The 144179-nt window shown below is 37.9% G+C and overlaps 10 protein-coding genes across 10 annotated transcripts; 4 read left to right on the forward strand and 6 right to left on the reverse strand.

Moving 5' to 3' along the window:
• The first annotated feature begins 8608 nt into the window (after positions 1-8608).
• LOC108695642 (olfactory receptor 226) lies at positions 8609-9457 on the forward strand. Its single transcript, XM_018224376.1, has one exon. It carries the CDS (start codon positions 8609-8611, stop codon positions 9455-9457), a length of 849 nt encoding a protein of 282 aa, XP_018079865.1.
• A 7501-nt stretch (positions 9458-16958) lies between these two features.
• On the forward strand, positions 16959-17873 carry LOC108695643 (olfactory receptor 1030). Its single transcript, XM_018224384.1, has one exon. The coding sequence runs from the start codon at positions 16959-16961 to the stop codon at positions 17871-17873; it is 915 nt and encodes a 304-aa protein (XP_018079873.1).
• Positions 17874-26923: 9050 nt separating this feature from the next.
• LOC108695644 (olfactory receptor 6B1) lies at positions 26924-27931 on the forward strand. The gene has a single exon (XM_018224389.2). The coding sequence runs from the start codon at positions 26978-26980 to the stop codon at positions 27929-27931; it is 954 nt and encodes a 317-aa protein (XP_018079878.1). The 5' UTR covers positions 26924-26977.
• A 6666-nt stretch (positions 27932-34597) lies between these two features.
• Positions 34598-40666, reverse strand: LOC108695645 (olfactory receptor 5V1). The gene is made up of 2 exons (XM_041584941.1): positions 40566-40666; positions 34598-35549 (listed from the first exon to the last, which is right to left on the reverse strand). Exons 1-2 carry the CDS (start codon positions 40664-40666, stop codon positions 34598-34600), a joined length of 1053 nt encoding a protein of 350 aa, XP_041440875.1.
• Positions 40667-60179: 19513 nt separating this feature from the next.
• Positions 60180-61118, reverse strand: LOC108695646 (olfactory receptor 5V1). Its single transcript, XM_018224409.2, has one exon. The coding sequence runs from the start codon at positions 61116-61118 to the stop codon at positions 60180-60182; it is 939 nt and encodes a 312-aa protein (XP_018079898.2).
• A 3259-nt stretch (positions 61119-64377) lies between these two features.
• LOC121400929 (protein ALP1-like) lies at positions 64378-66364 on the forward strand. Its single transcript, XM_041584952.1, has 2 exons — positions 64378-64878; positions 65163-66364. Exons 1-2 carry the CDS (start codon positions 64562-64564, stop codon positions 66040-66042), a joined length of 1197 nt encoding a protein of 398 aa, XP_041440886.1. The 5' UTR covers positions 64378-64561; the 3' UTR covers positions 66043-66364.
• An 18269-nt stretch (positions 66365-84633) lies between these two features.
• Positions 84634-85644, reverse strand: LOC108695647 (olfactory receptor 1G1). Its single transcript, XM_018224413.2, has one exon. The coding sequence runs from the start codon at positions 85609-85611 to the stop codon at positions 84634-84636; it is 978 nt and encodes a 325-aa protein (XP_018079902.2). The 5' UTR covers positions 85612-85644.
• Positions 85645-88649: 3005 nt separating this feature from the next.
• On the reverse strand, positions 88650-91284 carry LOC108697057 (olfactory receptor 5V1). The gene has a single exon (XM_018226731.2). The coding sequence runs from the start codon at positions 90171-90173 to the stop codon at positions 89211-89213; it is 963 nt and encodes a 320-aa protein (XP_018082220.1). The 5' UTR covers positions 90174-91284; the 3' UTR covers positions 88650-89210.
• Positions 91285-106082: 14798 nt separating this feature from the next.
• On the reverse strand, positions 106083-107069 carry LOC121400930 (olfactory receptor 5I1-like). The gene has a single exon (XM_041584955.1). It carries the CDS (start codon positions 107067-107069, stop codon positions 106083-106085), a length of 987 nt encoding a protein of 328 aa, XP_041440889.1.
• A 14974-nt stretch (positions 107070-122043) lies between these two features.
• LOC121401415 (olfactory receptor 5I1-like) lies at positions 122044-123173 on the reverse strand (the record flags this gene model as incomplete). Its single annotated transcript, XM_041586038.1, has 1 exon — positions 122044-123173. A coding segment is annotated over exon 1 (906 nt), but the record flags the coding sequence as incomplete, so codon positions are not given.
• Positions 123174-144179: the final 21006 nt, after the last annotated feature.

Raw genomic sequence — 144179 nt, forward strand, 5'->3', positions numbered from 1 at the left:
TTAGCTTCAATATCCCTTTTTGCCCTGTTTATCTCAAGCAATAAAAAATATACATTTTATATATACATATCTCAGTACTCTTCACATTTTGGCACTGAACACATAAAACACCATTGATAAAGACAAGCCATTATTTAAAAAAATTATTTCCAATCCCACAGAAACATAAAATGCTTATACTAACCTACCAGTGTGGATGTGCTTTGGTTCTCTGTGAAGTGCAGTTTCTGACTGAGGTTTTAAAGTAGACTGAACATCCCTGAGGATCATGCACAGAACATTTCAACTTGATTTTCCAAAGCCCAAGAGGACAACCTGTAGTTCTACATTAATTAATTAATTAAATAAATGTATTTCTTAATAAAAGGAACTTAATAAAATAATATTAAAGGGTTTTGTATACATTAAATATAATGTACTGGTACCCTGCACTGGTAAAATTGTGTGTGTGCAGTTTACTACTATATTGGACTTTAGGTCCCACATTTACATACGCTTTGAAGAATATAACATGGCACATGTAGGTCTGCAAAATTGCAATTTTGAGTGCAATCACCATGTTTTTTCACACAATGCAGCATTTTCCCCTCAGAAGTCCAGCATCATTGCAGTTGCAAAGGGCCAACGTACTTGTGCTGCGCCTGCAGAAATGATGTCCTATTCTACAAAGTCAACACAACTGTGCGTGCATTTTGTAGCAGATCAGGTGCACAGTTTAAGATGGACCAGCACTCAGATTCTGTCAAACAATAGTGTTTTATTCAAACATCACTGTGCATCCAACGTTTTAGCCTGCATTGGGGCCTTTATCAAGGATGTACGTATGTATATATAGATATACAAGGGGATGTGACGGCGGGGATACTGGACATTTTCTTCAAAAACTTCAATCACTTGAAAATGTGGGGGATGATGTAATTCTGGCCACATTAGATGTGGCTAGTCTGTATATGTCCATCCCACATGGTGATGGGTTGAAAGCTAGTGAGTGGATACTTAAGGAAGGAGCACCTTATTCTGTACAACACATTGATTTTTTCTCACAGGCTGTAGAGATCATATTGTGTTGCAATTATTTCAATTTTCGGGAACAGTATTACCTCTAACTACGTGATACCGTGATGGGATCCAACGTCGCCCTGTCATATGCTAATGCCTTTATGGCTAGACGAACAACAACACATTTATCTCGATATAGACTTCTCCAGGCATTGTCTTGCCTGGTAGAGATACATTGATGATGTTTTTGTGGTGTGGCAGGGAGACGTTGACTCCCTTCAGCCTTTCCACAGTAGGATTAATGGTACATCCCTCAATCTCTTTTACACTCGTATATGATCTCCAAAAAATTCACTTTCTAGATGTTCTTGTATATAAGGATTTGGAGGGCCAAATATGTACTTCACTTTTTACAAAGCCAACTGATAGGAATCAAATTCTTCATTATACTAGTCAGCATCCCCCACATACGAAGAAATCAATCCCTATCAGCCAACTCTCAAGGGTAAAGAGGTTAGTGAGTGAAAGGAAGGAAAAAGAGAAACAGGAGCAGATTATGTGTCATAAGTTTAGAGAGAGGAGGTACCCTGAAAAAGTGATTCAACAAGCTCAACATAAAGCTAGACATCCTAAAGAGAGGACTAGACAGTTTAAACGTATACCATTTGTTACCCAGTTTCACACTAATAGTGAGGCTATTGGTAAATTATTGCGAAAACATTGTACATTTTACGTAATGCCTATCCGACGATACCAAAATTTAGAGCACCACCTGTCATCTCCTATAGAATAGGTAAAACTATTGGGGCACATGTCACTTCCACTCTAGTGAAAACTACACCAAGGAAGTACACACATTTTGGGGAGGCAGATCTAAAGGTATGTTTTGTGCACAGTGTCTTTTTGTACTTAAAGGTAGGGAGTTTGTTCAACATATACAGCTACGGGGTCACTATACATGTATCTCTAAATTTGCAATATACGTGCTGACATGTCCGTGTAGTCTCATCTATGTAGGTGAGTCCACCCAGATGGTCAAATCACGTATATCGCAACATCGTTCTAGTATTAACTTAGGCAATACTACATTACCTGTATTGAAACATTTTGTGATTGTGGGTCACACTGCTGATCAGCTTAAATTTATGGTGTTAGAAGTAGTGCCTCCCATCAGAAGAGGGGGAGACAGGGAATTAAAATTAAAGAGAAGAGAGGTGTGGTGGATTAATATGCTCAAATCTTTACATCCGTGGGGTTTAAATCGTGATTACGACCTGTTTTTGTTCTTATAAATATGTATATGTGATGATGCTCTATACTGACATGGATGCAAATTCTTAGGTCATTTCCTGTTTGTTGCCTACATAATGCGATACCTGTGATATGTTGAGAGATTTTTTCTGACTTGACAAAGGATACACAGGTTGTCCGAAACGTTGCTAAATGATGCACTGACTTTCTAATATCTTTTTGCAATATATGAGTGCTGCTGCTTCTTTTCATATTTATATATAATGGTTTTTAAAAATTAGTGGGGAGCACAATTTCCCCTTGTTTGTTATAGTTATACAGGAGCAGTGACCAGCTCCATATTGTAGCTTCCACCCTTCCCAACTATAGTCAGGTGATCTCACTGGTGTCTAATAAAAGGGCAGCCAAGTTTGGGAGTTTTACTTTCAAAGCAGCTAGTAAGTTGCAGGTAAAACTTAGTCCCTTTGTAAAATGTATAATGAAGCAATAGAATTCTTAATGAATCAGATGAAAATTGAGCATAGGACTGGCCAGATATGGGATTACTTTGACGCAGTTGGCCAGCTTAAATATATTGCAATATATGGACAAACAATCCCTGTTTTTTTTAAAGGGTAAGGCATTTAGCATTAAAGGTCTTTTCCTCTGTAGATGCCCCAGAAGCTCCTCACCTTCTTCTTTATCTTCTTCTTCTTCATCTGATTCAATGCACATGCTCTGTGCTGCTGTCAGTTGGTGAGCTCAGGGACCAACTCACAATATACAGTACACATAGAATACAAATTTCACAATATAAGGCTGCTTATAATTAAGATATAATTAAGACAGATAATTACCAAAATCAGTGCAACTAGCACCAGAATTGAATAATCAGCCCTGTAGCATCTCTAAACTTAGCTTCTCAACAGTTGCTCAAAGCCCACTGAGCATGTGCGTGTCACAGACACTTTCCAAGATGGTGACCCCCTGTGACAAGTTTGAAGTCCTGGATCATTGCTGCTGTTGAGAAGCTGAAACTTTTGACTGGTGCAATTAGTTCAGTATATAGAACATGGCATTTTTAGCCATATTCATTTTTAGGGTTTAGTTCTCCTTTAATCAAGTTTATTGGACAGGTAATATACGATGGACAGCTAAAACTTTTAAACAAGTTTATAACAGATATTTTCATAAAAGAAAGAATCTGGGTTTCAGGTTTAATTAGAAAATAACTTTTATTATACAGCTTTTTATGTCTGAGTGACAGGTCCCCTTTAATCAGAGGATCAAGTTTATTATGATATCAAGTGCAGAAGAATTCAGCAGCCAGGAGAGATTTTACCCTGCTGATTGTTAAAATATCATTGAAGTTCTTATTTTATTGGTTACAAATCATCAGATCTAATTATTAGTCATCATTATTTCATAAGAAGCAAATGTTATCATATTAAGTTAGTACACCTTTAGTCTATGTGCGTGGAAGGCTTAGTTTACCTCAGTTTAGGTATTTCAATAAATCTACTTGATATTTACAGACTGCCTAGAGGACTCCTCATCAAGTGCCAGCTCATATACATACAGTTATAAACTTAGAATATGACAAATTATTTAAGAAAAACACAAAGGATTTAATGCATATAATTAGCAGCCCAAATTCTAATCCATTACATTCAGTACTTAAATTCACATCACCTTAATGTCATCATGGCTCTTTAATAAATGTTTCAACTTTTTTGAATCACCCCACAGAAATACCAGACCCCTCATTTTAATCAGCTGAAAAGTTTTACCATATTACCCTTTATTATTTTGCTCTCCTGCAGGTCAAGTAGAGTTAATGTATTCTTAATATTAGAAAATGCAAACACATGGCGTAGAATGAACCACCTATTTAAATATGATTTTTTTTTGTTAAGGATTTCAGGACAGCATTACCACATTTGTTGTGAGGGGAGGGGGGGGGGGTTGTAGGGACCCACCAAAGGATCTTTTGCCCAAAACCAACCATTTCCTTAAAGTAGCAAAGTATATCATCAGCCTCCAGAGAATGTTGCACATTTACAGGTATATGCACTTATATTTGAACCCTAAAGGCCAATTTATTAATGCCCAACCCTCCAGGCTAAGGGTTTACTGTAACGTTTTTCCTTGCTTGCTGTCGATTGGTTTTTACTTTTCCTGAGTGGGTTTTTCAAACAGATAAAAAGCTCACCACCTAAAAATTGCGGAGCTATTTATTGTTTTTAAAAACTTGGTCAGGGAAAAAAAAAAGACCAGCATGATTGTTTTGGTCAAAGTCATAGTGACAATGTTTTAGATGCAGATACCATGTTACTTTTTCTGCTGATTCTCATCATTACATCTGCAATGCTACAAAAAAATCTTTAGCATGTGCTTACCACACTTCTATCCAGCATTAACCCTGGGCATGTACAAAAATAAAGATAACCTAGGGAATGTAAGGCAGTGTAGAGTTTTACTTGGTTTTAGCACTGTGCTGACCTATATTTCATGTCACATCATTCAGCTATAAGTCAGGAAGTGCACAATTTCGGCATCCATGTTTTTTGCATGGCATTTCATAAATATCTCCTTGTAGGAGTTTTTCCCCCTTTTCTAAATGTATCTAGACATAAATTCTTACATTATTGAATAATTGCCTGGTGGGAATTTTTTATGTACGTCTTACAGATTACTAGTGTAATCATGGTATACAGACATATTTTGCCTGGTGGGAATTTTTTTATGTATGTCTCACAGATTACTATTATAATCATGGTACACACACAAGTTATATTATGAAAATTATAACATTTTGTCTCCAAACAAATATGGAGCTAGGACAGCCCAGAATGTGTTTTAAGAGAGGAAAGTATATATTAGCATATGGACACTTCATTTTTTGTTATGCAACATGTTTAAATCTTTTTTTTTCTACTGGTAGTTGCTAGATTATCTAAAAGAACAGTTCAGTGGATGATGCCTCATCTTTTTTTTCATCTTATGGCTAGAAAGACCGAAGCATCCTTAAAGGAGAGTTATTTGACAATATCAGCAACATGTAGACCTGCCATTGCGCTTACCTCTATATCCAAAACCATACAATCTTGTATAATAAATACTGAAAAACATGGAGAGAACATAATGAAATCACTTGTCGAGATCAAGCCATTTAATTTGTAACTAGATGGAGTTTTCAATCAGTTACCTGGATTGGTCCAGGCAGTCTTTCAGGATAAAACTTCCTTTAGAGAACAAAGATCTACAAACCAGGGAAGGAATAGTCACGATCAAGGTTTCAAAAAGGTGGTAAAAGCACCCTGTGGTTGTCAAACTTTTGTGGGGATCTGGTAGATTCAATCACAGGGTTGTTGGGGCTACATACACTAGATTAAGGCTTTCATTTAGAATTCCAGTTCCAGGCTAAATTTATTGCTGAAGTCTCAAGTTCCAAAGGACAGATGTAGGAAACAGATTTTGTCCGATTATATAGATGTTGGTTTATGGTCTTGTCTGTTCAGTCTTCAAAAGAAGAATTCTGACCAGTTCTGGGTCTAAGTGAGATAAAGCTTTTCCTAACAAAGAAGCCATTCAAGATAGAATCCCTGAACACTATAATTAAAGAGATTGTTCCAGGAGATTGGTTGCTCTTCGAAGATTTGAAGGGAGTGCATTTCCTCATCCCAATAGCAAAAATCTTTGCTATAAACATATAATCAACATTTTATTAACATAAAATAAATTAATTTATTTTACCAACAAATTTCGCAGCGCTGTGAATATTCAAGAGTCTTTCCCTACAACTCACTAATTTTTTTAAAATAATTTTTCAAATAACGGGAGAAATTTACCTCCTAAGTCCAAAGGTCAGCTTTTTAGTGTTGTTATCCCGTAGGTCCATTCTCCCCACTCTCACAATTTGGCAGAAAAAGCTTATTCCAACTCTTTTTACGTCTTTACTTCCAAGATCAGTGAAAACATTACCAGTTATCCGGCTACCCTTTGACCTAGCATTATTTCTAGGTCTAGTTTTTATCAACTCTTGTTGCAGAATTTAGGAAAAAGACAATCCACACTACTTCAATCTTTTGTTAAAGGTTGCCTCAAAGACTTTTATGCCACATAAATTGAGTAAACTTGCTTTAGAAGATTATTAATGGGTCATAACTTTCAACATAAATTCAAAGTAAATTACAATCAACTCAAGATCTGACGTATCTAGGAACCAGGTTTCAAAAGGGTTTAGCATTCAAATTTTACAGATTTAGAGTTCAAATTTTACAAAATAAAAATAAAAATGGTTATAGGAAAATATAATCTCCTGATGTTGGAAGCTGAGTTCATTGGAGAAGCGTGGAGAGCTCCAGGAGTTGCTATATGAGCTAAAAGTATTTAGAAGTTAATTGAAAGAAGTTAAGATGAGAAAATGTTGTCTCCATTAACACACCTGGGTAAATTGTCCACAATACAGTGGAATTTTAAATGAAAGCCCCAAGTCAAGTGTGAATGACAGAAAGATGTGAAATGGTCAGCCATTAGGAGCATTTGGGCCACAGCGAGGTTCCAATTGTTTATTATTAATATAATAACTTCCTTATAATACTTTAAATAAATAATTATATAGAAAGTATACAAACAACTAAATATATGAAGTCCAATTACATTAATTAGATATACCCTGACATATTTATCCCCTAGGGTGCAATTAAGACAAGCACAGTAATGAAATTCCAGAGGGAAGTACCATTCATAAAAGCATTGCTATGTTACACACACAATAAATGCCTTTATGAAGGGAGCCTTGTCAGTGGACCATAAACTGCAAAATGTGTATTTCTAGCGCTTTTTTTCATGACATAATTTACCAGCACATTATAAGTGATTGGATAACACTGCATTAAATACAGCAGAACCACATGTTCTCTCAATATATATTGAAAATATATTGAAAGCATCTTCATAGCAGCTTTATATAGATAGGTGCTATTTTATACAGTATTCTACAGTTCATGCTGAACATTCATATTTTTATTCTTATAGTTTAAGACTAGAACATTATATTTTATGCATGAACATATTGTAGCTTTTAGTTTAAAAAAACAAGAGTTGAAAAGGGTGTCTTGACCACATGCATGAAGAAGAAATTTTGCAGCCTGGAAATCAATCTGCAGTGAGTACACAAATATTATTTTTGCTAAACTTTCCCAAGAACCTTATTATTTTTAATGGTACATCCTTAGAATTTAAGGATGTTACGAAAGACAGTTCATTGTAAACCTTTAATCAAATAAAATCCATAAAGTAGAAATACAGAGAAGAGAAACCACTGGCAAGTTATTTAATGTTCTGGGAATTTAAGAATTCAGTTGTCTGATTGCATGTAATTATGGACCAATTGTATAAATGTATGACTATGATGGGCGAATAAATTCACCTGGCACGAATTTGCAACGAATTTCCATGTTTCGCCGCTGGTGTCAATTTCCGTTTTTTTTGTGAAAACGTTCGAATTGCTCGATTTTTCCGTGAAAACTTTTGAATTGCTCGATTTTTCCATGAAAACGGTTGAATTGCTCGAGTTTTTAGTGAAAACGTCTGAATTGCTCTTTTTTCCGTGAAAACTTTCAAATTGCTTGCTTTTCTCATGAACTTTTCGATTACACGATTTTTCACCGGGAGAAATTTGCCCATCACTATGTATGACTACATAGAATTCCACAAGATGGTGCAGACCTAAATACTACATATAGCAATGTGTCCAGAGATGCACCAATAGGGCCTCAAAAAACTGGGTTCTTAGGCCCTAGTTGTATACATGACCAAGTGGTGATCTTGAGTGATGTTTAAATAGCCCAAGCAAGCAGGATTATGTGAGGTTTATTGATATCCAACAATAAAATGATATAAACTTAATTAATTATGACAGCACATTTGTAAATATCACAGTTACATTTAAAATGAGGAGATAATCTGTCACGCTTAGAACAGCTATTCTAACTTCAGATTACTATCCCAAATTAGAAAGGCCTTTGATTCTCACATATCTGGACATTAGATTGGACATTTCATTTTTCCTTTTTCTTGGTGTTTGTGTATGGATTCTTAGTCATCTCTGCAGCTGGTTATTGACATTTGATTATCCCAAGGCCTATAATACTATATAAGGGAAATTATTTTCAGATATGATGAACCCAAACACATACTAAGCTCTTTATCACGGTTTGTACATATAACAAAAAACTGAATATAAATGCTCTTCTACTTTCTCTCAAAGGGAAAACACAATTGAATGAAAATGCAAAAGATAAATAATTCCCAGGTTACATTCTTCACCCTTCTTCAGCTTTGGGGATCTCCTGCTGGACAAATTTCTTTCACCATGTCCTTCACTATTATTTATGTGTTAACGCTGAGTGGAAACCTAATAATTATCATTGTCTGCAGGGTTGAAAAGTCTCTTTACACCCCAATGTACTTCTTTCTCAGTCACCTTGCTGCACTGGAAATCTGTTATATCTCTGTGACTGTTCCTAAAATGATCCACTATTCTGTTTCAGGAGACGGCAGTATTTCATTTGCAGCTTGCCTTACCCAGTTGTATTTTTTTGGATCCCTTGGCTCGACTGAATGCTTCCTTCTACCTCTAATGGCTTATGATAGATATCTTGCTGTTTGCAAGCCTTTACATTATTACTCACTAATGACTTCTCAATTCTGTAGCAGATCCGCTGGATGTTGCTGGTCATTTGGTTTCATATTCACTATGTCCTCTGTACTTCTTATTTCTACACTGAAATTCTGTGGCTCTAACCATATACAGCATTTCTTCTGCGACATCTCCCCACTTCTTAAGTTATCATGTACTGATGTTCGGCATACGGAGACCCTCATTTTCCTACTGGCATCATTTACATTGCTGGGATCCTGCCTAACCACATTACTATCATATTTAATGATACTCTCCACTGTGCTAAGTATATCTACACAGTCAGGCAGGGGAAGGGCAAGTGCAACCTTTGCTTCTCATTTGACTGTTGTAACAATATATTATAGTACAATGATCTTTGTTTATGTTCGTCCCACCACTACTAGCACCTCCAGTCTCAACAAGATCCTATCAGTGCTGTATACAGTTTTAACCCCACTACTTAATCCTTTCATCTATGCTTTGAAGAACAAAGAGGTAATGAGGGCTCTTTGGAAAGTAAAAAGCAGATTTAAGGTGTAGCTACACCAACCTATTTTGAGAATTTATAATCAGAATCAATAATACAAGATCAATGCATTTAGCCATTTTATCTGCTAACAAAGGTAATCATAACAAGCTTTCAGAACATTTTAGTTCCTTTTTCAAGCTGAATACATCCAGCTTGAAAAAAGGAGGAAAAAACTGTTTGTTATTTTTCTTGCCCTGTGACCGGCTAACACAGTACAACAACTTTACCTTTTATATTCTACATTTTCTGTATATCTTGTGAGTTGGCCCCTATGCTTAGTAACTGATATCAGCACAGAGTATGTGCAGTGAATCAGCAGAAAAGAAGAGCTACTGGGACATCTTTGGACACACACAATATACAACATTTCTGCCATACTTCTTAACTAAGCTTTAGTTTTCCTTTAAGAATATAATACTGTGCAACATAAGAATTTTATTGGTGTGGTAATGTATTGTTTTTTAACCTGGTGTCCATATGGACTTAATGGGGGAGGTTACAAGATCATTGAATGGACTTTCAAAAGAAATGTGGTTTTTTTGTATGAAGCACTGGTTCCAAATATTCCTTATTCGCACCCAGAGCTCTGCCTTTGTCCATAAAAGGCTAAAACCTCAAACCAGAAGTAGTAGAGCCAGAAACTAGCAAATTAACTGTAAAACATTTACTGACACTAAGGGGGTTATTTATCAAGGTCCTCAATATCGGCTGCTACAAACTCCGATCTAACCCGCTGGGGTTTTTAACGTTTATTTATTATTACATTTTCTGGAAAATTTGCTTTACGGGAAAAGCTCATATTTTCATGATTTTTTCGTGAATTTTCTCCGAAAAGGTCAGAAAACATTGTGAAATTGCCAGAAACCCCCGACACAACCAAAAATCGATGTGACTGTTCCCTTTGACTTTTATGCAACCTCGACAGGTTTGAGATGCCGTGTTTTTATATTCTTTTAGCCCTCGGGGTTTAATAAATTCCGAAAAATTAGTGATTTTTTTAATAGTCCCATTTCATTAAAAAAAAAAGCACAAATTTTTGGGATTTCGGAGAATTTCGGGTATTCGGAGCTTAGTAAATAACCCCCTACATGTTTCGGGCAAAGCCCTTTTTCAAGTGTAACCAAGGCAACGTAGGCAATATAAGGAAGCTAGCAGGGAAAGGAAAGCCACCTCTGAAGAAGCTGTTCTCAGAGAAACACGGCAGGTGTGACATCACTTCCGGTCGCAACAGTAAGTTGATGCACAGGTGGAACACACAGGAGAGGAAAAAGCCAGCAGAAACCATCTCTTTGCATCAGACAGGATCCCCTCCACAATCTGTACCGTAACACTGGAGGAATTGATTGTTTGATATGCACTCAGAAATTTGACTTATGTAAGTGCAATACATTTTAAAACCTTTTTAAAAATAAAGGTGACTTATACTATGGGTGCTGTCCCTGCTTTTTAATGTCTTTACAGAAAAAGGAATACCCTGGAGTTGATATTGATATGCTGTTTTGAAATCAGGAATTTTGCCGGTTGCTAATCCTACCAGAGAGTGGAGAAGTTCACAGGGCACATATTTCAAATACAAAAATATAACCCAAAAAACTCAACATTTAAGTTAAAAGGTTAATCTTTATTTAACATAGAATTAAAAGAATAGGCATACAGACCAATTGGTGTGCCGCCTTACGCGTTTCATTCCCATTGGTAGTTTTATTATTACAGAGAAAAAGGAAATCATTTTTAATAATTAGGATTATTTGATTATAATGGAGTCTATGGGAGACGGCCTTTCTGTAATTCGGAACTTTCCTGATAACAGGTTTCCGGATAACGGATCCCATACCTGTAGTTTATAGGAAATCACTGTTCTCTAAAAATTGTGTTGGAATGAATTGTTAACTTTGTACTTTATAATACTTTTCTGTTCATGATTTTGTTTTTTATGCAATTTTCAACTGTATTTTAATTTTCTAAATTTTTTATCCCAAATATGAAAACATGCAAAAGTTTTTTAAAATATGAATTAGCTATTAAGCAAATTTTTTTTTAGTTGCCAAAAAGGTGCCTATTTATGAAGCCTTGATTTTTTCTGGTAGATTTTTTCTTGGGAAAACTCACATTTTTAGAGGGGAAAAAAACTCAAATTTTTTTAGATTTATTATACCCCAGAGCTGCTAAAAATTCGAACCTGAAAATGCTCCAGCTAAAACCTGTCAAGGTCATGTAGAAGTCAATGGCAGATATAACTTTTACAATTTGAAGATGTTTCTTGACATGTGCTGGGTTTGTATGATAATCCGGGAACTTCGGACGACAACTCGAAAAAGTCAAATTAGAAAAAGTCGTACAATTCAAATTGTTATACGCCTTTTCCTGCACCAACTTTTTTGAGCTGATTTCTTGATAAATTATTTAAATTTACAGATGGGAGTTAGGTCGACTTTGTTTTAATAAAAAAATGGGATAAATTTGAGTTTTAGTAAATACCCCCCCATAATGTTGTTAGTTGTTTAATACTGCATTGATTTTTATAAATGCTACCTAGCTATTTGTGTGCCTCACTTTTACATCCCCTGATTTTAAGTTTTCCCTCATTTTACATTGTTGTGTCATGGTCCCACCTATATATTATGCAAAATGATTTTACATTTTCCTGGATTTTACACCATTTTTTTCTGGTCTCCTGAAAAACGTAAATTGGGGGTTCTACTGTAGTTCTACAGAGGCTTGCGAACGTTAGCGACCATGTTTGCACCATTTTTGACTGATTAAGACCTCAATGACTTCCTCGCAAAGTTAGTGACCAAACTGAATTTGAGAACGTTCGCAGTGCATGTAATAACATTTCTCACTCGCAAACCGTTTTTCGCGACAAAATATTTAATAAAGCTCAGGTCTTACAGTTTTGCAATGCAATAAAGCCTAATGAAGGATTTTACATTGCAACAGGCAAATTTTTATTTGCAGTTTTGCTCTTTGTGAATTTTATTATTTCCCCCTAAGTTTGCCCAGGATTAGTAACCCATAGCATCCAGTAATCAGGTAGCATTAACTGGTTGCCTGTTTAATGAAACATCTTGCTATGAGTTAATGCATTTTGGCTAACTTTACTGCATTTTGCTAGTAAGAACTGGGGTGTTGTTTTGCCCTAAACAGGTAAAAATGAGTTGTTTGCTTCATATACAGGACTAAAGATGATGTCTGTAAACTGCTGTTTAGTTATGGGTGCAAACTACTTCATTGATTGGATTATTTTAGGTGTGAGGCTTTTGGTGCATTCATAGGGGCAAAAAATGTGAAGTAATTTATGTAACAATGTCTGTAAAATTATAAATAGATTTTATTAATATTAAAATGAACATTTTTTAAACTAAAAAGCATAAAGGGGTAGTTCACTTTTAAATAATCATGATTCAGATATTATTTTGAGACAATTTGCAATTGGTCATCATTTTTTACTTTTTTTTTTGCTTTATGTTCAGCACCTCTTCAGTATGCTATGTCGGCAACTGGTTGCCAGGGTCCATTTTGCCCTAGAAACCATACATTGAAGTAAACAAGAGACTAGAATATATTAATAGGAAATTGCCTAAATAGAAATATAATGATAAGCACAAGAAAGATGTAGCCACACAGACACAACTGTCCTCAGGAGGTAAAGAGAGAGAAAGGCATGATCGGGGGTGGGGGCAGCTGGATTGTATGTTATTTAAACTGAGTAAGTTATGTATGATGTTGCATTTCTAATTATGCAAATGTCAATTTAGCAAAAACGGCTGTGACTTGCTTAGAAACTTACACAACTTCAAGCAATGCCAACAGGGGCAGACAGGTTCAAACTCCACTGACCATCAATGAATTAAACAACTTGAGGGAAATTCCACTGATTTATTTGCACATTAATAAATCAATATAACTAGATTTTTTAGATAACTTATTGTACAGTAGCATCTGTTTAATATTGGGATCTATTTGCTAAATCGTATGAATATCTACATTTTCTGCAGTAGAATTGATTAGTTATTGCTTTCACTAAAGAAATGTTTAAAAAAATTGGAATTAAAAGAAGAATGCAGAAGCTGAAGAAGAGGTTATTGGATACCATGCTTTTTCTAAACACACGCACTAGTACATTGTACTGAAATCCATTTTTCAATGAAAAACAGTTCGGTATCTTGCCTCTCATTACATTAGGGGTGTACACAGGGAGATTTTTTCCCAAATCTACCAAAAAATACCTGTGTCAGGGGGAATCTCTGGTGCTAAAACCTGTAAGTTGTGAAAATGCTTTAAGATATTGCCTTTTCTAGCATTTTCAGACACTTCATTTGATTACACACCCACAATTCACACTAAAAATTTATTTTTGTGCATAATAAATCTTCCAGTGTGTCATAACTGTACTTACTTTGTCCAGCAGTTAATACCGGTAATAGGAAATTGAATGGGTAATTTAGGCAAAAACTGCCCCATCTGCTATAACCCTGACTTGCATGTACAGTAAAGGAAATATATACACACCTATAATATATAGTAGCTGTGAATATATTATACACCCACAATATGCAGAATGTAAGGTGACTGAAAATGTTGTTGTTCAAAAATGTAGTGTATGATGATGTCACTGTGAGAGAATGATTGTTCTGTGTATGTGTAATGTTAGTGTAGTAAAATTGAAGTGTTAAAAGGGTGTAATTACAGGGATTGTCCACTAGGTGCTTCCCCATTAGTTGGAAAGGGTTATGTAAGGGTGTTATGTAAAGTGTAGTTTCTGCCCCAGCCACTAGAGGGAAGTAGTGAGATAGGGAAAAAAGATGATAAAAGGGATGGTTCCACCCAGGGTGTGGTCAGTCGAAGAAGGAAAGATAGACAGGTAAATTGTAAATGGGGCACTAGGTGTCATAGCCAGTAAAGGCAAGCTAGAAAGGGTAGCTGGCACCCCACCAAGGAGTAAGAGGCCTAGTGGCCGTGGCTCGGCCACAGATAGGGAAAAGAGAGATAGACAAGACAGTGTGGACAAACCAGGCCAAAGGTGGAAATTCCTACCCGGAAAGGCTAGGAGGAACTGCTGTGGTTGCCCGCTGGCTGAAGGAGGGAGGTGGCACACTGAAATTCCTACCGGGGCGAGGTGGAGGGCTCGTAGGACGTACGGCGGACTGCCTGACTGGTAGGTGGTGCAAGAAAAGGCCAAGAGGCTGGGTTCACAAGTCTGATGTCTGTGGGGAAATTCTGAATACCTGTACATCTGTAAAGAAACATTTTGAACGGTGGTTGGTAAGCTGATTTTGAGAAATATCTTCAATAAAAACTTTCAAGTTTTTTTATACTTTGGTGTAGTGTGGCCTTTAATGCTCGGAGGGCCCCCTACAAGTTGTATAAGATACAGTGACAATGACAGGCATTAAATATACAGCGAAAGCCAGTGGGAACTTATTTAGGTTTCATAGATAATGCCCCTAAAATATTCTGCAGAATTGTTTGCATATAAATGACCTAAAGGGATTCTGTCATGATTTTTATGGATTTACTTTTTATTTCTAAATTACACTGTTAAAGTTGCAAATAACTATTTAAATTTCAAGTTATTCTTGAACCAACAAATGTTTTTTATTCAGCTGTAATATTGGTGTGGAGGCAGCCATCTCAGTGCATTGTGCCTGATCTTGAGCTTTTAGAAGGAGCCAGCACTTCAGGATTGAACTGCTTGAGAAAGATATTGTTTCTCTCCTTCCCATTGTATTATTCCACGACACGGGTCGTGTTTGAAGTGCTAAAGGTGCCCCCTAGCCCCACCTAGTGGTATTATGCCTGATAGCCTTTGCAACCAGCAGAAAGGGAGGAGAAATATCCATTTATCTGTTTATAATAAAGAAAAAACATTAACATACAACACATAGCACCACACAAGGAAAGTGATTAGAGCTAGTTCTATAAATATTTGTGGTTTTGTTTCTAGAGCTATAAAAGGAAATATAAAGCAACAGTCTTTGCAAAGTAGATGATTACTTCAATTTATATAATTCCCATAACATAATAGCAGTAAACCAATCTACTTTAAAAACACAAATCAATGATTGCATTCAGTTTTATGATTAGCAATACTGTAGCAAAAATATATTGCTGACCATATACCCTCACCACATATTTAACTTCAAAGTACTGTTTAATTAAACAATAATTTCCTATTCTGACGAGGCAAGAATAGAGAAAATACTTATGCAGTGCGAACTATCTATTCAGCCATCAAATTTCACTCTTCACATCTGCCATCAATAGACTGTTCACAATTTTCCCCCCTCTTCAAGCAGTCGCCCCATCTCCGGATTCACAAAACGGTCATCTCCGCTCAATTGGATTGTGAGTAATAGTTGATCAAAGAGGGAGGTTTAAGGACTGCAGGCAGGACTTGAAAAAGAAACATGCACAATACAAATAGTTTGTGACAAATTACATTAATCGTGCAATAGGCAAATTATGCAATGGAAATGGCAGATACAGTTGCAAAGCACCGTATTACATAAATTGGAGAATGCGCTAAAGCAGGGGTCCCCAAACTTTTGTTACCCGTGAGCCACATTCAAATGTAAAAAAAGTAGGAAAGCAACATAATCATGCTAAAAGGTCCCAGGAGAACCAAATATGGCCTGTGATTGGCTATTGGTAGTCTCTATGTGAACTGGCAGCCTACAGGAGGCAGTACACATTTTTTATGCAACTAAAGCTTGCCTCCAAGCACCTACATTGAGGCCACTGGGAGCAAAATCAAAGGGGTTGGTGAGCAACATGTTGCTCACGAGCCACTGGTTGGGGATCACTGCGCTAAAGTGTGCAATTCGCTTTGATTTGAGATACTGTACAATATTACATTAAACACTTCAAATCAATTCTGTTCTTTCTTGATCTAAATATTGCATGCATGGTCATACCATGCCAGAGTCTCGGTGACGCCATTTCCAACAATACCCACTTTGTCAGCTTTATAGATACATATAAGCCTACTTGTAGACTAGGCTCCAGTCCAGACCTCTTTTTAAGCCTTATTTATTTGACCCTTATTGGCCACGAGGTTCTATATGCACCCTCCTCATCTGAATAGCCAATTGGCTTGAGTACATCATCTATGTACAATTTAAAGGCTTGATATGGCTTATCAAAAAATCCAAAGTTTTTATTTATGCAGCTATATTGAGTTTTAATTAAATGCAGAATTTCCATAATGTTTTACCAGATAAAGGCTCAAATAAATAAAATAATTGGAAGACAAATCTCTGGGGGAAAACCACTCATGGGGAAAATCACTCTTGGTATTTATTTCAAACGAGGTACCAAAATATATAAGCTCCACATTATGGACAAATACAGAATTTTATTAGGCTGCCAAAGCATCCAAAGCAGACATAGTTCAACATGATTAAAAATACTTTAATGACCTGCAATGCATAATTATGATTGTATGTTTTTTAACACCTTAACATCAATTATTTTGTCAGCATTTTTAGTCTATAACAGATTAAACCAACCATGGGCAATTACACAAAAGAAGCTGGTTTCATCTTGAATGCTTTTTCTGACAATGGGAGATTTCATGTTCTGTTTTTTTTAGTATTCCTTATCATTTACCTTGTAACAGTTGTTGGAAACATATTAATCCTCCTCCTCAGTAAAGTGGATTGCAATCTGCACACACCCATGTATTTTTTCCTCAGCAACCTTTCTTTTATGGATATGTGTTATACAAATACTACTATACCCAAAATGCTGCTCATAATCCTGCTTAAACATTCAGCCATATCCCTTCCAGCATGTGCTACCCAGTTGTATTGTTTCCTGTCATTGGCAGCCTCAGAGTCTTCCTTACTTGCATTGATGGCCTATGACCGGTATGTGGCTATTTGTAACCCACTGAGATATACATCTATAATGAACAAAGAGGTTTGCCTTCAGATGGCAGCTGGGACATGGATCATTGGATGTATCTATGGAGCCATTCACACTTCTAATACTTTTAGGCTACATTTCTGTGGCTCCAAAATTCTTAACCACTATTTCTGTGATATCCCTCCCTTGTTAAATATTTCATGCAATGATACATTTTTTGTTGAGATGACTGTTTTTGTGGTGGGTGGTTTTTTAATGCTTGGTTGCTTTGTATTGATTCTTGGATCTTATGTGCACATTCTTATTTCAGTCTTAAAGATTCCAAAAACAAGTGGAAGAGGCAAAACTTTTTCTATATGTGCATCACACTTAGTTGTTGTCTTGCTATATTATGGCAGTGGCAGCACTATGTACTTACGCCCCAAATCTAAACTGGTTGCAGATAAACAATGGCTTTTGTCTATTTTTTATGCAAATATAACACCTCTCTTAAACCCAATTATTTATAGCCTTAGAAACAAGGACATCAAAAGGGCATTTTTAAAATGGATCAAATAACTATAAAAATACAATTAATACTGTTATGCTAAAAATTGGGATTTACAAAAAGTTTGCCACATTATAAAAAAGGCACTTAGGCTTACAACTGTAGTTAAAGCTAAGTTTATTACATATTGTGGGTACACTACCAAAGCCATTTCTCAAGCCAGCAAGGTAGAAAAGTGCCAGATCTTGTCTCAAATTATTAATTGATTTTAATTCCCCCCCCTTACATCTCAAGATCACAACACAACTGGACGTATATTCACAGACATCAAAGAAGGCCTTTAAAAAAACGGACAAACTTGGTACGATATTACTAAAGTAGGGAGTGATGTATTTTAGAAATGTGGGGGTTTTTACTGCTAATGTGATACCAAAATCTAAGCACACTGTTGTTAAGATGGATTTACACAATTACATCAGTGCACAAATGTCATAAACTGCCCTTTGACATAATGGAAGCAGCAGTGTAGATGTAAAGGTGACCTTACACCATACAATCTTTTCTGCGGCCATTGGAATTGTTTTGCAGATGTTCTGGCACCTTGAAAGCTGCCCAATAAAAAAATTCCATCCTGCCCTATAGGCAAGATGACCAATATTTAGGGCTTTTGCCGAAGTCGGCCATCCCACGATACACAAACTGAATATCTTACATTAAGCATTTGTAGGGGGAAATGGGTTATGGCATACCAGTGATGCTGCAGGTTGTGTTCCAAATTCTAAAGATTGTTATTTAAATTTTACCCCACTGATTATCACATTCCTTAAGGTTCTCTTATCACTCATTACACCCTGTCCATAATTGAATTGCCTGTTTATCCTGCTAGAGGTAATTCTATCACATATTTATTAAAATTAGAGTTAAGTAGAATACATTTTATGTTTTGAAAAGTCATTACTTTTGGTGGTTCATGACCTATGACAAAAATTCTTGAATTTACCAGAATTTTATAAATAAAATGAAATGAAAGATGGAAAAGTGAAAAGTAGAGAAAGTTGCAAGGGCTTGCATTGCTTTCATTTGAGCTAAAAAATATTAGTAAACTGAAGAGATGATTGAGATGAAGAGCGGATGCATTGCTAGTGTACCCGTGTGAATACAAACATATAAAAACTTTTAATATGTCAAAGCAAACTTAGCATCTTTGTAATTAAGTTAGCCAATGAAAGTATGGCCTTTATACCACTTTTGTTACCCACAGTATTTAAAAGTCACGATTGTGGCCACTGTAGTGGCATAATTAAAGGTGACAAATGCACCCATCCGAGTCAAGGATATGGAATTCAATTAAAACATATGGCAACATGTAATACGGAGGGGGTAGTCTACTTGTTAAAATGCCCCTGTGGTCTTGGGTATGTGGGCCAAACTTCAAGAGCAGTTAAAACACGTCTAAATGAACATAAAAGCGTGATTAGAAATTACAAACCAGATGAGGGAACCGATCCTAAAGATAAAAAAAGTAAAGAGAAGTATAAAAGAGAAACCCTACTGGCTAGACACTTTTATAATGTGAAACATAATGTCTCCCAAATAAGATGGCAAGTTTTAGAAGTTATTTATAAAAATGCAGGTGTTGATTTTAAAAAATCATTATTGAGGAGAGAAGCTTATTGGATTTGGCGTCTGAAAACACTTTCGCCTAAAGGCCTCAATGAAGATTTTAATTTGACATGTTTTCTGTAATATATGTGGTTTCGTAGGTTTTTTAGATATTTATACACTATTTAATAATTTTTACAATCACCCTTTTCCTTCACAGATGAAGTATCATGATAGCCCAATTACACACGAGAGGTGTTAAGATTTTCCAAATATTAAAGCTAAAGTTAAAACGCAACCAGGGGCAGTGAGTAAAAAATGTTTTTTATTAATTGAAAGAAATGCTTTCCACTACCTAAAGAAATATATGTAACATTATTTAAAACATGATTTACACTGAAATTGTACTTAAATGAACTGAATGAGTTAATCACTAGGGATGTAGCGAACGTCGGAAAAAAAGTTCGCGAACATATTCGCGAACTTGCGCAAAAACGCGAGCGGTTCGCGAACGGTTCGCGAACCCCATAGACTTCAATGGGAAGGCGAACTTTAACATCTAGAAAAGACATTTCTGGCCAGAAAAATGATTTTAAAGTTGTTTAAAGGGTGCAACGACCTGGACAGTGGCATGCCAGAGGGGGATCAAGGGCAAAAATGTATCTGAAAAATCTGCCTGTGTGTGCTTGGAAGAGATAGTGTAGGGGGAGAGCTGTTAGTGATTTCAGGGACAGATGATAGTAAGTTTGCTGGCTAGTAATCTGCTTGATACTGCTCTGTATTGGAGGGACAGAAGTCTGCAGGGATTTGAGGGACATTTTAGCTTAGGTAGCTTTGCTGGCTAGTAATCTACTGTTCTCTTTAAACAACTGCCATACGTTGACCTTGTAGGCATTGTTTGCCCAGTTTTTTTGGATGCAGCCACTGAAGCACAGTTGCCAGAAAAAATATGCCATATAAATGCTGAAAATAGTCATTTTTTGCCATATACGTTGAGTCAACGTATGGCAAAAAATGACTATTTTCAGCATTTATATGGCATATTTTTTCTGGCCTCTGTGCTTCAGTGGCTGCGGCCAAAAAAACTGGGCAAACAATGCCTACAAGGTCAACGTATACACTACTACAGCGGTGGATACGGATTACGTAAAATATATGAATGCTGCTTGAAAAAAAGTAACTCAAGTGGTTTTTCTAGAGACGATAATATTATCAATATTTAGACAAAATGTGAACAAGCTCACACAGCTCGATGGCGGGTTGAAGAAAACACTGTGCAAATAATGCCTACAAGGCCAACGTATACACTACTACAGCGGTGGATACGGATTACGTAAAATATATGAATGCTGCTTGAAAAAAGTGACTCCGGTGTTTTTTCTGGAGACGGTAATATTATGGATATTTAGACAGAATGGGAACAAGGTCACACAGCTCGATGGCGGGTTGAAGAAAACAGTGTGCAAATAATGCCTACAAGGCCAACGTATACACTACTACAGCGGTGGATACGGATTACGTAAAATATATTATGGCTGCTTGAAAAAAGTGACTCCGGTGTTTTTTCTGGAGACGGTAATATTATGGATATTTAGACAGAATGTGAACAAGGTCACACAGCTCGATGGCGGGTTGAAGAAAACAGTGTGCAAATAATGCCTACAGGGCAAATAATGCCTAAAAGGTCAACTTATACACTACTACAGCGGTAGTAAAATAAAAAAAGTAAAATAAAAAAAAATGAATATTAAAAAAAAAAAATTAAAGTTGGTGCTGCTGAACTACTAGGAGCAGCAGATTAGCACACCAGTCCCACTCCCCAACACTGCTAGACTAATAGCACTGGGCTCTTATAGTAGTAGTAGTAGTAGTAGTAGTAAAACAACAAAAAAATAAATAAAAGCAGTCCTTACAAGGACTACTGTTATTGCAGCAGTCAGCAGATGAGATCAGAAGCAGGACAGCTGCCCACTGCAGCTACATACAGAGCACTGCAGTAGAAGGTAGATTACTAGCCAGCAAAGCTACCTAAGCTTAAATGTCCCTCAAACCCCTGCAGACTTCTGTCCCTCCAATAACAGAGCAGTATCAAAACGATTACTAGCCAGCAAACTTTCAACTGTCCCTGAAATCACTAACAGGCAGCAGCTCTCTCCCTACACTATCTCTTCAGCACACACAGGCAGAGTGAAAAAACGCTGCAGGGCTTCGGTTTTTATAGGGAAGGGGAGTGGTCCAGGGGAGAGCTTCCTGATTGGCTGCCATGTACCTGCTGGTCTGGGGTGAGAGGGCAAAAAAAAGCGCCAACAATGGCGAACCCAAAATGGCGAACGTCGCGCGACGTTCGCGAACTTCCGGCGAGCGCGAACACCCGATGTTCGCGCGAACAAGTTCGCCGGCGAACAGTTCGCGACATCTCTATTAATCACATAAATGATACTAATGAGATGTTACACAGATGAGATGGGAGGAGTTAAGGGTATAAGAATATGGCACTGTGCACTTTGTGAATTTATCCTGAAGAAGGGAGGCTGTGTCCCCCCGAAACGTTGAATATTTATTGTTGGTGGCATTAATAAAAGGGGCACAATCCCCGACTGCAATATTGGTGTGTGCGGACCGTTTTTCGAAACTACAAAGCAGTAAGGTGACCTGGCAAGGTCAACGGTGGGCCAGCACCACTACGCAGAATAAGTGGAAGGAGGTGTGCGGTAACACAAAGTTTTATTTAAAAGTCAAAACCATTTAATAAGATCACTCAAAGGACCTAGAAAAAATGTTTTTCTAGCCCAAGTTTTGAGGAAGGTTCTCTTGGTAGAATCAAAAACTGCAATTCAATGAAAGGGTTTATTTAAGTCCGCTGAGTGCTCCTATTTCATGGTTTTATATATATATATATATAAAGTCTCTAAGTACTCTAATGAAAACAAAAGGCAGGGTACACGGTCAAATATTGTATACACCAAATATGGAATCATTGATTCCAGGACCAGCACTCCCTATGTGATTCACTTTTACAGAAGTCCATCTTTCTGTAATAACAAAATCACTGTATCACATAGGGAGTGCTGGTCCTGGAATTAATGATTCCATATTTGGTGTATTTAGTATATATATATATATATATATATATATATATATATATATATATAGCGAGCAAAATATACTGTAAATAAAGACTGTAACAGTTGACAGCACTCCAAGGACGATTCCAACACGATACTTTTAGTCAAATAAGCGGAGATTTATTGTGATCCAACGTTTCGGCTCCACACAGGAGCCTTCGTCAAGGAAAAAACATACAGTGCACAATTCAGTGTTTAAATAAATCTAAAATGGTGCCAAATGAGCAGGTATGGGGTGCCTGTCAATCACCATTAAGGGGTTAAAACCAAATGTAACATACTGCCATCCTATACTAAAAGAGCATTAATCGCCTCTCCACCAGCCACAGTCGCCACTGAATTTATACTTCATCTGCTGGAACTTACTCTAACCATGAATTTTCAGATTTGAAAAGTCCTTTTACCTGCAGACATCAGGGACAGCAATGGGCAGTGCCTTCGCTCCATCATATGCCAACCTGTTTGAAACCACGCACATCAACCCATTGGTGCAGTCTATACTAACGTATTTTCGTTACATTGACGATCTATTCTTTCTATGGACCAGTACAGAGGCAGCTCTAATAGACTTTCATCAATACCTCAACAATTTGGATACACCAATTAAACTCACCTCGGAGTTTGACAAGGACTGTATTAACTTCTTGGATCTAAACATTTTTTTCCTCAACGAGAAAATTGAAACCAGACTGTTTAGAAAACCCACAGATAGGAACTCCATCCTAGATGCTGCTAGCAATCACCCTCCAGCCACCAGGACCACCATCAGAAATCACAGGGCCCCATACGACAACATTTCCTGGGCCCCCTGAGCTGCGCCCACCACAAGCCCCAGCTACAGGTCCACCCCCCACCACACAGTAAAAAAAACTAAAAAAATATTGGTGGCTAATAAAAAATAAAAAGATATTGGTGGTCAGGGCCCCCCATAAAAAATATTGGTGGCTTGGACCCCACATGAGAAAAAAAAATTGGTGGCCAGGCCCCCCCCCACATTATAAGAAAATTGGTGGCCGGGGCCCATTAAACGTCCATGCCTTCCCGAAGTCAGCAGCTCTCAGAAAGATGGGGGGCCCGGCTAATCAAGGAAGTGTGTCGTGGCCGGGGCCCCCCTTACCCTCAGGGCCCCCTACAACTCTCCCCCCTGCCCCCCCCTGATGGCTGCCCTGCCAGCTTCCATCAGGGGCATTCCATACTCCTGAGGGTAATATGAAACAACAGCACAAAAGAGACAGCAGACTCACAGTTAAAGGATATGTTTAATAGGTTTGTGGAAAGAGGATATCCAAAGGGTGTGTTACATACCCAAATGGATAGAGCTTTGCAGTATTCCCAAGATGATTTGCTGTCCACGAGGAGTTCCCAGAAGGAAGTTACCAGTCCACTGATCTTCACCACGACATACTCCTCTGCATCACGACAGGTAACAGAAAGCATTAACAAACATTGGCCCATGCTGAACACGGATGACTCCCTTTTTCTTTATACAGCACGGAAACCAAACTTGGGATACAGAAGGGACAAGAGTTTGTGAGATCTGCTGGTACGGACGGACATCAGCACAACAGCCAAAAAAGAAACAAATTGGTTAACAAAAAATACCAAATGTCCCGACTGTGTCACCTGTAGATGCCTCCTCACTGGACCGGATTTTCTACACCCCCATAAGGGCAAAAAATTCAAGATTAGACACAGATTAACCTGTACCTCTACGTATGTGGTTTACATTATAACATGCCCGTGTGGCCGTTACTATGTGGGGAAAACATGCACCACATTAAGAGAAAGGATAGCCAATCACAGATTGGCTATCAGTAAGGCCCTTAAAGAACATAAAGCGGCACAACCTGTGGCAAAACATTTAACCATGGGACATCCTCTCCCGACCTTTAGTTGCATGGCCATTGACAACCAACCCCCACTTACAAGAGGGGGTAATAGGGACCAAGCCCTTCTTCGGAGAGAGTCTCGTTGAATTTACAAACTTGAAACACTGGCCCCCCCATGGACTAAACAAAACGCTACATTTGGGGTGTTTCCTATGACCCCTCTGCAAACCAACGAACAACTGATGGCCTATGCACCCTGTATACTATTTGATTGATGTAATTCTCTTTCATGTTTTTGCAAATGCACAATCGGAGTATAATTGATTGGTACTTCCCTATATTGCAACATTGTTGCTTCCCTCATTATGAACCTAGAAATGGCTGGGCATGGACCATTTGATTGTGCTATTATTTGGGTTACCACCCTATTACGCCCTTCCCATCAATAGCGAACAGATACTACACCAGTACACATTGTCTGTTAACTACTGCTTTTTCCCTATTCTTTATAATGGCCTCCAGGCTATTACAGCTATTTTTTTCATATACACAGTGACCGGGTGGTGCAACACAGGAATCCCCGTAGGCATAAGCGATGATGTAGGACCAATTGGAACCGTATGCTGTAAGTGGACAATGAGCTTAGGAGAGTAGCACAAGCGCTGCACTTATAAAATTCTGGCACCTGAGATATAAGCAATGAGCTGATTCTAATTGACGGCACCCGACCTCAGGCAACAGGGGTAAGGGTTAAGGTTCGGTGACTCCCAAGGTTGTGGCAATAGAGTTGTCCCGTTCGGCCCTAGACTAACCCCTTGTACCTCCGAGATGCCATGTTAAGTCTAACCTCCGATGGTTAGCATGTGGGCAGACTGGCAGCCGCAGATGGTTGCTAGGGTAATGAGCACAATGATACGCCTTCGGAATGCGGGTTGCCTAGCAGCTGAGCATCTACTCTCTGCGGCTACACGGAGACTAGGCGCTTCCAGTCTACCGCTACAGCATGTCGGACGGGTTAACCCAGAAGGATCCCGGCAGTCTAACTTACCGCTGTAGAAAGTAGGACGCACCCATGGCTCTGGTATACACTAGCCTTATATATAAGGTAAAAGTATAGGTTGGCAGTATGTTACATTTGGTTTTAACCCCTTAATGGTGATTGAGAGGCACCCCATACCTGCTCATTTGGCGCCATTTTAGATTTATTTAAACACTGAATTGTGCACTGTATGTTTTTTTCCCTGATGAAGGCTCCTGTGTGGAGCCGAAACGTTGGATCACAATAAACCTCCACTTATTTGACTAAAAGTATCGTGTTGGAATCGTCCTTGGAGTGCTGTCAACTGTTGCAGTCTTATATATATATATATATATATATATATATATATTATATATTATATATATATATATATATACTGTATATATGTGTGAATTTGTTCTGTAATGAAAATGATATAACAATCTGAGGTGATGCAGTGGATAGTATAATTGTGTTTTCTTTTTTCGGGTTGACATTCTCTTCATTAACATGTGGAAGACAACATTAGAGAGCTGACAATTCAGAGCATCCCCAGACTAAAAGCAGATAAAACCCAAAGGAGCAATAATTGCACCTATGGCATATAAAGGAAGAGACTGTAGCTATTAGTGGCAATGAACTTTGTCTGTAAAGGAGGTCCAGCAACTTGCATTGACAGAATGCCAGACAGTTCAAATGGAAACACAAAAAACAAAAAAAAAAAACATTTTGGTGATAAAGCAGTAATATTTCTATTGAAAAGTGCTGCATTTTAAATTCCTCTACAATTCAAGATTCGCTGTACAATCACAATCACAGAGCATTTTACAGATATGGGATCTTTTATCCAAAATGTTTTCTCATTTTTTTTAAAACCTCTAAAAATTTTGAGATTTATGAAGTGTATTTATGAAGTGTAAAAATCATGAAAACCAGTAACACAAACCTAACCAGGTAAACGTTGTCGAGGACCTATAGAAGTCAGTGGGAGATGCATTGATCTTTTGGACTGCTTTAAATCAATTCGGTGTTCTCCCAGTACTAGTCTGTGAGTAAGGCACTCCTGCCGTACAAATTGGTGAAAAAGCACGTTGTGGAGACAAAGCTTTAACTAATGCTTAAACATCAATGTGCATAGTCTGTGTGTCGAAAGGGCAATTAAACTCAAAAGTCTGGTGACACTTCACTTTAAGTAGTACAGGTGGTGATTAAGTTTAAACATAAATACTACACTGTATATTTTTTATTATTTCCCTTTTTTATTGTTGTATGCCTTTGCCATCCTTAGGGCACTGATCATTATTGGATAATCTGCTTTTGATACAACGGTGAGACTGTATCTGTATCGGCAGAAGGAAGAGTACTGAAAGCTTTGAGCTATCCTTACTGCGAACTGCTAATTGTTTATAATTTTGGAAAATGTAACATATTCCTTCCACATAATTTTGTTCATGGAAATAAAATCATTTCTTCAGACATAATTTTGAAATGTAAAATATAATTTATTTTAAAAACATACATATCATAATTTTTGGGATTCAACAAAGAATATTAAAAGTGGAAAAACACCAGATGCCACCGTTATACTGTATTTGGCAGCCATGATGATGCTGGCTAATAAAAGCACTGAGAGAGCTGTACCACACTTCATTTTGCTTGGTTTTCAAAGCTCTCCAGCCAATCGGAGCTGCCTCTTATTATTTTTTGTTGTTGCATACATAATCATAATCCTGCAAAATGTAGCAGTGATTGTGGTAGTTCACTGGGATTCCAAACTGCATACACCAATGTACTTCTTTCTCACCAAGTTAGCATGCTTAGAAACATTGTATGTGTCAGTTACAGTCCCTAAAATCCTGGCTTGCCTTGCTACAAGCAATAATGCAATTTCTGTAGGTGGGTGCATACTACAGTTGTACTTCTTCCTTTCCTTGGCATGTACAGAGTGCTTCCTCTTAGCAGCAATGGCTTTTGATAGATATTTGGCTATTTGTGTTCCATTACGCTACCACTGTATTATGACAAGCAAGATGTGCTGGAGTCTGACATGGGCAAGCCTGTTTATGGGCTTCTTGTCTTGCTCATTCTCAGTAGGTCTAATCTCTAAACTGAATTGCTGTGGACCAAATGTTATCAACCACTTTGTGTGCGACATCTCCCCTGTTATAAACCTGTCCTGTGAGGACATTTCAGCTGTAGAATTAGTGGATTTTATTGCCGCATTGATTGTGTTGCTTAGTTCATCCGTGCCAATCATTGTGTCATATATTTATATCATATCCACTATACGCAAAATATCCTCTGAGAAAGGATGGAAAAAAACATTTTCCACGTGTGCCTCCCACCTAACAGTAGTCATTATATTTTTTGGGACAACCATCTTTATGTATGCACGGCCCAAGGCCATTCAGTCTTTTGATTTTAACAAGTTTCTGTCTGTGCTGTATTCTGTTATCATCCCTGTAATTAACCCCATGATTTACACATTAAGAAACAATGATATGAAAAGGAGTATGAAAAATATGTTTGGCGCCAGTTTACCGTTGAGAAAATAAAAAGAAGGATGGCAAATTCTACCATTAACATATCATTCACACTACTGAAGTCTAATTTGGATTATCTGAATAAAACAGTGTTTGTACATTTATAAGAATATTGCCTGATTTTGTCTGAGAATATAAATTGTTTATGTAGATTAATTATAAAGCAGGGTTTGCGTCTGTTGTCCATTTGTTAGCCAAGACCTCTTTTTTGTATTCCGCAGCAAGTAGATACAGTAGTACTGATAGAGAAGTTCTATTACTGTCAAAGGAAAATATACCAGGGTTATGCAATAAAAGGCACAAATGTGCACAGGTGCAGTAACCCATAGCAACCAATCAGCAGGAAAAATGTATCAGTTTAAAAGCAAATATCTTATTGGTTGCTATGAGTTACTGCTACTGGGCAAACCTAGTGCCTTAAATTACATATGGGGGTTAGTATTTTAAAAGCTAACTCCCTGCCTACTCACCAAACCACATTAACCAGAGGACTAAAAAGAAAAGGGGGGCTTGCACAGTTGCAAGCTTTCCAATGGAAAGTTATCTTTCACCCTCCACCACAAAGTGGTTTTCAATGTCCATGCTTTTGGTTTATGATCATTGCCATGGAGGCTGGGGCCTGTAGTGACATTGCCAATCATGGCAGCTGCCAACCCTGCTGTATATTACTAGTTCAAGTACTGGGCAACTCTACACTTCTGCGTGATCCAAGAGACTTTTTACTATAATAATATAACTCTAGATGTAAATTATTTATATTTTGGGAGATAACATCAAATGGAATAAGGCCACACACAGCTGCCCAGGTGCATGTTAGCATTTAAATCCACCACATATACCTGCACCTGGACCAATACAATCATTAAAGGTGAAGGAAAGGGGCTGATTCCTGACGTAGAAGCAGATTCTATGCCTGTGTACAAACTCTGTGTGTGGCATTAGCATTACACTGCATCATGAACTCACTAACTGAGCTTATACACTTGTCTATAATACTGGAAGTTTTTTAAGGTTTTAAATGAATTACTGGAAAACAGTTTGCTGTATGCCTTTGCATTGATATATTTTATTTACCCTACCCATCCCAGGCACAGATGGCAAAATGACAAAAGAATCACCTAATGTTCTGTTGCCCTTACAGCATGATAAATTGTACTAAGTATGACGAAAACAGATTTTGGATACTTTATATATTTGCATAACACTGGCTTTCACCCAATTCTATCTACAATTACTGTAAGGTGTTCTGATAAACAACATTCATATATAGTGCAGTGATTTTAATTTAAGTTTATAGTTATGGGACCTGTTATCCAGAATGCTCGGGTCCTGTGGTTTTCGGAATAATTTACAAAACATACCTTTATCTAGTGTGCATTTCGTAATCAATGCAAAGGACTGGCAAGCTGCTCCATGCAAAAAACTTTCCACTTTTTTTCTTCCTTTACATTTGTCTAATAGAATATTTAGGGGCTGATTCATTAAGGGTCGAATATCGAGGGTTAATTAACCCTCGATATTCGACTAGGAATTGAAATCCTTCGACTTCGAATATCGAAGTCGAAGGATTTAGCGCAAATTCTGCGATCGTACGATCGAAGGATTATTCCTTTGATCGAATGATTAAATCCTTCGAATCGAACGATTCGAAGGATTTTAATCCAACGATCGAAGGAATATCCTTCGATCAAAAAAACTTAGGAAAGCCTATGGGGACCTTCCCCATAGGCTAACATTGACTTCGGTAGCTTTTAGCTGCCGAACTAGGGGGTCGAAGTTTTTTTTAAAGAGATAGTACTTCGACTATCGAATTGTCGAATAGTCGAACGATTTTTAGTTCGAATCCTTTGATTCGAAGTCGTAGTCGAAGGTCGAAGTAGCCCATTCGATTGGTCGAAGTAGCCCAAAAAATACTTCGAAATTCGAAGTTTTTTTACTTCGAATCCTTCACTCGAATTTAGTGAATCGGCCCCTAAGAGATCCTTTTCTAATATGCAAAATTATTGGCACACATTTGGATTTTTACTAGTTTCTTTGAGTACTCACATGTAGACAATGTACCATATCCCACACAAGTCCCAACAGATATTTTGCTTATGTATTGTACATATTGTAAATACCTGTTGGGCACCAATTAAACAATAATGTCCCAATAAAGTGAATGTAAAATGATTTTTCTTTCTTTTTTTCTGTAACGTCTATGAAGGCAGCACTGACTTGGTTTGTCGATATATTTTTTGTCAGTGTCACTGACTCTGGCTGACTGGTTACAACTTCTGTCACCTCCAATAACCTTCCTATTCTTTAATTTAATCTGGCTCTATACCCATAGTGGCCTTGCCATAGTTTGAACTCAGAAGATAAACATGTCTATTTCTAATCACTGTCTATATCTCAGCTTGGTTACTGTATCCACAAGTGCACTAAGCTGATGTAACTCAATGTATCAGGTAATAATTTCCTCTGGTCTCAACATTTAAGTGCATAATGAACCCATTCTCAAGAGGTGAAAACATGGGAGGAGAATTATTAAAACTGAACTGGAGATTTTCCCCATTTATCAATACCTTCCTTTTTGTCAAGAAAAAACTTTTATATAATGGATATATTTATTAAAGCAGGTAGATATGTCAATTTGGTAGAATATGTTCTGCTTTGAACAGTCAAACTTCTGTGGGCTGTAAGAACCCTCTGCATAGTTTTGCAAGCAGTTAAGAAGACTTCCTATGCTGGAATAATTAGCAAAAATAAAATTGTTAAATATTAAATACTCAATGTTTTTTATTGGTAAAAGAAAAAAATGCATGAAAACTGGGACCATATTGAACAATATAAAACTAATTGGGGAATGTAATAAAAGTTGCAAAGAGCAAAACAATTTGCACAAATAATTATAAAAATTTGAATCTCGCAATGTATTACTCTTCCTTAAACTATTATAACTGCAAATTTTAATTGCGAATTTTAATTGCAAATAGCCCACTTTTAAGAAGTGCTTGAAGGTATCGTAATCTTTTCGAACATACTCTTACAACTTTTTCAGTAAGAAGTTTTATTGCACTGGTGCAAACTATAAAATTTGCAAACCTTCTTCCCGTCCGAAGTGGACGCTAAACATTTTCCGGGTTTGCAAAAGCTATATTAAATTTGCGTAACTAGGCATAACTTTTCATTCCCATAAGGGAGGAATTTATTGGTCGCTAACACAAAAAACGCTTACAATGAGAATTGATGTACGCAACAATGTTGCCATTGCGAACACTTTGCCCCTTACACGACAATAGGATAGTGATTAAGAATTTTATCACTTTTGGAGCAAACGTAACAATTTTTTCATTAAGAAGTTTTATTACATACTGCACACTGCACACTGCCTTCTCCTTTAGCGCACACTCCAGTGTGCAGTGTACAGTATGTAATAAAACTTCTTAATGAAAAAATTGTTACGTTTGCTCCAAAAGTTTACGCCACCTTCAAGCAGGTGTTTGCAATGCACAAGTAAGATACACAATCTAAAAAAGCTTAATTAAGAATATTACATTACAATTTTTATTCGCAAAGTTCCCATTAGGGGCCAATTTAAACATCAATTTTTTCTGGTGGAGTTTTTGAAGGGGAAAACTTGAATTTTTAGAGAGAAACAAACTTTTAAAGATTTGTTATACCCCAAACCTGCTAAAAATCCTAATCCAAAAACACTCCATCACAAACATGCAAGGTCATGTAGAAGTCAATGGCAGATGTCCCTGAAGTTGTTTTTTGTTGATCCTCACTGGATAATCAGAATATGTTGTGGGTTTTCGGGCGACGACTTGAAAAATCATAATATTCAGGAGTCAAACTGGAAATATTCTTTTTCAACATTTTTATTGGGTTTTCCGAAACATACAGAATTACTTTTACACAGCGTAAATTGAGTATGATTAAACTATTTGAACTCGAAATATTTGTACAACCAGAATTTTCGTATGATTTTATAGTCTTTTCCTGCACCGACTTTTTTGAGCTGATTATTTCTTAAATGATTTTAATTTCTGGATGGCAGTTAGGTAATAATTTCAAGTTTTAGTAAATACCCCTCTAAATGTGTGGAGGTGTATTAAAAAAATCAATTGTATGCCCATACCTAGGGGCCCATTTATTAAGCATTGTTTATGTCCTGTCAATTTTTAGAGACGTATTAATCCGAGAATACTCAAACATCTCAAACATCTCAAGGTCATCTAGAAGTCAACGGCAGATGTCCCTGAAGTTGTTTCTTGACATTGTGAGCTGTGCTGGATAATCCGATAAAGTTTGTGCATTCATTTGATAATCCAATAAAGTAGAGTTTTTGCAGAGACAATTCAATAAATCAAATTTTCGGAGCGTCAATTGTACGAATTGAAGTTACGCTCAATTTTGTTGCATCGGTTTTTGCTCCGACTTTATTGAGAAAAATGATTGATAAATGAATGCACCAGCCTTGGGTTCTTCCAGCGAGCACCACGCAGCGATCAGCTTCTAGCTTCTTCTTTCTTTGCACGGGTTTACATGCACAATAGCGCGAAAATCCGACCGTTAATGAAGAAGTCGGCTAATTCATTCTACTGCGCATGAGTCTGCCCCAGTAAATTTGAAGAAGGAAGCCAATCGTTCCGTGGTGCTCGCTGGAATAAAACCACACCAGTGCAGTTTTTCTCCTGGTAGGAGCACCGGCCCGGGGTGTGAGGTAAGTAAATATAATCACTTGGGGGTGCCTAACTTTTTTGGCACCCCAAAGTAAATAGCCTTTTCCTTCTCCTTTAACTGGATCACGGAAAAAAAAACTAGCAAAAACCCGAATGACTTGAAAAAAGCTAACATTTTTGTAGTTTTTACCCAAACCCCCCAAAAAGTCAGATTTTCAGGCTAAACCCAGCGCAGACCACAAGAACTTCATATTGGGATAGGTATAGAACCTTTCCCATTGACTTATACAGGACCTCGACAGGTCTGAGATGGCGGATTTTCGGATTCTGGCTTTTTGCAGCATCAGTGTATAAGTCTTGAAAATTTCTAGTGAAAAAACTTGAATTTTTCAAGAATTTAATAATTGGATTTTAATAAATAACCCCCTAAATGTCACAATATAAGGCTGATTACTAATTAATACATATAATTGTGCTGGCAGCACAGAAACCATTGCAACTAGCATCATAATTTAATAATCAGCCTTGTAGCATCAGCTTATATTACAGACCAACTTAATTTTCTGCTTTTTGCAACGACCCCTAAGCTTAGCTTCTCAACATCTGCGCCCACTGAGCATGTGAGTGCTAGATGTTGACCCCCTGTCACCAGTTTGAAGTCCTGGATCATTGCTGCTATTGTGATGCTGAAACTTTAGGCTGGTGCAATAAGTTCAGTATATGCCATTTGGCATTTCTAGCCATTTAAATTTTTAGTTCTCCGTTAATAATATCACAGCAGAAGACGTTAATTGACTTTTAATCACTTTTTTTAGCAGTTAATTTGCGCTAAAAAAAGACCAAAGTCCATCAAGTTCAACCCCTTCAAACAAATCCCAGTGTACATTTATTCACATACTTATACTAATTTATCTATACACTCTCCTTTATATAAATTATGGGGCAAATTTATTAAAGCAATACTGACTCATTCCTATAAAAAGCATAGAAACGTGTCAGTAGGGATGGGTGATTTTTTTCGCCTTGTTTCGCTTGAAAAAATGACACCCATAGACTTGTATGGAGTTTGTCAGTATCAAGTAAATGCTGCACCCGGGAATAGTTCCCCGCAAAGCCGCCCCCAGCCCCCGCGTTCACCCAACCCTGCTAAATGATATTCTGTACCATTTCAGTGACGCTGGGCTGGGGCCGGTGCGATCGTTCCATAGGCTAACTACGAATTAAAACAGGAATTCAGCCTATGGAAGGATCGCTCTGACCCCAGCCCAGCATCACTGAAGCAATGTGGAAGTAGTGTCAGTCAGTCTGCTGCACACAGGTTCGCGGGGCTGGGGGCGGCTTTGCGGGGAACTATTCCGTGTACAGCATTTACTTGATACTGACACTTACTTGATACTAATTTTTTATAGGATCGTGTCAGTATCACTTTAAGGGTCGAATAGTAAATTTGCATTTTGAATTGTTTTTTGGTGTCAAAATTCACACATTCGAATTTTAATCAATTTGAATGTAAATTAGAATGTAAGATTTATCACATCTCACCAATGGAAACAGTTCTAATTCGAATATTCACCACCGAAAACCTGCCGAGTTAATTTACAAGTCAATGGCAGAAGTTCGTTGAACCACTTGAATATGTTAATTGCCTTCCTGACATTCAAGGTTTTTTTGGGAGAAAAACTCGATTCATACAAAAACAGGAATTCAGCCTATGGAAGGATCGCTCCGACCACAGCCCAGCATCACTGAAGCAATGTGGAAGATCTGTTAGGAGTGTCAGTCGGTCTGCTGCACACAGCAAATTTTTTGTCTGCACCTTTCTGTATGCAAAGGACTTGTCTAGGGTGTTCATAGTTTAGTAGAAAATACTGGTGAAGCTGTAGTGGTGACAATTCTTCCCTCTAATTTACATTTAATTTTGCTTACTCTGTCCATTATTTTTGTATAGTATACCATGAATCTCTCTTCCCTAAGAGACAACACATCTTGCATCAATGTCAGATTTGCTTCATGAGTGTGAAGGGTGGATCCACACCTTACGACAAAGTAGTTTTTTGACTACTGAAATAACTTCTTTATTTCTGAGAGTATAAATGATGGGATTTAAGAAAGGAGTAATAATAGAGTACAGGACCGATACTATTTTGTCTTCCATATCCATAGAATATATAGACTGTGGCCGCATGTATCGAAAGGTAGCAGTAGTGTAAAAAAGACATACGCATGTAATATGAGAAGCACATGTAGAAAACACCTTCTGTCTCCCATCTACTGTTTGTATACTCAGAACAGTCCCAATAATTTTAACATAGGAAAAAAGTGTCAGAAGGCCAGAGCTTACACCAAAAAATAAACCAATAAGAAAAACTGTTACTTCATTACTGAGAGTGTTGGAACAAGAGAGCTTGAGGAGCGGAGGGATATCACAGGAAAAGTGATTAATAACATTAGGGCCACAGAATGAAAGACGAGCCACAAGAAGGGTGTTAAACAATGAATTTATAAATCCACAAAACCATATTCCTGCTGCTAGATAAGAACAGACTTTTTGACACATAATAGTACTATATCTCAGTGGATTACATATTGCTAAATAGCGGTCATAAGCCATTATTGCCAAAAGGAACCATTCCGTGCCAAAGAAAAACTGTAGGAAGAAAAGCTGAGTGATGCATTTGGCAAACAAAACCTTCTTTGAAGTCTTTAAGATCTGCAGCAGCGACTGGGGAAGAGTGACATTTGTATAGCATATGTCTATGAAAGAAAGATTAGAGAGAAAAAAGTACATTGGCTTATGAAGTTTAGTGACACATAGAATTGTGAGGAATACAAAAAAATTCCCAATCAAAGTTAATAAATATATAATAAAAAACAGGGCAAATAGAAAACTGGACAGGTGTTTGCGCTCTGAAAAGCCCAATAAAATAAATTCTTCCACTCTGGATTCAACTGTGTGTGTCCTGCATTAAAAGGTATAATAAAAGTTACTTTACCTTAATATTCATTAGCATTGGTATCTACTGTGAAATTGTACTGCAAATATGAGTAGTGTTGACAGAAAATGTGTTTCATGCTTATCTCTGTATTAATAATTTCTCATTATTAATAAGAACAGACCAACCCAAAGGCCTTATGGAATAAATATGCATTGCATTCTAATAACTTGTACATATATAGAGCAATTGCAGGGCCAATTTTGCTGTGCACAGGGGTGCTGAATATGTAACACAACACAAGAAAAACATATGTATAGATGATTTCAAAATTATTAGTGCTAGTATTCTAAACAATGGTCTGTTGGTATTAGTAATGTTGTTTGTACATGGATAAAAAAAAATGGTAAAAGTATCATGTAGGAGCGTGGCTGTCAGTTGTGCATTGTTTACTTGAAGTAAGGTTCTTTGTGGGGTGCCATATGACTCTGTATTGGATTAGGTAAGTTATCAGTGTTTGCAGATGATACAAAACTATTTAACCCAATAAATTTCATCCAGGATGGATCTTGCAGAAGGATATTGACAAACTGGCACTCTGGGCAACTAAGTAGATGAGATTCAATGGTGATCTGTCAGGTTATGCATCCTGGATGTAAAAATATACAAGTTACTTACATCATTAATGAACTAATGAACTAGGCAAATCTATAATGGAATTGGATTCCTTGTAGATAAAAAACTTAGCTGTAGCAAGCAATGCCTGTCAGCATCTGCAAGGGCAAACAAGTTTGGCGTTGTATTTAAAGGGGGATAGATTTGCTGGAGGAGAATCATTCTCCATTACAAAGCACTGTTACGGTCCCAATTAGAACATGCAGTATTGTTTTGGTCCCGGTGCTCACACAAGATAGAGTCCAAAGAAGGGTAACTAACCTGGTCAAGGCTAAGGAAAGTCTCAGTTATGAAGAAAGACTGGCCATGTTGGAGTGTTTACACTAACGTTTTGGTTTAGTTTTCAAAGTGAAAAAGGCCCTGGACAGGGCCGAAACGTTAGTCCTATGCTGTGTTATTTTCAATAAAACCTTTTTCATATTTTTAAGCCCTGAGAGTGCTGATCTTCTTTGGATGTGTATATATAAATATATATATATATATATATATATATATATATATATATATATATATATAGTGAATAAAGTACCCCCTCTTGTAAAATATAAGGATATTATAAGTTACCGAGGAGTTCCATGACCATATAAAAACACGAGGCCGAAGGCCGAGTGTTTTTATACAGGTCATGGAACTCCGAGGTAACTTATAATATCCTCATATTTTACAACTGGGGGTACTTTATTAATTATAATACACAAATTTTAGTAAGTCATGTGACAGAAATTACATCACTACTCACCGTTTATAACTGATGACATCACTAGTCACCGTTTATAAGGATATAATTTACAGGATATTCATGGCTTTTGTGTATTATATATATATATTATATAATCATTATATGCTGAAATAATCCATTTAAAAATACTTTAACGTATAGAAAATATTACTTGAACTTATTGAAAAAAATATATTTTCTGTAGGCGAATACTAAGGGGGTTATTTATTAAAGGCCGAGTTGTGTTTTTCCCGTATACTTTTTGTTTCGTTTCACTAAAAACTAAAATTTTTTGGGATAAAAAAAATAGAATTTTTCGATATTTATTATGCCCCGAAGCAGCAAAAAGTCAGAATCCGAAAATATTCCAGCAAAAACCTGTCGGGGTAGTGTAGAAGTCAATAGCAGAGGTCCCTTGAGCCATTTGAAGATGTTTTCAGCCTTTGTGATTTGGGGTTTTTTTCTGTGGCGCTTGAAAACTCGATCAATTCAAGGTTTTTTTCCTCCAATAACTTGATGAATTAGAGTATTAACAATTTTCCCCCAATTGCATTCATTCAAGTTTTTTACATTTGAGTTTTTCCATACATAAGCAAGCATTCAAGTTGTGCGTTTATTCGTGGTAGAAAAAAACTCACAAACTCAACCTTTGAAAAACAATCTCCTAAGTTCTGACAGGATGACTGAAAAGTAATATTTTTTGGAGAAACACAATTGTGTGACCAATATATTAATGATTTGGAATTTTTACTTAGTGGCAATGATAGTTTCTGCTCTGTTCAACATTGTTACTCAATTTTCCTTACAAGAATGGTTTATTCCAGCACTGAAAATAATTTTATAAACACATTTGGATGACTCTGCTTTGATAAAATGTGTTGATTCATTCACACTTTCCTGATCATCAGGAATTTTTTTATAGTAAAAAAACAAAATCTGCGATGATGGCTATAAGGTGATGGCTCAATTGAGGGTTCCAATGTCAAGAAAACAGTGTAAAACACTGCGTAAAATAAATGGCAAATGGTATAGTTTATGTTATGCTGTTAATTTACACCACTTCAGACCTTTGTACTGTAAGTTCCAGCAGAAGTCAAGGCGTTAATAAATTATGCTGTTTTCTACATTGCGAAGCCTGGCGATATGAAAAAGTAATAAAAAAGTGTAAAAAATGTATCGCAGATTTATCAAAATAAGTTTACCCCAGAATAATTTACCCACTTTCTATTCATTCCTTACCAGATTTTTAGAAGCATATTTACCCAATGATAAAAACTCTTCTAAAAATTTCTTAGGAATGAATAGAAAGTGGGTGAATGAGCTCTTATTTGCGTACATTTTATTTATAAATCTGCCCCTAACTGTAAAACATAAAAAAATATAAAAGTGCCTCGGGTGCATCATACCTTAACCACAGCCATTTGTTGCAATTACTGTATATTTGCTGCATACACATAAACTTTTTTTATGGAAGAAAGATGGTCCTGAAATTTCCCTTCTGTGAGGATACAACAGCCATCTCTGAACTTACCTATTCATACTGAGTTACTTGACAAGAGTTTTTGCTCACAAAGGTTCTTGCACCATATTAGACATGCAATGGCAAAGAATAGTGCTGAGGTATTATAATACTTGATGACTTCACTTGGGACTTTTCCCGACCCAAGATTCCCTTAGGGTTTTCATTACTAAGAATGCCCAAACGCAGCTTTGGTTTGTATTATTACTAAATAGTACATGGAATCTTTGTAGCAGTGCCAAAAATGTATCTATTAGATGTACTGTCTGTACAATCACTGCCTCTCTGTGTTATATACATACTATACAAAATATTAATCATTGATCTTCAAAACGTAATACATTTCTTCTTCCAAAAACGAAAAAAAGATCGCCATCAAGCCCATTGGGCTCTCTTCTTCTCTAGGAGGATGCATATATTTTAAATCAGATTTTCACTTACATCCCCATGCATTGGTGCTCAATTAAAGCAAAAGTTAAATTAAACAGAGAAAAAAAGCTTAAACCCAATAAGATAGTTTTGCCAACAATATGGATTCATGCAGCTTAGTTACCATGCAGCTTAGTACAAGCTATTTTATTATTTCAGAGGAAAAAGTAAATAATGTTTATAAATTACAACTATTTGCTAATAATGGCCTTCCAATAATTCTGGGCTTTCTGCATAAAGGGTTTTTGGATAAAGGATCCCATACCATGTTTCAATTGCTAAATCTCAAAATGTAAATTTTGGAAAAGAAAATTTTTCCTTAAGATGTGCAAAAAACACAAATACTTTAAAAACCTCCCCTTAAACATTTCACATATTTGTGTCCTTACTAGATTCTAGTACAGTTGAATACCACACTGTGAGACTCACAGCAGTATACTGATGAACGAAACTCTTGCAAAAACATATCTTGCCTGACAATTCTAATCTGTTGCATTCTTTAATATCGGAGATCAACAACATCTAAAATATTAATGGGGTCCGTGGTCTCTTAGCAACACCTGCAAATGGGAAACATCATTTTCCAGTCTGTTATTAGTTGTTTTCACCTGCAAAGCATAATAAAGATATTGGTTGTGGTTTCCAATGTGTGCTACTTGCTCCACAGATAAATTCAAGTATATTATAGCAGAATGCAGGCCATATAATGTTTTCTGTAGCCACCTAATATTCCAGACCTTGAGCCCACAGAGTCACAAACCTGCAAGGTCTGACTGGGGCTGCTGTTTCAGGGGCCCCCCTCCGACCGCCCCTGCAAAGCCCCTCTGGGTCCCCTGCCGCAACCCCTCAAGCCGCCCAACCCTCCTGCATGCATACCTTTTTTCTTTTGGGACCAGGCCAAGAGAGGAGAGGTTCAGGGCAGTGGTGGTTCAAGCAGGAAGTGGGTCTGAGCAGACGGGGCATGCAAAAGCCACCTCGTTCACCTAATCTACCCAATAAATGTGTGACACAATATTGTTGGAATGATACTGACCACAGCTTTATTAATGTTACAAAATAACCCTCAACTGAACCTCATATCAATTAATGTTTAATACATCCAATTTCGTTACACAGTTAATTATTAGTAACATTGAACATTGTAACAACATTGATACCGCTGAGCCTATGTCAGTCTGTCTCTCCATAACCCGAAGCCTCTAGCCGCCCACCTACTGGCTCAGAAGATACGCCACCACTCTCTAATTGTTATAGAGCCTCCACCTTACATGGAGCCCATCCTCCCTTACAGCCTTTAAATTTCCTCCACACCAATGGTCACCCACCTTAGGGGTTAGCCCATCTCACCATGAATATTACTCTCTTATCAGCACCAATGTTCCTGACAGACTGACAAGGACCCGCCATGGCATGCCGAGTTAGACTCCTTCAACTCTGCATGCACCCCCACACCTTCCAAGTAAATGCAATAGCTTCCTTCACTGTCATGTTAACAGGTCATGACCCACCTCATTTAAGTGTACTCCGTCAGAGCAAAAATACAACGGCTGATTCTCGAGGTATGATGTTGGACCATATAAGCCCCATGCCTGGAAAAATGGACCCTAACCTCCTGAAATCCCTTCTTATAGCAACTTCTTTCATCAACTGCTAGCACCAAACTGGGGTTTTCTTTCACTGACCTCAAATTCCCCAATGGTACCGCCCCCCATCTTTTGCTGGAATCTTAAATCGGACTTGAAACCCTTCTTTCAGCAATACTGCCTTGTCCCCGTCTGGATATTCATTTAGCCAGGGAAGCATCGCTTTGACCTTCACCGGAGTCACCCCTTTTCCAAAACTAGCTTTTGCAGTGCCTGACCTATTCTTTTTGTAGCACCTGCTGAGTGGGTGTGTTCCAGCACACAATAAACATTTGCGTCAGAACCGACACGTCGCTCCCCACTTGAATTGGCTGTCATTATAGGACCAGCACACTCCTTTCTTTAGCACTTCAAAAAAAAGTGTGTGGGGGCATCATCGGCTGCAGCAGCTGCCATGGCCCTCGCCATCAATATTTGCTCAGAGGCCCTGGAAACAATTCTCTCTGCCCCTGCCCGTCCCATGGCCCCTAGCTCTGAGCTTGTGAGCTGCTGGCCGGCACCTCCGACTCACTCTCCTTCAACCTGGAGGAGCCCCTCCGGGTATCCCCTGAGTCACAGCCACAGCTCCTCTCCATACTCTTGCCTCACTTTGCCGCATTGTAGCTTAGCCTTGTGTTGGCCCCACTGCTGCTGCCGCTCCTCTCTGATTTCCAGGCCTCGCTACTTCTACTCCTCTTCTTGCGCCTTGCGGAATGGCTCCTCCAGCTGGTGACTGGTCGGTGTCCTCAGGTGTACCTATCTGCACCTTCCTGGATGACCTCCTGCAGGCTCCTGCTGGTGATGTCTGTAGTAAGTGCCTGCTGGTCCCCGCTCGCAGCATCTCAGGTCTCCTCGCTGCCGTTCTCCTCCTTCTTGCCGGTGGTGAGGGACTTAGCCTGTTTCAGGCCCTTGACCTCAGTTGCCTGGGTGGGGGTGATCTCTGCACCTGCTCTGTGACCTCAGGCAACAGCTGTCTTAGCCAGTCTTCTCCCCTTTTATTCACCTCAGCCCTAAGACGGGCCATCATCTCTTCTATGCCTTCTGCTATCACCAACTTCTCTTCTCGCTGCCTGTCTGAAAATGGTGGCAAGTTAACATAACCTCTCTCTAAAATGGCACCCATTCCCTCCACTTACTCCTCCCCTTCACTTTACCCTCCTATCAAATCCTGCTGGGGAAAAGCCTGGGTCATGCTGCCCCTCCTCCAAGCTTTGCTGCTATCGATGGCCTTTCTTTCTCAATACTTTTCTGTAACTGTTATAGAAAGTGTCACACAACATAAAATAGGAGGAAATAGGAGAAACTCCTTAGAAAAGAAGTTAAGTATTTTTTGATCTATTTTAACAATGTTATATTACTCATTATGAACCATTTGTGAATGTTATGCAAAGCTGTACATTTATGCATTTAAGAAAATGTCTCAAATATGTTTCTTAAAATATGTTAACTTTGGTTAATTACATCACCATTATCAACAGTAATATAACTGGATGTTTCTTGAGTAATTTATTTCACTTAGCAGTACAGAGACATGATGTTAGTAACATAGTTAGTACATGTACATGGTGCTAATTGACCCTGTATTTCAAGACTGCCTTTTTGGGGATATTTATGCTTCTTTAAGGAATTTCTGAGAATTCTCACAGGATCTACTGTAATTTTGAAATTTAATACATGGGCTTTTATTGTTATTCAAATAAATAAATATGCAAATAATAGTAAAATATTTAAACATTAGTGTTTTATGAAAAAGTATAATTTTTAATTTACAAAATGTTTATACATTAGCATAAACCTCCTAACCATTGCAATTAGAAACACGGTCCCTTGGAATCAATTAACAAGCAAAAGATTTATTTTTTTAACAAAATAAAAAATAAATGTTTATCTCAGTAAACTGTAGGAATTAAATTCCGTTGAATTTATGTTTAGTCAGCATATTTAAAGGTAATCACACCTATGTATGTGTTTGTCATTATGCTTGGTATATGGAAGACTGTTTCAGTTTACCCATCCAGATAATTTGAGTTCTGTTACAGGTAATACAGAAGGAACATTGGTTTGTTCATTCACACAATTAACTAAAACACTGTACAGCATTTTATATCATTTTCAGATACTGTTTATAATGCACAAGGATAGATCATTGTATGTATATATATATATATATATATATATATATATATATATATAAATATATATATAGCTATATATATATCTATATATATATATAGATATATATATGCACACAAAGATGTAGTTAATGATAAATGTGCCAGGGTATAGTTCAGCAAGGAATAGTAATAAATGTTAGGAATCCACACATCACAGGTCTTACATATAAAACTTTTGCTGTTTCCACTATAAGACCTGTGATGTGCGGATTCCAAACATGGATTCCTGCTTCGACGTATGTATGTGTGTGTGTGTATATATATATATATATACACGAGTATCCCTTTAACCATTTGAAGATGTTTTTTGAATATGATTTTATTCAAGGATGCTAACTCATTTTTGTATATCCCATTTAGCAATTGACATGAATCATACTTCTGTTTATGCATTTATTTTGCTTGGACTTTCCAGTTATGGGCAGTATCAAATACCAATGTTCACCTTGTTCTTTTGCATCAGTTTATTGACATTATCAGGCAATATTACTATATTTGAGATTATAAGGAGAAACAGAAATCTCCACATGCCAATGTACTTTTTTCTGAGCCATCTCTCTTTATTAGACATGACATCATCATTCATCATAATACCCAAAATGCTGGCCAATTACTTATCAAGTACACAGATAATTACCTTTGCTGAATGTCTGACTCAGTTGCATTTGTTTATTACTTTCCTAGCCACTGAGTGCTTCCTGCTCACTGTTATGGCCTATGATCGTTATGTTGCAATATGCAATCCTCTCCACTATTCTAAGCTTATGAAACACACAAACTGCGTAAGCATACCTCCGAACATTTTGGAAATTAAAAGAGGGACAAAAAGGTGTGCCGCGCATAGCGTGGCAAAATTTATGTGGGCACGCCCAATTTTGTGACCACGCCCATTTTTGTGGCCACAACCCCTAATTACCATGTTCATTTTACAAATTGTAAATAAGTAACACACACATACAAACACACATACAGACAGATACACACACACACACACACACACACACACACACACACACCTGTACCATCAGGACACCCCATAAAGCTGAAAAGTAACAGGTGTAACCCCCCCAATGAGAATCCCCACAAGTTGAGATCCTGCGCCCCAACAGCCACCAGTGCAGCCCCCTAATGACTTCACCCAATTACAACCCCCAATCTCCATCCCACTGAGGTGCCACTGTCTGTACCCCCCCAAATTAACTGTAAACATCACTGGAGTCAATGAGGGCCCCAAAAATCAGAGCCCCCATGAGTCACTGAATGACTGGCCCCCCAATACTTTCCCTGTCACAGTGAGGGGCCCCATGTACAGGAGGGAAAGTAAAAGGATACTGAGGCGGAGGTTGAAGGGCCCGGATGGCGGCGGGGGCTGCTGGGGGAGGGCCAAGAGTGGGGGGAGGGCCAAGCACTAGGGCTCCGGTGCCGGTCGGCTTGAGGGCCGCTTTCTGGTGGAGACTCATGACAGAGCGGGGCCCCCCGGGGCACAGGGGCAATGGGGAGGCGGCAGGGGCTCAAGCCTCAACACCCGATCCTCATGGGGGAGGGACATGGGCCAGGGGGGCGGGTGCCGCTGTCGCTTCGGGGGCTGCTCACAACCGGCCGATTTTCCCTCACTCAGAAAGCGGAGCATCCAACATGGCGCTGCGTCCGCCTCCACGGCAGGACAGACTCTCGGCCACCTCCGGAAAGCTTCGGCTCCGCTCGGGGACAGGGCCACCGGCCGGGGCGGGGATACCGCAAGGCTTCGGGTGATAGAGGTGGAGTGAGTAGAAAGATCGGAGGAGACACTGATGCGGGAGCGGGACATTGAGTCCACTATCCGGGACAGCGGGACAGTGGGACAAAAGCGGGACTGTCCCGCCTAAAACGGGACGGTTGGGAGGTATGCGTAAGGATGGTAGCTGCTTCATGGTTTTTAGGGCTACTTTATGCAACAGCACATATTATCCTAACTTCCAGACTGGACTTTTGTTACTCCTTGGAGATTAAACATTATTTCTGTGATCTACCACCTTTGTTGTACATCTCTTGCACTAATATACTTCCAAATGTTGTGGCCATATTCCTTGGTGGTATACTCATCGGCATTGGTTCTTTTGTTTTTACTGTGTTCTCCTACATCAAAATAATTTTAAACATTCTGAAAATAAAATCAGTTAAGGGACGTTTCAAAGCCTTTTCCACTTGTGCCTCCCATATTACTGTCTTTACTCTTTTTATATCAACTCTCATTGCTGTCTATTTTCAATCCTTATCAACCTACTCTCTGAACAATAATCGTCTGTTGTCTCTGGTTTATACAGTATTGACTCCACTATTGAATCCTTTCATCTACAGTGTACGAAATACTGATGTCAAAAGGGCTATAAGAAGTATGATCTTACAGAAAAAGGGGAGTGAATTGGTACAAAAGATTGGCGTTAAACAGCTACATTTTTTGAACTGTAATCAGGGTTTTTTTGGTCAATCTATAAAATGATGACAGTGACATGTACCAGAACAGAAGGATTAATTCAGTTCTGATATTAAATATAAAACAGCATAATGACTGCGGGTTTTAAACATATCAGAAGAGTCAGCAAAGGGTTGCATGCATAGACACAACCCACAAACTAAACCCAGGAATTACTGGTAGATCAAGTTTGGTGTTAACTCCAAGATTGGTTTATATACATACATGGAATTAATCAGAAACGTCACAATGGATGAATTGGTGTTTGTGGCAAGATTGTGGCAATATTTCAATGATATTCATTAACATAGGTATGTTAATGAATATCATTGAAGCAAACTCATTGTAAATTAACCCCAACATGTTTCAGTTTGAATTAAACAATGTTAAAATTAATCAAAACAGTGACTCCAAACAAAAGACCAAAATAAGAGTAAATGTCCTTTAATTGTCCATTTAAGCTCTGATCTCTCTCAAATTAATAATTTGTGACCTCTCTTGTTATTAATGGTACACAAGTGTCATTCAAATAATCTCAACCTGGAGCAAACCTACTGTAACAAAAATCACTGTTCCAATTGATCTAGGGACTGAAACCGTGGTCCTACTAATCTATCCCTTATCTGGTTAATTCAAATTAGTCCACTGATGTGAAAGATGGTAATATTAATGTGCACATTATTATTATATAGAACTCGTTCACGCAATTTACCATTGATAATAAAGACTAAACAGTGACACCAATCAATAATTCTAACTAGGGAGAAACCCTGTTTAGGCAGCAATGTGAACATTGTCTTAAAATATGAAAAAAACTTCACTTACTATAACAAAAAGAAGAGTAATAGTGTAGCACTGACTGAAAGGGGAGGTCTGGAGTGTGTGCTTAGAAAGGAGAATTACAATGTTAAGTAGGTGTGTAAATTATTTTTGTATAATGAAACTCTTGTGTCAGATTTGTACTTGGAGTGGCATAATTTAAGGACCCTCAAGGGTCCAGCCATCACCCACATGCAATGGTTCCACTCCCTCTGTACTAGGGATAGACAGAAGTGCAGTGGAGGTTGGGTGGGTCGGTTACAGGGATCACCAGATCTGAGCACAGGTTGGGCGAGACTTTATCTACTGCCAATCAAATAAAAGTTTAAATACCAACTGTGTGAACTGAAGAACCAGAATCTATAAAAAACACAATTAAAAAAAGACCAGTTTAAAATGCTGCTGTCTAGTACCCATGGCAAAATGGTGCTGTCTATTATTTACTTAAAATTGCTGCATAATATATTGTGCCTCATGCCCTGTAAGGAACAGTCTCTGCCAGTTCAAAAGGAAAATTCCCTGCAGATTCAGATCAGTGTGATGTGCGTCATTGTGAACATGTCACAAGTCATCATTTTTAGTGCACGTTGAGCTCTGAGTATTCCTGATGTGTGTGCTGGACTTGTTTTATAGTGTAAATGCAGGAAGGTACAAAGAAAGTGGATTTTTATTCCCAAGCGATCCTCCAAATGACTTAATAGTCAGACTCTTCAACAGATTGGCGGATTAGCCATTTCCACAGCAGTAACATGAAGTATGAAGGAAACTGGAGAGTCTTCAAATGTGAATAATGTTGTTTTTATTGAGGCACTTTTTTTTTGTAAGTGCGTCAATAAAAACTACATTATTCACATTTAAAGACTCTCCAGGTACAAAGAAAGTTAGCTTGGAGCCTTTCTCAGCTCTAACTTATTTTATTTTTCACAATCTGAATAAATAATATTTACAAACTTATTACACTAGCATGCTTTATGCAAGTTATACAAAACACCATAAAGAAATCTTGGCTGATAGTAGTGCATAGTATGCAAAAAAAATGAATCACAAAATGTTTATACAAATCAATTTTGGTAGAAATAGTTTAATACATTGCCCATTTAGGTCTTGTCTGAATTAAGTCAAATTTGTGATCTTTTCATGTTATAAGTCTTATCTGAATTAAATCAAATTTGTGATCTTTTCATGTTATTTGTTGTACAAAAGTGTCATTCAATTAATGTCAACAAGCTGGAGTAAAGCTGCTTGTAAGGGTCAGGGCACACACTCAAATTCGGGGAGATTAGTCGGCCATCGAAAAATCTCCTCTTCTTCGGGGCGACTAATCTCCCAGAACTGCCTCCTGCCGGCTAGAATGTAAATCGCCGGCGGGATGGCACTCGGAGCACCTCGTTTTCCGAAGTCGTCCGAAGTTGTGAAGATTTATCACCAGTCGACTAATCTCCCCGAATCTGAGCATGTGCCCTGACCCTAAGAACTACAAACGATCACTGCATCTATTGATTTATGTAGTGAAAAAATGGTCCAACTAGTCTATCATTTATCTGGTTAATTTAAGCCAAGTCACTGATGTGAAATATGCTTATATTGTGTGTTGTATTAGTTTATTAACTAGTTCAAATAAATTACCCTTGACAGAACAGACTTTAAGATACTAAGCAGTGAAACCAATCAATAATCCTATATTAGGGGGGGGAAACATGCATTAGGGTATTGTGGACATAGCCCTAAGATGAATAATAAACCTGATAGGATTGTTTTGCCTTCAATGCGGATTTATTATTTCTGTACAAGAAACAAAGAAATTATGTACAAGGTATTGTTTTATTATTACAGAGAAAAAGGAATTAATTTTTTTACATTTTAATTATTTGATTATAATGGAGTCCATGGGAGATTGCCTTCAAGTAACTAGGAGCTTTCAGGATAATGGGTATCCAGACAACAGATACCATACCTGTATTGGATTTGAATAAACCTGATTAAAATAAACTTTAACCCTTTCACTGCTGGCCAAATTTGGTTACTTGCGAACTATTGCCAGACAGTTTCCTGGAGGGGACATAAGGTTTATCCAGGAAAACAATATATATTTTTTTTTTCAGAACAACCTACACTTTCAACATATGCTAGCATTTTGATGTAATTCCACTTCTGTAATAAGTTATAGGCTTCTAACTGTAAAAAAATGAAAACAAATATTTTCCATAATATAAATGGCTATAGTAGAAACATAAATAATCTTATGCATGAAACTACAATGGATTTGAAAAGGCCCATGGCTCCAGAACACCCCAATACCAAATATACATGTAGTTTTGTTGGAGATTTAGAGTTAGTATAGATCAAAAACTCCCAGTAGTACACTACCACAATTCCAAAGCACTGCTCCGGAAACCTGAATAACTCTGATTTCAAGGCCAAAAACTCCACTAACAGTGGGTTTACCCTAAAAAGCTATACATATTTGAAAAGAACAGATTCTAACTAATCCAAAACAAATACATGTCTTTCTATTCGAAACTACTCAGCCATAACAATTTCCTAAAGTTACCAGTTTTTATAAAACATTTTGACATTTTTGAAAAATGACCTCAAAGCTTCCAGTTTGCAGTATCCTATCTTTCCCATATCATTAGGTACTAAGAAAAAACCACACTAAATATGAAGGCCAGGGTGCAGATTCACTAACCGGTGAAAATTCGCCAGTGACGGCTTCGCACCCATTGCTACACTTCGCCAGGCGAAAATTCATTCAGATAACACTAATCCACTAAAATGCGAAGTTGCGTCCAGGGCGCTGAACGCTGACGAATTTTCGCTAGCGTTACTTTGGCAATCAAAGCGAAGATGCGCTCGCATTCAATTATGCCTAGTGCAACTTCGTTAGTGGTCTTCGCTAAGGCTAATTTGCATACGGCTGAAAATTGTAAAGTTTAATGGACGTATATGTTGCAGCAAATACATTACATTACACAAGTCCAGGAAAACTTAATAAAAAAAAATAGAGTTGTTATAATGCCCTACAAATGAGCCCACTGTATAGTTTATGTTCCATATGTTAGGAAATGTATGGGGGAACCTGGTTACCCAAAAAAATTTAAAGGACTTTTGCAGGCTATCACTCTGAAAAAAGGAAAAGACGCAAGTGTTTTTTTTTTCCACTAAAAATTGAGGAAGATCTATGCACTCCAATGCACTTCGCCTGGTCTGAGCTGGCGAAGGCAAGTCTGGCGTAAGAGGTAATGTTCAGTAAAATCCACTTCTTAGTGATTTTGCAGTGTAACGTCCATTCACCAGAGCAAAAATTCGTCTGACGATATAGTGCGAATGCGTGCTAGCGTCTGTCTCTTTGGCTAGCGAAGTTATGCCTGCGCCCGTTAGTAAATTGGCAAAGTGCCTTAAAGTGGTAACGCTGGCGAATCGTCACCAGCGTTAGTCACTTCGCCCTTTAGTAAATCTGCCCCAGGGGTCAACTGAACAGTTTGATGCCCAATGTGCATAGTTTTACCTAAGTATGTGGCCTCTAGGGACCCCAAAAGGATGATACCCTATATGATCTATCATCCTCGGTCATTCCAGCTACTGCAAAATTAAACACATTTACTGAGTTTTATGTGGGGTAAAGCTAAAAAAAAGTGTGGTAACCCCAGAAAATCATATATTTTTGAAAAGTACATATTCCCCAAATCAAAAATGGGTAAATAGGTCTTTCCACTCTAAAGTACCAAACCACAAATCTTTCCGCAATTTGGCGATTTTGATGACATTTCAGAAAACCACCTAAAAATTTCCACTTTGCACCAAATATCATTAGGTATCAATATAAAACACCATAAATATGAAGGCCACTGAACAGTTTAATGCCCAATCTGCATAGATTTACCCAAGTATGTGACCTCTAGGGGCTCGAAAGGAAGACACCCCATATGATCTATCATCCTTGGTCATTCCAGCTAAAATCAAACATTTACTGCATTTTAGGTGTGGTAAAACTACAAAAAAGTATGTGCACCCCAGAAAGTCATATGTCATATGTTTTTTGAAAGAACACATTCCCCTGAATCCAAAATGGGTAAATATGCATTTCTATTCCAAAGTACCATACCACAAAGCTTTCCTAAAGTTGGCATTTTGATGACATTTCAGCAAATCACCTAAAAGCTTCCACTTAGCGTCCTATCGCCCACATATCATTAGGTATCAATATAAAACACCCTAAATATGAAGGCCAGGGGTCCACTGAACAGTCTGATGACCAATCTACATAGGTTTACCTAAGTATGTGGCCTCTAGGGGCCTGAAAGGAAGACACCCCATATGATCTATCATCCTCTGTCATTTCAGCTACTGCAAAAGCAACACATTAACTGAATTTTATGTGGGGTAAAGATACAAAAAAATGTGATAACCACAGAAAGTCATATATTTTTGGAAAGTACACATTCCCCGAATCCAAAATGGGCATATATGTCTTTTTAATCTAATGTGCCAATTTACCTCTATGGACATACATTTGAAATTTACATCATCAAGCCATTGTTGGGTTTGCTCTCAAAAGATTTTCCTACTCCTGTGGGCAAATATATCAAGGGTCAAATTGAAAATTAGAATTTCAAATTTTCCATTTTCTTATGGCCAAAACTGTCAAATTAGACTAGCAAATTTTTAAAATTCGATTAGACGTTTTTTTAAAAAAAAAAATTATATGATTTTCGAGATTTATTATGCTTTGGCCCTTTAAGAACTCGAATTCAACTATTCGCCACCTAAAACCTGACAAATTGGTGTTTTAGTCAGTGGGAGATGTCCTGGGATCAATTTGGAATTGTTTGTAGCCTCACTGACATTCAAGTTTTTTTTGGAGAAAAAACTCGAATTGCGTTTTTCCAATTCGAGTTTTCGGGTCGATCCTATTTACCCTAGATTTTTTTAATACATTTCGATTCAGGCCCGGACTGATAATGTATCAGTTCGGGCAAATGCCCGAGGGGCCGCTCTACCCTCCATTCTAGTGGGCTGCCCGCTGCCTAATTAGATGCGGTGCTCGCTGCACTTGTCAGCTAGTAATCACTCACACCAACGTACACGGCACGGTGGGACCAGCTAATTAACTTATCTTTCAGCCCCGCACCACGGACGGTAGGAGCTTTTACTTTCTTCCCCCCCTCCCGTTTGCAGTCCTACCAGTGCCTGTGAACGTTTAGGAACTCCCTGTCATTGCTGATCTATTCATGCTGCTGACTTCTGTTATCATGTGAAAGATAGACGCAAGCAGGCACGCAGCAGAAGTCTGACCCCGTGACCTAGGAGGAAGTGATCAGCGGTGACAGAAGAATTTGAAGCCCCCCACTGACTGAACATCCATGCTGCACTGAAGCTGAGTTATAAATTATTGTAAGAGCCGGCTGTAAACTTTATGTTTATGATGAGGGGGAGTTTATGATTTTGGAATTATATTTACAGAAAAGTAGAGGCTAACAAAGAGCAAACAGTAGTAACCCCACACTATCGGATTCTTTTATTCTAAAATGAATTTAAAATTATACAGTACCCTTGAGGTGCATCAATCAGTGTTTCGTGTTTAGTGTAATCGATTCAATACTAACTTAGCGACCAATTAATTTATCGATAAAAACCTTCAATTAATTTATGAATTCATTTAATCAATTTGTAGTTCATTAATTAAAGTGCCTGTGCATCAATATACAATCAATTAACTATGAATTCATTTTAGATCATCAAACAATTAAGGTGCCAGTGCTAATAAATATCAGTTTTAAAAATGATTTTTTTTTAAATAGCTTTTAACCATTTGCAAGCAAAATAATAGAAATAAAAGAGATTGAAAAGGAAAATAGGAGAGGCTGCCAAACAGAATGCAGTGTTTAGTTTACAGACAGAGCAGGGAAATCATAAACGTAATCAATGTGGGGCAGACAGGTGAGAAGGGACGAAAAAAAGGGAGGTGAGTGGGAGGCAAATCAAGAATAATGACAAATGCAGAGATTAAACGAAGAATGGTATTTGACCTAGTGAGTATTTATATGTTTTCTTTCATTAGTATTGCTGAACAGTAGCCTAACCTACCTAACTGCTAGTTGACCCAGAGGAAGGCAAAAAACCTTCCTTATTGACTGTGAGGTGCTGACTTAGGAAACAATCATTTCAAGCTGGCAAACCACTGGTGCTGCCTTCTACTTGTCTTCTTACCTGCTGTATTGCTCTGTGGGCTTGGTAGGGTTGGGGTGGAGATTAAGATCTTAGCAGAACAAGCAACATGTAAAAGTGGGGAAATATAAAGCATTTGGGCAAGGGTACAAAAATACACTTATGTATTATAAGGGATCATGAACCCCCTACTGTAAATAAGGATATATATATATATTCAACCAACGTAGAGCCGGCACTCTCGAATAAAGTGTTCATTTGCCTGGGTGCACAATCAATAAATTATCTCCATATTTTATATATACATATATAAAATATATGTGTGTATGTGTAAAACACCAGCATGCATTTACATGTGGGCTGCTTTAATTTTTTTGCCTGGGCTGCTTTTTACTCCCAGTCCGGCCCTGTTTCGATTGGTTGCATTTCGAGTTCATGGGAGTTTTAAAGAACTCCCATGAATTCGACCTTGATAAATCTGCCCCCTAATGTCATGTCATGGAGTATCATTTTAAGTGCTTATGATACACCCTTGCTTACAAACCTGATGCTCTGAGTTGCTTGCCCTTACAAATTTCAGACTGCTCACTACCACCTTTACTTGAAGTGCTAATACTGAAATCCCACCCTGATTCTCCACTGGAAGCTAATGAGATTGCTCATTTGACTGCAAAGGATCCAATCCTTTCATGTGTTCTCAACTGGGTGTGCAGGGGATGGCCAAATTAAATTTATCTGAAGAGTGCAAACCATATTCAAGCCCACCAACAAAAACTGTCTGCTCATAAAGGATGTTTATTATGGGGAAGCATATTATGGAGTACTCATCCCTCAAAGAAGACGGAAAACTAGATATGCTACATGCAGTTCATCCAAGAATTGTGCGCATGAAAGCTCTTGCAAGGAGATATGTCTGGTGGCCTAGAATTGACACAGGTATAGACGAGGCTGTACATCAGTGTCACTTGCCAGAACTCTCACCACAGCCTCCCTGTAGCACCTGTGTTTCCTTGGGAGATTACAAAAAAGCCTTGGTCTACTCTTCATATTTATTTTGCTGGACCATTCCAAGGGTAGTGGTAGACTCTTTCTCAGAATGGTTAGAGGTCATCCCAGTGTCATCTCAGACATCAGCAGTAACAATTTCAACCCTTCATTAGCTGTTTGCAACACACGGAATTCCTGATGTTATTGTATCAGACAGTGGGACTGCTTTTACTTCTGAAGAATTTAAGACCTTTACCAATAACAACTTTATTAAGGCAGTAACCATTGCTCCCTGTCAATCTCAATGGGGAATGGACAAGCTGAACGAATGGTTCAAACTACAAGGGTTGCACTCAGAAGGATTACTAATGGGGACTGGTCAACAAGACTTGCACAATTTCTTTTAGTTTAGCATGTTATCCCATGTCTAACCACAGGTGTCAGCTCTGCTGAGCTTCGTATGGGGCGGTGCATACCGTCTTAACTCAGACCTGAGGATACAGCAACAGGGCCGGGATTCAGCCCTGTCCTATAAGACTTTACATACATTTGCTCCTAATAATCCGGTGCACACTAGGAATTACAGGGCTGGTCCAAAGTGGGTCCTTGCAGTGGGTCCTGAAGTTACAGGGCCTGCATCATACAAGGTATATTGTGAAGACGGGCAAGAATGGCACCATCATGTTGATCAGTTGCTAAGGCGTGTTCAGCTAAATAACAGTAGCTTAATGAAGAGTATGAATTGCTCCGCTCTGGTTCCCAGTGTCCCACTTTCAGGTGAGTTGGCGGCCCCGTGCAGCCAAGGAATTAATGGAACGACTTTGTCACCAGAGAGTGACTCTGAATAATAATTAATAAATATTGTTAGCAAAACAACCCTATTTTTAAATGTTTTGTAGACTTAAGACTTAAGATTGTCATCCGAATTATGGAAAGACCCCTTATCCAGAAAACTCATGTCCCAAGCATTCCGGATAATTGATCCTATACCTTTATTATAAATAGCTTCCTTCTTATCTCTCTATAAGGCATTGGTGTAACTGACCCTTTAAAAAGTTTTGTATGTCTTGGAGAATACACAGCACGTTAGAGGTGCTCCGTCACTGAACCCTCTGTGCAACTGATTTTCAACATTAAACTTGCCCACACATTTGAAATATTATGCCGGGAGACTCAAAGCAGAAGCTGCGAGGCTCTCCGGTTCAGTTAAGTCCTGCCAGCAAAAGAAAGAAAAACGGCGCTCATTCAAAATCTAAAATGGCGGACAAAACTGTGGTGGATATCGTGCAAGCTGCACAAAACAACATTGTAGTGCTCGCGATGCCCTAAACTATAAACAAATAGCTATTGAAGTAGCGAATTTGATTAATCCAGTAATAGAAAAGTCCATTGAAAGAGCTGTAGGTTCTATTAAAGAGGATTTAAATAAACTTACCGCACAGAACAACTTGGTTCAGGAAATGGAGGAACAAGTATCTGCACTGGAGGATAATTCCTCTTCCATTAATAATAAAGTGGTGACTCTGCAAAAACAAGTTAAGTATTAATTGGTAAAAACTGAAGACTTGGAAAATAGGTCCAGAACGAACAATTTGTGATTTACTGTCATGCCAGAGATTAACAAGCAGAAGAATCTCTCTGAATTAATATTAAAATGGCTACCTAAAGCATTAGCTTTACAAAAGGACATTCCAATTTTAAAGATTGAGAGAGCCCATAGAGTGGGCATTTTTTTCAGAAAATAAAAATCAAAAACCAAGAACTGTTTTGTTTAAGCTTCTTGAATATGCTGACAAATTAAAAATATTACAAACATTCAAGAAGTCAAGAAATCTATTTTTGGATGGTCAAAGAATTTTGGTTTTTCAAGATTTTTCTACCGTGTTGTCAAAACAGAGACAATCTTTTTCTGGAGTTTGTCAATCACTATTTCATCTTAATATAAAATTTGCGATAATATATCCGGCCATTTTGAAAATATTTCTACCCACAGGAACACACTCTTTTGAGAATCCTAGAGAAGCGGAAAATGTTATTACTCATATGGAACTCAACACAGACAAGGGGAAAAAATCTACTGAAAATTAGTGATGGGCGAATTTGCGCCGTTTTGCTTCGCCGCAAAATTCACGAAACGGCGAAAAATTTGCGAAACGGCGCCGGCGTCTCGTTTTTGACGCCGGCGTCTCGTTTTTGACGCCGGCGTCTCGTTTTTGACGCCGGCGCCCGTTTTTCGACGCCGGTGCCTGTTTTTGAATTTTTGCCGCGAATTTTCGCGGGCGTTTTGCAAATTTATTCGCTGGCGGCGAAACGCTCAAATTCGCCGCGAATTCGCGCCTGGCGAGTAAATTCGCCCATCACTACTGAAAATTCAAGTGATCCGATCCGAAAATACATCCATTCAAGAAACCCATTTAAATTACTCCATTAATCATAAAATACATTCTTCTTGGGTCGCCTGCGGTAAATAAAAAGGGAGGAGTTTCTATAATACTCAAAAACTTGGCTTATCATAAAATAAAATCGGATACAGATAATAAGGGGAGATTTGCACATTAAGGGGCAGATTTATCAAGGGTCGAAGTGAATTCGAGGGAATTTTCGAAGTAAAGAAATTCAAAGTAATTTTTTGGATACTTCGACCATTGAATAAGATACTACAACTTTGAATTCAATCTAAAGTAAAATCGTTAGAGTATTCGCCCATTCGATACTCGAAGTAGTCTCTTTAAAAAAACTTCGACTTCAATACTTCGCCAAATTAAACCTGCCGAAGTGCTATGTTAGCCCATGGGGACCTTCTAAAGCAGTTTTCTATGTTTTTTGAAGTCGAAGAAAAATCGTTTGTTCGATCGATGGATGATTTTACTTCAACCGCAAAACGGTCAAATTCGGTGAAAAAAACTTCGACATTCGAAGTCGAAGTAAAGCCATTCGATGGACGAATTTCGAAGTATTTATCACTTCGAAATTCGACCCTTGATAAATCTGATAAATCTGCCCCATCCTTATTAATAACCGACTTTGGAATCTTTGTTCAATCTAAATACCAAATAATAACAAACCAGATTTTTATTCTGATATCACCCATAAAATTTGTTCATATAGTCCCTCTAATTTAATTGTAGGAAATTTTAATGAATCGCATGTGTGGCTCCTAGATAAGTGTGGTTCCAATATTTATACTTCTCAGAAAAATCTAGACTTATCTCAAATTTCTTGGCGCAAACAAATTAATCCATCTGAGAAGAAATTTACTTTTTACTCCCATTCTCATAGTACAGGGACGAGAATTGATTATATATCAATATCTAATAATCTGTTAAATCATATTTTAGATGCAGAAATGGGGCAGTTTACGTAATTGGATCATATGCTGATTAGTTTACTTTTATCATCTCATTTGCCTCCAAAATCATATATACCATGGTATTTTCCTACTATTCTTTCTGATAGACCTGACTTTCAAAAGATGTTGAAGTATCGTTGGCTTTTTTTTCTTTCAGATAATGTTGTACATAAAGATAATCCACTTTTGCTATGGGATTCATGGAAAGCTTATATTAGGGGTGAAATAACTTCTTTCAAAATCACTTTCTTTAAAAAATTAAACTGTAGTATTTTGAATTTGAGTAAACAAAATGAAGCTTATTTGTTATTCAAAGCAAATCCCAACCAGGAAAATCATACTATTTTTGAAGATTCTATTAAATAAATAAAACTATGGTTAAACATGAGGAATTCAATTCATCAAAGCTATTGTAAATCCAAATACTTTAATTTAGGTAACAAAGCCAACAAATTACTTTCAAATATTACAAATTGGTCTAATCGTCAGAAAATATCAAATAATGAAACTGTTTCTGGTTCTATCACGCATAATCCCATAGAAATAGTTGAAGCCTTTAAAGGTTTTTATGAGCAATTATATGCTCCTTCTAATACAAATTCTGATGAGAGAAAATCTATGCTAGGAAATATAAAATTTCCTCAATTGTCACAATAGGATTTATCAGATCTTAACTCACCAATTACTGAGCAAGAAATTATTTCAGTCATTAATTCATTGAAACCTAACAAGGCAGGTGGCCCAGATGGTCTTACTGGTCCCTTTTACAAAATGATAGTGAATGAAATTTCTCCATTTCTAACTCAGTTATCCAATACTATAATAACTCAAAAATTGTCATTACCGTCTAGTTTAAATTCCTTCACTAGAGTTATCCTTAAACAAAACAAAGATTAAAGAGGACCTGTCACCTTGAGACATGAGTAATATATAGCTTCGTGCGGGAGGTGAGATCTCACGAGATTTATAGTTTTTCCCTTGAGGCTTTGCGTGCCTTTCAGAAAGTAGGACTGGTAGAGTCTCGTGCACTCTTTGAAAACACTGCATTAGTTACATTTATTCAACAAAAAGATGCTGGTATGTGAGTATTTATAACTCTTTAATTACAGTCCTACTGTCAGCAAAAAATTGACAGGTTTCCTTTAAAAAAAATTGATTCATACAGACCAATTTCTTTACTTAACCAAGATTTAAGATCTTTAACTAAAATATTGGCAACTCGTCTTTCTAGAGTATTACCAAATTTAATTTCTCCCGAGCAAGGAGGTTTTATTAAAGGAAGATCTGGTACCAAAAATATAAGAAAATTATATATTATATTCATGGAGCTAAGTCTAGGAAAATTCCTACGGCTTTAATTGGAATTGATGCAGAGAAGGCCTTTGACAATCTTTGCTGGAATCATTTGATGGATTCCCTTTCAGCTTTCGGGTCCCAGGGGCCTTTTGTTGATTTAATTAGACTTCTCTACTCTTCTCCTAAAACTCGTATAATTTCCGCAGGTGAAATGTCAGAGATAATCCATTTAAAAAGAGGTACAAGGCAAGGTTGTCCCTTCTCTCCTTTACTTTTTAATATTTCCTTAGAACCCCTTATCAGATTTCATACATTTGCCAAGTTTAAATATGAATAATTGTTCAACTAAATTGATTGTTTTTGCTGATGATCTTCTGCTAATAGTTAAGGATTCAAATGATAATTTAGCAAACATTTTTGATTATCTTAAAATGTTCGAATCTATTTCAGGTGTTAAATTTAATATCAAAAAAACTGAACTTATGGATGTATTTGGGGTTACCTCTAGTGATGGGCGAATTTATTCGCCAGGCGCGAATCCCTGCGATTCGCCAGCGAATAAATTCGTAAAACCGACGGGAAAATTAGCCGGCATAAAAAAAATGGACGCCCCAAATTCACCCATTACTAGTTACCTCTACAAAAATCCTAAATGCACTAGGTATTGAGAAGAAAAAGACTTTCATTCAACATCTGGGTATTTTCATTTCTGCTGACTTTCATAGGTTATATTCAAAATAAAATAAATTATTAACTTTTGTAATAAATAGATGAATATTCCATTAAATCTAAAAGGAAGAATAGCCTTTTATAGGATGCTAGCTTTTCCTAAGTGCATCTACTCTATGATAAACTTACCTTTGCTCTTAAAACATAAAGACATAAATGCTTTGCAGTCTTCTATTTCCAAATTTTTGTGGAAAGGAAAAGTTCCTAAAATTTCCTTATTGAAATTAAAAAATTAAAAATCTCATGGGGTTTAAGTGTTTCTGATTACAGATCGTTCAATCTATCGGCATTAACACGTTATCTTGTAGAGTGGATTTGTGAAAGAGGTAAATATTCAAATGTCCCATTAGAGTATATAACTGAATCAGGAGAAAATATTCTTCAGTTATTACATAAACCTTTTAATAAACAATCTGTTGAAGTTAAGGGTAATCAATTATTTAGAGACACTTTTATGATATGGAAATTACTCCATAAACTCTATAAATCAGACTTTAGGATGACACCTTATTTACCTTTGAGATTAGAAAAAATATGTTCTAGTTCAAAAGTGTTGTCACTTTCAAATTCCTGGAAAATGAAGGGCATACGACTATTAATTGACATAATTTCTCCAAATACGGGAAATACTTTAAACTGGGAAGAATTAAGTACTAAATTTCATATTTCAGATAAGGAAAAATGTTATTACATATATATTATATATTCTTATAATACCTATTTGGTTTCTTTTTTTAAAAATATATCAGTTCTAATTCTGATTTAAAAATAAGATTCATTCAGACTAATTTATGGAATAATATGGATTTTAAACCCCATCCAATGAAATCCACAGCAGCAAAATGGTCTAAATATCTCCAAAAGGAAATTACCACAGAATCTTTGGTTAGGGCTATTAAGAGTTTTGAATAATTAATTTAATCTGAAATATGGAGAGAACCAAATGTCCTTAATGTGATTTTCACTCTCTGGACTCTGCATTTACTGGAAGGATATTGAAAACCTGTTTAATTCAAACTTATATTTACATATTTCTTTGTCACCACACAATGCCCTTTTGGGAGAGACTGATACATTTTATTTTATTTTCAAAGCTATGTAAAACTAATGATTGGAGTTTGGTCCATATTTCAAAGTATCTAAAATTAATTCTAGCATCAGCTCTTAGAGTAATGTTTAAAATGTGGATTTTTAGTTCTATTACGACTCTGAATGATACATTGATAGAATTGAAAGATATGTATACCAATGAAGCTATGAGTAATAGATTTGACACCATTCACAATCGTTTAAAGTTTGATTCAAAATGGAAATTTTTTTCTCAAAAATTGGAACCAGAGGAGAAAAAAAAATTCAGTTCTATCTTATATTGTTGTATATCGAAGTCTTCATATTTGAATTCAAGTTGTGTTTATTTTTGCTTTATTATTTAATACTATTTTATTATTATTCACAGCTTTACTTTGTAACATATCTTAAAGATATTATTTCTGTATTACTGTTTAATACTATCTCTTCAACTGTATGAAGAAAATCTAATAAAAAGAGTTTAAAAAAAAAAAGCCCTACAACCACTCTTTATTATAAGAGGTTTGGATGCCATATTACACATATAATTACTGCATTTATTAATTATTTTATATTATTTACCAAATGATGTTTAATACTGGACTCATGGTTCAGCTAGGAAATGTGTGTAAAATAAGCTTTGAAAATGGATTTAATTTTGTAAATAGTGTCGGGGAAAAAATTGTCTTTCCATGGCCTTTTTAACTTCTTGGTTTTTAAAAGTGTATATCAAGGGGTTCAACATTGGTGTCACAACACTATACATTACTGAGATTATTCGGTCCTTGCCCAAAGAATATGAAGAAATTGGTCTCACATAGTTAAAAATAGCACTACCAAAGTAAAGAACAACCACTGTAAGGTGGGAGGCGCAAGTAGAAAAGGCTTTCTTCTGGCCTTCGGTGGATCTAATTTTCATAACTGTAACAATGATGTATATGTAAGATACAGTGATGAAAAAAAATGGTGTCCAGCCTATGAATACTCCAATTGACAGTAACAAAACTTGATTAACAGAAGTATCTTCACAGGAAAGAGAGAGCAGGGGAGGGATGTCACAATAAAAGTAATTTATTTTGTTTGAATTACAGAAGTCTAAGCGGAAAGTGAAAACAGTATGAACGACCGAATTCACTAGCCCACTGAGCCAAGAGAAACCTGCAAGGTAGAAGCAAAGTTTACGGTCCATAATAATATAATATTTAAGAGGGCTACATATGGCTAGAAATCGGTCATAGGACATTATCCCGAGTAAAATGCACTCTGTGCCCACAAAAGCCAAGAAGAAGTACATTTGTGTTAAGCAGCCAATGTACGAGACTGATTTCCTCTCCAAGAAAAGAACTTGCAGCATTTTGGGCATTGTAGTTGTAGTGTTACAGATGTCCAAAAGAGAGAGATTTGACAAGAAAAAATACATTGGTTTGTGAAGATGCCTGTCCATTTGTGACACCATAATAATAGTAGTATTTCCAGTTACAGTCAACACATAGATACAAAGGAGAATGCAAAATAAAAGAACTTTAAGGTGTGGTATGTCTGATACTGCAAGTATGATAAATTCCTGAAATATTGAATTATTCCCATTCATTTTTTTGTGATTTTGTCATAATTTCTGCAGTTAATGACAACAGGGCATTTATTTATATAAATACAACAGGGTTTTGTTTTTTCTTCCTTAAGCAATTGTTTAAGTGATTGGAAATAATAAGTGCTATCTGAAGTCGTTTGCAGCTAGCAGAATGAAAAACATTCACTTTTCCACTAGTTAAATAGGTTCAGGTGCTAGGCCACTGGGAATAATTGTAGGCTTGTTAAAATCTTTTAATAGTTGTAATATATAGAGATTTTCTCACAAGAGATTAATTTTCTCCCTGCTACTATACTAATAAGTGTAAAACTGTTTTTAACAGTTGTAAGTTCTCATTTACAATTCAGTGAGGTTCATGTACTAACATATGTGTTAAACTGCAAAGTGCAGTTGCAGTAGCTAGTCTACTATGAGTTAGAAAGCATGAATCTGATTGTTTGCTATGGGTGATTGATGCAACTTAATGCCTTTGTTCAAACAGTTAGGACCATAAATATTTGGACAACTTTTTTTTTCTAATTTTGTGGCTTTAGTTCCTCACATTTTTTTGCAATCATTTTGTTCAACCCCCTGAATAAAAGTTGAAAGTCTGCAGATCAACTGCATCTGAGTTGTTTCATTTAAAATGTATTGTTGTAATGTACAAACCAAAATTAGAAAAAAGTTGTCTGTCCAAATATTTATGGACCTAACTGTAAATCAGCCCCGGTTAGTACAAAGGCTGGGTCACTGAAGGGTTCATAAATACATTGTAAAAGTTCTGTTTTACCCAACATTTTAAGTACAATTGTTTTACATTTTGTCTCCAGTGGGAACAATGTAATTCAATAAATAAAAACAATCTGGGCATTATGCATATGTAAGTGCTGAGTTTATGAGTATAATATACATAAGCTTAGTCCATTTTATAAATATTTTTTTTCCCTTGCATTGTCCTTTTCACTTTTACATATATAAGACAATTCCATATTGGATTCAGTGTACGTCTAAATGATGCACAAGTTAGGAAATTGCGATATGTGGTATCAGAGATTTCCACAGCCTCTCCTGCCCTTATAACAATTTGGCAAAGTGATTGGGCACTTTTTTATTTTGCACACTACCTTCTGAGATGTACTGTAAATATTAAAAGGACTAATTATTGAGGGTTGTTTTTCATGGATTGGCCAAGAAACTGGAGAAAAGGAAACTGAAGTAGATCAAATAAATCAGAAAAAAGACCAGGCTGCAGCTAGCAGGAGGGGTAGCAGTAGTGGGCAGGGCCAGATTTCAGCGTTCGGGTGCCCCTAGGCTGTGCGGTCCTAGCGCCCACATGGCTCTAGTGAGAGCAGGTGCTCCGGGGCACTCGGGAGCAGTGTTCAAGGAGTCAAAGGCCACCTTGAACAGTTTTATGCAGCTCGGCTGGCTTTTATTGCAAACAAAAATAAACAGGCTCAGCACACTTGTTTCAACATGGGAATAGCAGTCCTGCGACATTGGTATATACAAAAATTCCAGTACTTACAGCATTAGCAGTATTTAGTCCCAAGGTCCTCTGTTGGACTCACTTCAAGTCCTTCCTCCAGTCACTTGGTGATATTTAAAATTGGTGTAGCTCAGTATGGAAACACTCTGTTTCCCAGCTCCTCACACACACACAGTCCCACACTGGGAAAGCTGTTTTTAATTAGCCCATTAGTGCAAGAACACCTGGACTGGCTACATGGCCTGGAACCATTCTGACAGAAACATGGAACAAACATAAACTGAGTCCAATACCAGGTGTTTTGTCAGCCATCCTGTTACGCAAAACATAGAGGAAGTTAACCCAATGGACCCCTACATATAGGGGCAGATTTACTAAAGGGTGAAGTGGGATTTTTTAGAGAAAATTTGTCAAAATTACAATTCACAGGGACATTGCTAAAAAGGCAAATCGGACAATTCGCTAGTGAAAATGCTCAGCTCTAGAGAAGTTTCACCAGGCATATTTTCGCTCAGACGAACGATCGTTACCCTGCAAATTTATCAAAGTGCAAACTTTCCAATCTTTCCCTTTTCGCTGGAGTCTGTTTTGCCAGATTCTTCCTGGAGAATTGATAAGATGAATCTACATCCTCAACATTATGTTACTGACATCATATCCTGTGTGCCAAAAAAGTCATAAAAAAAGACAAAATGCTGGAGTTTTTCATATTTTAATGTGGAATTGTTTACAAGTTGTAACTGTTTAATATATGTTTTTACACTTTGTGTTTTAACAATGTGAAGCTCATGCCACATTTGTTTTAGGGTAGGCTCATGTCTAGGACAATAGTAGACCTTTTTTTCTTCAATTTGCTTCCTTGGACATTTATAATAATAAGCAGGCACTTCCAGCAATTTCACCACAATCACTAATAATAATATATATATATAAATAAATATATATGACCTGTATGTACCCACCATATTTAAATTGACATAAGCATAAATGTGTTAACGAAGTTTCAATAGGTAGTGCCAAGCCAAAACTTTGCTTTGATAAATATGCACATTCACTGCAAAATAATGTCTGACAAAGTTGCGCAAAGTATGGCGGAGCCTCCAGAGGCGAAAATTCTTCTTGCAAGATCTTATTACATGGGTAAGTTCAATTCAAACTTGCAATGTAGTACACACATTATAAGTAACGTAATGTAAGTAAAGTAGTAAGTGATATCACAGAAATAAAAATCCAAATATATAAACTTACAAAGAATAACAATAAAGAAAGAATTATATTTCAATCGTTAAATGCAAAACGAAAAATAGTCTCCCTTTCTTTGTTATCCAGAAATGAATAATAGGGAGACCATGTTGTCATGTATTAATTTCTAAATTTGTTGCTACCATATCTGTATTTGTCTCATGTAAACATAACTCATATAAACTGAAAACATCATATTTTTTGGGAGTAGTGGACTAATCCAATATTTAAACTATGACTTCCTTACTGCTGCAAAGAAAAGTTGTAAAAATGTAATCGGATTTGTTTTAATTATGTTCGCTTTAAAAGATCTACTGCTATCAATTGGACGACTTATCAAACTTAGATGAAATCAACTTTCCAATTTATGACCATAGGTGAGTTATTGTAGGACATAGTCACATAAAATGGAATATATCAGGATCTTCGCTGTTATATATTTAGAACAAACAACTCAATTTTAATTAGTAAGTTTAAGGGCTAGTCCACACGAGAAGATTCGCCCGCGACAAGTCGCCGCGGTTAGAAAATCAAGAGTAGCGGCGACAAAGCGCATGAAAAAAACAGGCATAAAAAATGAAGCGATTTGGCTCACGCGCGACTATGTTTCCCATGGTGCATCTCAGTACTTCCTCCGCCCAAACTGTATTATGGGTAGAGGACGGAAGTACCAACAGTACAGTGTTGTTGTTGCTGGCGTGTTTACTTCGGCGTGTTTTCGCAGCGTCTTTTGAAAATGGAAGCAGATTTGGCTGCTGTGTTTTTTTTGGTTTACTTATATTTCTATTTGCTAGAGAAAGATAAACAGGAAAGGGCTGCTGCTGCTAGAAAATATTGGGTTCATCCCTTAACTGATCAGCGGCTAAGGAATGGACAATTTCATGTTTTATATGGTGAACTTCGCAACTATCCTGATAAATTCTTCAAGTATTTCAGAATGTCGATTGCAAGTTTTGATGAACTTCTCAGCATTGTAAAAACAGGACTGTGTCGTGCCCAAAGTTTGATGAGGGTTTCAATCTCACCAGAGGAGCGGCTGTGTGTGACACTAAGGTTGGTATGCTTTTTTTTTTTGCTGCTTCTTTGTTATATATATGGTTTTAGGTGACTGGTATGGGCAATTTGGTGTGTGTATATGTATATATATGCTGGATATACTGTATACATATATAGAGATAGATAGATAGATAGATAGATAGATAGATAGATAGATAGATAGATAGATAGATAGATAGAGAAAGGTATATGTGTCTTTTAGCAATAATACAGGTCCTCCCTATCATAATATATTTTTTTTTTATCAGAGAAGTAATGCTTATCTTTTCTTTTTCTTTCAGGTTTTTAGCGACTGGACAGTCATTTGCTTCTTTGTACTTTCAATTCCTAATTGGTCGAAGCACTATAAGCAACATTGTAAGAGAAACATGTCAGATTATTTGGACTGAGCTGCAAAGAATTGTCATGCCACCCCCAAATGAAAATGCTTGGCATACCATTGCTGAAGATTTTTACAAACACACCAATTTTCCTAATTGCTTGGGGGCCTTGGATGGAAAGCACATCAGAGTTACAATGCCATTCAAAAGTGGATCAAAGTACTTTAATTACAAAAAATACTTTTCAGTTGTCCTTCTGGCTAGTGTTGATGCCAATTATTGCTTCACTATCATTGATGTGGGATCCTATGGAAGCACTGGTGATGCCAGTGCTTTCCGGCATTCGGCATTGGGACGCAGATTATCAGAAGGGTCACTTGGTATACCTCTTCCTAGACCATTGCCTGGGACCACGGCACCTTCCTTGCCTTATGTTTTTGTGGGAGATGAAGCCTTTGGTCTCACAGAAAATATAATGCGGCCTTACCCAGGGTCACAAAGGGCAATAGAGAAACGTGTTTTTAATTACCGTTTATCAAGAGCACGACGTATGGTAGAGTGTGCTTTTGGCATTCTCTCAAACAAATGGCGTGTGTTCCATACAAGTATACAATTGGAACCCCAGTTTGTGGACATTATAATAAAAGCATGTTGTGTCCTACACAATTTTGTTCGCCTTAGGGATGGCTATCACTTTCAAGACACCCTGACTGATGATATCCCAGATATTGATTGGGCCCCTGTTAGAGGTCCAACAGGAGGGATGAGAGTTCGGGATCAGTTTGCAAATTATTTCATGTCTCCTGATGGAGCTATACCATGGCAGCTGAACCGAATTTAGTCTGCATACAGTTGCATACAGTTGCATAGATACGTATAATTAAAATACTCATTGTCTACATTGTATTAATAAAAAACTGTTTATTTCACAATCTATGGTGTACTCAGTTGTCTTTTCTGAAATGTTACTAAAATGACAATTTACTTTGCTACTGTAAGAGCCCAGTGCTATTAGTCTAGCTGTGTTGGGGAGTGGGACTGGTGTGTAGGGATATAGCGAACTGCCAATTATGTGTTCGCGAATGCCGTTTGCGAACACCGACAGAAAATGCTAACGTTCGCGAACTTCGAACACCCGCAAAAATCGTTCGAATCGAACGATTGCAAGCATTCAATCGAATGATTTGCATTCAATCAAACGCTAAAATCGTTCGATCGTTCGATTAGAACGATTTTAGCGTTCGATTGAATGAAAATCATTTGATTGAAATGACGCGAACGGCTGAAGTTCGCGCAAACTAGTTCGCCGCAGAACAGTTTACTACATCCCTACTGGTGTGCTGCTCCTCCTAGTAGTTCACCACCACCAGCACCAACCAGAGTCAAAATTGTTACAAAGTACCTTAGTTGCACCTGTTAGCTGTTCTGAGCTCTCTTCCAAAAGCCAATTAAGTTAGTTCCAAAGTATGTTATTTGCACCTGTTAGCTGTTCTGAGCTCTCTGGCAGAATTAAGAATTAAGTTAGAAACTGTTTGGTTGTTCTGGCAGTGCAGATAAAAGAGGGACTTTCCAGTACAAAAGAGGGATGTGATAGAGGGTTGAGTGGTTAAAAGAGGGACTATCCCTCAGAACTGTCTAAAGACAACACGCAGACGTCAAAGAATATAGAAAATACGCCACGAAAATACGCCCGTATACGACGGTATGCGTCATGCGTCATACGTTACGTCGTGCGTTACGTCGTGCGTTTTAGAGCCTGCGTCATTGTTTTTTGCAAAGTCGCAATAATGGTGGGTCTGAACTCCCTTACTGATGGACAGACTTGGGAAATTGCTAGCTTTCTGCAGGCGGAAAGCTATGACAACTTGCCTGTGTGGATGCCCAACAAAAGGGCACATAAGCAGAGCCTGCTGCGCAGGCTCCGGCGCAGGTTGAGGCATCGCCATGGGGTAAATCTGGACCGCCGCACATTGCAGCGACTGTGGTCAGATTTAAAGCGGAGGGACCCAGATTATGTTATGCAAGTGCAGCTGCACCATCTCAGTGAGTATTTACTATTTCTAAACTAACCTTAACAATACATATATTAAATATATCCATTAATTGATTACATAATTTTCTATCAGGGGGACATCCACAGGCCAGAGCTGCTGTTGAGCAGGAGGCAGAGGCAGAGCTTTCTGATATGGAGGAGGGGGGACATCCACAGGCCAGAGCTGCTGATGCTGCAGAGCAAGTGCCTCCACTTGAGAAGGAGGCAGATTTCCTGGAGGCTGAGCAGTCCGATGTGGAAGCTGCAGAGGAGTTCGTGGAAGCAGAGCTGCCAGTGGAGGTAGCAGAACAGGAGGCTCGTGCATCAGATGAAGGTAGCTGCAAGATGACATCACACCCCCCACATAAAAAAATGTTATGATATACTTAAACATGAGTTTATTATAATAATTCTATATTTTTTTTTTTTCATAGAAGACGATGAAAACTGGGACCATGCACGGCTGGTGGCAGAAGTGCGGCAGCTTAAAAATCGGGTGCTGGACCTGGAAAACCAGCTTATGTAATTTTTTTTTTTTTTTTTTGTAAATAGTTTTTTAAGTAAAAAGCTTTCCACCTTATGGATATCTGTCTGTCATTTTTATAAAAATATGGAGACAAGGAAGAATTGAGCTTAACAAGTTCACCATTTATTTAGAAAACAATGGAAAAAAAAGTGCAAAAACATAACTAAAAAAGACAAAGTGCAAAGTGCAATCTGTTTGAATAAACAGTATACATTAGTAAACATAATAAACTGCATAACAGTTAATGGTATACCAAACCAGTAATTATATTAAAGGTCGGTAAATGAATTTTGGGAAGGATCCCATGCTTGGGAAGTCGAAGGGTATGGAAAAGGGTAAGGATAAGGGTTTGGGGTACTACTTTGAGGCATACTGAATGATTGTGGGGGTTGATGAAATGGTTGCGGTGGGTGCATAAGAGGCCTGTTTGGTACGTTATTGCCTTGGGGTAAATATTTATATAGCAACTGCAAAAAGTCCATTCTCAGCATTTGCCTATGCCCCTCAGGAACCATCATAATGGTTGGAATTAAACCAGTATAAAAGGCAAATTCTTGAGAATCCTCAAAGGCATAGGTCCTCTTAGCAGAAGATTCTTGGGAAGCCTCTCTGGAAGATGAGACCGAATCACATAACTTGGACAGCATATTTTGTACATCACCATATGAAATGTTTGATTTTTTTCTTTTTGCTGCCCGAGTGATGTCAGATTGAGATGATTGTGAAGGTGGGGTGATAGTGCTGCTTAAAGTGCCAGGTGGAGTGCGAGTACTGCTGGAAGTGCCAGGTGAGGTGACAGTGGTACTGGAAGTGCTAGGTCTTGTAGGAGTGCCAGTTGGTGTAACAGTTCTGTTATTGTTTGCAGGATCCACTGTTTCTTGAACCTCATCATCCACTGTTTCTTGAACCTCATCATCCAGATTGCTAGAAGTTCTAATGGAAAATACAAAAATAATACTGTTACAACAAGGCATTGTTTCCTTAAATGCATACATTTTGTATACTCTGGCATTCCTCTGCATTGTAGTGTTACATACATATACAGTAATACATATATATACCAGGGTAGGTAAAATTCAAATGGAGTTCACTGAGTCCACCTGAAGTTCATATAATCAAAGGCTACAATGTTATCCCAATAACAATTATTTATCTTCTTTCTATATAGGCCCAGTCCAAGATTAGTATGATGCATACCTCCCAACTTTTTTACAACTCAACCTGCAGTCCCTCATTTGTACTGGAAAGTCCCTCTTTTATCCGCACTGAACAGCCAAAAAAAAAGGTTTCTAACTTAATTTTGCCAGAGAGCTCAGAACAGCTAACAGGTGCAAATAACATACTTTGTAACAATTTTGAGATAAGAAATAAGAAAATAAGTAATTATAACAGTTTTGATAAGGAGACATACTTTCAAACTTTTCATAAGCTACCAAAAATGATGATGTAGCATTGATCAACCCCCCCCCCAAAATTAAGGAGGATTATTGACCCCCCAAAAATAAGGAGGATTATTGACTTACTGTCTCTTAGCAAAAGCAGGTAGTAAAAATGTTAAATGTTCTGCATAGATGTACTTCTTCCGTTTGGAAGGCGATGCACCACTCCGTGTTTCTGTCTTCTGGGCAGCCACTTCCCTACGAAAGCAATCACGAACATGCTTTTAGCGCATTTGCATTTCTTTGACTGGGACAAAGAAAAAATAAATATTAGTACTAAACAAAAAGAAAAAGCCATACTAATGATTACCACATACCTATATAGAAAAAAAAAAACACATCCACAGGCTGTATGCATACCCCCTACATAAGCTTATAACAGTATAAGGTTCGGTCGGTATAACAATTTTAAAAAAAAGAAAGTGGCAGACATACCCTAAACTTTATATCAACTAAAAATTGTGGCCATCACTTACCTCGCAAATTTTTTTCAACATCCGAAAGAGCTTCCCAGCCTTCAAACAGTTCAACCGCCACCTCATCCCACAATTGTCTCCTAGCAATTTTGTTGTGATATAACGGTTGCTCTGTCATATAGAGAGCAGGTCGGTTTTCCACCAATTGAATCAGCTTGTCTGTATCAACATACAGCTTTGTCAAAGACATTTTTCCAAAATGTGTTGGCGCAGGAGAAAAGTCGCACCGCGATGTCCCTCGACCAAACACAGTTTGAAATTCGCGGTTACGTGTTAACGCCGTGAATTATACGTTCACGCCGTGACATCTACGGTCGTGTCCTCGCATACGCAATTACGTATGCGTCATGTCGTAGTAATGTATCGCCACTGTTAGTAGCCTCGTCTATTTGCTACACGCGTTTTCGTATGCTTTCCTATGCATTTGCTTTTTTCGTTGTAGCCGCGTCTTGTCGCTTCGAAAAGGGTCTCCATGCGTTTTCAGGCTACTGGCGCTTTTTAGTAGCCTGGTGTGGCAGGTATCTTGCGTTTCTCTGTCTTGCCTATTGCAAGACAAGACGAGCGTTTTGTCGCCGCTACTCTTGATTTTCTAACCGCGGCGACTTGTCGCGGGCGAATCTTCTCGTGTGGAATAGCCCTATAGAGGTAAATGTTCTGTAGCCCAAATGTACCAGACAAAAGTGCTGTTTTTTCTATATTTCATTATATTGCAATCTTTTCTTTAAACTGGAATTCATTTTAAGGAATATAACAGTTAACAAGCAGAATACTTTTGCAAAAAATTAACTTGTCTTTATTCATTAGTCATAGTATTAAAGGGGAAATACTGCCTTTTCAGTGGTTAACATTCTACTCTCCATATCCATCAAGGGGGATTTGATCTATATTTGACAGCTTCAAATTCTGCAAACCTGAGCTCAAGTAAATAATAGTGCTTTTATAAGTCACTTAATATCCTAATATTCTCGTCACAACACTACACCTATTTTTTGGAGGGATTAAATAAAGCATATTTTCTAGTAACCTACCTATGGGCTCCATACACTGCTTTGTAAGACACCATCATTTAGATATAATCCAGTCTTTAACTAAGCTGCATGTCATCTATATGGCCCACTGCATTGTAAGGGTTTGAGAGCACCAAAACAGTCTACTTTCCTACTTCCCACTAGATGCTATTCTTCATCCACAAACGAAGATATGGCATCGGCTAAGGTCAAGAAGATTTGTATGTATCTGAGAACTATGATAAACAATCTTATTTGTTTGGCAAAATACATAACTCAGGAATAGACTGGTGGTCATTTGGAGTCATCATGTATGAAACAACCACCATCATAAAATCTTATTTAAAAAAGGGTTGTTTGGCAACCCACATAACTCAGGAGCAGACTGGTGGTCATTTGGAGTCACCATGTATAAAAAAAATTATCTTTTTTACCACTGGGTTTTTTGGCAACCCATGTAACTGTAACAAGGTGCAGACTGGTGGTCATTTGGAGTCACCATGTATGAAATAGCCACAGGAAAAATATTTTTTACTATGAAAATTATCTTTTTAACTGAAGGGTTGTTTGGCAACCCACATAACTCAGTAGCAGACTGGTGGTCATTCGGAGTCACCATGTATGAAATAGCCACGGGAAAATTATCTTTTTTACCAAAGGGTTGTCTGGCAACCTAAGAAACTCATGAGCAGACTGGTGGTCATTTGGTGTCACCATGTATGGAATAGCCACCACCAAATTATCTTTTGTTACTGAAGGGTTGTTTGGCAACCAACATAACAGGAGCAGACTGGTAGTCATTTGGAGTCAACATGTATGAAATAGCCACCGGCAAACCATCATTTTTACCGAAGGGTTGTTGCAACCCGTGTTACTCAGGAGCAGACTGGTGGTCATTTGAAGTCACCATGTATGAAACAGCCACAGGAAAAAGACCTTTTTTAATATGAAAATTATCTTTTTACTGAAGGGATGTTTACCTAGGGTTGTTTTGCAACCCACTTAACTCAGGAGCAGACTGGTGGTCATTTGGAATCATGTATGAAATAGCCATGGAAAATTATCTTTTTAAATATGAAAATTATCTTTTTTACCAAATGGTTGTCTTGCAACCCACCTAACGCAGGAGCAGACTGGTGGTCATTTGGAATTACCATGTATGAAATAGCCACGGGAAAACTATCTTTTTCACCAAAGGGTTGTTTGCAACCCATAAAACTCAGGAGCAGACTGGTGGTCATTTGGAATTACCATGTATAAAATAGACATGGAAAATTATCTTTTTTTAATATGAAAATTATCTTTTAATATGAAAATTATCTTTTTTTACCAAAGGGTTGTTTTGCAACCCATGTAACTCAGGAGCAGACTGGTGGTCATTTGGAATCATCATGTATGAAATAGCCACGGAAAATAATATCTTCTAATATGAAAATTATCTTTTTTACTGAAGGGTTATATTGCAACCCACGTAACTCAGGAGCAGATTGGGGGTCATTTGGAGTCACCATGTATGAAATAGCCACAGGAAAAATCTTTTTTACTATGAAAATTATCTTTTTAACTGAAGGGTTGTTTGGCAACCCACATAACTCAGTAGCAGACTGGTGGTCATTCGGAGTCACACTGTATGAAATAGCCACGGGAAAATTATCTTTTTTTACCAAAGGGTTGTCTGGCAACCTAAGAAACTCAGGAGCAGACTGGTGGTCATTTGGTGTCACCATGTATGGAATAGCCACCACCAAATTATCTTTTGTTACTGAAGGGTTGTTTGGCAACCAACATAACAGGAGCAGACTGGTAGTCATTTGGAGTCACCATGCATGAAATAGCCACCGGCAAACCATCATTTTTACCGAAGGGTTGTTGCAACCCGTGTTACTCAGGAGCAGACTGGTGGTCATTTGGATTCACCATGTATAAAATAGCCACGGGAAAATTATTTTTTTTACTATGAAAATTATCTTTTTAACCAAAGGATTGTTTGGCAACCCATGTAACTCAGGAGCAGGATGAAACAGCCACAGGAAAATGACCTTTTTTAATATGAAAATTATCTTTTTACTGAAGGGATGTTTACCAAATGGTTGTCTTGCAACCCACCTAACGCAGGAGCAGACTGGTGGTCATTTGGAATCATGTATGAAATAGCCACGGGAAAACTATCTTTTTCACCAAAGGGTTGTTTGCAACCCATAAAACTCAGGAGCAGACTGGTGGTCATTTGGAATTACCATGTATAAAATAGACATGGAAAATTATCTTTTTTTAATATGAAAATTATCTTTTAATATGAAAATTATATTTTTTTACCAAAGGGTTGTTTTGCAACCCATGTAACTCAGGAGCAGACTGGTGGTCATTTGGAATCATCATGTATGAAATAGCCACGGAAAATAATCTCTTCTAATATGAATATTATCTTTTTTACTGAAGGGTTATTTTGCAACCCACGTAACTCAGGAGCAGATTGGTGGTCATTTGGAGTCACCATGTATGAAATAGCCACAGCAAAAAGACTGCTGGTCATTTTTTAATATGAAAATTACTGTATGTATTTTACCGAAGGATTGTTTTGCAACCCACATAACTCAGGAGCAGACTGGTGGTGATTTGGAATCACCATGTATAAAATAGCCACGGGAAACTATTTATATTTAATATGAAAATTATCTTTTTTACCAAAGGGTAGTTTTGCAACCCATGTAACTCAGTAGCAGACTGGTGGTCATTTGGAATCATCATGTATGAAATAGCCAAGGAAAATAATCCTTTTTAATATGAAAATTGTCTTTTTTACCGAAGGGTTGTATTGCAACCCAGGTAACTCAGGAGCAGACAGGTGGTGATTTGGAGTCATCATCTACAAAATAGCCACCTGAAAATTACCTTTTTAACCAAAGGGTTGCTTGGCAACCCAAGTAACTCAGGAGCAGACTGGTGATCATTTGGAATCACCCGGAAAATTATTTTTTAATATGAAAATTATCTTTTTTACCGAAGGGTTGTTTTGCAACCCACTTAACTCAAGAGCAGACTGGTGGTCATTTGAGTCATCATATATGGAACGGCCACGGGAAAATTATCTTTTTTTAGAGAAGGGTTGTTTGGCAGACCACCAGTCTGTTCCCACCTAAGAAGAACAATCCTATGGGCAACTGGCTGGTCAAGTAAATATTCTTACCCAACCCACCCCTCCTTCCCTTGCCTCTGGCTGTACCTACACATAAGCGGCTTACTTTTCCCCACGGGCTGAGAAGAGTCCAGATGCGCCTTCAGCGTCTGTTGCTGTTATCCCTTACGGAGTTCTTCCCCACCCTGCCTCCAACTCGATCCCTTGCGTCATTTCCGGGTATCGCACACCGCACAGCTAGTGTAGATGCGCCTTTTTCTCAGCGCATCACTAGAGCGAGGAGCGGGTGCACTGGCAATTCATGGGGGTTTTAGGACACCTTGGTATACTCCACAAAAAGGTGGGGATAACGGACTCTCTTCTCTATATCTCTCTCATACAGCACACTCAGCCCTGAATACTCAAGCAGTTCCAGTGCGCTACCCCCTGCCTCCCCTGGGCCACTTGTTACCATGGCAGATAAAGCAGAGAAGACATCTCTGGCCAAATCCTCAGCAACAGCATCCAGCGCTTCGCGGGTGACTTACCTTGACTGCACTTTATGCAGGACCAAATTTTCTAGGGTTTTGGCCATTTCTGTGTGTCTAGCCTGTAGACCCACTCCCTCTCCTACCCTAACCATGACACTTAACACTGAAAACACAGCTGCAGCATCACACACAAGCTCTGACTCTGAACTGGTGCGGGCTCTTTTCCTCTCCCTTGCCGGCTTACAGAACCTAGCCCGCATCCCAGAGACATTGGATAAGGTCCTTGAACGCTTGGCCAACCCGGCTCAGGCAACTGACAGTCGCCCAACCACGGCTAAAAGGTTAGTCCCATTTTCTCCTCCGGACTCCCCAAAGGACCGAGGCATGCACTCGGAAGAGGAAGGTCAAGTACTGTCAGGGGAGGATTCGGACATAGACCAGGAGACTGACCCAGAGGCACCCAGAACACAGAAGGAGGTGGAAGGCTTAATCAATGCAGTACATAAGACACTAAACATTGAGGAGACACCTTAATCAGCAGAGCCAGGGAAGAAAATTTTCAAGAGGCAGAAAAGAACCTCTTGTGTGTTCCCGGCATATGAACAGCTATTAGGTCTCAGTGGAAGAACCCAGATCAAAGGGTACAGGTGTCCAAGCACTTTACTCAGAACTACCCATTCCCCCAGGAATGTATAGACCTGTGGTCAGTACCACCAACAGTTGACCCATCAATATCTCGACTATCAAAGACTACCACGATTCCAGTAGCAGACGCTTCTTCCTTCAAAGATCCAATAGATAAGAGGCTGGAAGGTTTTTGTAAAGCGACATTCACCACTTCTGGAACGGCCCTTAGACCAATTTTCGCAATCGCCTGGGTGGCTAAGGCGATGGAAGTATGGGTCGAACAGGTGGCGAAGCTTCTAGGCTCCAAAGATCCATCTACAGATCTCTTGTTGTCTCAGATAGCAGATGCTACAGCCTATATTTGTGACGCGGCTCTAGATTCAGCAGAGTTAGTCGCCAAGGCTTCGGCTCAGTAGGTGGTTGAAAACTTGGCTGATCTTATATCCAAAAGATCGTTGGTGAGTATCCCCTTCCAGGGAAAACAATTTTTCGGGTCAGAACGCAACAAGATAATTTCACAAGCAACGGGAGGGAAGAGTACTCTCCTCAAACCAAACCCAAGAGACCTTTTCTAGAACGAAAGTCCTTTTTTCGCCCCTTTCGCCAAGGGCAGAGGACAAAGACCCAAAACAAAAAATCAAACACAAGCAGTCGACCACGTTACCATAACAAGAAATGATCCAGTTGGTCCTCCTCCAAGGGGCCCAACAGGTCCTCCCAAGAGAAGCCCACCTCCACATGAAGGTATGCCCACCCCTGGGGGTACCCCCTTAGGCGGTCGCCTAAGGGCCTTCCGGGAGGTGTGGAAAAATTGAATCAGCGACCAATGGGTCATCAATGTGATATCTCACAGTTACCTCATAGAATTTCTACAGCCTCCCCCACAAAGATTTTTTGTCTCCCGGTTTCCCACAAACAATCCCAAGAAAAAAACAGCTTTGGCAGTCATCCAAGACCTGGATACTTCTGGGGTAAGACAACCTGTCCCCGTCTCAGAAAGAGGCTATTACTCCAATCTCTTCATGGTCCCAAAAAAGGACTAAAGAACCTACAGACCAGTCCTGGACTTAAAAGACCTCAACCTATTGGTCAAAAAACAACGCTTCAACATGGAGTCGATCCAAACTGTGGAAAACGAATTTATGACTGTGATCGATATAAAGGATGCATATCTGCACATCCCAATCCATGCCAACCATCACAGGTTCCTGAGGTTCTATGCGGCAGGATGTCACTGGCAGTTCGTAGCGCTGCCATTCGGGCTGTCGACAGCTCTTCGAATTTTCACAAAGATCATGGCAGCAGCACTAGCAGAGCTCAGAGAAAGGGGAGTAACAAAACATAACCCTCAGCAAATTATTTTTTTTAATATGAAAATTATCTTTTTTACCGAAGGGTGTGTGGCAACCCACGTAACTCAGGAGCAGATTGGTGGTCATTTGGAGTCACCATGTATGAAATAGCCATGGGGAAAATGATCTTTTTAGCCTAAAGGTTGTTTGGCGACCCACATAACTCAGGAGCAGACTGCTTGTCACTTTTTAATATGAAAATTATGTTTTTTACCGAAGGGTTGTTCTGCAACCCACATAATTCGGGAGCAGACTGGTGGTCATTTGGAATCACCATAAAACAACCACGGAAAATTATCTTTTTTTAATATGAAAATTATCTTTTTAACCAAAGGGTTGTATGGCAACCAACGTAACTCAGGAACAGATTGGTGGTCGTTTGGAGTCATCATGTACAAAATAGCCACCTGAAAATTATCTTTTTTACCTAAGAGTTGCTTGGCAACCCACGTAACTCAGGAGCAGACTGGTGGTCATTTGGAATCACCATTTATAAAATAGACACTGAAATTATCTTTTTTAATATGAAAATTATCTTTTTTACAGAGGTTTGTATTGCAACCCACATAACTATCTTATTTAACAAAGGGTTGTTTTGCAACCCACGTAATTCAGGAGTAGACTGGTGGTCATTTGGAATCACCATGTACGAAATAACCCCCAGCAAATTATTTTTTTTAATATGAAAATTATCTTTTTTACCGAAGGGTGTGTGGCAACCCACATAACTCAGGAGCAGACTGGTGGTCATTTGGAATCACCATGTATGAAATAACCCCCAGCAAATCATTTTTTTTATCTGAAAATTATTTTTTTTACCGAAGGGTTGTTTTGCAACCCACATAACTCAGGTGCAGACTGGTGGTCATTTGGAATCACCATGTATAAAACAGCCACGGAAAATTATCTTTTTTTAATATGAAAATTATCTTTTTAACTATAGGGTTGTATGGCAACCAACATAACTCAGGAACAGATTGGTGGTCATTTGGAGTCATCATGTACAAAATAGCCACCTGAAAATTATCTTTTTTACCTAAGAGTTGCTTGGCAACCCACGTAACTCAGGAGCAGACTGGTGGTCATTTGGAATCACCATTTATAAAATAGACACGAAAATTATCTTTTTTAATATGAAAATTATCTTTTTTACAGAGGGTTGTATTGCAACCCACATAACTATCTTATTTAACAAAGGGTTGTTTTGCAACCCACGTAATTCAGGAGTAGACTGGTGGTCATTTGGAATCACCATGTACAAAATAACCCTCAGCAAATTATTTTTTTTAATATGAAAATTATCTTTTTTACCGAAGGGTGTGTGGCAACCCACGTAACTCAGGAGCAGACTGGTGGTCATTTGGAGTCACCATGTATGAAATAGCCATGGGGAAAATGATCTTTTTTGCCCAAAGGTTGTTTGGCGACCCACGTAACTCAGGAGCAGACTGCTTGTCACTTTTTAATATGAAAATTATGTTTTTTACCGAAGGGTTGTTCTGCAACCGACATAATTCGGGAGCAGACTGGTGGTCATTTGGAATCACCATGTATAAAACAGCCATGGAAAATTATCTTTTTTTAATATGAAAATTATCTTTTTAACCAAAAAACCCGTATGGCAACCAACGTAACTCAGGAACAGATTGGTGGTCATTTGGAGTCATCATGTACAAAATAGCCACCTGAAAATTATCTTTTTTACCTAAGAGTTGCTTGGCAACCCACGTAACTCAGGAGCAGACTGGTGGTCATTTGGAATCACCATTTATAAAATAGACACGGAAATTATCTTTTTTAATATGAAAATTATCTTTTTTTACAGAGGGTTGTATTGCAACCCACATAACTATCTTATTTAACTCACGTAATTCAGGAGTAGACTGGTGGTCATTTGGAGTCACCATGTATGAAATAGCCATGGGGAAAATGATCTTTTTTGCACAAAGGTTGTTTGGCGACCCACGTAACTCAGGAGCAGACTAGACTGCTTGTTACTTTTTAATATGAACATTATGTTTTTTACCGAAGGGTTGTTCTGCAACCCACATAATTCGGGAGCAGACTGGTGGTCATTTGGAATCACCATGTATAAAACAGCCATGGAAAATTATGTTTTTTTAATATGAAAATTATCTTTTTTACCAAAGGGTTGTTTTGCAACCCACGTAACTCAGGAGCAGACTGGTGGTCATTTGGAATCACCATGTATGAAATAGCCATGGGAAAACAATCTTATTTAACAAAGGATTTTTTGGGGACCCGTATAACTCAGGAGCAGACTGGTGGTCATTTGGAATCACCATGTATGAAATAGCCACGAGAAAAGTATCTTTTTAACCAAAGGGTTGCTTGGCAACCCACGTAACTCAGGAGCAGACTGGTGGTCATTTGGAATCACCATGTACGAAATAACCCCCAGCAAATCATTTCTTTTAATCTGAAAATTATCTTTTTTACCGAAGGGTTGTTTTGCAACCCACATAACTCAGGTGCAGACTGGTGGTCATTTGGAATCACCATGTATAAAACAACCACGGAAAATTATCTTTTTTTAATATGAAAATTATCTTTTTAACCAAAGGGTTGTATGGCAACCAACGTAACTCAGGAACAGATTGGTGGTCGTTTGGAGTCATCATGTACAAAATAGCCACCTGAAAATTATCTTTTTTACCTAAGAGTTGCTTGGCAACCCACGTAACTCAGGAGCAGACTGGTGGTCATTTGGAATCACCATTTATAAAATAGACACTGAAATTATCTTTTTTAATATGAAAATTATCTTTTTTACAGAGGTTTGTATTGCAACCCACATAACTATCTTATTTAACAAAGGGTTGTTTTGCAACCCACGTAATTCAGGAGTAGACTGGTGGTCATTTGGAATCACCATGTACGAAATAACCCCCAGCAAATTATTTTTTTTAATATGAAAATTATCTTTTTTACCGAAGGGTGTGTGGCAACCCACATAACTCAGGAGCAGACTGGTGGTCATTTGGAATCACCATGTATGAAATAACCCCCAGCAAATCATTTTTTTTATCTGAAAATTATTTTTTTTACCGAAGGGTTGTTTTGCAACCCACATAACTCAGGTGCAGACTGGTGGTCATTTGGAATCACCATGTATAAAACAGCCACGGAAAATTATCTTTTTTTAATATGAAAATTATCTTTTTAACTATAGGGTTGTATGGCAACCAACATAACTCAGGAACAGATTGGTGGTCATTTGGAGTCATCATGTACAAAATAGCCACCTGAAAATTATCTTTTTTACCTAAGAGTTGCTTGGCAACCCACGTAACTCAGGAGGCAGACTGGTGGTCATTTGGAATCACCATTTATAAAATAGACACGAAAATTATCTTTTTTAATATGAAAATTATCTTTTTTACAGAGGGTTGTATTGCAACCCACATAACTATCTTATTTAACAAAGGGTTGTTTTGCAACCCACGTAATTCAGGAGTAGACTGGTGGTCATTTGGAATCACCATGTACAAAATAACCCTCAGCAAATTATTTTTTTTAATATGAAAATTATCTTTTTTACCGAAGGGTGTGTGGCAACCCACGTAACTCAGGAGCAGACTGGTGGTCATTTGGAGTCACCATGTATGAAATAGCCATGGGGAAAATGATCTTTTTTGCCCAAAGGTTGTTTGGCGACCCACGTAACTCAGGAGCAGACTGCTTGTCACTTTTTAATATGAAAATTATGTTTTTTACCGAAGGGTTGTTCTGCAACCGACATAATTCGGGAGCAGACTGGTGGTCATTTGGAATCACCATGTATAAAACAGCCACGGAAAATTATCTTTTTTTAATATGAAAATGATCTTTTTAACCAAAGGGTTGTATGGCAACCAACGTAACTCAGGAACAGATTGGTGGTCATTTGGAGTCATCATGTACAAAATAGCCACCTGAAAATTATCTTTTTTACCTAAGAGTTGCTTGGCAACCCACGTAACTCAGGAGCAGACTGGTGGTCATTTATAAAATAGACACGGAAATTATCTTTTTTAATATGAAATTTATCTTTTTTATGGGAAAAGTATCTTTTTAACCAAAGGGTTGCTTGGCAACCCACGTAACTCAGGAGCAGATTGGTGGTCATTTGGAGTCACCATGTTTGAAATAGCAACAGGAAACCTATCTTTTTCAATATGAAAATGATCTTTTTTAATATGACAATTATCTTATTTATTGAAGGGTTGTTTGGCAACACACATAACTCAGGAGTAGACTAGTGGTCATTTGAGTCACCATGTATGAAACAGCCATCGGAAAATTATCTTTTTAATCAAAGGGTTGTTTGGCAATCCACGTAACTCAGGAGCAGACTGGGGGTCATTTGGAATCATCATGTATGAAAAAGTCATGGAAAATTATCTTTTTTAATATGACAATTATCTTTTTTTTAAAAGGGTTGTATTGCAACCCACATAACTCAGGAAAAAAATGCTGGTCATTTGCAGTCTCCATGTATTAAATTCCATGGGAAAATGATCTTTTTTACCAAAGGGTTGCTTGGCAACCCACATAACTGAGGAGCAGGCTGGTGGTAATTTGGAGTCACCATGTATGAAATAGCAACAGAAAACTATATTTTTTACCAAAGGGTTGTTTGGCAACCCAAGTAACTCAGGAGCAGACTGGTGGTCATTTTTTAATATGAAAATTATCTTTTTTACTGAAGGGTTGTTTTGCTACCCATGTAACTCAGGAGCAGGATGGTGGTCATTTGGAATCACACATGCATGAAATAGCTACGGAAAATAATATTTTTTAATATGAATAATTTCTTTTTTTACCTAAGGGTTTTTTTGTAACACACTTAACTCAGGAGCAGAATGGTGGTCATTTGGAGTCACCATGTATGAAATATCCACGGGAATTTTTTTTTTTTTTACCAAAGGGTTGTTTGGCAACCCACGTAACTCAGGAGCAGACTGGTGGTCATTTGGAATCACCATGTATGAAATAGCCACGGGCAAATTATCTTTTTTACCGAAGGGTTGTTTGGCGACCCACATAACTCAAGTACACGTATACAATGCTGTTATTAATTACATTGTTTTTATATTAGCAATATCATATTTTGCCTTTATTTTACATTATCAGTATTATATTACTGCCATTAATGCTATTGTCTGTATTTCTGGTATTATGATTATATATTTTATCACCAATATGATATATTATATTTGTATTGATATCTTTACTTTTATATATTATTTTTAGCAATAACATTATTGTATAGTATCATATGTAGCAGAAAATATAAAAAAAATTTGCATTCTTATTATGTAGTTATATTACTATTTTTAAGTATACTTAGAATTACGATCCCCTCCACAGTTTTGGAAAAAGATGGTCAATGATACTCTATCCAGACAAAAGCTAACCTAGCTAGGAGATGTCCCAAAAATTTGATTCAGTCTGGGGTGCATGGATTCCAATACAATAACAACCCTGTAATTACTGAGCAATTGTTTTATTAACTTGTGACCAATTGCTATATTAACTTGTGGGATTGAGGCTTTAGGGATCTCATGTTCTATTGTATTTCTTTCTCTCTTCTTTCTACAGTCAAAAAAGTTAAATAAATTAAATAAAACTTTTTTTAAAAAAAATATACTTAGAATTGGTATATTATCGTTATTAATGTTAGTATAGTTAGTATAGGTATGGGTATATAGAATTTATGTAAAGGTAGGGAGGGGTGTGTGTATGGATGCTGGGTTTTCATTTGGAGGGGATGAACTTGATGGACTTTGTCTTTTTTCAACCCAATTTAACTATGTAACTATGTAACTATGTTAGATTAGTTAGCATTATTATTGTTATATACATATTACTAATGCTAATATTAATCGATTTTATTGATAGTACTAAGCATTATCAGTATAATATATTAAAATAATATGGTAGTAATATATGATATATTAGTATCTTTTTTTAGTATTAATAGCAGTAGCAATAACATATATTTTTTTGCATTATCAGTATTGTAATATTATTTATATTACCATTAGATTTCTATTATTATTGTTATTATATGTATATAATATATTAATAGTATAATGATTTATTAGTATTTTAGTTATTACTATACTATTATTGTTATATAATATTCCTTGCCAGTTACACCCAGCATTATATTCTCTGTAATATCATCTGGGGCGGGAAGGCATAGCTAAAGGCTTGTGACTGGCTAATTTTATAATCTCTCGCCAGTCACAAGCCAGTAGTGATACCTCTCTAGTGACATCACAGATTATATAATAGACTACGCTTTTTCCTTATAATTTTTCACTTTTTTAATGTAGTTGCAAATCAATATTGATCACAAACTCAAAATGATATTTTAAAGGTTTTCAGACTGACAGTTTCTCCTTAAAAAAAATACACTAAAAACCCCAATTGCTTATGTAATGGTTACTAATGTTAGCTAATCTGCCTCTTCTTTAAGCATGCACCCCAAAAACACACAGTTTGAGGAAGATGATCTATGCAGAAAATGAAGCAGGTAAATTATTGTGCTTTTTTGGAGAGCTAAAAGGCTAACCTGGCAAATTTTGTGTCAACTTGTATGTGTGGATGTGTGTATGTGTCTTGTTTATGTTTCTAAGTGAGTGTGTATTTGTAAATGAATATTCTAAAATATATCTAACTTCTCATTTTTATTTTCTAAGAAGCCTTGGAAACTCACAGTGATGAGGAACCTGCTTGTGTATCAGCACCACATGGTCCAGAAAGTCCCCCTGCAATAGCACCCCAAAGGAGTACTCCAGGACCATTTGCAGCAAGGAGGCGAACTCCAGAAAGGGGAAGGCCTCCTGTTGAGACCACTGACCAGATTAAAGAATATACAGTTAGCGAGGTCTTATATAATACTTGAAAAAAAAAAATGTGGAAGCAGTTGCCTAGGTATGTCTCAAATGCAAAATTTGGCAGGAAACAAACACCATTTTACAACAAATTGCTGAATTTAGGCAGGGAGGGTTAAAAAGCAGTATTAGTTCTGCGGTTTTGCAGTGCAAAACTGAGGAACCAGCAAGGGCACTGGCGGAAGCAACAGAACCTGCTAGAGTTACAAGCAGGGGTGTCAGGACAAGGGGTTTGAGATGTGTTAGGCTGTGTTACATGTAAATGCAAACTTGGTGCCTTTTATTACATAACCCCCATTTTCTCTATAAGTGCAAGTAAATTATTAAAACAGTCTAATATAAAAAGCTTAGTGAATAAAAATGAAGACTTCATCTGAATACTAACCGGACAGGCCCACTTCTGAATTCATTTACCTGATGCATTACAATCTGTGAAATGTTTAACATATAAGTCATTTGCCTGACAAATTACAATCTGTGAAAAGTTGAACCCATAAGGCACAAACCCTTTAATTCCTCTCAATCTTGCTTAATATAAAGACACACAGTCGTTTCTCGTATTCTATTTTCCCAGCCCACTGATATGAAGTATAGTCTTCTCTATTTAATGCCCAATCATGTGATGTAAGCAAACATGCTTCAGTAATGAAAAAGAAAAGAGATCATAGTTGTCATCCAAGTGACTTTACTTTTCACCAACCAAGGGATCATAATGTTGTGTGTTCCAAGTCTCTCTCCTCTAAAATTTTACAGCAGGGGAATAATCATAATGATCAGATTCATGCAATGCCTATATGAATTCTGTCAGAACATAACTGCACAAGAGGTTTTTGCGTTTGTGTTCCATAAAATGCAGGCTTCCAAAAAGGTACACTGGCACACAGGGCAATTGAAAAAGCAGGGTTACCCCTTGCTACTTTTATTTAAGCGGACGTGCGACGTTTCGGGGTTCCTACCCCTTTCTCAAGCATATGCTTTTTCAATTGCCCTGTGTGCCAGTGTACCTTTTTGGAAGCCTTTACCGAGGGGGTTGCCGAGCCCTCTACCCTGAGCACCGGGCGTCATTGATTACACTGAGGAGTGTGCTCTGCTTCACCATCTATTTTAGCCATAAAATGCAGGAACAGGTGTTCTGAAACATGATACATTTATTAAATAAAAAAAAGTTTTCTATAAACCGACCTGACATCTGTATGGATACAATTCGTGGAATAACTTAAAATCATGACTTTGCAATACTGCCCTGTTGTCTATGGATTCAAATTGAATGTACACTCCTTATAATATATGTAAAAAGGCAGCTTTTACATGATTATGAGAATAAGAGCTTAAGAGAATAAAGAAAGTAATTGACAAGAAATAGGAAAACAGTTTGGATGTAAGCCTGCAGTTTTCTGGTGGGCCCCTGGAACTCCAGTTCAATGAAAAGGGAGCGACAAATACTGTTTTGCATTACATTGTTTTAGGTGTATATCCCCTTTAAATAATTTATTTTTAGAATTTTACCAATAACTTTTTTAATTTCTTGGTTCCTCAAGCTATATATTATTGGATTGAACATTGGAGTTGCTACACTATAAAACAGGGATACCAAACTGCCAGTTTGTATGGAATAGGTTGCAGGAGGTTTAATGTATGTAAATATCGCTGTCCCATAAAACAAAGAAACAATTGTCAGATGTGAAGCACAGGTAGAGAAAGCTTTGTGTCTTCCTTCAGTGGATGGTATTTTAATGATGGTGCAAATTATGAATGTGTAAGATATTATGATAAAAATAAAGGGACTAAAACCTACCCATATCCCTCCCACAACAAACAAAACCAGTTCATTAACACGAGTCTGAGTGCAAGAAACCTGCAACAGTGGTGGGATATCACAGAAGAAATGTTTCAGATTAGTCTCACAGAAGGAAAGACTGAATGTCAGGGTTGTGTGGACAAGTGAATTCAGAAGGCCGCCAAGCCATGAAGCAGCCACTAGCAGAAAGCAGACATCTCTGTTCATGATGAGACAGTAGCGCAAAGGGTAACATATTGCAACATATCGATCATATGCCATAACTGCTAAAATGAATGCCTCTGTCCCTTCCATGGAAATAAAGAATAGAAGTTGCACCACACAACCTGAATAAGTGATTTGTCTCCTTCCAATAATATTGCTCAGAATTTCTGGGACAGTTACAGAAATGTAGCAAAGATCCAGAAAGGAAAGATGACCCAACAAAAAATACATTGGAGACTGCAGACGCACTTCAGAGGTGATCACAAAAATGATTGTCAGGTTACCCAAGAGTGCAATGAGATATATAGAGAGAAATATCACAAACAGAACATTCTGAGTCCCCGATATATGGGAGAAGGCAAGGAAGGTGAAATGACTCCATAAACTGCTTGTGTTGCTGCTTGCTGGGAGTATGCTAAGCTTTATATGGGACCACATTGTATACTGTGTTTTCTGATCAGAAGACTTAAATCAGACCTCTTAAATGTGCTTTACAACATTGCAATGGAGCTTTTGTTCCAGATCAGACCCAACACCTTTATTGCTACAAAATGTTTTCATCTATTTTGCTGGTTTATCTTCAAAAATAAAACAAGGACAAACAAATGAGGGAACATGGATGTACCTGTATATTCTGGATACACTGTATCTCTATAGTATAGCATAGATTATTTCTGCACTGTTAGGGCTATACACATGACCACAAACAATGCATCCACAAAAACAGAATATTAGGTATTATTAAAGCGTACAATCCATCTTTTTGATAAATGTTTATGCATGGGCATTTCTTTCCTTTCTCCTCCTCTATGTCCAATCCTGAAATATTAATAGCTGATGTCAGGAAATGTTGTCAGTTGCACAAAGTAAAATGGAGAGGCAGGCAGAGTTCCGATTACTGAAATAAATTGTCATCTACTATTGCCACCTCTTTTCCTCTGTCGTATATATATTTTATATAGGATATCACTTACCTTTCTATCTGCTAAATTGAAAAACACATTTATTGAAAGTACTTTTAATATTATCCATATTTCCAGCAGTTTGATCCGACAACTATAAAAAATCTATGCAGTAATGACATTTTATATTAAGTACTGTTTCCCTCAAGACCTGCAAATCACAATGGTATATATTACAAGGAATATTGTAGTATGGATAATTATTCTAATGGGTATTTAACCTAGTAAAGTTGTGCAGCTGTTTATAGCAACACTATTAACTACCTAAAACATAAAACAGTATTTCGCTCAGAAATAGTGATGGGTGAATTTATTCGCCAGTCGCCAGGTAGCTTAAAGCATAAAATGATGTAATATCCTATACATATCAATAATGGAGTGCAGAGGACCTTTGTCTATATGCATTTAGTGATCGCACCCGCATGGCGCCAAACTAGAATTAGGGATGTAGAATTAGTAAGGACTTTACTCGACTATCCAGAGGTACAATAATATATGGGCTCTGTTACAAACCTTTTACAGGCACATAGAAAGCAGACAGGCATACACGTGGGTAAAAGGACAAACATGATTTATTAGTAAGAATCTTTTTTTTTTTTTATTAAACACAAAATATACTGTAACTGCTCAACAGGCACTCACATTAAATGGTAAATTATGGGCCTCACTTCAAGTAGCTGCCCCCACTGCAGTATAACAGTCCATAAATAAATTAGTGGCCTCCGGTCCAATTTAAGGGAACCATATGAATATGACAACTATTCCCACTAAATATTTTGCTGTCTCTTAACATGAAGTTTTAGTAGAAGTCACTTGCAGTGCATGGTCCCAGCTCCAGGCAGTATAGCCAAAGAGAAACACAAATTATTCCACATATGCAATAACCCAGAGATAAATACAATGTTTGACTTTAAACACATGACCCGTAAATGCTACCTGATTGATTGCTATGAGATACTGTACCTGGGCAAAGATAATGCATTTCATTACATAACCCTATATTGTAAAAAAGGTTGAACTCGATGGACATGTGTCTTTTTTCAACCTTACTTACTATGTTACTGCTGTCTATAACATGAAATATATACACAAATTTTTTTATAGACAGAGATCATCAATTTAATACCAAAGATTTAATTAAAACTTTCAGAAACATAAAAAAGAACAAATCAAAGGGTGCCTCTTTCAGCTCTTCACACCCACAATTATTCTTTACAAGAGTGGCCAAACATTAGAACTGAAGTCCAGGGGTCACCATAGGTTTTTCCACTCTGCAAAATGTGATAAAGAGGCCCACATAACACCGAAATCCCTAATATACCCATTACAGTTACCTATTTCTTCAAAAAGTATTAATAAATGCCATTTTCTATGCTGCAATCCAGCTGTTTAACAGTTCTTCTCTTTCTGCATCATTTGAAATCCTGGCAGGCAGGGAAGGAGTGACTAAACACTGATGTTACAAATTGCAGCAACTTCTCCACAGCTTACAGACAGCATGAAGGAACTCTATGACCCATACCATAATAATGCATTGCACTTTGATCTTCTGTTCCTTATTGAAATCACATGTGCAGGGAATTGTGGGTTGTTTTTTTTTAGTCTGAGGACTGCTGGCTGTTAATACAAAGTAACAGTAGTCAGTCAGCTCAGCAAAGTAGTCAGAGAGATCAGCAAAAGAGCAGGGGGCTAGGCTTAGGGAACTGTTCCAAACCATTAAAAATCATGAAAAGTCTGCATATTTTTTAACTGATGCATATTGCAAAGTTGCTTGAAATTATGTTTACTTTTCAAAAAGCTTGTTATGTGTTTGTGGCATTTACTTTTAAAGAGATCATAACAATATATATATTGCAGTATATATAATATATTCTCCCTGGGCTTTGTTGTTTGCTATTACACATTGTTTACATGGTACAATATAAAGTTCCCAGTCCTTGATAAAATCAGTCATGGGGTAATAAAAGTTGCAGTGTTTGCACCAATATTCCATAGCATCCAATCAGCATGTTTATTATTTTAAAATCCTATAAAACCCACATCTTTTGGGAGCTTATGACCTTACTTAGATTTTCTCTAGAAAAAAGATTCTGTAAAGGATTACAAAAAACATGGTTTTATTTTTCCAAATCCTATAAAACCCACATCTTTTGGGAGCTTACTGACCTTACTTAAATTTTCTCGGAAAAAAGATTCTGTAAAGGACTACAAAAAAAACTTAGTTTTATTTCATTTTTAATGTTGCTTCCAGTGACTGCTATAGATATATAAGATAAGATAGGGCTAGAAAAAGTTAATTATAGGATTACTGGAGCCACCAATTCCTACTGAGACTTTCATGCAAGATCTGAAATCAATAAATATATAATTATTTAAATCTAAAAGGTATAGCACAAAAATCTTACTGTGGATTATAAAAATTTTGTTTATGTATTGGGAATTACTATTTTTAATAGTGAACGCCAAAACATTACACAAATTCTGCTGTATACAAAATCACATTTTAAAAAGTCCCAAAAACAATCAAGAATCAGTTGAATTCATATCTTAATTTTAAGGGTCAACTATTTTGCTCATCTACAAACAGAACAGTACCATATGCTTGATATGAAGAAGTTTCCAACAAATCTAAGATAACTTGGGACTCGTTGTAATTGACATATTCTGTTTATAGAACTATATATAATTAGTATCATAATACAGAATATAAATATAGATTTGTTATCAGACTTTCTTTATTCAAGGATCCTTTGATGTCTATAACTTGGTCAGCAACTCCCACGACCCCTGAAAAACAAGCTGCAGATTTCTGTAACTTTATTACAAACTATGGTTGAACGGTTTATTTATATAAATCTTCAGTATTATGAGATTTCAGTTATTTTACATAGTAATCCATGTTTATCTACATGGCAGTATATATAAGTGTAAATAAGAGGTAACATACTGTCATTAAGGTGAAATTAAATATTCACATAAGACTTCTTATGACTTCAAAATGTCTAGATCTTCTAACAAATGCCTTATTCTAAAATTAGCTTGTGTACAGTTAAAAATAGGTAACACATAACTGATCTAATGCAGTTTGCGAATTAATTGTCTGCCCATGGCTTTTTTCACATCTTTATTTTTTAAAGTATATATCAATGGGTTTAATATTGGAGAAACTACGCTATACAGCACTGAAATCAATCTGTCCTTCTCCAAAGAATATGTGGAAATTGGTCTCACATAGCTGAAGTTTACACTCCCAAAGTAAAGGACTACTACAGTTAAATGAGAGATACAGGTGGAAAAAGCTTTTTGCCTGCCCTCTTTTGAAGTTATTTTCATTATAGTAAAGAGGATATAGACATAAGAAAAAATGATGCACAAAAATGGTGTCCAGCCTATGAAAATGCCAATTGACAATAATAAAAGCTCATTAACAGACGTATCTTGACAAGAGATGGAAAGGAGAGGGGGTATATCACAATAAAAGTAACCAATCTTATTTATATCACAGAAATGCTTCTGAAAAGTAAAGACAGTGTGGACAATAGAATTAACAAAGCCACTCAGCCAAGAGATCCCTGCTAAGCTCATGCAAATGTTGTTATTCATAAGAACAGAATAACGAAGAGGGTGACATATGGCCAAAAAGCGATCATAAGACATCATACAAAGCAGAACACACTCGGTTCCTACAAAGGTTATGAAGAAATACATTTGTGCTACACAACCAGCAAATGATATTGTTTTCCTCTCCACTAGAAGGATTTCCAACATTTTGGGCATAGTGGTTGAAGTATAACAGATATCTAGGAATGAGAGATTTCCCAGAAAGAAGTACATGGGCTTGTGCAGGTTCTTGTCAACTTTTGAAACCAGTATGATGGTTACATTTCCAATAAGTGTCAGGAGGTAAATAAGCAACAGAGTAAAAAATACAACAAACTTAAGAATTGGAAGGTTAGTTAATGCTAGCATTAAGAATTCTTTGGTAGCAGTCTCGTTTGCAGTCTTTAAACACATTTTGCCTGAAATGGAAAAAAACATATTTCAGTAATATCTTCAGAGCTCATATGAAGAGAAGATAAGAGTATAGGATCTATTATCCAGAATGTTTGGGACAGATAAGGGGCCATTCCTTAATTCCCTACCTTAAGTCTGGAAAAACATTTAAACAATAAATAAAACCAATAGGATTGTTTGCCACAAATATTTATTTATGCAGCTTACTTATTTACCTAATAGGTTTTGATGGCCGTTTTTGTTTTTATTCCTCAGTGGCCATCAATGAATCTACAAGTGCAAGTGGTCGTAAATTTAAGTTGGCTTCCCTCCTAAAAAAGATTTATTGTGATGCATTAAGAATAATGGTGGAACCCTGTTATATGTATTTTTAATACAATGTGTTATATCCACTAGAGGGCACTGCCATCTAGGTACATAAGGAAGCTGCTAACGATTTGATATATACTTTGTCAGCTTGATAAAGGACCAATGGGGTCTGAAATGTTGCTGTGCCATGTGTGAAATAAAGGTGGTTTTAAAACCATAATTTGGGAGTGCTGCAATCTCTATGGATTAAGTGATCCCATACTTCTATTAAGATTATGAGACGGATTTATCAAGGATCGTTTTGGATTGGTCAATACCTACCTATCCATAACAATTCATCCCTTATCAAAATTATCAAATCAATGGCTCAAACGAGTCTTGCATCTCTAGCTGCAGAATCTGGGACAGGATTTGGTGTTTTTTTATTACTGGTCCAGCAGCTTCTACTTACCGAAAAATTTCAGAAAGTGACAAGGAGGATAAGACTTGTGCTAATTGCTAGGAGGCTGAAAGTTACAAAAAATACAGTATAATTCCAATGTTTGGTGTTAGTTGGTCTAGTGGTAGAGTAGGCCAAGTAAAAATTATAGAAGTAGGACTTGCGAGGAGACGAGGTTTAAATTTCTTAATTTTGCACTTAGAGTAATTTAAATACATTAATAGCTGTGCTGAAAAATAAATAGTCAAGAGTAACATATTGATGTATTTTAGTGCCCTAACTCAGAAAAAGCTGCCATTTAAAGTATATTAAAATCAGAATGTCTTCTCAAATCCAAATATTGCCAACTGTTGCAGTCTCAAATATAATTCAGCATGAGGGAGGCACGGTAGTTTGTCTTCTGAAGAAAAATAACATAAAGGTATATATAGTTAATGAATAAAAACACTTTTCATTCAAAGTTGCATTTAAACATCTGTAGAATGCCTTCAACTTGTTTATATTAGATTTTACTTAAATGATTCATAGCTACCCTAACCCTATCTTATATGATCAAAAAGGTATCCTAGATTTTCTCAAATTATCTGGTAACCTCAGATACAGAAATGATCAAAGCCTTGACAAATCTACAGTATCTGCTCATCCTACTGTAGGAAATTTTCATTTAAATTCTCCTGGCTCCTGATAAAATTGGCCACAATGTGCATGAATTTGATAGAGACCTTAGAGTGTAAGCTCTACTGAGGTAGGGACTGAAGTGAATGATGTATAATCTCTGTAAAGCATTTTGTTATATGTTCACACTATATAAATAGAGCATAATGTTGATAATAAAAATTAATTTATAGGTATAATGTAGCACACTGCTGGAGTAGATGGATATAATTTATGTTGATAAGTATGTATGGATAAATAATTAACCTGTTCAATGTGTCTTCACTTCACTAACAAAGTTAGCACTGCAGATCCTCATCAATGGCAAACATCCTATGGCAATGATGATAATATAAGTTTATTTACTGCTCTTAAAAAGATTTAATCATATTAAAAACAAACCCTTTTCCAAAAAAAGGGAAACATATTTCTTAAATGATAAACAGTAAGACTATAAATAACATTGAATGACAAAGCTTTCTAAATAGACAATATGCAGTACATCTTTCTACTCAGTTGTTGAAATAAAAACAGGTTCAATGCTTAGATCCTCATTCAGGAACAAGAAGTAATGCTAACAACAAATAATGGGTCAACAATCCTCTCAAAGATGATAAATGATAGGAAAGCGACTCTGATGGTGATATTTCAGTACTTATAAATAGTATTGTTCACATTTGGGAAATCAGATTTTTATAACGATACTCCCAGCATAATTTTATTGGGAATTTAATTACTGAACTTGTTTCAGGAGGCCCTTGTATAAATAAACTAACAGGTATTCTATTAAGATCAACATTTAGGGGCACATTCACCAAGCTCGGGTGAATCAATAGAGGGGAAAAAACTCAAATTTCGAGTCGTTTTTTGTGCTCCTCGACTATCGAATAGGCATAAATTCGCCTGAGTAGAATGATTCGAATAGATTGAGCGAAAAAACACTGCCCATTCGATAGTCGAAGTACTGTCTCTTTTAAAAATACTTTGAATGCCTACTTCGCCAGATTAAACCTACTGAATTGCTTTAAAAGCCCATGGGAAAGTCCCACAGGCTTTTTTTTCGATTGAATGAAAATCCTTCGATCGAATATTCGATCATGCGACTATTCGCCGGGTGAATATTTGCCTGTTCGACTATTCGCCAGCGCGTGAATTCGCCCGAATTCCCTATTCGATTCTATTCCCCAGTCGAATTTCGAGGGATTTAACCCCTCGAAATCGACCCTTGATACATCTGCCCCTTAAAGGTGAAGGAAAGTCGTTTAACACTTGGGGGTGCCAAATATTAGGCAACCCCCAAGTGAATGTATTTGCTTCTGTATTTGGCACCCCCAAGTGGTAAACAACTTTCCTTCTCCTTTAAAGGGGAACTAAAACTCAAAACTGGATGTAGCATAGTGCTTCTTGCACTTGTGCCCAGGGAATACCCATATGACCCATCTATTTTTGGGCTTTTGCACCAGCCCAAAGCCACTGTGCCTCCCAAGTTTCCCACAGTAGCTCCTAATTTTCTTTGTCTTTTTTAGCACATGCTCTGGGCATTGCCACCTGAGCATAGGAAACAACTCACAATATATATTCTTTATACAATAAAAATTCACAATACATGGCTAACTAATGGTTATTACAGATAGCATCAACATTAATGGACAATACTGTTTTTTAAAGAGATGCATATGACCATAAAAGGAAAAGAGAAAATTTTTACTTTTCAGTCTAAATTCCCATAGAATTTTAATGAATCATTTAAATTGTCTTTTCTTAAATTAGTTGAAATTGGGTATACATGGGTTAAAACTGTGGGTATTTCTTTGTGGTTTCTGATTGGTACTTATGCTTCCTGACAAATCATTGTTTAGCGCTATTGCATTGTTTATTAATATGCTTTGATTTCTTTTAAATGTTATAAATAAGGTTTTAACGTTTTAATTTTTTTATATTTGCCCTTGGAACGTACACTCTTGTTAACTAATAATCAACCCTATTGCATCAAATTCTATGACGTAATATTCCCATTTTTTTCATTTTCCTAACCCAGAAGCAAAGTATGTCAACAGTAGCCCAGAATACAAAGAGCACATAGTGTCACTGACACTCAAAATATGGTTTGACAAAATCAGATAATGGTCACCTTCTGAGGACAATTTTGAAGAAATTACACTTTTCCCAACCATATTGTTTAGGCTTTAGTTCTCTTTTAAACTAAGGAGAAGAATAAAATGTGTTGCCTACTTGCTTGATGCAGAAAGAATTTTATGCTCCTTTAAATAAGACTTTCAACTTTCATAAAACTATTACCTGTTATTTCAGTAATGAAGGTACCAAACCATGGTTGGTAAAAAAAAAAAAAAAAGCGAGAGTATGGTAACCCTGTACTTTAAACCTGATTTTTTTGTGCACATATAATCACAAGTAATTGAGGATCTTGCAAGTATAAACCTATGCTCAAATCACATAATTCCCAGTATGCAACTGACATAACATTACAAATAGGTGAATATACTGTGCTCATGTTCTACTATTACTTAATCCTTGAGGTAAGAATTTTAGATAGTGAGCTTTCTTAAAGGAAAACTATAACCTCGAACAATGTAGGTCTCAATAAAAATATATAGCATAAAACAGCTCATAATAAGCGATGGGTGAATCGGACCCATTTCACTTCGCCAAAAATTTGCAAAATGGTAAAAATTCTGTAAAATGCATTGAAGTCTATGGGCGTCAAAAATTTTTGTCTCGCGATGTGCCGCATCAAATTTTTTAGTCACACAACAATTTTTTCACCCTTTGGAGTCCATGCGCATAATTTTTGATGCAAAATACTGCAAAAAACAGGTATTCTATTGAGATCAACATTTAGGGGCACATTCACCAAGATCGGGTGAATGAATAGAGGGGAAAAAACTCAAATTTCGAGTAGTTTTTTGTGCTTTTTTGTGCTCCTCGACTAACACAAGAGTGTTATATGGGGCATCACCCCACCCTGACAGCTACCCTCAAACATCATTTAAAACAATATGAAAGATCACATCCGAGGACTGTTCAGGTTCTTAACCAGTTCCTTTATGTGGATGACCTCATATCTGGAGCAGAAACTGTTGATGATGCCTATGAATTATCCACAGAGGTAAGGGAGATTATGCTCACTGCAGGTATGGTTCTCTGTAAATGTGTTACTAATTCAAGTGATTTAAGGTTCAAATGGCAAAGACTAACAGTGAAAGGGGGTCTACTATGGTGGACCAAGCAAACTACTGTAAGGTACATGGCCTCAAATGGAGAACAGAGACTGATAACCTTATATGTGACCTACAAACCCTTTTTAGTGTTTTGACAAGAGAAATACAAAGAGGTGTGTTCTGATGACATCAGCACGTATTTTTGACCCTATTGGATTCTTGTCTCCATTCAGTTAGGGTAAAGATCCTTTTCCAGGAATTATGGGAACGTGGCATTTGCTGGGATGAGGAACTACCACCAGACTTAACAAGTAAGTGGGCTCAGTGGTGTTTAGAGCTGCCACAGTTACAGAATCTAGTCATCCCCAGGCAGTACAGTCAGATGAAAATGCATGTTTTATGTGATGCCAGTGAATCTGCTTATGGAGCTGTTGCTTACTTACAGTATATTGAGCAAGGTATTGCATCTACCTGCTTTGTTACTTCAAAGTCACGAGTTGCCCATCTAAAGAAGGTCACTATTCCAAGGTTAGAGTTGCTTGGAGCATTAGTCGGTGCAAGATTAATGAAGTATTTACTAGACTGCCTGAGCATCCAGTCTATTCAACCTCATTTATGGATTGACTCTATGATTCATTGCACTGGATCCAAAGTTCCACAAACTTTTGGAAGCCATTTGTTGCAAATAGAGTAGCAGAAATAAAATCACTCAGTACTACTGAACCAACAGTATGTTCACACTGTGTAGGTAAGGATAACCCTGCAGATTTCCTTACAAGGGGTCAACATTCAAATGAACTAACAATCACATTTGATAGCATGGGCCAGACTGGTTACAAGGCCCACAGTCAGGGTGGCCACAAAATTCACAAATGGTCAATAGTGTAGATGTCAAATCAGATAACCACGTGATTTTATATAACAACTGTAGTGCAGAGCTCAAATGTGACCCAATTTTCCCTCTTAAAAGGTTTAGTAAATTACATTGGGGCAAACTTACTAAAGGGCGAAGTGATTAACGATAGTGAAAATTCACCAGTGTGACATCATTTTGGTACTTCGTCGATTTACTAACGGTCGCTGACGTAACTTCGCTAATGAAGGAGATAGACTCTAGCTGTACTTCGCTCCTTAACACCTGGCGAATTTATGCTCTGGTGAATGGACGTAACTATGCAAATTCACAAAGATGCGGATTTAACTGAACGTTACCTCTTGCGCCAGACTTGCCTTCGCCACCTCAGACCAGACGAAGTGCAATAGAGTAGATAGGACTTCCTCGAAAAATAGTTGAACATTTTTCGAAGTTGCGAAGTGAGCGAAGCCGTCGCTGACAAATTTTTGGAGGTTAGTAAATTTGCCCCATAGTGTATACAGAATTACTGCCTGGGTAAACAGATTCGTTCATTCATTCTTGTCTTAAGAAAACATTGGGGAAGGCAATGCTATACTTTGAAGAGCTTATGTAAAGAGCCCTCACCCTGGTGCTCTAGTGGGCTGGCGGGGACCCCGGGGACCCCCGACACATGGTGTTGTGTCCTCAGCTGCTCGTGCCGGTCTGTCCTAGGGCGCACGCACACCCTGTCTAATGCGCGCAATGTCGCCCGGCGTCATGACTTTATCGCGCCATTACACCATTAAAAGGCATTTAAAGGGGCTTTGAGTTCAAACTCATTGCCTGTTGTAGGTCTCTTTTAGTTTTCTGGGTGTGTTTTTGCCTGTCTGATTCCTGTTATTGATCCTGCCTGTCTGACTATCCTGAATTCTGATTATCCTCACCCTTGCCTGTCTGACTATTCTGATTCCACCATTATTGACCCTTGCCTGCCTGACTATCCTTGAACGCTGCCTGCACGGACCCAGCCTGTCTGACCTTGCTTGAATTCTGCCTGCACCAATCCCGGCCTGTCTGACTATGCTTTGTCTACTTCTAGAACTGTACCTTCTGTCCAAAACGTTGCTAACGACCGTGCCCCTTTGCTCGTCCAGAACCTTTGCTTGGCTCCTATCTTATTAAGACCTGGCGGCATCCAATAAGCTGAGGGCTCCTTCCGAAGTGAAAGGAGGCTGTTAAAGGCAGAAGCAAGAGTCGAGCCCAGCGAGCCTAGCACTGGTTCTGGATTTAGAGTACCGATCGTGACAGCTTACCACAATTCTGACTGAAGTGGAGGCAGTTTTAAACTCTAGGCCTCTAACCTTTACTCATAGTGATGCTCAGTGTCCCCAGCCATTGACACCAGGACATTTTCTTATTGGGCAGTGACTTACAACATTGCCACAGTCTAAGGTACCTTCTGTATCTCACAACTATTCCACTCAAGAGGCATTATCAAAAAGGTGGAAATACTGACAAGTGCTTGTGACAAAATTCTGGAATAGATGGCATAAGGAATATTTGCTGAATTTGAGATCAGCTCACTACACCAAGGGAGGAGGATGTGCATCTTCATTCAAGGTTGGAGATTTGGTGTTGGTTAAGGTAGACAAATTGCCAAGACAAATGTAGCAGACTAGAATAATTGACAGTTTTTCCAGGAAGAGACAAATGTATTCGCTCATGTTCCTTGACATCCATCGGGGACTGTGCTAAGACGACCAATACAACTACTGTACCCTCTGGAGACATAAATTGATGAGAGTTCATGGGGCCAGAGGATGTTGAATCTTTATTACAGAACTGTTATATGTTAGTTATGGTATACAGAATACTACAGTTCCCAGAATGCATATGCCACATGTTACCATGCAATTTCCTGTGTGTGTGATGCAAGTGATTTCTTATTGGTTCTGGGGGGTTTTCTTGATAGTGAGTAATTTCCTGTTCCTGTAAGTGTGTGAGAGCTCTCTCTATTGCTGCATGTGCCTGCATTAATTGAATAACAGTGCTGATATGCATCTCTCCTAAATAAAGTTATTAGCAGCAAAGGATTGTGTGGAACTACATCACTGCTGTTCAAGAATCTGATACCAAGGAACTCTGGTAGGTCATCTGACCCTAAATATTATAGCGTTGTACTGAATAGTTACAACATGCTACATATTCTGACAAATAGTGAGTGCATCTCAAACTTGAATAGGTAAACTAATCTTTTAAAGGAAAACGTTACCCCCAAAATGAATACTTAACAGATTATATTTTATATATTGTGTGATTTTATCCTCCTCCCCCCCCCTTCCCACATACACAAACACACTTGCAGAACGGTCGTGCTCTAGATAACACTGTGCTTTATATAAAAACAGTATATAAAGGTAAGTATTAATCATTCATGTGTGTTCATCCAATTTCCTACATGTGTTCTTTTCTTTAGAATATATAACGCTGGAGACAGTGGGTTTTGATAATATCCTGAACAATGCAGAAAATGAACTAGGTACATTCTTCTGCTATTTTGTAGAGCTGATAGGCCAACCTGGCAAATTGTGTCAACTTGTATTTGTGGATGTGTATATGTGTTATTTATGTTTCTATGAAGGAATGTATGTGTGTGAGTATGTGTGTGTCTTTGTCTTGCTTATGTTTCTAAGAGGGAATGTGTATGTGTGTGAGTATACAGCAACTTTGGTTCGTGTGTCTAACACAGAATATCTAAACTCATTTAGGGCAGAAACACGTGAAGATTCGGAGAGATTTAGTTGCCTGTCGACTAATTGCTTCTTCTTCGGACTAATCTCCCCGAACTGCCTTCCTGCCAGCAAGAATCTAAATCGCCGGCGGGATGGTATTCGGATCACTTCGTTTTCCGAATTCGCCCAAAATTTGTTGTGAGATAACTATGGAAAACAAAGCGATTCGAGTGCCATCCCGCCAGCGATTTAGATTCTAGCTGTGAGAAGGCAGTTCAGGGAGACTAGTCTGCCGAAGAAAAGGTAATTAGTCGCCGGCCGACTAAATCTATCTAATTAAAGCATTCACCATCGTGAACAATGGTGCTTTGGTATGCTAATAAAAAGGTTAAATGCATTTAGTTTCTTCAGTTTATCCCAAGACATGACGCATTTAACACAAATCCAAGTGGCTTCATCTGTTTGTCTTGTTTATGTTTCTAAGAGAAAATGTGTCTGTGTGTAAATGAATTTTCTAAAATACATTTAACTTTTCTTTTTTTTTTTTCTAAGAAACTTTGGATGAGAAAACTGCATGTGCATCAGCACTACTAGGTCAAGAAAGCCCCCCTGCACTCACAACCCAAAGGAGTACTCTAGAAACATTTACAGCATGGAGAACTCCTGGAAGTGGAAGGCCTGTTGAGACCACTGATCATTTTAAGGAACTGACACAATTAGCAAAGTCATAGATTATTTTGGAGAGAAAAAAATGGAAATAGATGTCTCAACTGCAGAACTTACAACTGCAAACTGTAGAAAAATTAGAGAGGTTAACTGAGGTATGGCAGAAAACTAATTCCATTTTACGACAAATTACTCAGGAAGAACTCAGGCAGGGAGGGCCAACAAGTAGTACTAGCTCTGCTGTTCTGAGGAGCCAGTGCAGGCACTTGTGGAAGCAACAGCACCAGCTAGTTACCAGCAGGGGTGCCAGGACAAGGTGTAGGAGATGTGTAAGGCCCCCTAGGCTGCTAGACTTTAGATAGTTTTTACCTAAATAAAAAATGTTGTACTCTTTTTTGAAAGTTTTGCAACTGTTTATTCCCAAAATCTGTTGTTAGTCTTATTTCTAACATATTGCATACTGAGCTTTAAACATAAGGGTAAAGTCTTCTAATGATTTCTGCTTTCAACAGAACTTGATAATGAACTGGGTATTTGGTAAAGGGAAATGCAAAACAAAATGAGTGGATAGATTAATGGACAGTATAATTGGATTAAAATGTAGTCTATGGGAGATGGCCATTCCTCAATTTGGAGCTTCTTGAATAATGGATCACAGCTCATGGATCCCATACCTGTATTATGTTAGTATGTTTTATACTTTTTTATACAGTTCCCTTATGTACAGGCATATCAATATAGCATGTGTAAATAAGCTGAACACTGACAGGCCCAATGTCCTACACCTACAGTATGATACTCCCTATTTGTTATTTGCAGCTTTTTTTTTTAGCATGTGGAATCAGCTACACACACGGGTTAAATTTTGGGACAGTTGACAGTATAATATAAATTGATTTTAATTGGACTAGCACAAACCACTGAAAAATTACACCAAAATATTCACCTGAAAAATTGTTTTAAAACTTTCCATTTTAATCTTTTTCTGGGTTATTTTTTTTTCCAGAGTGATCATAGCTATACCCATTCTGATTTCACTGCTATTCACCAAATGTACAGATCGGCAACAAGAACATATTACAAGTTGGCCTAGGTTGAAATCCATCAGCAGCTGTTACACTACATAAATTAAGGCACAGAATATCCACAATTGTTATGTTGCGACTAGCCGCACAAACGACTATACTCACAAATTAATATTTTGTCGCAATGACGTCACATGTGCACGCACATCTTCATTTGCGCACCAGAAATGGTTGAAGTCACTGCCCTGACTGCTGGGGAGGCAAAGTATATGGCCAAGTACCTCCTGAGGCATGGGTATGACACCCAGCCTAGGAACACTGGGGGTGCATGAAATAAAGAGAAAAATCATGCAGAAACTTGTGCGCAAGATGTAGCAGAAGTTTAAATCAAGACTACAAAAGGCAAAATTATTATAAGAGGTTTAAGGAGGTAAATATTTTTAATTATTGTTGGATGAGCATGATTTCAATGTGTGCTTAAATTAGTAAAATGGATACTTTTGAAAAGTTGTTTTTAGCTGATTGGTAAGTAGTAAAATAGTTCAATATATTTAATATGTTGTCTACAGTAACTAATGAGAAGTTTAAAAAATGTACATAAATGTATGTACAGTATTTATGTTCATAAATGTACATGTAACATATAGATTTACATTCAAACCACCCATTCACTGATTTTTTTCTGTCCCAGAACTAGGCCAGGATCCACCTCCTCCAGCTGTTGGAATAGGGGGATCAGCACAAGAGGATCCCTAAGAGGGAACATCAGAAACAGTGGAGAAAATTGACATGAGCACACAGACCTGTGGCAGGCCTGGAATTTTTCTTGTCCTGCAAATTATGATGGATGCATTGGACAGCCTAAAGTCCTCTTTAGAATATATGTAATAAGACTAAATCAAGATTAAGGTTAAAGTCAAATACAGAAATTTCTGTATATACAGTTTGTTAAAATGTGGACATAGATATGTTTCTTTTAGTTCCTTGCATTCCTTTTAAGGTGTAATAAAAGGAAGTTCACAGATTATGTGTATTGCTATTTATGCATGCATTGCTGCTATCCTACACTTACATGCAGGGGATATTTTAAATTTTTTATTTCTTGTTTTTCACATGATGGATACTGACCTTTAAACATAATGGTAACGGATCTCTACTTCGAACTGAAGTTGACATTAAACTGTTGCAACTTGAAATGGTAACAATCTGGTTCTAACCAAACTTGACAACAACTGGTTTAATCACAATTCTAAATGCAAATAACTACATATATTAGCATGAATTACACAAATATTCAAATATTTAACCTCTGTACAGAGGTCAGGGCTGGAACTAGGGGTAGGCCTAGGGCACAACCATGGGGGGGGGGCAAGGCACATACCTCATAAGCAGCCTACCCTTAGTCCAACAAGTGTTACCTCAGGGGAAAGTGGTGTGCTCTCTGGTCAAAGTGCTTTGCTTTGAACGCACGTCCTTGGTTGCACGATTGCGTCCTCAGTTGTGCGCAGTTGCGCACTGCTAGGCGGGGCCCTGGCCCGGCACTGACAGAGGAGGTTCAACTTTAAGGTAACAAGTAGTGTTTATTGAATCTGTCCCATTTCGCTTCGCCAAACGCATTGAAGTCAATGGGCATCAAAATAAATTTGACTCAAGCTAAAATTTTTATACACGCTACTCTTTTGTCCAAATGCATAAAAGTACATTTTTTTTTGTCGCAGCAAAATTTTACCAGCAGTTTCGCTAACGCATTCGCTGTTAGGTGAAGTGTGCAAATTCGCAGCAAATCCTTGCCTGGCTAATAAATTTGCCCATCACTAGTAACATGGTATAGAATGGCTTATTCTAAGCAATGTTCCAATTGACCTTAGTAAACTGGCAATAAAATATTTGTCAATAATTGTCTATATTTTGTGCGCTTTTTTTTATCATTCTTTAGTAAACGGACGCCCTTGTCTGTTAATTGGCTCATGCAACCTAACACATATGGTTTGCTTGTGTGCACTGTGAATCCTAGGATCCCAGGGGGCGGCCCTTCTTTTTTAAAATGGCAATTTTGTATTTAGGATTACCCAATGGCAACGACTACTTAAAAAGTATATGACTATGAAAATAGTTTATTTACATGAAGCAGGGTTTTACATATGCAATATATTTTTATAGAGACCAACATTGTTCGGGGGTATAGTTTTCCTTTAAGACACAATCTTTTCAGGGGTTGCCTGATTCACTTAATGTGATTCAAACTACCTGTTGCTTAAGTATTCATTTTGGGGGTAATGTTTTCCTTAATGTCTACTTCCTTGAACTCTTTTCAACCAACGGATATGCAATGCAATTGTCTTCCTACACCATAACAGAATCTCAATGGAACCAATTCAAATAGCAATACTGGGGAATGTCGCACCACCATCAAAAACTACTTCTGTACTTTACTGGACTGACTTGCTTTTCCCCATATGTTAACAGACACCATTATTACAAAGTAATGCCTTTTTATTATATTCACATTACAAATGTACTTTCTCTACCCTAAGTGGTGCAATGGTGGGGATGTTGTTGTTTCCTCCTTGCAGACAAAACCCACAATCCTCTGTTCACCAAAGGTATAATCCCTCACACATTAAACCTAAAAAAGGTTCAGAACATATGTGGAAGAAACATATAATCACATATATATATATATATATATATATATAGATAGATAGATAGATAGATAGATAGATAGATAGATAGATAGATAGATAGATAGATAGATAGATAGATAGATATACACAATATATAATACATATTGGGGCAGATTATCAAAATGGGAGTTTACAGCTTAATAAATAAAAACTCACCCACATTCTATTCATTCCTATGGGATTTTTAGCATTGTATTTATTTTTAGCATTGTATTTATGGGTGAAAGTTATAACACACCATTTTATAAATCCTAAAACTGTCCTAAAAATCGCATGGGAATGAATAGAACATGGGTAAGATTTTACTCTAAACTCACATTTTGATAAATCTGCCCCATAATAAATATACAGTTAGGCCTATAAATCTTTGGACAGAGACAACTTTTTTCTAATTTTGGTTCTGTACATTACCACAATGAATTTAAAATAAAACAACTCAGATGCAGTTGAACTGCAGACTTTCAGCTTTAATTCAGTTGGTTGAACAAAAAGATTGCATAAAAATGTGAGGAACGTTAGCTTTTTTTTAACACAATCACTTCATTTCAGGGGCTCGAAAGAAACTGGACAAATTAAAAAAAATAAAAATAAAATGTTCATTTCTAATATTTGGTTAAAAACCCTTTGCTGGCAATGACAGCCTGAAGTCTTGAACTCATGGACATCAGCAATATATACATTACAATTGTAGAAAGTCCGGACTGCTTGCAAACAGACTTGCAGTCCTTCTTAACTTCAAGCCAAACAGTTCAGATGCAATTAATTCAAACCATTTAAACCAATTATTCCGCTTCCTCAGGGGCATAAGTGCACTTATGGTAACTCATGGACATCACCAGATTTCCTCCTTTTTAATTCTCTGCCAGGCCTTTACTGCAGCGGCTTTCAGTTGCTGTTTGTTTGTGGGCCTTTCTGTCCGAAGACTGACTTGGCCATTCAAGAATATTCCACTTCTTTGCTTTAATAAACTCCTGGGTTGCTTTGGCTGTATGTTTTGGGTCATTATGAAATGCCTCCCAATGAATTTGACTAAATTTAGCTGGATTTGACCAGACAGTATTTCTCTGAACACCTCATAATTCATTCGGCCGCTTCTTTCCTATGTCACATCATGGATAAACACTAGTGTCCCAGTGCCACTGGCAGCCATGCACGCCCAAGCCATCACACTGCCTCTGCCATTTTTTACAGATGATGTGGCATGCTTTGAATCATAAACTGTTCCATGCCTTCTCGATACTTTTTTCTTGCCATCATTCTGGTAGAGGTTGATCTTGGTTTCATCTGTCCAAAGAAAGTTTTTCCAGAACCGTGCTGGCCTTTTTAGATGTTTTTTTTAGCAAAGTCCAATTCTTGATGCTTATGAGTGGCTTGCACCTTGCAGTACACCCTCTGTATTTACTTTCATAAATTTTTCTCTTTTAGGTACACTTGGAGATCGATACGCCTACCTCCTGGAGAGTGTTGTTCACTTGTTTGGCTGTTGTGAATAGGTTTCTCTTCACCATGGAAATGATTCTGCGATCATCCACCACTGTTGTCTTCTGTGGACGTCCAGGTTTTTTTGCGTTGCTGAGTTCACCAGTCCTTTCTTTCTCAGGATGTATCAAACTGTAGATTTTGCCACTCCTAATATTGTAGCAATTTCTCGGATGTTTTTTTTCTGTTTTTGCAACTGCATGGAGAGCTCCTTTGACCGCATGTTGTCTGTTCACAGCAAAATCTTCCACATTCAAGTACCCCTCTCAAATCAAATCCAGGGCTTTTATTTGCTTAATTGATAATGACATAATGAAGGAATTGCCCACACCTGAAATAGCCTTTGAGTCAATTGTCCAATTGCTTTTGAGCCCCAGAAATGAAGTGATTGTGTTAAAAAAGGCTTTAGTTCATCACATTTTTATGCTATCTTTTTTTTCAACTGCATCTCAGTTGTTTTATTTAAAATTCATTGTGGTAAGATTTATGGGCCTGACTGTACATCTGGGGCCTGAGAGCAGGTTGCACATGTGAGCCCTATCACTTTAAGCACATAGCACTTATTATTTTTGGTACAGTTGTTTATTTTAAGAATTTTCTCAACCTAACATTATATTTCTTATTGTAACAACATTCAAAATGATCATCAGAATATGTTCTAATTTGGACATGAGTCGCCACTAGGCACTACTGACAAACAGGAAGGTTGAGTTGTTAAGAGTATGCAAAAATAGTTGGGTTAAGGAATCACATTACTAAAAATATAAACAGTGTAATTTGTGAATGCATACAGATAAATATACAGTATCATATTACTGACATTGTTGGACTAAGCCTCACAGGTCCCACTAGGGTTTTACACATAAGACCCATCCTGTAAAGTGTGCTAAATTGTACAGGTATTTCTGGTACATGGTTGTATAGTGGACATAAGTTATTTGAGGCTAATGGTAATAAAGTAGGACTCATCAGGTCAGGCACTCACAGGAACATTCCTAGAAACCTGGAAGGTCTGTCAGACTCAGTGAGTAGGGATACAGAGTGTGGGCCCTTAAAGTGAGCAGTATGCATACAGCAGGTATGCATCCAGGTATGGTGGTGCCAGCATTTAAAAAATAATTTTCATTGTTCTTGGATTTGGACAAAAGCCAAAATATTACTTTACAATTATCTGGGCTCCGATGGACATATAGAGGTAATGAGGCACTGCAGCAGGTGTACACACTTAAATATGCTCATGTCTCATTGGTAGTAATGGTATTAAGTGAGTGCAGGGCTACTGGCCTTTTATATAGTTAATGCATCAATGAATAGGTGCCCAATATGTATATGGGGTGGAAATTAGAAGCCAAAGTATCATTTAGAGTAGACACAAACATAAGGTGGCTGGCTGTGTGTCAGGTTTTATTTCTGTGAGTTCCTAATTGGCAAGTATGCACAATATAAATTGTCCACAGTTCACATCTTGTCAATGTGGATGCAACTTGATTATGTTGCATTAAACTCATGATGTTGTCATTTTATTTGGTGCAAGCAGGTGTGTGTATGTAGTTGGTGTTATTGGCAGATCTCCTTGTGCACATTAAATTTTGTAACTTATGCAGCAAGACAAATGCAACGATAGCCCCTGGTGGATGCTGTTTGACAAAAAGGTGGGAATGTTCACCAGTAACTCACATCTAATTTTAAAAAATTGGTGGTGGGGGGGTTTAGTGAAGCTTTTTCCAATTTGATATTTTGCACTTTGCACATATGAGGCTTCACAACCCAAGGATATATTTGATTGAGTACTGTGCCTCATTTAAATTACTACTTGTCTATTATAAAAAGCCAATTCACTGTATTAGGGGGATCCGATACCTATTCTGTTCACCTTGAAACCCCATTTCTGGTTTCAGAATTCTTGTAGCCGGGTAGCAGCCACATAAACTTTATTTTTTGATAGCAAAGCCCTTTAAGGGGAAACTGTGGAGTACCTTCAACAAAAAAATACCTGTAATCCGATTAAAGTTTTTCCTGATGGATCCTTTTAACTCACAGTTTCTCAAGCTGTAGATAGCAGGATTGACTAGTGGTACAAACACTGTATAAAATACAGCACTTATCTTTATCTGTAGAAGATCAGAGGAACGGGGAGCTGGTCTTGTGTAAACAGAGGTTCCAGCAAGATAGAACAAGGAAACATTAATTAAATGAGACACACAGGTAGAAAATGTCTTCCTACGTCCTGTGGCTGATGGGATCCTTAATATTGTTCTTACAATATAGAAATAGGAAATTACTATAAAAAGGAAAGAAGGTAAAACCAAAACAGATCCTAACAATATAACTATTATTTCAACTATTTTGGTACCAGAACAGGAGATGTGTAAAAGTGGTGGGATGTCACAGAAAAAGTGATCGACAATATTAGATTTACAGAAGTCTAAGCTATATACTATTGCAGTCTGAATGGTGGAATAAGCAATCCCATTCATCCAGGATATCATCGCAAGCTGCATACAGACTTTTTTATTCATTACAACCATGTAGTGTAAAGGGTTGCATATTGCCATATAACGGTCATAAGACATGGCAGCTAATATTGTGGACTCGGTGACTGATAATTTGAAAAAAAAATACAGCTGAACCAAACAGCCTCCAAACGTGATCTTTTTGTTTTGTGCAAGTGAGCTAACTAACAATCTAGGAACAATGGTCGAAATGTAACATGTGTCCAAAATTCCAAGGTTACCAATGAAAAAGTACATTGGCGTCCATAGAGCAGGAGTCTGTATAATGACTACAGTAATCAGGACATTATTTACTAAAGCAGTAAGAAAGACAACGAGGAAAACTGTAAATGTCAATGTCTGATAGCTAGGCTCATCTGAAAAGTCCTTTAGGATAAATTCCACTGGTGCTGTTTTGTTTCCCATGTAAAAACTGTGCCAAAGAAGATACTATTACCTTTTATGTAAATTTCTTTAGTGAAGAATAAAAGCCTGTTGCTTTTTACAATAAACCAGAATTTAAGCAACTTTATAAAAGCCTGTTGCTTTTTACAATAAACCAGAATTTAAGAAACTTTATAGTTTATCAATTGAATTGTAAAATTAGTGGCAAAACACATTGAGAAATGTCTAATATATGTAATTGAAAAAAATTGGCATATTGAGATATGTCATTACCAAAACGAGCTGTGTTATACCTGATATTTCTGTTATTTGTACACTGGTTTACATTTAGTTTGCAGCATTTCAATTGACATCACATGATTAAATAAAATCACTGCAATCATTCCAGGAGCCAGGCATTCCTCGCTTAATTAAGGCTGTATAACCTTTGTTTAAGCCTTATAATCCTTGTTCTGCAAAGGAAGCATAGGGGATAATAATAAACCACTTAACAAAATAGCAACATGCATAAATTATATCTTCTTCAGGAGGTATTTTATAGAATGTCCCTTCTTAGTAACTTTTTAATTGGTCTTCATTTATTACTTAAGCCTTCTTCTCTCTTTCCAGATTTTAAATGAGGTGATCCTGGCAGCCAAAAAAACTGCTACATTGGGAGGCTACAATTATTGTTATTGATACTTTTTTATTACGTATCTTTCAATTCTGGCCCTATCCTATTCATCTTTCAGTCTCTCATTCAGTAGCTTATCTGCAAGCAGTTCTATTGTGACGTGTTGGCTTTTTCTGAAAGCACAGGATCACACACAATGACCTGAAATAGCTGATAATACACATATTTAACAGCTAAAAAAAATTAATTTAAAAATGTATATAGTGGTGAGAATTATTTATAATATTAAAAGTGTAATTTAGAAATAGAACTATACCATAAAAATCAATGAAGTATAAAATAGAAAGATCACTGTGCTTATAATACAATTTCATCAATACAGAATTACAACAGACAATAAAATATCAAAATCAATGTAAAAAATGTACTTTTCTGCAGCTACATAAGACATACTTTAACCCACAACTACTGTGCAATAAGTGCTCTTATTCTGCAGTCATCATCTCTGTAATCTGCTGCCGTTGTTATGTGCCGTTTTAAATTATGTTAGTATTAAATTGACATAAGTTACGTATTAACAGTGTGATAAGTTTAAAACAATAAGACAAGAATCTGCTTTTAATCCTGATCATGGGGACATCAGCTGTGCTCAATGTTTCCCTTTGCGGCCAGGCCCGGATTTGTGAGGCCACAAAGGCCCAGGCCTAGGGCAGCGAAGTTTTAGGGGCAGCATGCCGCCCAACCGCATTAGGAACGCATTGTTCCTGTGCTGCGTGTAGGGGGTGCGCGCGGAGTGCGGGTGCTAGGACCGTCAAGCATCAAATGGTGGGCGATAGGACCACACGGCCTCGGGGCGCCGCAGACGCAAATCCAACCCTGTTTGCAGCACAGATCAGCTCAGAACGTGTTGCTGCAAAATGCAATTTCACTTACACATCATTCGTTTTACCTTATAAGTTATTTACAAGGGAGATGAAATGTTAGTATGTTGGTTATTGGGCACTCATCTCTTTCTGCCACTGTAACTAGAATCTGCCTTTACATGCAGACTGTACCTCTATTTTCAAGGTTGTATATTACTATGTCTTGAACTTCATTTTGTTTCTCCTCAATGTAGGTTACGGTATTAAATCACTGCAACACAAAGATCTGAATATTGGCTTGTAAAGTGAGCATAAGCTGGGGCCATACATGGTCTATCACCTTTATATAGGAACATACAGTGCTCAAGTGATCAATTATGCAAACTAATAAAAACAACTAGGCAACACAACTAGGTGTTCAAGGCACCAGGGAGTAACTGCACAACTGAAATTCAAAAACAAATGATCTTAAATCCATTTCATAATTACTATGCTGAGAGTCCATTGGTTATTTAGAAATATATGTAATATACAGTAGATGTTGAGGTAAAAAAAAGAGGTCTTTTAAGTTACATTTTTTATCGTAATGAAATTTACCTATTAGGTGATTACCATCTCCTCAAGTTAATATCCCCCTTTTAATAAAGGAAATGAAAATCTTATAAGAGTCCTGTGTATTTTTAAATACCAAGTATTTAACCATACATTTATCAACATTAAAACTAATTTGCTATTTAGCTACCCAATTTTGTAGTTTGAAAACTTGGCCAGGTGAGTCACACTTCCATTGCCTTAAAAATAGTCATTGGTCTTAGACATTTCACCTCTATAAAAACAACACCAAGCTAGGATGCCAATGCCTTGGGCAAGAGACACTGTTCCCAATAAATGTAACCATACAGGGAGGTGCAAACTTTAAAATATTTGACCAAAAGAAAAGTAAGAACCACCTGTTAAGGTTGTAAACTATATAGTAGGCCTCAAAGTCAGGTCAAGCTACAAGGCTTTCTGTTAATAGATTTTCTCTGTCGTCTTAGGGGGACACAGGGACTGATGGGGTTAAGCTCCATCCTCCAGGACACTTGAAAGAATTGTGTGGGCGTGCCGGGTCAGGCTTAACCCCACCCACAGTACAATCCTATTCAGTTTTTTAAGTGTCCTGCTACCGGGAGGATGGACGATCGTCTCATGGATAAGATTTCTTCGGTCAGTCTGAGACTGACACCCGGGGTGATACCTAAAGCAGGGCTGCCTGTCTTTAAAAGAGTTAGCCCCCGACTATGTGATTACCGCCGGGGTCCCTGCACTGGCCCTAACTGGCTATACCGACCACCCAGACAAATTCCTGCCCTTGGGAACTTGGAGCAGAAGGTCTGGCCGGCGTGTGTATTATGAGGTAAGTGACTTCAGGTATGGCACTCCCCTGGGTCACCACTTTACCTCGGGCATTTAGGTGCATGTAGCCCTAATTTTCTACCCCCCCCCACACACACACACACAGACTGTCCTTACAGGCAACAGATTACCTTAATTAGGTTGCTTTGGCTTCCTACCTCCCAGATATAGGTAGTCGCTAGCCTGGCCATGTGGTGAGAGTTGTAGTTCATCTTTGCTCTCCATGTGCGCAAAAGTTCGCCGAAAGTTCGTGGCGGATTTGCGCCCATGTACAAGGGTTTCGGTGAAAGTTCGTCAGCGAAAATTCGCGGGCCTTTTCCGCGCAGGCGCGTTTACTGGAACGCATGTGTTCCAGCGGCCATTTTGTTTGGCGGATCGTTCGCGCTTCAGCACAGCTTCTTTTCTCTCAGCAAAGAAACTTGCCAAGTGGTGTCGTTACGGCATTCAGGCTTAATCTCTCCCACAACTATGGCAGAAGGTAGGACAGGGGGGCTGTTCACCAAGGCGGGGGGGAGAGTGCCCACTACAGCAAAGGTCAAGTACCTAGCCTGTACCAAGTGCCAAAACAAACTGCCCGGGGGCCAAAAAGAGCCGCTTTGCAAAGCCTGCTCTATGGGACAGGGGGCTGCTGCTGCTGCCTCTTGGGGCATATTGGAGCAGTCAGAAGAACCCCTCCACGACACTCCCTTAAATCTGGGACAAGGGTCAGTGGCCGAACCGCCCCCCCCCCCCAGTTGGGCAGTTCATCTCTCTAAGTCCCTGGCATCCCTTCAAGGTTTACCAACCATTGCAGAAAATTTGGGCTCTTGAAAAGCTTAACTACAGGTCAGGTAGTAAGCGCAAGCGTAAAGACTCAGCCATAGGGGAACCTTCCACCCAGGTTTTAATAGAGGAGTCTAGTGATGAGCATTCATCCTCTCACTCTGAAGGTGAAATTCCTTACTCTGAAAGGATCCTCTGCTGAAGAGGAAGAAGTCACAGAGCAGTATCAGGAAAGGGAAACGGTACACGATGTTGACAGCATTATTAAGGGAGTCCTTGAAAATCTTAACATCTCTCAGAATACTCAGAAGCAAGGGGATTCTCAGGCGCTGTTTAAAAGACACCTTAAGGCGTCGGCTTGCTTTCCAGAGCACGAGCAACTGCTTAGCCTTATTCAGCATGAATGGGATGTACCAGAATGCAAATTTCAGGCCACCAAGAAGTTTGGTCGTTTGTATACCTTTCCCAAAGGTTTAACCAAAAAATGGTCTAACCCTCCACTAGTAGACGCACCAGTCTCACGGCTGTCTAAATCCACCACATTACCAGTGACGGACGCAGCAGCATTCAAAGACCCTTCAGACAGAAGATCAGAAGGTCTCTTAAAAGCTATTTTTTCCTCGGCAGGCTCGACGTTGCGGCCTTGTCTAGCGTCAGCATGGGTAGCCAGGGCAATCCAATCCTGGTCTGAAACACTATTCAAGGAGATCCAAGAGGGCACTCCTAGGGAAGAATTGCTGACAACTGTGCAAGCAATCACAGAGGCATCCAGTTATCTCTGTGACGCCACACTGGATGCGTCCCAAATGACCGCACGCACCTCTGCGTTGTCCGTAGCAGCTCGCCGAACTCTGTGGCTGAAGAACTGGTCAGCGGATACTAGTTCCAAGAAAACCCTAACTTCTCTCCCATTCAAGGGTCAAAAGTTATTTGGCGATGAGCTCGAAAAAATTATCAAGCAAGCAACAGGCGGAAAAAGTACATTCTTGCCTCAAGCTAGAGGGCGATCCTTAACTTACGCTAGAAGGGGAAAAATTTTTTGGGCCAGAGCGGAAAATTCACGCGGCGACACAATTCGCCACAACGTTCTCAATTCCGACAAAAGGGTTCCGACAAAACCAGGCCCACCTGGAAGAACACGAAGTCTTTCAACAAGTCCCCCTCCGACAAACAGGCGTCAGCATGACGCGCCACTCCCTCCGGAATCGTCAGAGCAAATCGGAGGAAAACTTTTACGATTCCGCGAGGCATGGATTCGTTACTCAACAGACGCTTGGGTCAACGAAATTGTGTCGGAAGGTTACCATCTGGATTTCACAACTCTGCCACCCAGAAAGTTTATCATGTCCAGGATACCTTCAAATCACACAAAAGCAAAGCCTTTTTTAGAATGCATAGAGAAGATGGAGAGATTAGGGGTGATTACCGCAGTTCCGACCATCGAGAGATTCTCCGGTTTTTACTCTAATCTGTTTATGGTTCCAAAAAAGGATGGAACAGTCAGACCGGTACTGGACCTCAAGGGTCTGAACAAATATATCCGTTCAGTGCGCTTCAAGATGGAGACACTACGGTCTGTTATACGAGGAATGGAACAGTGACAGTGACTGATGTCACTGGATATCAAAGAGGCATATCTTCATGTCCCCATATGGCCTCCACATCATCGCTATCTTCGATTTGCATTCAAGAACAAGCATTACCAATTTGTAGCCCTTCCATTCGGCCTGTCGTCAGCGCCCAGGGTGTTCACCAAACTAATGTCTATAACAGCAGCGACATTGAGACTGCAAGGGATCTTGGTCACACCATACCTCGACGATCTTCTAATCAAGGCCAGTTCAGCGCAGAATGCCAGAACGACCCTAAACAACGCAATTCCACTTCTTCAGGAATTTGGCTGGACAATAAACTGGAGCAAATCCAACATTCATCCAGACCAAAGAATGACTTTCTTGGGTCTCGATTTCGACACAGTGATGCAGACTGTGAGTCTCCCCAGAGACAAACAGGAGAAGATCAGGAATCAAGTCCAATCTCTCATAACCAGACCAGCCACGACAATACGCAAGGCAATGCAAGTCTTGGGCACTATGGTGTCGACCATAGAAGCAGTCCCGTTTGCCCAGATCCATCTCCGCCCACTTCAAGCCAACATCCTCTCCTCCTGGACAGGGGGATCATCAGATTCTCCACTGGGCCGAACACAACTCGGTAAAGTTGTCAGCCATACACATCCCAGGGATCCTAAACACCAGGGCAGACTTCCTAAGCCGGAATCAGATAGACCCAGGAGAGTGGGAACTACATCCTGACGAATTCGATCGCTTCGTCAGCTGTTGGGGACGACCAAACATAGATCTGATGGCGTCCAGACTCAACCGAAAGGTTCCAGAGTTTTTTGCTCGCCATCGAGACCCTCTGGCGGCAGGGGTGGATGCCATGACTCAATGCTAGCAGTTCAACCTAGCCTATGTGTTTCCACCTCTTCCCTTACTACCACGAGTGCTGAAGAAGATCAAGCAATCACCAGTCACGGCGATAGTGGTAGCACCTTTCTGGCCCCGGAGAACCTGGTTCTCCGATCTACAAGAAATGTCAGTGGCAAACCCAATCCGGTTGCAATCCAGGGAAGACCTACTACGTCAAGGTCCAATAGTTCATCACAACCCAGGGCTGTTCGCTTTGACGGGTTGGCTGTTGAGACATCCATCTGGCGGAGCAAGGGACTAGAGGAAGAAGTCATTCGGACTATGCTCAGGGAGCGGAAGGCTTCATCATCTAAGTCCTACTATAGAGTGTGGCGCTCTTACATCAACTGGTGCCAAGAGACAGACTCATCTCCAACAGAAGTCTGTCTACCAAGAGTTTTATCTTTTTTCCAGAACGGATTAGACCTAGGTCTAAAGCTCAGTTCACTTAAAGTACAGGTTTCTGCACTTTCCATACTTTTACAGCACAAGTTAGCTAATGAAGATATCATACACACCTTTCTTCAAGGGGTTGCTCACTTGGCGCCTCCGTTTCTCCCCCCAGTGGCTGGATGGGATCTAAATTTGGTGCTGGAAGCCCTACTTGAACCACCATTCGAGCCGCAACACTCAGTATTGGATACCTGGCTGACCTGGAAGACTGTATTTCTAGTGGCCATTACCTCCACCAGAAGAGTATCAGAAATCGGAGCATTGTCCTGCGACCCTCCTTATCTAACTTTCCATAAGGATAAAGCAGTACTTCGTACGATGCCCACGTTCCTTCCCAAGGTGATATCTTCATTCCACGTTAATCAAGACATCGTGGTGCCTTCCTTATGTCCAGAACCTAAGAACGTTAAGGAACGGAATCTACACAAACTTGATGTGGTCAGAGCCCTTCGATGGTACATAGACCGATCCAAGTCATTCAGATCGTCAAAGACGCTGTTCGTAAGTCCGTCCGGACCCCGCAGGGGCCAGGCAGCTTCGAAGATGTCGATATCCAGATGGATCAGAGAGACCATCAAGCATGCATACATTGCTAAAGGCAAGTCACCGCCACAAGGACTTCGGGCGCATTCCACGAGAGCGGTGGGAGCTTCCTGGGCATGGCGTAACTCTGTTCCCTTGGAGCAGATTTGCAAGGAGGCTACTTGGTTGTCTACCCACACGTTTTCAAAATTTTATAATGTTGACACCTTTGCTTCGGCCGAGGCTTCACTTGGACGTAGAGCGCTGCAATCAGTGATAAAATAACTGAACAACTCTATACAGGCTCGCTCCCACCCTGCTGTGTTGGGACTGCTTTGATAAGTCCCCATCAGTCCCTGTGTCCCCCTAAGACGACAGAGAAAACAGGATTTTTGTACTTACCGTTAAATCTGTTTCTCTGTAGTCGAAAGGGGGACACAGGGCTTCCCGCCCTTGGCGAGCTTTTGTTCGTTGACCATTTTGGTTTGAGTGAACACTTCTCTGTTTTACAGTTCTGCCTGTTATGAGTTTTGTATTTTGAGAGTTATAAAGTTCCGTTAGCAGCTTTGGAACCAACTGAATAGGATTTTACTGTGGGTGGGGTTAAGCCTGACCCGGCACGCCCACACAATTCTTTCAATCGTCCTGCCTCCTGGAGGATGGAGTTTAACCCCATCACTCCCTGTGTCCCCCTTTCGACTACAGAGAAACAGATTTAACGGTAAGTACAAAACTCCTGTTTTCTCAGATTCTGTTGTGGTACCTATGGATTGGAAAAATCTGATTTCCTTCTAATATTTAAAAAGCGATCAGAACCTCAGTCTGGCAATTATAGGCCAGTAAGTTTAACATCTGTGGTGGGCAAATTATTTGAAGGCTTGTTATGGGATCACATTCAAAATTAAGTCCTAGTGAATGGCATTATGAGCAGCAATCAGTATGGCTTTATGAAGGAAAGGTCATGTCAGACAAATTTGCTTTTTATGATGACGTAAGTAAGATGCTGGACAGTGGTGGGGCAGTTGATGTGATCTATTTGGATTTTGCCAAATCGTTTGATACGATGCCCCAAAAATGACTGCTTTCTAAACTAAGGTCTGTTGGGCTTAATGAAGCCGTTTGCACGTGGATAGGAAACTGGCTACAGGATCGGGTACAAAGGATGGTTGTTAATGGTACATTCTCAACTTGGAGTAAGGTTCTTAGTGGGCTCGGTATTGGGCCCACTTTTATTTAACTTGTTCATTAATGACTTCCAGTATGTGGAATCCTTGCAACAGGATATTGACAAACTGGCAGCTGGGCAGCTAAGTGGCAAATGAGATTTAATGTTAATATATGAAAAGTCATGCACCTGGGATGTAAAAATATGCAAGCCACTTATACCCTTAATGGGACTGCACTAGGCAAATTCATAATGGAAAATGACCTTGTCCTTGTAGATAATAAACTTGGCTGTAGCAAGCAATGCCAGTCAGCAGCATCAAGGGTAAATAAGGTCTTGAGCTGTATTAAAAGGGACATTGATTCATGGGAGGAGGGGGTCATTATTCCACTGTATAGAGCACTGGTAAGAATATGCCATACAGTTTTGGTCTCCAGCGCTCAACAGGACATAATTGAATTAAAGAGGGTACAGAGAAGTGCAAATAAGGTGGTACAAGGTATGGGAAATCTTAGCTATGAGGACATACTGGCCAAGTTAGGGTTGTTCACTCTGGAGAAGAGGCGCTTATGGGGTGATTTGATAACTATGTATAAATATATAAGGGGATCACATAATAATCTCTTTAATGCTTTATTTACCAGTAGGTTTTTCCAGCTGACGCGAGGTCACCCATTCCCAGTAGGAGAAAGGAGGTTCTGCCTAAATATTCGGAAAGGTTTTTTTTACTGTGGGAGCTGTGAAAATGTGAATTTCTCTCCCTGAATCAGTCGTACAGGCTTATACATTAGATAGCTTTAAGAAGGGGTTGGAATGCTTTTTAGCAAGAAAAGACAATTACTATAAGTTATATAATCTGCATGTATATTTGTTTTGTTTTTTTAGTAAATAAACTGGATCTAACACAATGGTACTGACAAACCAATGGTTTTTAAATTCTACAGTTTGATCAAACTACTGTGCTTCATAAAAAAAAGATTATTCCTAAAGCATAAGTCTGTGTTCAAGAGAAAATAATTTTAGTAATAAAAGGATCTTCAACTAATACAGTGGTTCTTTGTGACTTACATTATTTTTGTGTCATGTTAGCTTCAAAAATGTATAATAAAACTCAATAATTTATTTACATTTATTTATAAATTATATGTAAAATAACTATTTGTTTGCAATATATAGATACAGTATATACACTATTTTATGGATGCATAAATTGAATTAAATAAAATCAATATTTTGAATTGATTTTTCCCTTATTATACTGCTTTTAGTGCAAAAACATAACCAATTCCAAATTGTTATTTGAATCTTCAAATATTAGTTCCCAACCCCTTGTAAATACAAAGCTGTCACACATATATAATCCCAGGCATATGTCCCCCAGTCACACATATATGCAGTTGTGCTTTAAAGTTTGTAAAGCCTTTAAAATTGTCTTTATTTTTATATGAATGTGACCTAAAACATCTTTTGATTTTCAAACAAGTCCTAAAAGTAGATGAAGAAACTCTAGCTAAACAAATGAAACAAAAATGATTATATTTGGCGAATGTTTATGTTCATGAGTCCACCATAAGGAGAACACTGAACAGCAATGGTGTGTATGGCAGGGTAGCAAGGAGAAAGCCACTGCTCTCCCCCAAAATATTGCTGACCATGTACAGTTTGCTAAAGATCATGTGGAAAAATCAGTGCTGGAAGAATGTTTTGTGGATGAATGAAGACAAAATAGAACTTTTTGGCTTAAATGAGGAGAGTTACACTTAAACACTGCATTCCAGAATAGAAACCTTATCCCAGCTAAGAAACATGGTGGTTGGAGTGTTCTGGTTTGGGCCTGTTTTGCTGCATTTGGAAGGAATGGCATAATTGATAGAACAATGAATTGTGAACTATACCAGAGAATTCTAAAAGAAAAGGTCAAGGCATCTGTCTGTGAACTATATCTCAAGAGACAATGTGTCATGCAGCAAGACAACACGTCATTCTACCAAAGAATGGATAAGACAAATAAAGTGAATGTTCTGCAATGGCCAAGTCAAAGTCCTGACCAATAGAAATTCTGTTAAAAGACCTAAAGTGAGCTGTTCATGTGAGGAAAGCCACCAACATCCAAGAGCTGAAACTGTTCTGTATAGAGGAATGGGATAAATTTCCTCCAAGTCTACGTGCAGGACTGATCAACAGTTACCACATTGCTGCACAATGGGGTCTGTGAGCATGATTCACTTACTTTTGTCATACACAGATATGTTATTGGATTTTTTTTAATAAATACATTACCAAATATTAATTTAGTTGTATTTGTTTAACCAGGTTTTCTTCATCTACTTTTAGAACTTTGAAAATCAAATTTTTAGATTTTAAAGGGTTCATAAACTTTCACGCACAACAGTAATGCCAGTCACACATATATAATCCGTCATAGGTACACCCAGTCATTCATATAATCCATCAAATGTATAATCACAATCATATGCACATATAATCCCATCCGTTTTATATTATAAATTGTTAAATGTATTTCTTAAAGTTGTCTGCTAGTGATGAGTGAAAATTTTCACCAAACATTAGGCCCATAGACTCCAAGTGGAGAAAAAAAAATATTGCGCGTCAAAAAAATGTACCAGTATGTCAATAAAATCACTGTTGCCACAAAGCTGTTTCAAAAAAGTCACATTGTGGCATAGCTAGGGTCCCCGCAAACTTGTCAATGCAGGGGGGGCCCTAGTCCTGCTGCTCTCGGTGTCTGAGTGGACCCTACAGTGTCTCCCCCAACTGTAACTGATACTACTTGCAGGTTCCCAGTTGACTGGACCAAATCAACACACGTCCATCATTGATTTTTTTTATTTTTTATTTCAGCAAGGCAGAGGTGTCAGAGAGAGAAACAAGCTTTGGTGTGCAGGGTGGTCCCCCAAACTCTAGTTACTCCACTGATAAAAGTGCATGTCAAATTAAACATGTAAAAATGAATTTACAAAAAACCCTATTATAAATGTATTTAAAAATCTCAGTTTTTGATCATACGCCTTCCTCACCATTATGCCTTGCGTTCAGCAATGAATGGAAAAAATGGTAGAATTTTCTTAGGCCTCTTCCCCGCCAGTATATTTGACACACAAAAACAAACAAACAAATGTAATTTTCAAATGGGGTGTTTCCCAAATTTATTGAAGGTGCATACAAACACTTACATGTGGATCAAAATTTTGGAACTTATTCAGCCTTTCCTCATTTAAAGAGATACTGACATCAGAAAATAACCTTCTTTTTTTTATTATCTATCATAACATTGTCTTTGAATGCTATTTATAAGTTTGCCATAAAAGTATTTGCCTGATGCTTTTACATTACCTGTCTTATGACCGTGTTCCTCTATGAGGGGGCTGCCATATTTGTGCAGCAGGAGTCCGTTAGCATTAGAAACTCTGACAAGTTAAGAAGGGACAGTCAGGTTTAGGAACTTCAAGTGAAAATGACTTACAAAAGCAGAACTATCGGCGAAAAGTGATCAACATGACCTATAGGTAACTTTTAATGTTGATTAATATTTTGAAAAGAAAATGTTTAGTGTCAGTATCACTTTAAGGAAGTGCAAATGCCACTTTTGAAAAATTATTAAAACTAGGAAAAATATTTTAGATTAAAATGTAATTTATTTTGTGGGATGCCTACCATTGAATAAAAGACATATTAGAGATAACTCACATAACCAACTACGGCTCAAAAAAAAGGTAACAAAATTAATGAATCAGGCATAAATCTTGTATACTGAGGGTTGACTTAATGTCATTTTTTAAAAATTTTTTACATATTAATTAAAATTTTAATGAAAAGGGATTTCCTGTAAAGGATATATTAGAGCTCACATCTGACTCTTGCATAATCAGAGAATATGAAGACAGATTATTCACAGGATAACTAGAAATATTCTGCTGTCTATGTGATGTTTATCATTTTTAAAATAGGTTCCCTATGTAGTTTACCTTTAAATTGATTTTTTGTATGATGTAAATATTGTTATTTATTTATTGTGGTTTTTACTTATTACTGTAGTTGAATGAATGAATGAATGACAGTTAACAAACATAAACTACCTGTCTTTTTTTTTTTTTTTTAAAAAAAAAAAAAGCATAAATGTTTCGAGATTTATTATACCCCAAAGCTGTAAATAGCTAGAATTCGAAAATACTCCAGCTAAAACCTGTAGAGATCATGTAGAAATCAATGGCAGAGGTCCCTTGAACCATTTGGAGTTGTTGTAGCCTTCATGATGTTTTGGTGGGTTTCTCTCAAAAACTCGATTAATTAGAGCAGTTTGAGGGTTTTTTCCCAGAAACTCAATCAATTTGAGTATTTCACCCTGAATTCACTGATTTGAGTTTTTCCCGTTCGAGTTTTTTCATCAGAAACCATTTGAGTTGTGAGTTTGATCTGAGGTATAAAAAAAAACCTCACAAACCTCTAAATTTTGATCTCTGATGAATAGCCCCCAGAATATAGTTAGGGGCAGTTTTATTGAGTGTAGAATAATAAATTCAAATTTTGATTTTCAAATTGTTTTTGGTGTTAAAATTCACACATTAGAATTTTAATCTGATTCAAATGTAGATTTGAATGTGAGATTATCACACCTCAACCATGGAAACAGTTCTAATTCGAATATTCGCTACCTAAAACCTGACGAGTTATTTTACAAGTCAATGGCAGAGGTCCGATGAACCATTTGAATATGTTTATTACCTTCCTGACATTCAAGTTTTTTCTGAGGGAAAACTCAATTCAAATTTGATTAGAATTTTCGGGTCGGGACTATTCGATTGAATATTAGACTTTCAAAATTTTTCTTCAAATGACCTCCCATTCAAGTTGTGCGTATATTTGAATTTCAAATTCACATAAATTTGAAATTTGACATTTGGTAAATCTGCCCATTAGTGTGTATACTGACACTGTATTTAAGCGCTGAAGCGTAAATATAGCTTGATTATGTAGTTCTTCAAACTATATAGTTTTATTTACAAGGCAAATAAAACATTACTTGTAAGAGTTATTACAGTCAAGTTATAGTTAAGCTGAAGCTATAACATTAACATATGACTTTATACAGAAAACATGTTTCATATTGTTTGTAAACAACATTAAGGGGCAGATTTATCAAAGGTTGAAATGAAAATTCGAAATGAAAAAAAAATCGAATTTCGAAATTTATCATGTACTGTCTCTTTAAAAGTTCGACTTCGACCATTCGCCATCTAAAACCTGCCGAATTGCAAGGTTTTTTTTGGGTAAAACTTCGGGATTTGTACGGTGGAAAACTTCAAATTTCAGGGTGGTCTTTTTGAATTTCAAAGTTTTTCAAATTCGAAATCCGACCCTTGATCTGCCCTTAAAGGGGAAGGAAACCTCGTCGGCGCTAACCCCCCTCCCCCCTCCCGTGTATTGCCCCCCCTCCCTCCTCCCCCCTGGCCTACCCCTCCCGCTGGGCAAATGCCCCTAACTTGTTACTTACCCTTCTGCGCAGGTCCAGTCCAGGGAGTTCACAGGCGACATCTTCTTCCACGCGATCTTCTTCCTCCTTTGACCGGCGTTTTGGCGCATGCGCAGTAGGATCGTTTCGCCGGTACGGATCTACTGCGCATGCGCCAAAAGTCACGCTCATGCGCAGTAGATCGTACCAGCGAAACTATCCTACTGCGCATGCGCCGGTCAAAGGAGGAAGAAGATCGCGTGGAAGAAGATGTCGCCTGTGAACTCCCTGGACTGGACCTGCGCAGAAGGGTAAGTAACAAGTTAGGGGCATTTATTTACTTTCAAGTGATCTGTTTTAGACTTTTTCTTGGGTAAACCAGTCTCCTGTGATACTGAATTCTGTCTATTAAAAATCAACATTCATGAACTGGTTACAACAGAAAGAAAAAAAGTAGTTCAAAAGTCTCTGCCTCCTCTGTTTGTCTACCTACCAATTTGCCAAACTCATTTATTAATTACAAAATAATTTAGAATTTGTTTACTCTTCTCAGCATTGTGCTTTTAATTTTCAGTTATGGTAGCCTGTTAGGTCCTATGCATGTATAATTAAGTTAAATTCTTAATGAAAGTTGAGTGTAGGACTGGCCTGACCAAGTATGACTTTGTCTTAGTTGGACAGGTTTAATATATTGCAGAGGACCTCTTGTCTTTGTATGGATTTTGTGGGCACAACCTCATTACACCCCCGCCTAATGGTTTAAAATTTAGTGGTGTGCATAACACTCCTTTTTTTGCTAAAAAACCGTTAGTGCAGCTACACATAGAGGAATATAGGAGTGGATCCACTTTTCTCAATCAGGCCTTACTGCATCTGTGTACTAAATCCCATTAGACAAGCTGCGGATTGTGGCTAACTGAACACCAGTTTAAGCCACAGGTCTTTAAGAAAGTCGTGTTTTCAGTGTTCAGTTTTCCTGCTCTAAGTTCATACATAAGGATGTGGAAATTCTACACACCATGATAATTGCACTATAATTACTGAATATTTTTGAAAAATAATTTAACACTCGACTCTTTATTCTCTATTCTTATCAGGATATTTAAAACTATCACCACACCATCTCTCTATCCAGCACTGAGAAACACAAGCATAATGTACCAGCTCGAGATGTACTACTGAAATAATATACATGCAACCTACAGTAGGCTAGAGTATCATTGACATCTGAAAAGCAAGGCCAATTATTATTTTTTATATTGACAGGTTTTTTGTCAAAATTGTTTTTATTGCTCCTTTTAACTCCTTGTTCCTCAGGCTGTATATAATAGGATTTACCATTGGCACAAAAATTGAATAAAATACTGCACTTATTTTGTTTTGTTGAAAGGATGAGTTTGCAGACGCTGGCCGCAGGTACACAGATGTTCCAGTCAGGTAAAACAAGGAGACTGCTATTAGATGGGAAACACAGGTTGAGAATGTTTTCTTACGCCCAGTGGCAGATGGAATCCTCATTATGGCTCTTACAATATAGACATAAGAGATCACAATTAAAGGAAAACATGGCAAAATCAAGACAGCACCCACCACAAAAATCAAAAATTCATTTATTTTAGTATTGGAGCAGGAAATATTCAATAGCGGTGGAATATCACAGAAAATGTGGTCAATCACATTGGATCTGCAGAATTCCAGAGTGAAGGTGCTTGCCGTGTGAATAGAAGAATAGATGAACCCAATTATCCAGGAAGTTGCTGCAAGCTGTAAACACAGTCTCCAGTTCATAATAACAGTGTAGCGTAATGGATTACAAATGGCAACATATCGGTCATAAGACATGGCAGCTAAAAGGAAAGACTCTGTCGCTGCCATGCTGAGAAAGAAGTACATCTGAACCACGCAACCCCCAAAAGAAATTCTCTTCACCTGTTTTAGTGAGTTGTCCAACATATTGGGGACTGTAGTGGAAATATAGCATACATCAAGAATGGCCAAATTTAAAATGAAAAAGTACATTGGCGTTCTTAGATGAGGAACATGCATTATGATCAATATGATCATCACATTTCCTACTGTTGCAACCAGATAAGTAAACAGAAATAAGACAAATGATAGGACCTTTAGAATGGGCTCTTCTGAAAAGTCAGTCAGAACAAATTCCATTGGTGCAGTTTGGTTACCCATTGCAGGAAAAGTGAGGCAATATTATTTTCTATAGAATGCATAGTTAAAGAACACATTGGCATAGGTTAATCTAGGGAGTCTTATTCATATACAAATCTGCATTTATTGTAATCAGTGGGAACAGCCATGAACGCTATGTTATGAATTTCCAATATGGCTTAACATACATTTGCTACAGTCCTCTCTATCATTAAACAATATTTAAATTACTGGTTGGTTTGTCATTCACTTGTGTAATGTTCTAATAGAAGTGAGAGGAAAAATGGGTACCGATGTAATACATAAATTATATATAAATTCATGTGTTCTGTGGATGGAATAATCTGTAAATAATTTTAAAATAAAATATGCATATTTTCCGTTGATTTTTGCCTATAAACTGGTGTATCTGTGCTTTAAATTAAGTAAGTTGGATAACATTATATAATAAAATAATCATTGAGCTACAGTACCACTCACCAGTCATCAGAGCCAGAGTATGTAACCCCAAGATGGAGTGCAAAGGTATGGCTAAACAGTTGATGTATCCAGCTTTATATGGAAATCAGTTAGCCTCAGGAGATGCAGGCAATGTATTTTCTTACCCAAGGTAATTGGGTATCCAGAGCACTGAACACAAAATCTGAATACCATAACCAGGTTTAATAACGGAGAACGTCCTTCAGAAAATTCTACACACATATAAAAGGCTTAATTTACTATCAGGGGCAAAGTGCTAAATGCAAGAAATCAGATCATGATTCAACTTTGCACTCTTAATTGTCCACAATTCTAGTGTAATTTCTGTTATGGAAATTAGAGCCACTTTTTATGATGCATTGCTATTGGCTATCTATGCAGATAAGCAGATGCAAAATTGCACCTCTTCGTGAATGAAGTTCAAGTTGCATTTCATCCATTCTGGGAGGCATGTGGGCAATTCAAGTAGATATTCTGGGGGTTGTTTATAGATATTTTGAAAAGGAAAAGTAGTAAAGTAAATCTATTTTCAATCGTTTTGACTACTTAAAAAATTATTTAACTCATGGGTCCCAATTTTACAATTAACATTTTCATCAAAATCTGGGACACAACCCTGGGATAACTTCTAATGCATGAGTCTGCTGTTCAGCCTCTTAGTTAAAAGGGATAGCAATCACTGGGAACTGCTCTGTAATGCATCCACAGTTCAAAAAACAGATTAACACAAACACTATACATAGACTATATGGCTATATGTGTCTGTATCCAGACACCTGACATATCCAATATCCTATTCTGACATCAGTATTGAATTTGGCCATACATTAGCTGCTATGTCAGTGTTTAATCTGTTGAGAAGACTTTCCACTAGATATTGGGACAATGATGGTGGGATTTCTTTCGAGCCAGCAACTGGTATGACTTAAAAGCCATTGTCATTAATTGGAATGGGCACCTGGTAATTTTTGTCTATATTTTGGAAACATTTTGTTCTGCAGTTCTCCAATTTTACATTAAGGGGCAGATTTATTAAGGTTCGAGTTGTTATTTCCTTGAAAATTCTAGTTTTCAAGTTGATTTTTTTGATCAAAACTCACATTTTCGGGTTTTAAAAAAAACTAGAGATTTATTATACCCTGATGCTGAGAATAGCTTGAATGTCTAAAAACTATCTAGGTCATGTAGGAGTCAGTGGCAGAGGTCCCTTGAACCATTTGAAGATGTTAATAGCCTTCATGATGTTTGAGGTTTTTTTCAGAGTGTTTTGCCCGAAAACTGCTGATTTGAGTTTTTCTCCATTTAAGGTTTTTCTTAACTTAGAAACCATTTTTGTTGTGAGTTCATTCAAGGCATATAAAACTCAAATTTGATAAATAACCCCCTAAATGTGTTATATGGTTATACTGTACTGTACTGTACCCTAGTCAGCATTATCAGATAAGGTTTATTATAGATATAGAACACAGACTAAATAGAGTGACTATGAAAATTCACTAAAATGCATTGAAGTCTATGGACGACAACATTGTTTTTGATGCGCAGCATTTTTTTGATGCGCCACAAAAAAAAAGTTTTGACGTACAACAATTTTTTTTTACCCATTGGAGTCTATGGCATAATTTTCGTGGCAAAACTTACCAAAAAATATTGCTCATCACTACATTACATCTATCTACGTGTTGTTAACGGTCATAAGCAACAATGTTGCACAGTGTGGTTTTATTAAAATATCCCTAAATTTCCAGGTATCGGGCAGTTGGTAGGGAAGTTCTGGAATATTAATTTACTTACACTGCAAATAATTCACTCTACAATATAAAATTTCATTCCTGAACAAGCAACTGTAGTTTTTGTTAATATTGGTGTGTAGGCAGCCATCTCAGGTCATTTTGTCTGGTCATGTGCTTTCAGAAAGAGCCAGCACTTTAGGATGGAACTGCTTTCTGGCAGACTGTTGTTTATCCTACTCAATGAAACTGAATGTGACACAGTGGGACCTGGATTTTACTATTGAGTGCTGTTCTTATATCTACCAGGCAGCTGTTATCTTGTGTTAAGGAGCTGCTATCTGGTTAACTTCCTATTGTGCTGTTGTTAGGCTGCTAAGAGGGGAAGGGAGAGGTATCACTCCAACTTGCAGTACAGCAGTAAAGAATGCCCAATCACATGACTGGGGGAGCTGGGAAACTGACAATATGTCTAACCCTGTGTCAGATTTCAAAATTAAATATTGGAAAAATATTGCTCTTTTGAGAAAAAGATTGCAGTGCAGAATTCTGCTGGACCAGCACTTTTAACTAATGCATTTTGGAGAAAAAAAAGTTCCCATGACAGTATCCCTTAAAAAGATTTTTTTAGAATGTTATAGCATGGCCAATTATAAGCATTTGTCCAATTGGCCTTCCAGTTCCAAAATACAGAGCTGCTGAGCTATGGTATATCATTTAAAAAACACGAATAAAAAATGAAGACCTATCTCAAATTGTCTAAGGATATCATTCTGCATGATACAAACTGTTTATTTCAAGGTTGACTAGCCCTTTACAGAGAAAAGAGAACACACAGGGAGCACTCACAGACCTGTTAAATCATTCTCCTGCTGTGCTGTCACGTGCAGAAACGTTCCCGATACATTCAGCCTCCAAGTGCATTGTATTTGAACACGGAGCACCAGCAGACTTTAAAATCCAAAATTTAAGTCTTCATTTAAAAATTACACGCGTCTTCATTTAAAAATCAGACTTGTTTGTGGGCTAAGCCACTTTCTCAAAGAGAAATGAAACGCGTCAAGCGTGCTTGGGAATGTATGTTCTACTCTAATTTTTAAATGAGGACTTAATAAATTATGGATTTTAAAGTCTGCTGGTGCTCTGTGTTCAAATACATTGTACTTGACTAGCCCTTTAGTTAGAAAACAGATTTGCTTTGCATTCAGTGGTTATGTTTGGTAAATTATTGGTAAATATTTTCTCAATCTCATGGAAAACTTTTTAGGTTGTCAGTAATTGGAATCATATCATGGGGGATTAGTGTTTCTTTGGGATTTGAATTATGAAATAATTACTGTACATTAACAGACACCTTTTTGCCTATTAGTGTCTTCTTTAGTGCAGCTAAAAGATCCAGGACGAGAAATGTAAAATAAGGGTTCTACTGTAGTACAATAACCATACTACTCTCTTGGAGACAATAGATTAATGCAATCTTCAAATCAAAACTAAAAAATGGAGAGATAACCATGAGAAATAACACTGAAAGGACTGAATTTCTACTCCTGGGATTTGAAACTAGTGAACAGTTGCGTTTCCTCCTTGTCAACATTTTTCTAACCTTCTATGTCCTTACCATTACCACCAATATGATCATCATTGGTATTATAAAAATAGACCTTAACCTGCACAGAAAACCTATGTATATCTTCCTAAGCCACTTCTCTTTCCTTGAGATATGCTATAATATTGTAACTATTCCCAAAATGAGAAATAACACTGAAAGGACTGAATTTCTACTCCTGGGATTTGAAACTAGTGAACAGTTGCGTTTCCTCCTTGTCGACATTTTTCTAACCTTCTATGTCCTTACCATTACCACCAATATGATCATCATTGGTATTATAAAAATAGACCTTAACCTGCACAGAAAACCTATGTATATCTTCCTAAGCCATTTCTCTTTCCTTGAGATATGCTATAATATTGTAATTCTTCCCAAAATGTTGGTTGTAGAGGATAACAATACATTATCCTATCACAGCTGCCTTACCCAGATTTACTTCTTCTTTGCATTGGGACTCACTGACCTATCCTTCCTTGCAGTGATGTCATATGACATGTATTTTGCTGTATGTCACCCGCTATGATACAGTGCTATCATGACAACCTCTGCAGTAAGATGGCAATAGGTCATGCTGTTTTGGTTTTCTTTTCAGCTTCCTTTTAGTTATTCCCAGTTCTAGACTCTTATTCTGCAGTCCAACTACTATTAACCACTTCTTTTGTGACTTTATACCCCTGCTGCACATCTCATGTAATAAAACTCTGCTAACAGATATGATTTTCTATACACTGGCTTGGCTTATTATATTTTTTTTTGTTACCATATCTTCTTATATTTATATTATTAAGACAATATGCACTGTGCTTTCCAGAGCTGGAAGGAGGAATGCCTTTTCAACTTGTGCTTCTCATCTTACTGTTGTTTTGACTTTCTATGTTACCATCATATTTATTTATATTCTCCATCAACGCAATACTCTTTCAGTGTGAATAAGGTGATCTCTTTGTTAAATCCACTGGTGTACACTCTACGTAAAGCAGAGGTGCAAGAGGCTTTCAGGAAAGTGCTATTAAAAAAATTACATTTATCTAACATGCCCCATGCTTTAATGTAGGCATAAGCCTGGGCATAATTTGTCACTGGGCATGCTTGGGCTTTACTAATACAAAAGTTATTTATTTTTAGCAAATTATTGCAAATAATTTACAACACTCTTATTTCAAAGACTGTTTAATTATGTGTTTAATGCAATGCCAATACACATCCTTCTTAAAATGCAAGTTTGATGGAACGGGCCTTTCCGGCCTGTCTACAGATACAATGGCTGAGGCATTGAGGAATTAAAGCAAACAAAAAATAAAGGTACATTTGTAACAGGGAATGGAATAATTCTCTCTTGCTATGAACAGAACCTTATAAAACAACAATGACCCAGCACAGTGCAAGACATTTTCTCCCTGTGAAGAATGGGTATACTCCACAGTACAAGTGCTCTTTCCATAAGACCTAGGATTCTTGTGTGTAAACTTTCCCCCGAACATGTGCTCTCCCTGTACATAGTGCTCCCAAAAAGACCAAAGCCCCTCCTCAAGCAACTTAATGAACAGTATATACGCTAAACATCAAAAATAGAAAATTGCAGTTTAACACAGCTTTCACCAACAACAAAATCCATTCCCCACTGTTATATCCAGGGTCTTGTGGAGAATATGCTTGTTTACATATCATCTTCCTATTATTCTTATTATTCTTATTATTCTTATTATTATTAACATGTATTTATATAGTGCCAACATTTTGCTTAGCGCTGTAAAGTAAATGTCATTATACAACTAAATCACATGAATTATATGCATAGAACATATGGAGTTACATACATTACATTCAATACCTGTACAAAAGGTCCCTATGCAGAAAGAGCTTACACTCTAAAGGGAAGGGAGTAATACACAAGGTGTGAGAGTGGGCAAGATGGAATTAATTGGGTCAGAAATGTGGTACTGTATGTGGTGTTGCATTGGTAGTTAAGCCAAGTGAGGGTAGGTTTCTCGAAAGAATTGCGTTTTAACAGATTTCTTGAAAGCAGAAAGGTTGGTAGAAAGTCGGACAGACCGTGGGAGAGCGTTCCAGAGGAGGGGTGCAGCCTTTGCAAAGTCTTGAATGCGAGCATGTGAGGAGGTAATGAGAGAAGAGTTGAGTAGCAGGTCAGTAGAGGAGCGTAGTACGCGGTTGGGTGAGTATATAGAGATGAGTTCAGCGATGTAGGGAGGGGCAGAGTTATGAAGTGCTTTGAATGTCAGGGTCATTAATTTGAATTTAATTCTGAGAGGTAGTGGAAGCCAGTGTAGGGATTGACAGAATGGCATGGAGGAGCGGTTGCTGATCCACGCAGCAGTGTTCACTATGGACTGGAGAGATGACAGTCTCTGGAGGGGAAGGCCAATTAAAAGAGTTACAGTAGTCTAGATGTGATATGACGAGAGAGTGGATAAGAATTTTGGCAGCAACTTAGGGGATAAATGATCGTATTTTGGATATGTTCCTTAGGTGGAAGTGACATGATTTAATAAGTGACTGGATATGAGGAGTGAAGGAGCACAGGAGAGACTGGGGAGTGTGGAGGGAGGGTGGTGGAAGTCTAGGGGGCTTGAGTAGTATAATGTCCCTTCTGATAGTGCCAATTTTGTTTTTAAAGTGCTCAGCAATATCTTGAGCAAAGACAGATGTGCACAGAGGGGGTGGAGAAGGGGAAAGGAGAGTGTTAAAGGTGGAGAAAAGTTGTGCTGGTTTTTTAGAAAGGGAGTTAATGAGTGAAGTAAAGTATGTTTGTTTGGCTTGGAAGAGGCTGGCAGATTTGTAGCTCCAAAAGTCTGATTCTGACGCTCAAGTGCACGTGTGTCTTTGGAGCACTTTAATATGAGCAGTATGCCAAGGTTGAAGTGGTTTGGATCTAGCACGTTTTGTTTTTATAGGAGCAAGCTCATTATGGGCAGTGGTGAGAGTACTGTAGTTGATAGAGGTAGCCACATTAGGACAAGAGATGGCTGAGATATAAGAGTGAAGAGAGTCAAAGGAAGAAGAGAGATGTAACACGTCTACAGCTTGCAAGTCACGGTAAATACGTGTTTGGGGAGTAGCAAGGGGTGAGGAGGGAGTTAGGGAGAGTTGAAATGTGAGCATATTGTGATCAGAGAGGGGAAATGGGTAATGAGTTAGTAAAATTGGTGGTTCAGTCTGGTAAATATGAGATCCAGAGCATTACCATTGTAGTGAGAGGGGGAGTCTGAGCACAAAGATAAGCCTAGGGAGGAGGTTAGTGAAAGAAGTTTAGAGACAGAAGGGTTGTTGTTGTTAATTGGGTATATTAATGGGTCACCTAATATGGATGGGATCATCCATGATATGCATTTAGCTCTTAATTTAAACAAATACATGAAGAAAATAAGTGAAGCTACAGTTGCCTTCTAAAGCGGCAATATAAGCCCTGAATGGGCTGATGCTGTATGAAATAAAATTCTCAATAGTGCAATCAATAATTCTGTCCACTATAATAAATCCCCTACACATATGCTGCTTCTCTCCTCAGTGTATTGTATATATAGAGTTCCTGTGCTGCTGGCTGACACACTTAACAGAGGAGGCTTATTTGGCTGTACAATAAGAGGCCCATGTATTAAAGGTAGAATTTTAGTGGTATAAGAGTTTTTGTGAAACCACAATTAAACTTTATTACGGGAATGTAATAAAAGTCAGTAACGGAAAAAATATTCGCAATGCAAAAAGTTATGCCTCTTTGCGAACAAATTTCCCTTTGCGCAAATTACATATAGCTTTTGTAAACCCAGAAAATTGTTTAGCGACCACTTCCAACAGTATAAGATTTGCGAATTTTATTGTTTGTGCCAGTGCGCAGTAAACTACTGAAAAAATTAGTTTGCTCCAAAAGATTACGACATCTTCAAGCACTTCTTAAAATAGTCGGCTATGCGCAATGAAAATTCACAATTCGCAATGAAAATTCGCAATGTACGATGAAAATTCGCAATGCGCAATGAAAATTCGCAATCTCATAACAGTTGAAGGATGAGTATTGCATTGCAAAATGCAAATTTTAATTCTTATTTGTGCAAATTGTTTTGCTCTTTGCGACTTTTATTACATTCCCCATATTTATCTAAAACCATGAATGTCATAAAAGTTTGTAACACGATTTTGGACTATGCAGACCAACGGGGTTAACAACCAGCTAGTACACTAAAGCATGGGTAACATTTGACTCTAACACTTAAGGCTAGGGGACTATTTAATATGTTGTGTAAAACAACATTTGCCATAAAAAAGCTGTGTAAAATAAACTGAAAATTTATGAAGGTGTGTTTTATTTTACCGAATGCTACGCCAGATTTCCCGTTGTTATTTTCCACTGCTTCAGTCAGAAGTTGCTCAAAGAAAAATCACATAAAAAAATCCACCATTTTTTACACAATGATCGATGTGGGATATAAATTGCATACATTTTGCAGACATTTCATCTAATTAATAAAAAACATACCCTGTGATCAGGTACATTAATCCTAATACTGTATTACTGTATGGAACTATTAATCTGTTTTCACTAGTCAATGATCACCAGCCTATAGTTTAAGACTTAAATGGCATTTGTGAGTAAATGCTGCCATCTTGTGAACAATAATTATTACAAACATATCTAGTTTGTAAAAAAAAGAATCAAATGCCAATGACTTGTGCTAACCAGAAATTTTAAGATTACTATTTTTATAAGCGTTAATAATAATGGTAGCAATAATTAAATGATACCTATTTTTATAAAGGCATAATCATTTGCAAGTTTAGCTTTGCAGAAATGTTCTCCCTACAGAGACTACAAGAAGGTAGAATATACTACTGTATATAAAATCAGAATGCTTTAGTGCCATTTTTTTAAAGGCCCTGCAAGGGTTATATGTTAAGATATCAAAATTCCATCCATTTATAACAGTCTTTTTACATTTACTAGAAGCAAGGATTTTTTTGGTACTGCTGACAACCAGGAGTCTCTGCTTAGAGTTGGCGTTAAATATTGGGAGCAGAGGCTCTGCTGTTGTTGGTAAACATCAGGAAAAAAGTTTTTCTCCATGTACGCCGGGACACATGTAGAAGCTCTCGGCAGAAAAAAAGCAGAGACTCTGTGGCCCCTAAATGATAAAAAATATGCTCCTTGTTTGCACAAAAAAACTATAGGACCCTCTGATGTAACTGTGACAAAAGAACCTTAAAATCTAAGAATGCTGTTGACATGATTTGCCCAATTTTTATTTTCTTTTTGTGTCCCTAAATTGTGAAAAATCTGGCCGAAGTGTTCACATAAAACCCTGACATCCTCATAAACTCAAGAAGTTATGTCATATTTAAATCATTAAATTGTCTTAAAAGCCCTTTTTGTCCCTAATTTTTGAAAAAATATTGTAAAAGGATTTGTGATTTTGTGCAAACTATTATGCCAGAGGAAAAAAAAATGTTTTAACTCAAGATTATTTTTGCCTAATATTAGTCTTCTCCTTTGTTTTGTCCATAAACTGAGAAAAATCTGTCCCTTGTCTGCACAAAAAACACTGGGACTTCTGATGAAAGCCTTAAAACGAAAGACTACTATAGGTGTATATCAGACATGAATTTCTCCTAAATTAGCTCATATTTTGCACCTAAATTGTGAAAAATATAGTCCTAATAACTGTAAGTCTTATGGGTCACACCATGGGTAACTAACAGCTGGTGTGGTCTAACCATTCTTCCAAAGACCAGAACTCTCTGCTGCAAAACTGACAGGGAATCTGCACACTTCAGAGTAAAAAATTACTTTTCTTCTAAATTAGCCATTGTGCAAAAAATCTGGCCTTCGTTTGCACAATAAAAACTTGGAACCTCTGACACTACCATAAAAAAAAAAACACAATTAAAAAAAGCCTAAAAACGAAAGATTACCGTTGGTCATTTCTATCCATTGACGTAAAATAGTTTTGTTTTTTTGAGTAAAATAGTCTTAAATTGTTTTGTCCCTAAATTGTGAAAAATATGGCCCACAAAAATACACATGGTGCTGCCACCTGACAGCGCTGTGAAAAAAGGCCTTAAAACTAAAGATTAATTAATAAGTTGATCATAAATTTAATGACTAAAGTTGATTAAAGTTAAAGTGCAGATTTTATGAATTTATAATTCATGTGATTGTTTTAACAACAATCAGTGGGATTACACTTTAGTATATTAACTCTACAATTAACAGGTTATTGAAGTTGTTTATATAAGTAACTGCCAAGTTAGATTGTTTAAGTGGGGTACTTTTTCTTTCACTCTGGTTTTTTAAATCATTAAGTACTGACTTAGGTCAGACCTCTGCTTCAATCTAAGGAAAAATATCCCACATATCAGTAAAGGGATCTTTAGTGTGTTTTATTGTCCATACAATTTCCCTAAATTGTGAAAAACATCCTAGTGACCACATAAAGCACCAAAACCCTCGAATTCTAACTTTTATCTCATTACTAAAGCCCTCAGATTACAAAAATTCTGAAAAGTTGACACGATTTCAGCAGGCCTTCATTTGCACAAAGCTTTCTCGTTTTAGTTAAATTGGGTTAAAAATCTCCGACGGAAGCAAGTTCTACTGGCAACCGCGAAAAAAACATATTTTTGTCATCCCTGGCAAAAGTCGAATCTCTGAGCAGAAAATATAATAATTTCTTATTAATTATCAGGACGGAACAGAGAGACTGGTGCCCGCAGGCGCTACAATCAGACAGCGCGACGTCAATAGCAGTCTAGCGACTTCTACAACAGCAAGGCGCGCAATCCCGGCTCCTCCCTCCCACAAGGCGCTTATATAAGGCGTCACTGCGCTTACGTATTATAGTGACGCCACAGTCTTGCGTGATAACCGGCGTTGCATTAATCTTACGGAGTGTTCTGGTACTGCAGTTTGTTTTATGACAAGCGGTGCTATTGGGCGATATATGAAGTGCTCCTTTTCTAAATGCCTGTCATGGGAGATTGTTAAATAAACTATATATAATGTCCTAGTAGTCGCTGAAACTTTGTGGTGGCTATTTTTATTACACATTATATTTTATTATATATATATATATATATATATATATATATATATAGCCACAATGCTGGGTCACCTACAGCATACTGGTTTTTATTGTTGGTCCCTTCTGTGCTTTTGTTTAATAATACATCTGTCAAATAGTTTCAGCAATGCTACACTATTATCATTTTGAATTCATCACCTCATTGGCATGTAGGGTTCATACAGATGCTCGTTATGCCGTATCCAATTAACTAGAAACTCATTAAAATCAGTGACATCATTCATGAAAGGTTATCATTAGTTCACCTGCACACCTAATAATCCCATTGCAACAACAGATTTCCCAAGTTTAATTGTTGGCTTCTTAGGGGCAATGCTGGATTCTAAAAGTATTATATTAATTAGGAACAACAAAACCTCTAATTATTCCTGTGGTGATACGTACCCAGAAGGATACTGATGATGGCAACTTCTATTGTATACAATAATATGCAATTCTGTAGCATGAATATATTTACTATGGCCTACACTGTGATACTGTATGATAGCGATGAGTGATCTATGATTTACAGATTACACTATAAGAGGGCTCTGCTTAATAGAGTTTACAATGTAAAAGATGAAGCCTCTAAAAAAAGAAAGGCAGTGTACCACACATTATAGTATACCAAATATTAAGCCAATTAACCCCATCTTTGTAATCTCAAAAATCAACAGGTTCGAGGGTGGGCACATTAGTTGAAGAGGTGTCCAAATAATTTAGAAATTGATGGACTAAATATAAAGAGATAGAAATAGGTCTGATGGACAGCATATAGATACTATTAAGTGTTCATATAGACAGCATTTTGATCACGAATCTTTAAAAAATACAATCAAAGGCACAATATTCATAATGTCATTTATTTAACATATTCATATTTTAAAGGAATTGTTCAGTATAAAAATAAAAACTGGATAAATAGAAAGCCCATGCAAAATAAAAAAAATGCTTCTAATATAGTTTGTTAGCCAAAAATGTAATGTATTAAGGCAGGAGTGACTGGATGTCTAACATAACAGAACACCACTTGTAGCTTCCTGGGTTTCCACTGATTGGTTACCAGTCAGTAACCAATCAGTGACTTGAGGGGGGGGCACATGGGCCATAACTGTTGCTTTTAAATCTGAGCTATATCCTAAGGATCAATTGCAAACTCACTGTACAGTTATGTCCCATGTGGCTCCGCTCAAAGTCGCTGAATAACTCTGAGTTATAGAGCTGAAAAGCAGGAAGTAATTTTCTGGCTATGATGTTAGACATCCATTCACTCCAGCCTTTATACATTATATTTTTGGCTTACTAACTATATTAGAAAAAATGTTTATTTTGCACAGCCTATTTACCCAGTTTTTGTTTTTGTCTGGCCCTACATTTAATTGGATACTGGGCCCTGTTATACTTATAATACTATACTATATTACTCAATATGCCATCAGAATATCTGAAAACATAGAGACTTTCATTTGCCCCATGAGGGGATACGTGTGTGCTTTTTTGTGCCCTTTAGTGCTGGGTTTAAAGTAATTTACCCATCAAGTCTTGGAAAGCAGTGTCTTTAATTTTAGTAGGGGAAATCACAGACACTAGAAAATATTGCAAGAGAACATGCAGTGCAGTACTTTTAGGGGGTTATTTATCAAAGGTTGAATTTTAAAGTTTTATATATCTCGAATGAACTCAAACTCAAATATTTTCATTCACATCATTCATGTTAGCAATACCTTTGGTTATAATACAATATATCTAATGCGAATACAAATGTATCAGTGGAAGGGTGAAACTTATCTAATCATTATGCAGTCAGGGCACCATATCCACGTTCACCTGGGTACAGCAGTTTTGCAATGTGGTTTTACAGTGCCGCTAAATGGGTGGTATGGGTTATAAGTTGGTGAATGAGGAGGCATAGCAGCAAGTAATGCAATGTTTATTCAAGATAAGTACTGTGGGCACAGTGTCACTGCCATGATTTGTCCTGTTAAGGACACTGTCAGGGGTTTATTTATCTAAGGTCGAGTTTGAAAAGGCTGCAATTCTTTAAATGGAGGCTAAGTGTTGTTGACTGGCAGTGGGAGGGGCTGGGGTCTCTCACGTTGGTTGTTTTCAACCCCCTTCCCTTGGCTCAAGGCAGGTATGAGGGGGGAGCAGATTATATCTTATAAAGTGAGGTAGGAAGGAGAGGGCCAAATTACGATTTTGTTTTTGTGGTTTTTGGCCCACCCTCCCATCCCCTAAAGCTGTACAGGTTCACATCTTCAAGAGGACAGAGGTCACGAGCAGGAGCTGCTGAATGTACATAACAACTCGAAGCAGCAGAATGTGGCAAGACATAAAAAGCACCAGAGAGTGGGGCTATACCCAGGCTAGTAGGCTGTGATCACACAATCAGGCTTGCGTGGAAACCTGTAGTATGGACCAAGTTGAGAAAAGACCAACCAGGGAGAGCAGGGCAAATCGCTCTAGGCTCCTCCTTGGTGGATTCAAGTGACACAACCAGAGAATGGGGGCTATGTCCAGGATAGCACGCTGTTATCATACGGCCAGGCTTGCGCGAAACCTGTGCTATGGACTATCAATTGGTACACTGAGAAAAGAGCAATCGGAGAGCAGGGCAAAGGGCTTTGGGCTCATCCTTGGGGAATGTTCAGGAGAGAAAAAGTGCTATGCCCAGGCTAGCAGGCTGTGATCGTACAGTTAGGCTTGTATGGAAACCTGGGGTATGGACCACCATGGGGCGCGCTGAGAAGAGAGAAAGCGGGGAGAGCAGGGCAAAGGGCTCCTCCTTGGTGGATGCTCTTAAACCATTACATGTGATGTCAACTGGGCTGCATTTGGTGGAGGGGACTAAATATTCTACATTTTTAATAAACCTGTGACCTCTGGTCCTTCTTATTTTCCACAAGTTTTGTTGTTCAGTCTGGATATTAAATTAGTAGGATTTATTGGTTAGATGACAACAGATGGCAGCATAGAACATTTAGGGCTCATGAGTTTTGTGAGGTTTTTTCTACCTCGAATAAACTCACAACATGAATGTAAAAAGGCTCCAAAAACTTTTTTTCAAGCGCAAATAAAAAAACTGATAACCATAAAGGCAAAAATCATCTTCAAATGGTTAAAGGGACCTCTGCCACTGGCTTCTACATGAACTTGGCAGGTTTTAGCTGGAAAATTTTCAGATTCAGGCTTTTAGCAGCTTCAGAGCATTATACATCTCAAAAAATTCATGGTTTTTATATCCCAGAAAAATTAAAGTTTTTATAGTGAAACTGCCCTTGAAAAATTTACATTTTTCCAGGAAACACAACTCGACCTTTGAAGGACCAGTAACATCAAAACATTTTTTTTAAAAACTATTTTATATACCACGAAAAAAACACATATTAAACTTTAGAATCGCAAAGTCTTTATTTAGAAATATATAACAGGGGAGCGATCCATCGTGCGGCGCTCTATTTCTCCTCCCTGACTATCTCCTATAAGGAAGCAGGGAGGTGAAATTGAACGCTGCATGATGGATCACCCGATTGCCTTTTCTGAAGAGGAGCGAAAGTGGAAATTCTGTAAATAAAAAACATAAACAATTTCTAAATAAAGACTTTGCGATTTTAACGTTTAATATGTGTTGGTGGGTTTTTTTCGTAGTATACAAACAATTTTTTTTAAACAAAATGTTGATGTTACTGATCCTTTAATAAATAACCCCCTTAATGAATCACATTCAAATACCTTTTTTACAAGAGCAGATTTATCAAAATGTCAGTTTAGAACTTAATAAATAAAAACTCATCTATGTTCTATTTATTCCTATGGAATGTTTAGAACCATATTTATCAAATGGTGGGTTCTAAATTTCACCCACTGATAAGTACAATTCTAAAAATTCCATAGAAATGAATTGAGCGTGGGTATTTTTAAGTTCTAAACTCACATTTTGATAAATCTGCCCCTTTTAAGTGTGAACTTATCAGGTGTTAGGTTAAAAATGTTTGTGACAAATAAATGTACAGTAGATCTTTTGTGCATGTGTTACTATGCTACAGTATATTCATCCCTTAATGGCTCCACTTGCCATAAAAACTCAAAATTAAAGCTATATGCATTTACTATATTACACTTCTGCCATTTTGTCCCTCAATGAGAGTTCCACTACATACAAACTGCAGTGATCACCTTGTAACTCATTAAAATCAGTAACCTTAATGATTACATTGTACAAATGAAAGGTAACTTTAGTTCAGATGAAAAACTAATAATCCCAGTGCACAGTTTTTCAAGAGTTTAATTAGCCTTGGCCCTACACTGGGATTTCTCTTTAAACTTTCTCATTATGAAGATAAGCAATAATAATAATTTATCCTAAAGAGAGGAACTCTCACGCAGGTGCCTCTGAGTATTATTTCTCAGGGGGCTACTTTGGCTTGTCTACTGTGCTGTACAAAGTGATAAACATTGCAATTAATTACATCATGGTGGAAAAAGCCAGGCACAGAGCCAATGGCCAAGGCTATTACTTCTTATACTATGTACAATACATTGGTTATGCATTGACTTTATATTATTAAAGTCATACATCTATAAGTTTCTTACAGGTTACTTAAAATGGTGGTTTTCAAATCTACTAATAAAAATAATAACACCTTTATGAAGAGCAGTCAAAAGTACACACTATTTTTGAATATTTTATTACTCAAATAAATTTGATTACCATTGATGGTTTAACCACTATCAAAATCAGTTGCTTTATCCTAGACAGTATAACAGAGATCCACACCATTTGGTTTAATTCATAGACAGGGTGTTTTTTTTAGGGAAGGGTAACAAAAGAAAGTCACAAGATGGTCAACATTTGGGGAAATTATACTATTTCTTTATGTTTAACCAATTTTACCCAGGATAAGAAGTCAGCACTCACCCTCCATAAACAGTCTTTTTTGGTGCACATCCCAGGCTGCCACCAACAGCCAAAATTCAGGAACACTTTGCAAAATGGACAGCACCTGACAGGAATTTTCTTAAAAAAGCATTTATTTGAAGGGCTTTATTCAGACGAAATACAGCAACGTTTCAGGCTTACATTAGCCTTTCCTCAAGCTGAGGAAAGGCTCATGTAAGCCTGAAATGTTGCTGTATTTCTCTGAATAAAGCCCTTCAAATAAAGGCTTTTTAAGAAAATTCCTGTCGGGTGCTGTCTATTTTGCAAAGTGTAACCAATTTTAACTGCCAAGATCAATGAACATCATTTGATGAAGTATATATATGTCAACTAATTCAAAATAGCTGCTTTAAAGTATATAGATGCACTGGAATCACAAAAATCAGTCCTAAATAATAAGAAAAAAATTAGGATTATACTAGCAAACTCCGCTAGAATACTCCTAAATTATAAGTACATTTTGGACATTCATAATGATGCTATGAGTAGGCTACTCTCTGTTTAATGCTTTTTTAAATATGACTATGAAGATTTTCATTCATCCAGGTCATGGTATATCTAATACAAGTAATTCAAAAATAAACAACTGGACTTGCTGAGTCCCCAAACCCTCTCTTTGTCCAACAGTATTACTCCCTTGTCCATTTCCACCGCTATGTTTTTTGGCATAAAAAGCTTTAGGTCTTTACTTATGCAGCTCCACATATTGTTCCCCAGATCACCATTTACGGATGATATTTTGGATCCATTGATAACATCCATATGATTGCCAAATATCTTCTGTGCATGTATGGCTAGCCACTCCGGGCATCTCATGCCACTGTAATCAGCTCTATACAGGCCTGGATTTATGGCGAGGCCACATAGGCCCGGGCCTAGGGCGGCACATTTTTAGGGGCGGCATGCTGCCCAGCCGTCTGTGCTCCCCAGTGCTTCGGCGCTCGCACGCTGTCGCTTTTGCACCAGCGTGTGGTAGTGTGGGCGGGTGCTAGGAGCGCCCGCCCAGCGAATCCGGCACTGGCTCTATAATGTTTATCATTTAACAGTGCACATGTAAAATTCATTCCTCCACCTCTTCACTTCCTAAATAAGGTAATCCACTGATCACCAATGTAAATCATCGAGCAGGAGGGTCAGTGGTCACACAATGATGCTTGCGCCATCCAAAACTCTACAAGTTTATGTGCTTACAATCATTTTACACAGGCATGCATGCAAACTATCTCGGTCTTAGGCCATGAGTACAGGTTTAGACAGAAGTAATGTCAAATGCTGGATAAAGGGTTCATAATGGAATGCTTGGTAAAGGGCTATGCATTACTTTTTATGTGCCCTATCTGGAGACCAGCAGGTATGGTAAGGGTTTCCTTGTCCTTTAAAAAGTTTTGTTTTAATTACCATTTTATAAATATACCCCATGGTCAATAGTCATAACCTCTTTCCCTCATAGATCTACACAAAGATTGCAACACAATTACTCCCATATGTAATAAAAGATGCTAATCCAGAAGGCAAAATTACTTAATTACTGATTACTTGCAAAGGCTAATCACTATTTTTTTAGTATATTAATAGTAAAATAATGCAGGTTGAGAGTGTGGCTCTACTAAGGAATGGAGATTTTTTGGCTACTGGGGACTCTTAAAAAAGCAAGTATACTTACTCAGTTCTTTAGTTCAATTTATAAAAATAGAGGTGTAATAGAGTAAAAGAACCTACTATGTAAAGTTGCAAATGATTCAGCTCAAACATGTTATCAGTGTCTGTACTGGCTGACACAGGATATGGTACTTAACATTTTAAGCAAAATGAATGTAAACAGGGGTCTGGGGCCTGATAGAATGCACCCTTGAGTGCTTATTCAATTTTTAGCCAAGCTACTTTTTCTGATTTAGGATTCCCTTGCATCTAGTATGGTACCTATGGATCTGAGGTAGGCTGATGCAATTCCAATAGTTAACAAGAGATTACAATCTCAACCAGGTAATTATAGTCCTGCAAATATGGCATATGTTGTGGACAAATTACTTGATGGTTTGTTCAAGGGATTGCATTCAAAACTATGTTCTGGAGAATGGCATTCTGATCATTAGCATGGAGTTGGATAGTGGGGTTTCAGTAGATGTGGTCTACTGGACCGACTGATCAAATGTTTTGCTTTCATTGTACTGATTGGTTGCTGTGGGTTACTGCCCAGGTGCAAATTTTCTGTTTTGATAAATGATCCCCAGAAGAATTGTCGCAACCAATAATAAATGTGCAAGTGAGGAAATGCTAACTTTTAGAATCGTAATAAGAATATGTCCAGTTAACTGGCCTTGAGTTCCTACCTTTAAGCTGTTACTGCCAACCAATCATGAACCATCCAGTCACTGCTTTCAATTGGCTGCGGCCTGTGGGTCATCTATTTCTGGAGAGGCCTTTATTATAATCCAACTATATCTAAATTCTCCACTAAGAACTTTTCCCTGTACCTCTTCACAACGCAACTTAAATCCTACCTCTTAGAGTACCAGCATAGCATCTGAGAGCGCCAGAGAGAACAGTGTGGTGGAGGGTAAATGGGCACCTGTAATACGACACAGGAGTACCCTCATTTTGCACAGATTTTTCATGGTCACAGCACACAAAGACGAGCTTGTAAGAAACTGCTCTCAGAATGTTACATTGTAGTTCTGAACTCAAGGATATGTTAAACTAAGGGGCCGATTCACTAAGGGTCAAATATCGAGGGTTAATTAACCCTCGATATTCGACTGGGAATTAAAATCCATCGACTTCGAATATCAAAGGATTTAGCGCAGATAGTTCGATCGAACGATCGAAGGATAATTCCTACGATCGAACGATAAAATCCTTCGAAACGAACGATTCGAAGGATTTTAATCCAACGATCAAAGGAATATCCTTCGATCAAAAAAAGTTAGGCAAGCCTATGGGGACCTTCCCCATAGGCTAACATTGACTTCGGTAGCTTTTAGATGGCGAACTAGGGGGTCGAAGTTTTTTTTAAAGAGGCAGTACTTCGACTATCGAATGGTCGAATAGTCGAACGATTTTTACTACGAAGTCGTAGTCGAAGGTCGAAGTAGCCCATTCGATGGTCGAAGTAGCCCAAAAAAAACTTCGAAGTTTTTTACCTTCGAATCCTTCACTCGAATTTAGTGAATCGGCCCCTTAATTATGGAGATCTTGAGAGCACTGCTGCGGGTGAAATCTGTCTATGCAGATTTTTTTTTTATCAATACCACGTGAGAAAGAAGTGTAAATATGGAGTATATTTGTTTAGGGAAAGCTGTATGCTCAAATTGACCATTCATCTGACGTAGTGTTGCAATAAAGATTAACATTTGTTTCAAAGGTTCTTAATGCTATGGAAAGTTTATTGGCAACTGTTGTGTGGGCCAGGTGTTAACACCCTGCTTAAGTCCAACACCAGTTTTGATAACGTGCAGATATTGGCTCAAGGGAATCCTAGAATTATTACCAGATTGGACATTGCACATATTCCAGATGAGTTGCATCATGATATAATTGATATTAATCTAATTTCATCATATGCTAATGTCATTATCTAGGGACAGATTTACATAGGGTCGAATATCGAGGGTTAGTTAATTCGCGCTATTCCTAGGATCGAACGATCGAAGGAATAATCCTTCGAATCAAACGATTCTAAGGATTTTAATCCATCGATCGAAGGATATTCCTTCGATCAGAAAATTGTTAGGAAGCCTATGGGGACCTTCCCCATAGGCTAGCATTGGCCTCGGTAGGTTTTAGGTGGCGAACTAGGGGGTCGAAGTATTTTTTAAAGAGACAGTACTTCGACTATCGAATGGTCGAATAGTCGAACGATTTTTAGTTCGAATCGTTCGATTTGAAGGTCGAAGTAGCCCATTCGATGGTCGAAGTAGCCCAAAAAACCATTCGAAATTCAAAGTTTTTTTCCTCTATTCCTTCACTCGAGCTAAGTAAATGGGCCCCTAGAAATGCCACAATTTGAACACCGATCCTGTGGAATTGACATCTATTGCAACAAAGTTTTCATCTGTGTGCAAGAATCTGTGCGACGAATCTAAGGTAAGTATATAGGAATGTCGGATGTTGGTGCTGCGTGCATACGACACGACTCTCAGATGCAAACGCTGCATGTTGTGTCTTCATCCGACAGTTGTGTCAGATGCACGCAGTGACAACGTCCGATATTCCTATTACATATCTTAGATTTGGAGCATCCTATGTGATGCCTGCGATTCATCTCAGCGCAATGGAACGGATACTATTGCAGGTAAAATCGCTCATGTAGTTCTATCCTAAGAATTCAAATGCAACTTGGCTGGCTTTTGTTTTAAACACAAACAATTCTTCAGCACACATGCTTCACATAGGGAATAACAGTCCCGCTTTAACACCCTAACTGGTGTTCACACAGACTCACGTTTCCAGCACAGGAGTGGACATACACAAATCCCAGAATCCTCTCTGGGGCTCACTGTAGACACTTGTCTCCTGGGAGGGGTTTCTCTTTTCCTCTCTCCAGTCCTTTTTGGAGCTCTCTCCAACTCATTAACTCAGGGGGAATCACACTTTTCCCAGCTACACACAAATCTCCTTCCTGCACTCAAGGAGTTTTTCCCGGCCCCTTACCCTCATCCACTCAACGAGTTCTCAAGGGGGAAGCGCTCACCTTCTGATTATTATACTTCTGGTTTATAATGATATCAACTCTGGTTTGTGGTGATCTTACTTCTAGTTTCATGGTGGCCAATGGATAGGGGGTTAAGATAAGGCAGTTGTGGGTCGAATCAAGTAGTGGGTGGTTCAAGCATGTAAAAATGCAGGTTTGAGTCAGAGTTCGGGTAGTGGGTCAGGATCAAGCTTCAGAAGTTGGACCCGCAAATAGGGTTGCCACCTCACCCCTTTAAAACCAAACATATGGAATCCACAGCCTGCATGGCTAATTAGCAATTCATTTAGATGCATGATGCAAGGCTGCACATGAATCAGTTCAGTCTGCAGCATGAATCTAAATGAATAGGGATGTCGCGGACTGTTCGCCGGCGAACTTGTTCGCGCGAACATCGACTGTTCGCGCTCGCCGAATGTTCGCGAACGTCGCGCGACGTTCGCCATTTTGGGTTCGCATTACCTGGCGCTTTTTTTTTACCTCTCACCCCAGACCAGCAGATACATGGCAGCCAATCAGGAAGCTCTCCCTCCTGGACCACCCCCTGGACCACTCCCCTTCCATATATAAACTGAAGCCCTGCAGCGTTTTTTCATTCTGCCTGTGTGTGCTTGGAAGAGCTAGTGTAGGGAGAGAGCTGTTAGTGATTTCACTGATTTGAGGGACAGTTGATAGTAAGTTTGCTGGCTAGTAATCTACTTGATACTGCTCTGTATTGGAGGGACAAAAGTCT

This window comes from Xenopus laevis, chromosome 1L (assembly GCF_017654675.1).
Source record: "Xenopus laevis strain J_2021 chromosome 1L, Xenopus_laevis_v10.1, whole genome shotgun sequence".
In the NCBI taxonomy this organism is placed as follows: domain Eukaryota; kingdom Metazoa; phylum Chordata; class Amphibia; order Anura; family Pipidae; genus Xenopus; species Xenopus laevis.

Bases quoted from the DNA above. Each gene is read 5' to 3' on its own strand.
- LOC108695642 (XM_018224376.1), top strand. From the start codon at position 8,609: ATGTCCTTCACTATTATTTATGTGTTAACGCTGAGTGGAAACCTAATA.
- LOC108695643 (XM_018224384.1), top strand. From the start codon at position 16,959: ATGGGCAATTACACAAAAGAAGCTGGTTTCATCTTGAATGCTTTTTCT.
- LOC108695644 (XM_018224389.2), top strand. From the start codon at position 26,978: ATGATGATGCTGGCTAATAAAAGCACTGAGAGAGCTGTACCACACTTC.
- LOC108695645 (XM_041584941.1), bottom strand. From the start codon at position 40,666: ATGCTTCCCTGGCTAAATGAATATCCAGACGGGGACAAGGCAGTATTG. The intron at 35,550-40,565 runs GTACCATTGGGG...CTTTTAATGCAG, and splicing joins CCAGCAAAAGATGGGGGGCG to GACACACACAGTTGAATCCA.
- LOC108695646 (XM_018224409.2), bottom strand. From the start codon at position 61,118: ATGAATGGGAATAATTCAATATTTCAGGAATTTATCATACTTGCAGTA.
- LOC121400929 (XM_041584952.1), top strand. From the start codon at position 64,562: ATGGAAGCAGATTTGGCTGCTGTGTTTTTTTTGGTTTACTTATATTTC. The intron at 64,879-65,162 runs GTTGGTATGCTT...TTTTTCTTTCAG, and splicing joins CGGCTGTGTGTGACACTAAG to GTTTTTAGCGACTGGACAGT.
- LOC108695647 (XM_018224413.2), bottom strand. From the start codon at position 85,611: ATGTGGTCCCATATAAAGCTTAGCATACTCCCAGCAAGCAGCAACACA.
- LOC108697057 (XM_018226731.2), bottom strand. From the start codon at position 90,173: ATGTTTTTTTCCATTTCAGGCAAAATGTGTTTAAAGACTGCAAACGAG.
- LOC121400930 (XM_041584955.1), bottom strand. From the start codon at position 107,069: ATGGGAAACAAAACAGCACCAGTGGAATTTATCCTAAAGGACTTTTCA.